General features: G+C 34.1%; 16 protein-coding genes, 1 long non-coding RNA gene and 2 other non-coding genes across 38 annotated transcripts in view; 9 read left to right on the top strand and 10 right to left on the bottom strand.

Moving 5' to 3' along the window:
- Nucleotides 1-4,611: 4,611 nt before the first annotated feature.
- Nucleotides 4,612-10,380, bottom strand: LOC118043274 (agamous-like MADS-box protein AP1). Its single transcript, XM_035051183.2, has 8 exons — nt 10,006-10,380; nt 7,594-7,672; nt 7,332-7,396; nt 7,141-7,240; nt 7,026-7,067; nt 6,184-6,225; nt 5,914-6,047; nt 4,612-4,933 (listed from the first exon to the last, which is right to left on the bottom strand). Exons 1-8 carry the CDS (start codon nt 10,188-10,190, stop codon nt 4,834-4,836), a joined length of 747 nt encoding a protein of 248 aa, XP_034907074.1. The 5' UTR covers nt 10,191-10,380; the 3' UTR covers nt 4,612-4,833.
- Nucleotides 10,381-21,654: 11,274 nt separating this feature from the next.
- LOC118043275 (protein BIG GRAIN 1-like E) lies at nt 21,655-23,291 on the top strand. Its single transcript, XM_035051184.2, has one exon. It carries the CDS (start codon nt 22,043-22,045, stop codon nt 23,036-23,038), a length of 996 nt encoding a protein of 331 aa, XP_034907075.1. The 5' UTR covers nt 21,655-22,042; the 3' UTR covers nt 23,039-23,291.
- A 6,121-nt stretch (nt 23,292-29,412) lies between these two features.
- Nucleotides 29,413-33,529, top strand: LOC118043276 (squamosa promoter-binding-like protein 6). Of its 4 annotated transcripts, none has more exons than XM_035051187.2 (4): nt 29,413-29,566; nt 30,341-30,994; nt 31,440-31,531; nt 32,270-33,529. In XM_035051187.2, the coding sequence occupies exons 2-4, from the start codon at nt 30,360-30,362 to the stop codon at nt 33,031-33,033; spliced, it is 1,491 nt and encodes a 496-aa protein (XP_034907078.1). In that variant the 5' UTR covers nt 29,413-29,566; nt 30,341-30,359; the 3' UTR covers nt 33,034-33,529. The 4 variants fall into 4 exon arrangements, with proteins under 4 accessions (XP_034907078.1, XP_073267701.1, XP_034907077.1 ...); XM_073411600.1 differs by having other exon boundaries at nt 29,440-29,953; XM_073411601.1 differs by having other exon boundaries at nt 29,441-29,570.
- Nucleotides 33,530-35,754: 2,225 nt separating this feature from the next.
- On the bottom strand, nt 35,755-37,628 carry LOC140956011 (protein DROOPING LEAF-like). The gene is made up of 6 exons (XM_073411823.1): nt 37,536-37,628; nt 37,153-37,290; nt 36,389-36,521; nt 36,209-36,257; nt 35,892-35,967; nt 35,755-35,808 (listed from the first exon to the last, which is right to left on the bottom strand). The coding sequence occupies exons 1-6, from the start codon at nt 37,626-37,628 to the stop codon at nt 35,755-35,757; spliced, it is 543 nt and encodes a 180-aa protein (XP_073267924.1).
- A 5,107-nt stretch (nt 37,629-42,735) lies between these two features.
- Nucleotides 42,736-42,807, top strand: TRNAD-GUC (transfer RNA aspartic acid (anticodon GUC)). Its single transcript has one exon. It is a non-coding gene; the product is annotated as a tRNA-Asp (tRNA).
- A 16-nt stretch (nt 42,808-42,823) lies between these two features.
- Nucleotides 42,824-44,153, top strand: LOC140956054 (uncharacterized). Its single transcript, XR_012171032.1, has 2 exons — nt 42,824-43,059; nt 43,710-44,153. It is a non-coding gene; the product is annotated as an uncharacterized lncRNA (long non-coding RNA).
- A 928-nt stretch (nt 44,154-45,081) lies between these two features.
- Nucleotides 45,082-48,109, bottom strand: LOC118043277 (probable UDP-arabinopyranose mutase 1). Its single transcript, XM_035051189.2, has 4 exons — nt 47,686-48,109; nt 46,354-46,604; nt 46,080-46,248; nt 45,082-45,646 (listed from the first exon to the last, which is right to left on the bottom strand). The coding sequence occupies exons 1-4, from the start codon at nt 48,007-48,009 to the stop codon at nt 45,314-45,316; spliced, it is 1,077 nt and encodes a 358-aa protein (XP_034907080.1). The 5' UTR covers nt 48,010-48,109; the 3' UTR covers nt 45,082-45,313.
- Nucleotides 48,110-51,816: 3,707 nt separating this feature from the next.
- On the bottom strand, nt 51,817-55,008 carry LOC118043350 (cytochrome P450 85A1). Its single transcript, XM_035051319.1, has 9 exons — nt 54,824-55,008; nt 53,529-53,850; nt 53,151-53,300; nt 52,809-53,054; nt 52,629-52,715; nt 52,452-52,530; nt 52,257-52,363; nt 52,048-52,172; nt 51,817-51,904 (listed from the first exon to the last, which is right to left on the bottom strand). The coding sequence occupies exons 1-9, from the start codon at nt 55,006-55,008 to the stop codon at nt 51,817-51,819; spliced, it is 1,389 nt and encodes a 462-aa protein (XP_034907210.1).
- Nucleotides 55,009-56,824: 1,816 nt separating this feature from the next.
- Nucleotides 56,825-60,083, top strand: LOC118043278 (cytochrome b5). Of its 3 annotated transcripts, none has more exons than XR_012170816.1 (4): nt 56,825-57,045; nt 59,088-59,154; nt 59,278-59,720; nt 59,803-60,083. XR_012170816.1 is itself a non-coding variant. In XM_035051190.2 (3 exons), the coding sequence occupies exons 1-3, from the start codon at nt 56,959-56,961 to the stop codon at nt 59,523-59,525; spliced, it is 402 nt and encodes a 133-aa protein (XP_034907081.1). In that variant the 5' UTR covers nt 56,825-56,958; the 3' UTR covers nt 59,526-60,083. The 3 variants fall into 3 exon arrangements, 1 of the variants encoding a protein (XP_034907081.1); XR_004686617.2 differs by having other exon boundaries at nt 59,845-60,083; XM_035051190.2 differs by having other exon boundaries at nt 59,278-60,083.
- Nucleotides 60,084-64,813: 4,730 nt separating this feature from the next.
- Nucleotides 64,814-69,093, bottom strand: LOC118043279 (probable 6-phosphogluconolactonase 1). Of its 8 annotated transcripts, none has more exons than XR_012170904.1 (5): nt 68,152-68,306; nt 67,444-67,617; nt 67,223-67,358; nt 65,090-65,947; nt 64,814-65,010 (listed from the first exon to the last, which is right to left on the bottom strand). XR_012170904.1 is itself a non-coding variant. In XM_073411746.1 (4 exons), the coding sequence occupies exons 2-4, from the start codon at nt 67,614-67,616 to the stop codon at nt 65,453-65,455; spliced, it is 804 nt and encodes a 267-aa protein (XP_073267847.1). In that variant the 5' UTR covers nt 67,617; nt 68,885-69,093; the 3' UTR covers nt 64,814-65,452. The 8 variants fall into 8 exon arrangements, 6 of the variants coding, with proteins under 6 accessions (XP_073267847.1, XP_073267846.1, XP_034907083.1 ...); XR_012170903.1 differs by having other exon boundaries at nt 64,814-65,019; XM_073411746.1 differs by lacking the exon at nt 68,152-68,306 and adding an exon at nt 68,885-69,093 and having other exon boundaries at nt 64,814-65,947.
- A 6,786-nt stretch (nt 69,094-75,879) lies between these two features.
- Nucleotides 75,880-77,925, bottom strand: LOC118043280 (uncharacterized). Its single transcript, XM_035051197.2, has 5 exons — nt 77,450-77,925; nt 77,237-77,298; nt 76,958-77,133; nt 76,489-76,597; nt 75,880-76,377 (listed from the first exon to the last, which is right to left on the bottom strand). The coding sequence occupies exons 1-5, from the start codon at nt 77,742-77,744 to the stop codon at nt 76,084-76,086; spliced, it is 936 nt and encodes a 311-aa protein (XP_034907088.1). The 5' UTR covers nt 77,745-77,925; the 3' UTR covers nt 75,880-76,083.
- A 2,049-nt stretch (nt 77,926-79,974) lies between these two features.
- LOC118043281 (serine/threonine-protein kinase 1) lies at nt 79,975-89,210 on the bottom strand. Its single transcript, XM_035051198.2, has 18 exons — nt 88,435-89,210; nt 88,082-88,170; nt 87,880-87,987; nt 87,594-87,701; nt 87,352-87,442; nt 86,112-86,164; nt 84,821-84,883; nt 84,326-84,370; nt 83,795-83,830; nt 83,535-83,590; nt 83,330-83,411; nt 82,557-82,679; nt 82,341-82,452; nt 81,431-81,587; nt 80,983-81,208; nt 80,581-80,781; nt 80,417-80,502; nt 79,975-80,290 (listed from the first exon to the last, which is right to left on the bottom strand). Exons 1-18 carry the CDS (start codon nt 89,168-89,170, stop codon nt 80,191-80,193), a joined length of 2,472 nt encoding a protein of 823 aa, XP_034907089.1. The 5' UTR covers nt 89,171-89,210; the 3' UTR covers nt 79,975-80,190.
- A 1,823-nt stretch (nt 89,211-91,033) lies between these two features.
- LOC118043283 (protein SPIRAL1-like 1) lies at nt 91,034-93,503 on the bottom strand. Of its 2 annotated transcripts, none has more exons than XM_035051201.2 (3): nt 93,354-93,503; nt 92,410-92,673; nt 91,034-91,403 (listed from the first exon to the last, which is right to left on the bottom strand). In XM_035051201.2, the coding sequence occupies exons 2-3, from the start codon at nt 92,668-92,670 to the stop codon at nt 91,323-91,325; spliced, it is 342 nt and encodes a 113-aa protein (XP_034907092.1). In that variant the 5' UTR covers nt 92,671-92,673; nt 93,354-93,503; the 3' UTR covers nt 91,034-91,322. The 2 variants fall into 2 exon arrangements, with proteins under 2 accessions (XP_034907092.1, XP_034907091.1); XM_035051200.2 differs by having other exon boundaries at nt 92,410-92,678.
- A 2,155-nt stretch (nt 93,504-95,658) lies between these two features.
- Nucleotides 95,659-102,077, bottom strand: LOC118043285 (uncharacterized). The gene is made up of 14 exons (XM_035051202.2): nt 101,919-102,077; nt 101,497-101,827; nt 101,196-101,389; nt 100,937-101,072; nt 99,985-100,260; nt 99,728-99,825; nt 99,219-99,333; nt 98,928-99,033; nt 98,135-98,228; nt 97,572-97,768; nt 96,907-97,006; nt 96,708-96,824; nt 96,451-96,507; nt 95,659-96,199 (listed from the first exon to the last, which is right to left on the bottom strand). The coding sequence occupies exons 1-14, from the start codon at nt 102,000-102,002 to the stop codon at nt 96,098-96,100; spliced, it is 2,007 nt and encodes a 668-aa protein (XP_034907093.1). The 5' UTR covers nt 102,003-102,077; the 3' UTR covers nt 95,659-96,097.
- An 83-nt stretch (nt 102,078-102,160) lies between these two features.
- TRNAT-CGU (transfer RNA threonine (anticodon CGU)) lies at nt 102,161-102,232 on the top strand. Its single transcript has one exon. It is a non-coding gene; the product is annotated as a tRNA-Thr (tRNA).
- Nucleotides 102,233-106,536: 4,304 nt separating this feature from the next.
- LOC118043286 (nuclear transport factor 2) lies at nt 106,537-112,455 on the top strand. 4 transcript variants are annotated; one of them, XM_035051205.2, is made up of 9 exons: nt 106,537-106,665; nt 108,764-108,951; nt 109,641-109,935; nt 110,015-110,352; nt 110,427-110,592; nt 110,695-110,816; nt 110,908-110,973; nt 111,855-111,906; nt 111,987-112,455. In XM_035051205.2, the coding sequence occupies exons 2-9, from the start codon at nt 108,766-108,768 to the stop codon at nt 112,223-112,225; spliced, it is 1,464 nt and encodes a 487-aa protein (XP_034907096.1). In that variant the 5' UTR covers nt 106,537-106,665; nt 108,764-108,765; the 3' UTR covers nt 112,226-112,455. The 4 variants fall into 4 exon arrangements, with proteins under 4 accessions (XP_034907096.1, XP_034907095.1, XP_034907094.1 ...); XM_035051204.2 differs by lacking the exon at nt 106,537-106,665 and adding an exon at nt 106,678-106,905 and having other exon boundaries at nt 108,738-108,951; XM_035051203.2 differs by lacking the exon at nt 106,537-106,665 and adding an exon at nt 106,679-106,905.
- Nucleotides 112,456-125,298: 12,843 nt separating this feature from the next.
- LOC118043287 (ninja-family protein AFP3) lies at nt 125,299-129,449 on the top strand. The gene is made up of 2 exons (XM_035051209.2): nt 125,299-126,459; nt 128,818-129,449. Exons 1-2 carry the CDS (start codon nt 125,817-125,819, stop codon nt 129,237-129,239), a joined length of 1,065 nt encoding a protein of 354 aa, XP_034907100.1. The 5' UTR covers nt 125,299-125,816; the 3' UTR covers nt 129,240-129,449.
- Nucleotides 129,450-132,793: 3,344 nt separating this feature from the next.
- LOC118043288 (uncharacterized) lies at nt 132,794-136,432 on the bottom strand. 3 transcript variants are annotated; one of them, XM_035051211.2, is made up of 4 exons: nt 136,201-136,432; nt 135,987-136,099; nt 134,140-135,199; nt 132,794-133,420 (listed from the first exon to the last, which is right to left on the bottom strand). In XM_035051211.2, the coding sequence occupies exons 3-4, from the start codon at nt 135,195-135,197 to the stop codon at nt 133,225-133,227; spliced, it is 1,254 nt and encodes a 417-aa protein (XP_034907102.1). In that variant the 5' UTR covers nt 135,198-135,199; nt 135,987-136,099; nt 136,201-136,432; the 3' UTR covers nt 132,794-133,224. The 3 variants fall into 3 exon arrangements, with proteins under 3 accessions (XP_034907102.1, XP_034907101.1, XP_034907103.1); XM_035051210.2 differs by having other exon boundaries at nt 134,140-135,214; XM_035051212.2 differs by having other exon boundaries at nt 133,267-133,428; nt 134,140-135,214.
- Nucleotides 136,433-138,159: 1,727 nt separating this feature from the next.
- LOC118043290 (magnesium transporter MRS2-5) overlaps nt 138,160-139,259 on the top strand; it is a 4,821-nt gene continuing 3,721 nt past the window's right edge. The window contains exons 1-2 of one of the 2 annotated variants that reach the window (XM_035051216.2): nt 138,160-138,339; nt 138,954-139,259. The exon at nt 138,954-139,259 is cut by the window's right edge and continues 311 nt beyond it. In XM_035051216.2, coding sequence (XP_034907107.1) covers nt 139,132-139,259 — 128 coding nt within the window. In that variant the 5' untranslated portion in view covers nt 138,160-138,339; nt 138,954-139,131. The remainder of the gene's footprint in view (nt 138,340-138,953) is intronic. The other variant, XM_035051214.2, reaches the window with a different exon arrangement.

The following is a 139,259-nucleotide window of genomic DNA, read 5'->3' on the forward strand; positions in this document are numbered from 1 at the left end:
AACCATATAGGCCACAAAAGAAGAAGACGGGTCTGAGTTTATTTGAGTCCATGTGAATTCAAGAAATCCCACTTCATGTTCATCCCCTCTCTCCAACATATAATTTACGTACTGCAGGAAACTGTAATCGGGCTCTCAATGATCTTGCGTAATTTAATTTGGAGGAGTAAAGCTATCCTATAGACATTTTATCTGGAAAAATAAAAGCATCCGTAGACACTTTATAGTATAATTTAATTTATGATGCGATGCATTGAAGAAAAAAATAGAGACTTATAAATTCACGGCCGAATATTAAAGTTGCAAGAACAGGGAATTTATTCTGGGGAAACAATTTCCTACATCAAGATTTTTTCTATTTTCGAGGCGTGGTTGCAAATTAAACGAATTAAAGTAACAATATATAACCATTCTGGGAAGTTGAAAAAAGAAAAAAAGAAAGTTGGGAGGGGAGGCGATATTAGTCCAAAAGAGAGAGACTTCAGAATCTAAACCGATCGAACAGCAACCACCAATTCAATGCATAAATAACATGAGGTGACGACAATCAATCTCGCCGACCTGCAGTTAGTCTGAACAACAAATAAACAAAGATTCTATTCCATGTTAATTTTATTGACCTTGGCTACTTGTTGTCTTGACTTACAACGGCGGATCTTCTACAAACTGGGGAAGGCAGCAGCCTCCCTTGTTATTTTCCATTCTTTTGTATTGCATTTGTGTCCCTGTAATTAACAAAGTATTGATTCACGCCCTGCATCTCTAAGTTTATTTGCACTTGTGTCATGGGTTTATAATTTTCTTCCTCTTCTTTTTTCAGAGCTAAATTGAAGTCATTTCCTCTACGTGTGTGTCTGTACAACACACACATGTTACTTTCAAATTACAAAGCACACATTCTTTAACAAAGAAGGCTTGCAAAATAGTGTTTTCCTTTTTTACTTGTACAATTCTAAAGTGAGATTTATACGCAGACCATCAAATTAGAGTAAAATTTTGAAAAATTAACTTCTTCTTGTTGTTGTTGTTTTGAACTCTGACATTATCAAGTTTATTGTTCGAAATTGAGATAGATTTGAATGATACAAATGATTCCAGCACTATATATACTCTTACCTATACGCCTTTTCCTTGCCTTCCCTAAGCTTTTATTTCAGGATTGGCCGCTACTGACTTTGATCGTGCTTGATAATATTCAATTAATCAAGTATCATTTCACACTGAGATGTTGATTTTTTGGGAAGGTTTTATCTGTTGTAATATTAAACCTATATACATGTATATGAATGCTACACGAAAGGACATATTTTAGCCCGATTCATATCTTGGAATCTGAACTTTTCAAACGGTTCAACTTCTCTAGCTGGCTACCTTGGTCCTTTTTTCAAATCTCTTCTAGAAAAGTTCCTTTTTCTTTTTTTTTATAAAAAAAAGAGAGACTTGGGCTTATGGTTCTCTTTCAGGCAAAGCATGTGAAGGATTCAGTCTCATCCCTCTCGCTCTAGTAATCAAGGAAGTTAGAATAAACAGGGGCGGCTTTGATATGGCAAAAAGAAATGAAGAGAGAGAGCAACAAAAAGCATATCCCACTGTACATAAAGTCGAGCCGTGTTCCATGGCTTTGCAGTTCGCAGTTCAGGAACCCCATCATTATCTTTCTTTCTTAATTTCTTTGTTTTCCTCATGACAAATCGTTAATTACCATTTGTTTTAATTATAAGATGAGTCGGAATTTGTATCAGACTCTTGTTAAGTGAATTCTTCCATGGGGTATTATTTTTTTTATTTAAAATACTTCTTATTTAATTATAGGGTTTGGTACTGTTAGTAGTTCTAATATATAAATGATAGAAATAAGAGGTTTGCTGATTTTGATCTTAACAGAGAAGAAGAGTCCCAGCTCACTCCCTTCCCTTTTTACGTGAGGGCCGCTACATAGTTTGGTCCCTTCTAGACTTTTTGGGAACAACTTTATCTTGATATTTTGCAATCTAATTGAGCAAATAAAGTTTATACCTGGTACGTAAAAGCTGTATATAAAGTGTAACGCTAGGTTCATGGAATTTTTTTTTTTTTCAAAAAACACCACCCAAGACTTTTAATCGTTGAATGGGGGTGGATTATAATAATAGATTCTCTATAAATCAACTATAGTAGCTTTTTCAAAACTCATTTCCGAAAATATTCTCTGTTAGAGAATAATATAAATCATATTATGGAATCTTATCTAATAGCTTAAGCTTATGGGTTGGAATAGTTCTCTGATATGGTATCAAAGCTTTGATGATCTAGTGGTTATGAGTTCAAATCTCACCACCCCTATTTATTTGATAAAATTAAGCACAAGGTAATGTGGACTTGTGCAAGTTTCAAGCCCAAAGAGCTTTCACTTGAGGGGGTGTGTTAGAGAATAATATAAATCATATCTTGGAATCTCACCTAATAGCTTAAGTTATTGGATTGAGTTGGTTCTTTGACATTCTCCCACAAAACTGATGTAGCTTAATAATATATATAATGAAGTGTTGATTTTATCTTTTGCTTTGATGAGGCTGGAAAACCTATAATAATATTGAGATGCATGGCTCTTTACAAGATTGATTTGAAATAAAGATTATCGAAAAGACTAGTTATATATATTGATCGGAGAACTTGCAAAAACATGTTCCATTTAAAAAATTGAAGATCCTCGGATGCTTAAGTTATAAAAAACGTGAGGAGAAATGAGCTTAAAGAGGCTATGTTACGGGTGCTGCATGGTTATATCGTGAACATGAGATGGAGAGGTTGAAGAAGAGAACCGACTCTCTTGGCCAAAAGTTGAGGCTTGTTTATATAATCACAAGTTGTAGTAACTTTTCCAGAGACAGAGGTAGAAGAGTCACTTTTCCCACCATCTATGATTTTCCGATCAATCAATAAAAGATGAAAGTTTTTGAAATTGATGAATCATGTTAAAAATAGGCGTCGATGTTTATAAACATCATCACTTAACAAGAACAGTCCAGAAAAACGTCTGTTTATTTAATACATGTGCAATTTATAAAAACCAGCAAAGCCTTGCCTATTCGAACTTGCAAGTTCTACAGACCTCTTCGGATTTTCGTGTCACGGCCAAGCAAGAGAGTTGTTTGTCGCGTGTAAAACTCCTGTCCGAGGTAGTGTGTTATATGGACTCTTTATGAGGCCTGCATATCATCATGTGTCTTATCCGACTATCTACCATTCGAAACGAGAATAATGCTAGATGATATGATACCGAATCTCAATGATATAGCGTAAATCATATAATTAATGGTTGCCATATATGAAATCTTTTCGTATTTCGTTAAATTTATCAGCTCTCTCACCATTGACATCACCCTCGTGCTCGTCTTTCCCATAAGAAATATTTCCTTTGCAGACGAGCCAAAATGGCCCAGAGGTAAGAAATGTGCTTCGAGGCCTGCTAAAGAATGGAGGCTGCAAGCTCGATCGCCTTGTGCTGGTAAACTTTTGAATCTGGTCCAGTTTTAAGAGTGTTCGGTTCAAGCATCCAAAACACAAAGGCCTACGATTAGAGGTCCATAACCCAATTGGTCCTAGCAAAAAGCAAAATTGAAACCATCATTCCCTCTAACTTTAAATGGACAGCTTTACAGAGATGAGATCGCTCGTGAGGCATGCCTATAAACTAATTGCCTGGTATCAGGACCATGGCTACTTTACTTTGACAAATAAAGATGCAAGAAGCTGTGTTAATTTACTCCTAGCTCTAGGAATTACTGCTAATTAAGAGAATCATGCAGTAATCCGCAAGCTCTGCCATTGCTCTCTTCATTTCTGTTCTCATATGTTTTGCTAATGCTTACCATGCATGTATGCTATGGTAACATTTGACATTTGATCATGTGTCTTATCCTCAACTGCTTAATCACTGGACAACTATATTGGGCTACAAGTTAGTTATCCAAATATGAAAATTTTCGTGTCTAGTAGTTTCTTGAATCTCTCAGAGACTTCCTTCGGGTGATAACTCCCTATAATTTTATCTTGGATCCAAATTTAATGAGAGGTTATGAGGGAGAAATCTTTCAATAAATATATTTTCTACTCTTAAAAGATTGGCCTGGTGTCAAGTCCTAAAGCTAGCATTCATAAAAAAATTATTGAATTACTCTAAATGTATTATGAAATTTAGGATTAGTCGAGGTCCAAATGATTCTAAGATATTTTATGTAATATTCTCAATTACTTGTTTTTATATAAAAAATAAATGCATGCATGTGTATTTATAATTAAATTTTCACTGCATATTATAAAATTATAGAAAATAAATCAAATCTCAATAATTGCCTAAAGTTCAAAACTTGGAACCAACACTTGAAAAATTTATTAAATTCTTCTGAAAACAAATGTGAGGGGATACGTTTTTAAGATCACCTTAAAAGAATTTAGTTTTAAATGATATGCAAGCATGAGCTGATCTAAAAATATTTTTATAGCTGAACAAAATAAAAAAAAAAAACAACTGATAAATTGAGATTAAACAAAACTCAAATTCATGGAAGAAAAGTCCTTCAAACTCTACTTTCTGGCGAAGTGGCCTCCTCTATCCGGTGACGGGGCTACTAACAGTAATTAACCTTCCATTAATTATATTATGAAAATCAGCTGTAGGAGTCTTCTTAATTGATTCAGATACAAATTTTAACAACAACAACAACAATTAACTTGAAACATCCGAATTCACTTCCGACATACATTGGTTATTACCATCAACACACATAATATATATTTTAATATCAAAACTTCATTATAAGTGCTTTCGAGTATCTTTCTTCACCCAAATATTCATGCTCCGTAACCTCCAAGGTGAAAAGAATAAATTGGTTCCAGCGTATGGCCAAGCCCATTCCTCCTCGCTTCAGGAGCTTCTTCCTGGTGACTGCCACTGCATCAAATCAAATTAATATATATATATATATATATATATATATATATATATATATATATATATATATATATATATATATATATATAGCAATGTCAGGGCATCTCGATCCTTAATCCATTTGTGATCACTAACTACATGCAATAATTAAAGAATATTAGTGAATAGACCGCGATGCTCTAGCTTTTTAAATGTTTGGCTGGGACTCATCGGAATATATATCTTATAAATTATAGAAGAGAGATTTCGGGGACAAAAACCAAGACAACGAGATTAATTTGCTTTGTCATTTCCCTGAAATTCTATTAAAAAACATGTATATAGCCACATTTTGAGTAATGCCATTAATATTGTTTATGTTTGGCAACACATGTAGGTAGCAATTAGATAACGGATAATTAGTAATATGATTCACAAATAAACTTTTTATTTTACAAATTAATATATTCCCCGGTGAAAAAAAGAGTAATGTAATTATACGAACAAACATATCTTATAAAATTATCATACAAATATATGCACCGTTTGCGTTTTTCATGGGAGATCAATCTTTTGTTATCATGGAGTCCACACTTTACCACCAATTATTTAAGACATCATTTTGTATAGAATTTTAGTATAAAGAAATTTGCTTAAAAATCATTTTTTGAATGAAAAATATAATTTTGTATGAAAGAATTGTTTGTGTAGGATTGCCTATATATTTAGATAAACTTTTACTGACCTTGAATTTCCCAACATTTATGTGAACTACTGTAGGAGTATTTAGTATGCAAAACTCATAAAGAAAGAAAAGAGCATTAAGTAGGTGTTAAATATCAATTTCCTATAGTGTTTAGGCATTCATTTTGACACTAATCTTGTTATTAAAGTTGTCTATTAGCGAACGAAACCAGGAAGCAAATGATAAAGAAAAAATGATGCCATGCGAGTTAATAAACCCTATATATAGCTGCTTTTGCAGTGCAAGAGATGATTACCCGATGTTTAAGCAAGGCAGTGGCAGGCCTGCCGGCTGTGATAAAAGGAATGAGGAAGCATCAGGGCCGTGATTTTGCTGATCCCAGAATGCCGGCTGTGCCGGAGCTTTATCCTTCTTCTCCTTCTCCTTGATCTATTTCCAAATCATATATACAAAGGCATAAATCACCCGCTATTCAACAAATTGAAAATTGCTATGCTACTTCCTGAGCATATTGAAAAGAATTAAAATGTAATTTGCAAGTCTTTGGACAATAAAGGATGGTCACCTGCTTCACTAACATGTTGTTTTGCACTTGAATTGCCTTCTCCTGTCATGAATCAGGTAGAAATGTTGACAAGTTAAACAGGCCAATTTAGGGCATAAGTCGTAAGTAATTAGAGAGAAAAGAGAGAGTCGAACCACCGAGATTTCGTTAAATATTTATTCTTTAAAAGCACTTAGCAAATTTAGGGCATAAGTCGTAAGCAATTAGAGAGAAAAGAGAGAGTCGAACCACCGAGATTTCGTTAAATATTTATTCTTTAAAAGCACTTATCCGGATAGCTAGAGAAGCATAATATCTAGAGACAATCAGCTCAGAAACTCTTATGCCCATGCCACAAACTCCTCACCACGACGGACTAATTAACTTCGTCAGATTTCAGCAGAAGAGGACAATTGATGATCATAAACTCCACGATTAAAAACAAAGATCGTTTTAGATATTCGAGAAGCCATTCACAAAGAACAAAAGCTCTATCAAATCGACTTAAGAGAATTTACCCCCTTTGCTATAGCCTATATATATGAATCGAGTTTTAATACTTATGTTGTTATGAAACAGAAAAATTATTTAATATTACATGCGTGTAGGGCTCTGATCTTCCATTGTTCATTTAAGACTCATTTCTAACAACAATCGATGGGATAACTTCAAACTGAAAAAGGGACAAGTCAGGTGCTTGGTGATCTTGGATGAATTAGGATTTCTTAAAATTTGTTTTCAACAATTGTTGCGTCTGATACCATGGACCTTCAAAACATAAGTTTGTACCAAGATCCCTCTCTTTACAACTCTTTCCAAACAGCATGTTAATTAACCAAGATAAATATGTTAAAAGTACTTACCTTTCTCTGCAGCTCAGAAATCGACTGACTCATCAGATGGTTCTGTAGAAGAGAAAACTCATTAGTGCAACCGGCATAAAGCAAGCCGAAACAAGTATATAACAGTGTAGCATACTTTTCTTGCCCGAATGTGTTTAAGGGCGGTTTCAATCTGTTGCTCTAAGTTCTGTAGCTCTTTGAGACTCATGGAGTCTAGATCCTCCCCCATATAGTTCCTGGTGAGGTTAGAGAATCAACAAAAGTTTATGCACCTCAAACATTTTTCAAGAAAAATTCTAAAACAAATGCAGGCAATCAAGTCAGTACCTATGGTTTCTCTGTAGAAGTTCAACCTTTGCCTTGAGCCTGTTATACTCCAGGGTCCAGTTCCCCTGGGGAGTATATATTTAAGTCAGTATTGAACTGACTTGCCTACTGAAGCTCGCTTGATAAACATGATCGTTCATTAACTTACCTTAATAATTTTAATTACTCTTTTAATTAGTTCAATTCAAATCAATAGTAGAAATCAAAGTACAGAAATGGAACCTGAGAAAATCACAACTCTGATGAAATAGTAAGGCCCTACCTGTGAATCAAGATCAGTTGCAACTAGTTGCCTCTCTGCATAAGAATATCTCTCGTAGCGTTCAAGTATCTTTTCCATGCTGTTGCACAACAACATGATATTGCTGGTTAGTAAATTTATATAGTGTTTTTATAGCTGATGTACGAATTCTCTACAACATTTTGAAAGAGAAAACTTGACAGTATATGAGAAATTAGGAATAACAATTTTCATTTTTTTTTCCTTGAATCGTCTGTATGAAGGAAAAAAATCCGTTCAACTATTTCTCCCACCATTAATCCATGCATAGTTAGAGATTTGAATAATTAACATATTATGTATATCCATGTAGATTTCGATGCTTATATATCTTCTACCTAAAGATTTGAGCATCATTCTTGTTTCAGATGAACATTCTTGTCAGTGGATCCTTAACAAGGACAAAGAGTTGACCCAGAATAGGGTTTCACATATTGACAAGAGAAAGCTTGCAACTGTCTACATCTTCATTGTACCATGATGATGTTGGATTATGGAAGCTAGTAAACCATCAGCATAGCTGTCTGTAGAAGAATAGTTACGCGGTTCGAGCAAAACAATCTACTATCAAATATATATATATATATATATATATATATATATATATATATATAAAATCAAGATTTCACAACCTAGCTATGGTTATTTATCAAAATCAAAAGAAATGTAAGCAATAGCGGCGTCATAAGTAACAGGTTTCAACAAAGCCTGCTCCCAAACACAGAAGGCGTATCGAAGAAAAATAGGGAAAAAAATTCCCAGAACAAGAAAACCTTGCATTAAAATCAAGCGGCAGGAAGCAAGATGTAATGCAACGAACCCCACCGAGATGGTTATGCGATTGCTTGGTTTAGAGGCATGTATCATATTTGATTTCATGTTTTACATAACGAAGCCTTGACTTGCAGTTCATCAATCCACGGATTACTATAGGAGAATCGCCTATAATCGGGTTTCTCCTAAAAAATGCAAGGCAACCTAGTTAGTATGATCGGAGATTTGAACTTAACCATTATACAACCTGGCTTTATCTTTACATATGTTGTCTTCCTCAACTTGAAATGAGTTTTAGATCATGATTATTTAGTCCACTGATCAGTCCATGATTCTACGTGCAGTATCAAATCTTAAACTGCAAGTAGGGTTAATTATCTCTCTCTGAGATGCTTTTTTTCTTTCTTTTTTAACGTGTCATGAATCATGTTTTTGGATGATGTAGCCAATGCTGATCTTAAGCCTTCTTGTGGCGTCGATGTTAGATCCATTTCTCCATTGGTCAAAAAGGGACACCATCCATTTTATTTCTACATAATATTTATGTTTCTTAAAACGTGCTTCCTTCCCCCAGAATTCAATACACATATCAAACATGGCACGTTTGCCCTCATTCATTAGGTTTGTAAACCCAGACCGTATACGGGCACAGATAAAAAAGAAAAGATAAAAGAGACAAATTAATCAGGGTCATCAATTCCCTGATCAATATATCCCCTAAGTACGGGCGACTACATGTTCAAATTACAGCTGTGGCCCGTAGCTTTTATTTTTAAAGGAAACATCAAGCTGGGTAACAGAAAAATAAAACTAAAGGAAAAAAATACCAAGTAAAAAATAAAGAAGTGTTGAGAAGATTAAGTGACAGCCAGCGTCATAGCTAATCTACTGACGAAAAATCCCTTACATGTACGATTTTCTCCTTTATAGTTTTTGTTAAACAAATTCGATCAATTAAAGAGATGACATGTTTTATCCTAGGATGTTGCACCTTCACCTTAAAAACTGTCATAAAGTAGAGGGAGAGGGAGCAGTACTCCTCCAGTCAGATATGGACACACCACCACCCTACAGCCATCTATATCATTCTGGACAAGACTTGAGAACTCATGAAGCATATGTTTACAGTTACTTTATTTTATTTTATTTTTTATGTTTATAGTTAATTTTACGGATGAAGCAAAACATTACGAGATAACTCTGCATGAAGTGACTCCATCTATATATATATATAGAAGTGAAACAAGAGCACAGTTATTCAGTACATTATATATTACCAAATCCTATCTATATACACCAAAATTGATGTAGGAAGCAGCAAAACCAATGGGGTATATATGGCTTTAGTCTTGGCTTGGCCAAGATAACGTAGAGGAGACATAGATCAAGAGATTCTATGGAAAAACCAGAGAAAAAGAAAATCAGAAGTTAGACAGAGGGGTTATATTATACCAAGTCATGTCACAGAAGAAAGAAAAAACAAACAAACAACAAAAGCCCCTGAAGAAACCAAGAAAACGACAGAGAGAGAGAGAGAGAGAAACCTAATCAGGATATATGCTAACTGTGTGATAAGGTAATAAATATAGAAGAGAAGAAGAGAGTGAGTTTAGAACGTACCAATCATCTGTGGAGTATTCAAAGAGCTTCCCTTTGTGAGAGAAGACAATCAAAGCAACCTCAGCGTCACACAGGACTGAGATTTCATGAGCTTTCTTCAACAATCCAGTTCTCCTTTTGGAAAACGTTACCTGCCGGTTGATCTTGTTCTCTATTCTCTTCAACTGAACCCTACCTCTTCCCATCTCTCTCTCTCTCTCTAAATGCCTTGACCTTTTTTATCCCTAAAAAAAACCCAACAACCAAAACCCAAGATAAAAAAAAACACACCAAATTAACCTGAACCGAAAGAAAAAAAAACGAAAGAGAAAGGAAATTATAAATGTGAAGAAGTTTCCCTGAGAAAAGCTAGCATGCACATATGTAGAGTGGAAAAAATGAGATGACCAGATGTTGAATATATAGCGGTGCTCACTGAAATTGGCAGGAAAGGGCAAAACCAGAAGTGGTTTTTTGAGGACGCGTTGTCGAGATCTCATTGGCTCAGGACTGTCCTGGCTAGCCTCAGCAGGCCTACATCTTCTTTGTCCTTTTCCTTTTCTTTTCTTTTACTGGGCGATGTCATACCTGTTCGGACTCATTGGAATGAGCATTGTTTTGTATCGTTGGCTTCTTTCCACCCTCACAAACTCTCTTTTTCGTATTGACAGCGGGTAGTTTGCTAACACTAATTAAGCAATTATCATATGATTGAGGAACTTCTTCTTACATGAAATCAGCACCAACTTCCTGGTCGTAGTGATGGGAATTTAATAGGAATATTATGGATACCGATGACACAAATGTATCGCCTTTTTAGATCATTTGGAAATTCATATTAGTAAACCCCATCTCAAACTCTTAACATATATATATATATATATATATAGAGAGAGAGAGAGAGAGAGAGGAATGAGAACTAACTAAATAAACCATTAAAAAAGAGAGATTATCCTTACAAAATATTATTTATTGTAATAATGTTTTTTTTTGTTTATTTAATGAAAAAATATATTTTTATTTTATTTTACTTTTTATATTTAATTTATTATAGATTGAGTTTTATGACTTATTATGATTTACTTTATATATATATATATTATAGTCTCATTACTCGTGTTACGGGTTTAAGCAAACTTGATAAGTTAATTTATGATTAAGGTCATGAGCTTGACAAGTTAATTTAAATTGATATGAGTCAATTCAATATGTTGTCATCTTAATATTTTAAAAAATTGATATAGTCTTGAGTTTTTTCTAATCAAACTATATTTTTATTAGTTGTTTGTATTATTTTTTTGGATATATTAAGTCAACTATTTTATATCAAGTAAACTTTTATATAATAAAATTTATACATATTTTTTTTAAAAAAAATTGATCATATTTCATATGCCAGCGATGTTGTTAGAATTGACTGAATTCTAGAAAAAAAAATGTCATAACTCGGGAATTGAAACAAGGATTTGTCCTTGGAGGAAGAAAAAAATGCGTGATATATATTGCCTAATGACGTCGAACACAAAAAGATAAAAAAATAAAACAGCCAAAATTAAAATGCTGGGGAAAATAGCTTTGAGGTCGAAGGGAATCCTAAAAAACTTACCTTGTTAGGTGAATGGCAAAAAATATATTTTTATAACTTCATAACATTTATGGATTGAAGTTGAACTGCGTATTGAAGTTATAATCCAATTTTTTTTATCCAATTAATCAAATAGTTTTGAGTTTCATTTTGTATATATCTGAATCTAAGTACTTATGTAAAAATCGAACTTACTATTTTTCTAATTCATTTTTATCTAAGTGTTTTCCTTTAAAATGGAAATAAAATAATATAGTTCAATGAAAGTCATACTATATAATCAAATCTATGCAAAAAAAAATTGTTCCAAAAAAAATCATATTGTAAAAACATATCTCACACACAAATATATTATAAGGTTCAGCAGCGCATGGGCAAGTAGAATACCGTACTGTAAATTCAGAAATTTTAAGAAATTCAAAAATTAAAGAAACTAAAGATTAGCTACCAAAGCATTCAATTTGTGAATTGATCATCATATATAGCGACAACTACCAGGGGAAATAGTAAAACCTACTTTGACCAGCATCTAGTATACGGATGTAAATCAGATACTTACCAGAAGTAAATGCAATAAGGGGAAGGGGAAGCAAGAAAGAGAGAAAACACCACAAGTCTTCAACAATGGACACAGTATTTCCAAGTTTCTTGTTCTTTTTCTGCTCCTTCTCAGCATTTTGTCTGCAGATTGCTTTGCCTTCTCTTTCGCCATTCTGTACTTGAATTCGGTGTTTATTAATGATATTCTGGCTTATAAAAAGGAAAAAAACTGGACTTAAATCGGACATAATTTGGAAAGCTTCTTTAATTTGATTATTTTGGAGTACTATCCTTCAATTGGGAAATGTTCCTCTTACATTATATTCTTGATCTTGCCTAGCCTTGAACTGATACGAACCAACTGCACAGTTGGGGATAAACTCTCCATTTTATGGAGAACCAATTCAAGAGAGATTAAAGTCTGCAGTTTATTTTATCTGGAATCATTTTTATTTTTATTTTAATATTTCATTCTTTTGAGTTTTTTACTGCAAAATTTTCTTATAACATATACGTACGCATACGAGGAATCAGGGCGAATATGGGTCGAATAAACCTCGGACATACATGCAGTATTAGTAAGCTTAGCAAGACTATCCGTTCAGACTGAGCTGGTCAGGTGGGTCATGAGAACGTGAAATGGAGAATTCTTGTAGATTGTGAGATATGAGATTTAAACCAAAGTCTCACGAGTTCTTATCACGTCTCTCAAACAGTAAGCCACTCTGGTCTGGATCTGGCTTTCCATGGTCAAATTTGGGGGAGCGTGGAGGTTGTGGCTTGGACTTTATTAATGATGGCACCCATAAACAGTAGTGGAGCTCGAATAGGTTAGGGCCTGCTTGCTAGAGGGGTCGCAGCTTTGGCGAGTGAAAGTGTTAAAAGTGGTAGCGTAAAGGTCACCGAGGAGAGTGAGTTCTTGATGAGAGGAGGGTTTTTGTACGTATATTTACACCCACGATCGAAATCGTTTGATGCAACTAGAATTTGTACTAGTTTTCACTTCTTCAAAGGAAACTCCAAACACATCGGCGATGGAAATCCAGCCAATGGCCTTGACGTTGCAGGCTTGCAGCGTGTGTAAATTTATATTGGATCCATGCTAGATTGGCTTTTATAATATATTTTAATATTTATAAAACAATCGAGTATTCTTACTTTTTTAAAACACTAAACAAAATATTTAGAGAATTAACGGGTTCTGGATAGCAGTAGCAGTGGCGGATACTGACCAAAATATTTAGGAAAGCAATACAATAATATATATAATATATATATATATATATAGTATTGTTTATGGTATTGTTTATAAATACAATATATTTTATTTAAAAATAAATCAACTATATTTAAATCACATGTACATATAATTTGTACAAAATAAATCTTTTTATTCAAATTGAACAAATACTTTACATGTCTTAGATTTTCTTAAAAAACATTTTTATAAAATTTTTTTATTCAAAACAATTGTTTTCTTCCATTCATATATTGACTTGTTAAAAGATATCTGGGATTTTACCTCGTAAATATAATTAGATTTAATTTTTAAAAACCAAGGTTTAATATATAATTCTAATATCTACACAAAGTTATATAATTAAATAACCTTGTTTAATATTAAAAATAAAATTATATATTTTAAAAACACATAAATCAAAATGTAATATCATTCTTAATCAATTAATGTGCACAGCTTTCTCTTACATTTCTTTCTAGTAGTGTTGTTATGAAGATGAAGCTAGCTTTCCATGCACATGTTTGCTAAGCCAATACAAAATATTCAGAATAAATGGACATAATTTGTTGTGTACTGTGATAAGAAAGGCAAGAAAAAGGAAAATTTGGTATGAATTTAGTCACCACTGCCAAAATCTACTCCTGTGAAATATGAAGCTTCTAACCATCAGGTTGACACCTACTGGAAGATAAAGAACCAGACTCTAGATTTTCAAAGAATTAGACTAAATCTTCACAAAATTGTCAAGACAATATGAACTAGATAAAAAAAAACTAAAAATAAAAATCAAGAATGCATAGATATGCCATTAAAAGTCAGCAATCAAATCTGAAAGAAAATTCTTTTTAAAAAAAATATAGCAGCATATATATAAATTCAAAAGAGATACAATAAAGGGATCATATATTCTGTTAAAATAAAAAATTAAAGTAGAGGGAGACAAATTTGACATGAGAGAGAATTAACTCTTAGAATTTTGATTTTTTAAAAATAAAATTGATTAAAAATAGTATAATATAAGATCGTTAAAATTAAGTTCAGACTTTTGGTTATAAAAATAAAAAGAAATAATTGATGATTTTAATTTATTAAAATAGTAGGTGCATGAAAGAAATTATCATTTAGATTTAGGGTATACAAATTGAGTGAGTTGCAAGAGAGAGAGAGAAAATATTTATATTAAATGAGCAATATAAATTATATGAATGGAGTTGTGTTGAGTTAATTGAATTATAAAAATTCTCACTTATTATTTAACTTGTGAAATTTATATTTTAAGTTTTTTAATTTATTATTACATATGATTTTATATTATTTGATTTTAACAAATTTAGTGAAATTAGATAATATAAATATTATGAACCAGGTAAATATTTCTTTTAACACCCTTAAAATTTGTAATGTTACGAACCAGTCGCTTACGAGTCAAATTTTTTTTTTTCTTAACAGAGTATGATTTTACACGTGTACTTCATTAACCAAGGTCAAAGGTCATAGAAAAAGAAAAGAAAGAAATTACCACGATCCTCGCTGCGACTCAATCTTCTCCCTCATTCACCACTCACCAATAAAAATAGGGTTTAATCAGAAAAAACACCCATTCTCCGACTGGGTCCCGGCCCGATCAATCATGTGTCGTCCAGATAACGGAGCTGAAATGGTCTGCCAGCGAGTCTGCACCGGTGGGCGGGCGAATACCAGGAGAGAGCAAGGGAAGGTTTCTTTTGCTTTCTTTGAGGTGAAAGACGGATCGTTTCCAGCCAACCTTCATATTATCGTGGATACTGGTGTAGCACATGTGAGCACGATTGTACAGACTGGGACTTGCATGTTCGTTGAGGGCCTGCTTAAGGTCCCCCCTGAAAGTACAAAGCAGAAGATTGGCTTTGCCGTTCGCTTGATTTGACATCGCTTCACTGTAATTTGCATAATCTTGTTCTACTAACATTGCCCATTTAATTTCTAAGAAAAGCAAGGTGAATCTAGTCAGGAAGGGACCTACTTGTGTTGTTGTGGTAAAAAAAACGAAGTGAAATATCAATAGTTGAAGTTCACGAGTAGATATTGATCGATGAGTAGTGTTTTGCAAAATGTTGATTGTATAAATGGTTTATGCATGCTGGTGTTTAGTCAAATGAGTTTTTAGGTCTGTGGAGGTTTGTGAATAAGCATTGTTGCTTGTTATTAAATTAAAGCACTGATGTTGAAAGTTTTACGGTGCACAGATTGTGGCTGGTACAGTGTTCTTGCTGCTGTTTGTTGCATTCAATGCCTTTTTTTTTAATTTCTCCATTCTTAGGAGGGAAATTTATGAATATTTGGCTACTGGTGCTTATTCTGTATTGATAAGCACAATGATTTAATTCTCCGGCGCTCTACGTGTTGTCGGAGATGACAGTGGGCAATGAGAAAGGTTGCGATTTTCATTGACTACTGGTTGTAAGACCCATGCCTCGAAAGAGAAGTTGGGTGTGATTGAACTAGTAGCTCGGTTTTTTTCGTATGATTTTCCGTATTGGATACGATAACCATGCATTTAACACTACATGTGCTCTTACGTCTTGTCCAAAGTAATTGGGATGCGACAAGGATCGATGGGAGGAATGCTTGTATCCCCAGGCACTGCCCGCACCATATATATATACTTAGCCATTCAAAGGGAGATGATGCTTTTTAAAAGATATTACTATGACATTTAGCCCAACTTTGAACCTGGATGTCATGAATTCCCGGATCGAGTGATGACCTCGGTCTTGGACTGGGCTCAAACCACATCCTATTTTTTCGAAGAAAAATATATAATAAATAAAAAGGTGCAAGAATTAAATTTAGTTGCTCTATATTCATAGTTTACGCATGGCATAAAGCACAGGGATCCAAGGCCTATTAGCACAGTTGATTAGACCTCAACTCATACTATTTAATCGTGGCTTCCATTTTGGAGATACAGCACCGTGGAATCGAATATTATGGAGATAGCAAGTACAAAGAACCTCAATTCTTATCCTTTGCCGCGCAAGATGAATTTGGTCCAACCTTTAGATTATCAGTTGCCTAATGTTCCCATGTATATGATGCTTTTACATGTGCTCAAGATAAATGGCGGACAGTATCGATATCCACTATCTAGGATTTTTCGGTGATTGGTTTACGTATAGCTGTATGAAATATCTAATGTCTCTGCAGAAGACAGGAGGAAACCAAGAAAAGCAATTGTGTCTGGAAAATCAAGTTTTCATGGATAAGCCAGGACACAAAATTAGGATGCTATCATTTTAGAGATAAGGATAAGATGCCTATGTTCTATTGTTAGAGTGACGGAGCTGTGAATTTAGAGTTGCAGGCCGCATGATCTGTGAGGATGAAAAGAAAAAAAATAAACCTTTTTGTAATGGTCTTGTAGTGATTACACTGTGTGTGTAGCTAGTACAACCACGCTTATGTTCTTGTGGATGACAGTTTTGTCGATCATTTTTCTTCTTCTTCTTCTTCTTTTTGGTTTTTGAACGACAAGCATCTGGGTTGCACAAGAGATAATCATACAATAAGAAAAGGGTTTTGGGAGACGTCCATCGTTTATTGAAAACTAAAGCTCATCCTCGTGTGTCCACATCGCCAAACCATCTTCCTGTCTTATCTTTCCTAATTTCCTCTAAGGAACTTTGACTGCTTATAAAGTTACAAAAAATTGAGTGCAGCAATTGGAGTTTGCAGGCCAGCGATCTGACTAGCATTCACTATGTGGGCGAGCTCAGAAGACAGACTTGTCCACCTTGTCCCCATATTGTCGCAGCTACATGCACAGAGCTGGGTTATAGGGGACCTCCGATTGGGCCTTTGCCTCCTGATTCAGGACTTCTGATGGGCTAAAATGAGCCTAAGTTTAGTTAGGAAGGGCGTCCCTGGACAGTGATGGTTCAGTACTTGAACAAAAACTTCGATTAAGAACCACTCGGGGGACTTTATAACCCATCGTTTCCAATCAAATTAAGAAGTCCACAGCACACCAGATTCTTGGATCATGTTTTCGTTCATGCAAAGTTGTTGCAGGTGAGCAAGACCTTTAGTGTAGAGGGCAAGAGAGGAGATGGGACTCATGAAAGAATCATGGCCATGGAAGGTAACTTTTGGAATGCATGGTGCTTAACAAAAGAAAGCAAGGAAACATCAATATGAATCTATCCAAGATTTTTTAGCAGCTGGCAAGGGGGGTGAGGGTGTTCGGCTAAGGTGAGTAGCGACAAGTATTCAGTGGCCCTGGGCAGGGCAGCATTGATATTGCAAGAAATGGCCGAACGGCCCAAGTACATGTGGACGCTGTCCAATCAGGTTTATGCGCCTTCCTAGGTGTTATACCTTTGATTTAGGGTATGGATGGTTTATATGAACATTGCCGTCAAATATCAGTTATACCTTTGATTTTTTATGCATTTTTTAGCTTGCTTTAGGGATGATGGTCTAGGTAATTGACTAATTAGTTTTCCGGTAATTGCTTTAATAAATTCAAGTCCTCAATCACTTTATTTATTTATATATTTTTTTATAAAAAAAAGAGCAGTAAAGTGTTTCTGTTTACATATATGATTTAATTGGATATCATAATTATAACACTGGCTCATGTTGCAGGCATACTAACCATTTTTTATTATGTTTTATATTTGGTCAAAGATCAAATTGCTCATGTGATAATAGAAAAAAAAAAAAAAAACCATTTTCAGGATATGAAAAGGGATATTGAGGTCTATTTTATTTTATTTTTCTTCAAATGGCATTTTAATAGTTTTATTGTGGTTAAAAATAAAAAATATGTATATACCTGATTAATTTTTTGATAATTAATAGATCTTGCGATTGATATAAATACTCCAAATATCAATTATATATATATATATATATATTGAAGAAAGGCCTAAGATGTCGTTGTCTTCAATTCCCAATAAGGTTTTGTTTATTGGATAGTTATTCTGTTCAGGATTTGGTGCCGAAGCCTTGGATGGATTCGTCATTCAAAAATTTGTAATTTCTCTCTACAAAAGTCTTCATGTTTGGAATTGCCATCTCTATACCAATTCTCGGTCCCAGGCCTAGCTATAACTACAAGCCACCGGCCTCTGTGACACCCAGAGTCATGAAGGGAAATTTGAGAAGTAGTCAATTTCATGAATTGCTTGGTATTATGACCTCAAACTAGAACTGTCGTGATCATCTAGCTCAAATGGCCCCGTCTTGTTTTGGGTTGATAGATTACATTTGACATCTATATTATATGCACGTCATGTGTGGCTATCTGATTCTGCACACGAATGTACTCGTTCCCAGAAGCATGCCCTCAACACTGAGATTTGGGTTCTCACGGCTAAGAAATGGACCAAGTCTACAATGGACGAACCCACTATCCTCAAAGAACGAAAGCTGTTTACAAATCTGGTTCTTTGCACTTAAAAAGGTCGCCCCGTATTTTTCCATTTTCCTCACTTTTTGAAAACTAAAGCTCATCCTCATGTGTCCACATCGCCAAACCATCTTCTTATCTTATCTTTTTTCTAATTTCCTGTAAGGAACTTGGACTGTTTATAATGTTACAAGTACCAACAAATTAAAATTGAGTGCAGCAATTGGATTTTGCAAGCCAGCGATCTGACTAGTATTAACTGTGTGGGCGAGCTCAGAAGACAGCCTTGTCCACCTTGTCCCCGTATTGTCGCAGCTACATGCACAGAGCTGGGTTATAGGGGACCTCCGATTCGGCCTTTGCCTCCAAATTCAGGACTTCTGATGGGCTAAAATGAGCCTCAGTTTGGTTGGAAGGGCGTCCCTCGACAGTGATGGTTCAGTACTTGAACAAAAACTTTGATCAAGAACAGCTCGGGGGATATTACCTATCGTTTCCAATCAAATTAAGAAGTCCACACCGCACCAGATTCTTGGATCCTATTTTCGTTCATGCAAAGTTGTTGCAGGTGAAAAAGGTGCAAGGCCTTAAATGTAGAGGGCAAGAGACTAGATGGGCCTGGTGAAGGAATCATGACCATGGAATGTAACTTTTGGAATGCATGGTGCATAACTAAAGAAAGCAACGAAACATCAATCTGAATCTATCCAAGATTTTTTAGCAGTTGGCGAGAGGGGATGAAGATGTCTGGATAAGGTGAGTAGCGACAAGTATTCAGTGGCCCTGGGCAGAGCAACATTGATAATGTAAGAAATGGCCTAACGGGCCAAGTACATCCGTCCAGTCAGGATTATGCACTTTCCTTGGTGTTGCTCTGGACCTGATCGCAATATCGACAAATGATTTATATGAATATCGACATAAAATATCAAATATATATTGCTTGCTAGCTCATTGATCTTTGATTTTTTATACATTCTCGAGCTTGCTTCAGGGATGACGGTCTAGGCAAGTGACTAGCTGCAATTACTTTATTATTTGTTTTTTTCTTTTAGAAAAATGAGTAAAGTGTTCCTGTATACATATACAACTCAATTGCAATCATGATTCTAACTGCCGAATTTAAATAGTGTTTAATATTTGATAGTGCCGAAGCATCAGATGGACTCGAGCGGTCGACCCAAAAATCTGGAATTTCTCTCTATAGGAGTCTTTAATGTTTGAAATCTCCATGTCTGTACCATTTCTTGGTCCCAGGCCTAGCTATAACTAGAAGCCACTGGCCCATGTGACACACAGAATCATTGAAGGAAACTTCAAAACCTATCAATTTTATGGAGCATCTACAACAATACTGGAAAAGCAACAGTTGGTTGCCCTCCCAGCAAACGCGTGGTGTGATCTAAATTAAAAGCCTTGCAAGTTGTAGAACTTGACTCTGAGATTGCTACAGGTTGTGTAATGGATAAAAACTTTGGAGTAAGAGTCACATTCTCGAAGGGTGGATTAAGAAAAAGGGACCATCCTATTTTTTTCCCTTAATATGTTTCAATATCTAAAAATTGACTGCACCTTATGACCTCGAACTAGAACTCCAATGGCTCAGAGTTGTTTGGGTTGATAGATGACAATTGACGTCTATATTACATGCACCACCCTTGTTGCAGACTTCGGTTGGCTCTCTGCACACCGATGTGCTCGTTCCCACAAGCATGCCGGCCCGTTGTGTTCAACAATGGGGGATGGGTTCACGGCAAAGAAATGGACCAAATCTGCATGGACTAACCCAGTATCTTGAAAGAATGAAAGTTGTTTACACTTCATATGATGATATCCAGCTCTTTACACTTGAAAAGGTCACTCCACATTTTCATTTTCCTCGATGGTGGGACTGGAACTCGACAGAATTAGATTATTGTTCGGATTTTTTAAATCCTCAACTGTATAGAATGCATGATAAAGACAGGGCATGGATGGATAATAAAGGAAACTTGTGTTTTCCTTTCAAGTGGCTGGACAGAAATATTTCTAGCTTGACTGTGATCCACCAATGGATGTCTACTAGAAGGATTATCATTCATCAAATTATGTCTTGATTAAAAGATGGGGTTTCCTTCTCTTCATGACCTAATAAATGATCAGAAACATGGTCGATCAGTAGGCTTGCTTGCTTAAATCACAGGGGAGAAGGTAGAGAGAGTGACTAATTCCTATATGACGCTTGTCTACTATTCGAGGCACGATGTGATACAGACCCAAGCCTGTTTCCTTTCATGTTATTCTTCGACATCTTACAAGTTAGCCCCTTGAGGCTCTGTTCATCTTCTTACTGATATTTTGCATTGCATTTGCATCCCACCATGCATCATGTGATCTAGAACTTGATTTCCAAACTTCGATCACCCAGTTTTCCCTCTCCATTATCTTTGCAGGAGTGTACTGATTAGTCAGGGCATTCTCAAAGGAGCACCTGAATCCCAAAGCGACAAATAAGAAAGTTATGAAGGAGACATCATCTTTTTTGCCACAGAACCCAGGGCCAGCAGGCACTCATGCCCCGGAATTGGAGCCACTAGGTCAGGGGTGTGTACGGCCCCTCTGTTAAAAGACTCAAACCTCAACTCTCACAAAGAAGAGGCAAACTAGATATTGCGCTGGGCCATATAGTTGATTACACTTACACCAGTCAAAAATGTCTTAGCCTCCTAGTTAAAGAGATTAATTAGTGTTCATATGATGTAATATTCCGAATAATTATGGAGTGACTTCCAAGCTCTCAAAAGAAGTGTGGGATCTACCGAATTCTCCAACTTATAATGATGACATTCAGTTGAAGTGCATGGCCATGTATAACCCCATAGCCAACATACTTGAAAGCCAATCCCCACTAAAACAGGTTAAAACCCTAGAATCCAAGGAAACACAGCTCTTTGCTCCCCACCATCCCCTACCAAACCTCTGGTTTTCACAGTAAGAGAAGGATAAAAGCATGTTTCTTTACTACGTACCCCAGCTCACATCTATAAAGCATAAAATTCACATCAATATGGGTCTCTTCCAAAAACACTCTTCATCATGTAATGTTATAGACAGTGGCAAAGTGATTGATTGTTATAAATCTATACCCCCTACCACTACTCTCAGTCATCTCAAAACCATTCCCTCTATTCTACAATCACTCATACCATACTCCCTTCTCCCGTAATTCTCCTCCCATAAATACCTTTCCATATCCTGTAACATTAACTTCCAAAATCAACTCTCACACCACATGTTCGAAAACTTCCAGTAGTTCTAAAAAATGTCCATCACGGGACTCTCATCAGACCCTAGTAAGCCTTACAAGAAGTCCTTGCATCGGAGAAACAATTCTGACGAGCTTGATGTGTTTGAGGCAGCACGGTATTTCTCAGGGTACAATATTGAAGCAGGTGCGGGGTATAATGGTGCAACTTACACACAGAGAGTCATGAGAGAAGATCATAAGAATTCTTGGAGGGGAGGAAGAATGAGCCTAGATGTACCAATGAGAAATCCGCTACCTCATCATCTCCATCAACAGCCTCATACAGTGGAGAAGCAAATACTGAAAGAGAAGAAATACAAGCAACCAAGCTCTCCAGGTGGTAGACTTGCCAGCTTCTTGAATTCTCTCTTTAATCAAACAAGCTCTAAAAAGAAGAAATCAAAGTCCACCACACAATCAATGAAAGATGATGATGAGAGCCCCGGTGGAAGGAGGAAAAGGAGGAGCAGCATTAGTCATTTTCGAAGCTCAAGCACTACTGATACAAAGTCTTTGTATTCTTCTTCGAGTTCTGGTTTTAGGACACCCTCTCCTTATACACACCCTCCAACAAAGGGCTGCAAGGAGTCCAGAAGCTATTCAGATCACAAGCAAATAGTTTCCTTGTCAAAGCAGAATGGGACTGTGAAGTCCACAACTTTCCAAAATGAGATATCGGATGATAAAAAGAAGACAGGTTTGTCTTGGCTGGAGGAGAGATACAAATTCGTCGGTGATGGGTTTTCAGATCAGAAAGCAGCCAAGAATCGCGGTAGCCAATATTTGGAGAAAGACAGGACTTGGGTTGATGAACATTATCTATCAGAGGAAAACGAATTTAGGAAGTTCAATGAGGTGGATGATGGAGCTGAGAGTGATTCAAGCTCTGATTTGTTTGAACTGCAGAACTGTGACTTGGGCATCTACTCAAATGGTCTGCCCGTGTATGAAACAACACATATGGATAGCATCAAAAGAGGAGCAGTTCCAATTTCAAATGGCACCCTATGAGAGACAGAATTATATTTTGTGCATTTTCCTTTGTTGAACGGTTATTAATTGATGATATTACTATAAGAAGCTGTGAGAAGAATATTATTGCCATATTGTCATGTCTTAGATCTTGCTTTTCAGTTTTTTTTCCCCTTCCTGTTTCAATTCCTTTCTTTCTTTTCATGTCTGTATGTACAGTGTGGAATGTTTATTTGTCTTTCTTTTCCTCTCTTTCTTTCCTGTAAAGACCACCATAGTAGTGGCTTCCTTAGATTGTGCCATGATCAGTGATTTTCCACTAAATTGATGGAGAAACAAAGCATGCACTATCAACCCACGTGGACTATATCTTTTAGCCTTTTGACTTAGGACTTAGGAGTTTGGACATGGAGCAATAATTGATAAAAGCATAATCCTGCCCCCCTTTTACCTCTTGTGTTTTAGGAAAGCAAAGGAAATTGATTACCGGTGAAAATGGCCATTCATCCAAGGCATGTCCTGCAAGCATCAAATGATAGCAGCTAACCAACTAACAGTTTGTCTTGGAGCTTCATAGCTAAGTTCAACCATGCATCGACCTCTCCAGCTTAATCACTTCAGGAAATTATAGATTAGAGAGAGTACTGAATTAGGTGCAAGGATTCTATCTGAATCCAAAGGATTTGGAATTTTGTAGCGTAATTAGGTTCTATATATGTGATCTGGAAGGACCTTTTATCAAATATGGGACCAGGAATATATAATTGAGATTGCCATATGTTTGCATTGCTAGCTACCATAATTTTAACTTATGGACATCAATGGCAATTAAGTTTATAACTCAACTGCTGTCATTCATCATGTTTTCTCTCTTCTTAAGAAAAAAAAGAAGAAAGAAAGAAAAACGTCTGTGCCTAGTTAAAGTAAGAGCATGGTTGAGCTAGCAGCTTGGGGAGGGAAAGAGTACACAGCTGTGCAGTACGGAAGCAATAAATCCTCCCAATATCGTGCTTTATATAAACTGAACTCGAATTATTAGGAGATTGATAGATATAGGTTATATATTTCTGTCTAATCATCAAATGATCAGCAAGGAAAGGCATGTTAGAGCGTTTCTATTAATTCTTTTCTGTAGCATTAGTGACAGAATCGAGACAAAACAAGCTAGGCCCATTTAAGATTACAAGATTAATTTAGTATAAACTGGTCTCAACTTTTAACGCTACATTGATTAAGGAAAGAAAAAGGGCAAAATGTCATGAGGTGATCGCATATGTACTATATCGAGCATGCATGCCAAGGCGCTGTCGAAAAAAACAAATGAATAAAAGGGCATGCCAAGGGAATAGAGCGCAGATTTTAATTACTCATGATCTATGCATTAAGATGCGAATTAACAGATAATCAAACAAACAGAGAAATTTATCATAAGAAAAAATACAGAGAAATTTCATGAGACTAAATTAATATAAGGGTATGTAGTCTATCAATTAAATTGAATCATATATTTATCGACAGCTATCTAGTTACTCATTAAATTGCTCTTTTTATTCAAGAGCAGGTTGTATGGATGAGATAAAAAATTATTTATTTGTTTTTAAGTGCTTATCCAGTTGAAAAGCGAGGGTGTGTGTTCATGCATGCGCGTCCGAATATATAGGGCACAAGCTTGGCACTAGAGTGTAGAGGATGATGATGAGTACTGAGGATAGCCTTTTGAAAGAATGATGCAGAGGAATGATGTCTCGGAGACACCAAAGGATTAAAGCTCATAAGAAGGCATTATATGCAGGAGTTAATGATGCATCGAGCATTGCTGGGCCAGGCCATGGTCATGCAAAGCAGGTCACTAGCTAGCTAGTGGATGGAGGGGCCGAGTACGTACGTGCGATTTTCTTAAAGAATCGACAAGTATATAGTAATTAATTACAAAGTTGATGCACACACAAATCAAGATCGATAAAGCTAACAGAAACTGCTCAGTTTTCTTGCGGACAATCAAATCTGTTATCCTTTCTCGAAGTTCGGAGGGAAAACAGAGCTTTCTCTTAGAGGTACCGACTACTGGCTCTGATTATGATCTCGGTTTTAATTATACCTGAAATATGATATAGTTCGGTGATCTAACTTGATCTGTAGACGAACCAGTTCCGAATGCCTGCACCGTAGAATTAAAAAAGAGAAGAAAGGAGAGGAGAGGATATATATATATATATATATATATATATATATATATATATAGCTAGTGATAATATCCCAGAAGAAATATTGATCTACCCATTTGTTAAGTATGATGTTTGGCCATGGGTGCAGATGCATCCTTTTGCATCAACATCCTATACAGAGAAAACCCTTTAGCCGCCAGCAGGGACAAGACGAAAAGCTTGACAGCAAAACTATCCTTCAACTTGTAAATGCCTTTTGAACATAACACCTGCAGCCATCAGAAACTGAAGTGCTAGTCGGCATCATTTTGCACAACTATCCCAGCAGCAAAGTACTCTTCACAGCATGTTCGGGCACTCGTTTTTCTAAGAATCGGCAAGCTGGGACTCTTCTTCTCTTTTCAGGTTAAAAGATGTTTTCGATAAATTTACATTAATTATATTGATTTCTACATCGCCGAATAAAAGCACCACTGCCGTTATTTTCCTCCGTCCATGTCCATGAGCGGCGTTCACGTATATGCTGCATAGATGACCAGCGAAAGCCTCCTAACCCCTTTCGTCCTTTTAATGGAGAGGCACTGTGATCGGATAGCAATTTCTAACCCAGCTCGGGGGTCCTTGTTTTACAATAGAAGCCCGCCCTTGAATTGGGCTAGCCCGTTAAAAAAGGGGCTTTCTTTTCCCTTCTCAGCCACGCACGGTTGATGCCACAATTCGAAACATATCCAAAATGCTTTGATGTCAATGTCACTTCTTATGACTTGTAAGTAGAAGCACAGATAGGGATAGATGTCCATGACAGAGGGGGCTCAACGGTGGTGGTGGTGACATGTTTTCCTTAAAAGCAGGTCCCCAGCTTTTTATCCCCTCGCGAAAGCTTTCAGACCTCGAGAGTGCTTGCCGTTTAAGCCTTTAAGGGCACTTTGTCGCTTTAAACCCATTATTTCATAGAAAAAGCAACTGATCCTGTTGTTTTTTAAAAAAAATTATTTAAAATAAAATAAAAATTCAGATTTTTTTGATATATTAATATCAAAAATAATTTTTTAAAAAATAATAAATTTTATTTTAATATATTTCTAAGCAAAAAACACTTTAAATTACCATCATAACTACAATTCTAAACAAACTTAATATCTTTGACAGCCATCTCATCAGACCCTCGTAAATTCAAAATTAAACAATACTTTTTTATATAGTATATACGGTTTAAAAAAAGTTAAAGTTAAATTAGAAGTAAAACATACAAACTCGGCTGTGTGAATTTTTATTTAGAATGAGAATTGGAATTGTTATTTATTTACAGTTTCACAGTAAAAAGTAGTTAATTAATTATGATTTTGTTTAGGCTTGGTTATGTAAAAAACAAAATTACTAACAATCCCAGATATGAAATCCCAATTCCACTAAAAGGGGCCATGTTTAGCCCAATTCTAATAAAATAATAGTGTAAGATGCGGATCGTGTTTTAATGACATGGCAGGGCCCGTTGTGAAATCATATGCTATAGTTTAGGGACGACCAATGTCATCGAACAAAGTTCTCGGTGTTGGTAAGGACAAGTGCAAGTTAATGATGAGAATTTAGGGTTATTTTTTTTTTTTTGGTTTTTAGAACATTTAAAAAAATACTGGTGAAATAACGTAGTTTAAAAAAAATAATTTAAAAAATATTAAGTGAGCACAAGGAAAAAAGAGAGATAAAAATAATGAAAAGAAATCCAATGTCACACTGAAATTTTATTTATAACACAACTGTACCATCAAAAACATTTTTAAATGACAAATCCAACAATATTATTATTATTATTATTAGCCTTTTATGGTGTTGATGCATTCGTTTTATCAGGATTTTTTGATATTTATCATAATGTTGTAAAAGAAATTTTGATGTGTTTTTATATTTTTTAAAAAAATTAAAAATATATTAGTAGAAACTCTGAATTTGAAGTTGTTAAAAAAAAAATATTACTATTCGGGGAGAGAGAGAGGGAGAGAGATAAGCCTTCGCTTTCATCGGTGCGCGCACACACAGAGTATGAGGAGGATTTTGTCGGCACCCCATCTCTTGCTTTCACTGCCCCTCTGCCAGTATCTGCCCCTTTTATCTCGCCATTAATTGTCTCCCTCTTTTACGATTCTAGAATAATTACCTGATGTATAAAAGTTTAATGCCGTCGTCAGTTTTACCTCGGGTCACTCCCGTTGCAGATAAGTTTAGTTTCCGTGTTACCATTACAGGTTTGAATCGAAGGAAGGGCTGACATTTCTTGGGCCTGCCGAGTGGAGACGATGAATAATATCCGCATTGATGCCAGCAAATTACTTTGAAAACATTAAAAAAATCTGCTTTTGAATATTTTAAATTTAGATATTGACCCTGTTACAACGGGATCGTTATAGATATTTCTAGGGCACACATGCATGTCGTTTGATGCATTTCCTCCCCTACGTTTGGATTTTATACCGAGAAAACTCAGTCAGAATCGTAAAAGCTCGACCGGAAAAATGCAAATAATATCGGCGCTGCAATCCAGTCGACGGCAGAAAAGTGTGTGTTTTGAACAAGGAAATATATACCCATTAGAATTCTGGTCTTTAATTCTTCGTAGCCAGTACATGATATGTAGTGGCTGATCTCGCATGCTCGCGTATATATTCGAGGGGAGTTTGCAGAGAACGGACAAAAGATGGTAGTGGAGGGGAAGGGGTGGATGACCGGGTGGCGTTCAAGCAATGGTCCTTTGTAAAGTAGGAGTTGGTGGTTCCTGGCAGCCGTCACTGCCAGCAAGGCAGGGTCAATCTCCGGCTCTCCGTACCATTCCCAAATCTCACCCCACATCGGGTCTTTCCTTTCCAACTGGGACACGTGTAAGTTTAACTGAGGTACAAGTGGCGTACAGGGGTCTTGTCACACCTTCAACAATCAATCAAATATTTAAATCTTAGTTGATTCTCCATCAATGGGTGCACAATTCTGCAATTGCCCTTGCCTACCACTTTCTTGAACCAATGGCTTAAATATATTTATCTGTATCTGTGACTGTGTGACTCTGTGACTGCGTGTGTGTGTGTGTGTGTGTGTGTGTGTGACTGTGTGACTGTGTGTGTGTGTGACTGTGTGTGTGACTGTGTGTGTGTGGAGGTTGTAGGCAGCCGTCACTGCCAGCATGATGAGTTTCATCCGGCTAAAAGCTTCGCTATTACAAATAGGTTCTTTGCTTTGTACCTTTTTTTTTTTTTTTTTAATCTTTTCCATTTTCAGTTAACGTGTACTACTATTTCCAACCTTCTTTTGAAGGTATTTATGTAATTGTTGAAGTTTAATGTTTTTTTTATTTAAAAATATATTAAAATAATATTTTTTTTATTTTTTAAAAAATTACTATTAACACAGGTATATTAAAAAAATATAAAAACATTAAAAAATAATTTTAAATAAAAAAATTAATTTTTTAAAAAACATGGTTTCAACCGCGTTTCCAAACAATGTCTTTATAACCTACTGAATAGGTAATTCATTCCATGTGGTGAGCAAGCAAATTTAAGCAGCGACCTGAAAAATAAATCAAATAAAATATTATGAAATAAGTATTTCATGCTTATATTTAATTAATTAATATAATTTAATTCAAATACAAAGTTTCATTTAATAAACCTAGATTTAACAAAGAACATGAAGTGAAAAAACCTTAGATAATTCCGGTCATTTTCAAAACTAGTAAAAAACAACTATAGAAAACAAACAAAAAAAGTATTGGAGCCTAGTTTTCAATTAAATAAATGTCTAAAAAGTGAAAAAAAAATGAAATTAAAAAAATAAACTCGAATGAATTTGCTAAACTTATGTTAATATCTCAAATTCACAATCCATGAAATTTAGACTTTAACTCAATCAATAAACTTAATTCCTAACTAATTTTTACGTTGAGTTAACCAATTTTTATGGTTTTTTAATTGTTTTAACGTGTTGATGTAAAAACATTATTATTAAAAAATAAAAAAATATTATTTTAATATATTTCTAAATAAAATTCACTTTAAAAATTAAGCTACAAAACAGTACTGCATATTTAGCAGCTAATTAGCGCATGGATCAGATAAAAAATAAAAGGATTAATATTAGACACTACTATTAATTAGCAGTGATAGTGGTTAACGAGAAGCAAAAACAAGAAGTGGGAATAAAATGAAAAGAAGGTGGACAAAAAGGGAATAACAAAGAGGGTCTCAAAAGCTACAATAGACCTCCACATGCCTTAGAGACCAGAAAGACAGAGAGTGTAGCGGTAGCGAAATCATGTTGACTCACAGTGATGGTGCATTTGCTCCAGCCTCTCCGTTATTTCTTTGAAAGAAAGAAAATAATACGTCTCACTCCCTCTTCTATTCCTCAGCTGGTAAGTAAGAAAAAAGGCTACTTGCTCGTATGTTAGCCCCTTTACCTTTTACCCCCCTCTGTTTCTCTGTTCATGTCAAGAAGCAACTGTTGCAAAAGAGAGAGATATTTGGAATCCGGCAACACCCCATTTCCATTTCCTAAAGTTCTTCGAATGGGATTTTCCATGTCTTATTCTTTTTCTATTTTTATTTGAAAGCCGAAGTTGACCCCCTCCCCCCCTTTCTTGCCCAGTTTATTTTGCGATTTTTAACTTGAAAGCTGTTGAAATTTTCGGTTAGTTTAAGGGTGAGCGTTCAAGATTGATAAAAGAAACAGAAATCTCTGGCCTGATTCTCGAGATGGTTTTTATGTAGTTATGTTTCCGCACAAGAAACGGAAACCATAGGCATTAAGTTTCCTCTTTCTTATCTCCCCTTTTAAGTTCCGTTGTCAGTAACATCACTGCTATATACTTATTTTTTCTTCTAATGATGAGAGATGTTCATTCTAGGAAGCTCAATTATTGGGTTGCGTTTCCATTTATGTTTAATGCAATATGTTCTTATACTTAAATGTTATTGCTCACATGTTTTTTCTGCTACTTCTTTTTTCCTGAAATAGACGCGCAAAATAAATTATAAGCTTGTCTGCTGGTTTCGTGTGTTTTGGAAAATTGAACTGAACTCGTTTTTCTTCTTCATGTTTTTTGTTATTCCTTTGATGCAGATGTTTATAAGGGCTCCTTATTCAGTTGTTAAATTAATCATTTTGCATTTGTACATACTGTCTGCAGTTATACATTTGTTCTCCTGATGGACTTCTGGAGTTATGCTTCAGAAGGAAAAGGCCTTCTGTTCTCTGATGAAATAGATTTATCTGCTGATGCATTTACAAGAAGTAGAAAAGCATCGATAGGATGTGATATAGAAGCGGTTGAGAGTGCAGAGTCTTTAGATCTTGGTTTCTCTGAAATCCCAAGAAAACCCTTTCATGGTAGCAAAACGGGTGCGGGGATGTCTGATGGTAGCCGTGTTGGTATTGATTCAAGTAAACTAGTAGTAGGCTCTCCTAATTGTGTGATTGCCTCCAATTCGTCAATGGAATCTAGGTCCAATCATTCGAATTCTCTCATGGAATCTAATAGTCAGGATTCATCACTATTTGATTTGAAGCTAGGGAGATTGGCTGATTGCAAAGATGCACAGAATAGTAGGTTTTCGAAAGAGAGATTTTTGTTATCTTCAGCAAGTCCATCTGCTCAGGCAAAGCGTGCTCCAATGGCGAGTTCGCGCCCTCGGATTTCCTTTTGCCAGGTCTATGATTGTAACAAGGATCTTAGTTCCTCCAAGGATTACCACAAGAGGCATAAAGTTTGTGAGGCTCATACGAAAACTCCTCAAGTTATTGTTAATGGCAATGAACAGAGGTTTTGTCAGCAGTGTAGCAGGTTGGTTTATTTATAGTTATTTGTTTTCCCGATTAATCATGGTATTTATCTCAGTTCTTAGTCAAGACCATATTTTTATTGTCGCTTTGCTTATAGGGTCACCAATAAGGTAATTTATGAACTTAATACGGCAATTCTACATGAATAAATATGGATGATTGTTGGTTTACTGGAAAGGGGAATAACACCACAAAATGGAATAAAAGTAGGATGTGAGTTCACGCTTTGAGTTTCACAAGAAGATGAGGTTTTGGATTTTCAGTGCATATGTCGGTTAAACTGCCATGACAATTATGCATCAAGTACAATAAAAAAGAAGAAGAAGACACTTATGCATCAAGTATATGGCAGGTTTATTAGTATCTTCCTGTGCCCCCCCCCCCTTTTTTTTTTGAGTAAGCTCAATGTCTTTCTAATATGAATCCTGATATCTTGGATTATTCAGGTTTCACTTGCTGGTTGAGTTTGATGATGGTAAGCGCAGTTGTCGTAAACGCCTGGCAGGCCACAATGAACGGAGACGAAAGCCTCAATTTGGTACCCTCTCTGTCAAGCCTCATAAGCTACTGCATCCATATCAACGTATTTACAGCTCGTACTCTTGAATCAATCTACTTAGGAAATGTAATTCAATTTTACATTGAGGCCAAATGAACAGACATGAGCTTCTCTGCTTCCCATGGAAAAGTAGAAAAAACCAATTTTCTTTAACTTCATATGATGCTTCTTAAAGGTCTATGACCTTGAGAGTGGACATTTTTGCCCTATAATAATTTTTCCAATTTGCTAATAATCACTAAATATGCATATTCTTGAAAGTATTTTATTGGGACCATCTTTTCATTATTCCTCTGACATGTTTCTTTGATGGTTGATCTAATTCTTTGAACTATTTTATCCGTGACAGATAAAATTAAGGCTAGGTTATCTCTTAATGCTTGTCTTGTTTCCCAAAAACTGTAAAAGGGCCTGTTTCAAAATCCAGGTTTCTGTTTAATTGTTTCATGTATTTTCACTTATCCTAGCAGAATCCGACACTTATTGTTCTTTGGTTTTTTAAATGACGTCTTAGTTCAATGACCAAGTAATTGGACTGTACAAATAATTCAAATAAGTGTAGATATGCAATTTTTATTTGTATAAAGATGTTCCGAGGCTAATCTTTGCACCAATGTAACTATTGCTTCAAAAACATTATGCTTGCCTAACTTTTGAATTTCATTCAAATTTAAGAGATATGTTATCGTGTTTCTGACAATAATATGGATTGAGCAGGCACCAAATTTCTGGGGACTTCCTTGCCAAAGAGAACATCCTTTCTTTTTCCAAACATGCTTCCAGGAGGTACTTTTTGTCCACAAAGTTATGAAGAAGATAATTGGCGTAAGCATGTTAAATTGGAAGAGAATTCAATTTACAGCTCTCCATCGGCAATACCCATAAGAAATGGGGTGCCAAAGTCATTCCTCCATTTGCATGGCAACGGGATACAAAAGACTTGTGGAATTTCTCCACTGGACACTGAGGACCTCCCTATTTCTAACACAGCAACAACTATTCATGAGTTAGCTGGGGTGTCGCACTCTAGCTGTGCTCTCTCTCTTCTGTCAGCAGCTGAATCACAGGACTTGAGCCATTCTGCAGGAAATATAATGGTCAGGCCCTTGGTCAGTCAAGCGGGTGGTGCTTGTCAGACCTTGGGTATAGCTAACAAATCTTTAGGGATAGGCTCTTCAGAAAAGTACGTGCCAATAGGATTTAATTCATTTGGAATGAATTTCATTGAAGTTGACAATATGGAGCCATTTGGGGTTTCTGGTTCTGGTCATGCTGCCGACCTTAAAGTTGAAACAGATGGATTTCTACATCAGTCCGATTTCTTGAACGCCAAGCATTGTGTTTCTCCAGAAAATGAATCTACTGTGGATTGGCTTCAACTGTCATCCCATCTGAAGAGGGTGGAGCAACAGAGGAACTCCATGAAAGTGAAGCATGAAAATGAAGATTTCTGCAGTTTTGGTGCCACTTATAGGGTGTGAGAGTAAATAACTTGGGCTCTCCTTCGTGACTTTCCAAGGTAAACAACGTAAGATGTGGCGGGAGATAGCAATGAATTGCATGGATAATGTAGATGTGTGTTTTTTCTCTCTTTTGACCAAGTGTACTACTCTCGTTCTTGATGAGAAAGTGATAAATCGAGCGTTGATGCAGAGGAGAGACTTGGTGGCAATCTGCATACCAGCATCGAATTTAATCACTAACTTCATTGATGCAATAGACAATGAGCCCTTAAAGACTTCAGTTAGCGTTTGCAAGTGCATTCCTTTACTTAAAAGGTATATATAACACGAACAGTATATGGATTTTCAATTATTGTAAGGGGATGCAAGTTTGTGTTGCTGGTTGCTTAAGAGATAACATACTTCGACTTTCATTTGCAAATACTATGCTGGTCGAGAAATTAATTGCTAAATTATGTACAACTGAACTGAGTATATCAATGAAGAATTGTCCCCTTCTGTTCATTAATCCATTTTGCATTTTGAAGGGGCAAATGTGAAGCGACAGAAAGGGCTGTTGATATTTTAATTAGAAGAGATCATACACTTGATCCACTAATGTCTTTGTTATTTATTTAATTAAATATCCTCCTCCTTTGGTGATGGGGATGGAATATCAGTTTGGTCAACGATAACTCCTGCAATTCTTTAGTCATTTGAATTGAAAAAAAAAAACTATCCCAAAGCTCAGGGAGTTCTGACGCAACAATCAACATGCTTGGAACAGAATGCTATTCCATTTTTCGTATTATTGTTTTCTCTGCTCGACTTTCCATTGAAGCAAAAGGGGGAGTGGCCACCTCATCCTCTCATCAAAGAGAGCTCTCCCCTTTTCCTCATGGCGGTCTGTGGATTGTGGACAGCGAGTTGTAACAAGGAACAGAAATTCAAAAGTCGAAAGAATCAAGCCATCTACTACCCTGTGGAATCCTGTTTTTTATATTTCCAAGGATTGCAACTTGTTCTCGAAAGCAGGATGACCTTTAGATTCAGCATGTCTTCGTTGTATATGAATATCATGTTTAGGCCCTTAAAAAACCGTTGTCGTGCTGCATGTGTCCAGACAATTATTGGGGCCAACTTGTGTTGCCATTGTGGACAAGGTGGTCTCTGATCTAATGATGTCACTGATGACGCATGCTAATGGCACTTGATAACTACTTATTAGTTCCATATTTTAATCTACTTGAATAATTAATACTATTTAGTCTTGGCTTAATCTTCTATACAGTGCGTCTATGACACAGTTAAGATTTGATTTCCGGAAGATATCCACAGAGGTGTTTCTGGGGGTAAAGTATTTAGATAGCTTGCGTACTGATTCGGAACAAGGTGGATTGCGGATCCAATTAATAAATTTTTTGTTTTTTTTTTAACGTGACAAATGGGAACGTGCATCACTTTCCACAAATCTTGGATGGCAATCTAAAAGGTAGCTCAGTCCAAATAACCAGCCAGTGCATTCATGAGTATGAGTTCTGTATTTTAGGTCCAAGGTTTACCAGATTGAGCTGGCTCTCCTGCGTGAGCGCTTGCCAGAATATAAAATAATAACCTTCAGTGGGTGGGTGTTGAGCCAAATGGTAGGGTCTCGAATGGTCCAGCTCCGGCCTGGTTTCTCGAAAAGCCTTAAACACACTGTCATGCACCCACTAGGTCTAATCACCGGCCGACGGTCCATGCATGTCGATATAGTTACCTGACTCGGTTTCTCATTATCAATCTTCACGGAGTTCATTACACTGTTGGATTTATAAATATGCACAATTTAAAAAAAAAAAAATTGACTGCAATTTAAAACTATTTCCTCTCACCCACAGAAAACACTAAATTGAAATGACTTCCACCGTTTGCATGTATTTTCTCTCTCTCTCTCTCGAGGGCTTTAATATAATATTGCTCAGACTATATAAAAATATCAATTAATAATGAAAACAAGATAGACCCAAATAGTTTGGCGATGTTTTCAGTTGTTTTTTTTCTTCATAATTTGAGAATTTACATAATTTTAAAAACACTTTAAATAATGTAGTAATATGAAGTGTAAGCTTAATTTTCTTAAATATTATATTGCTGAAAACTGACTCCTATCTAACAATATTGGGAGTTGAGGACGTTTGCAAATTAATAGGAATTGTGCTTAAGAAAATTATCCTCCTACTGCTTACTACCGTGACTGATGTTATTAAATAAATAATCAAATGATTTGAAGAAATGCATGATTATTTTAATAATTGAAGCCATTAGCGGCCTCCATGCTTCATGAAAATCAAAGTACTTGAAGTCAATACAGAGAGATTAGACAGCCAGTACTTGATGTAATTATTATTACTACTACATATGAGTCCATCTAGATCGAATTCTCAGGCAGAAGTTCTTTTAAGGAAAACATTCCAACAAACAACACAAAATAAAACGACAAGATTAGAAACTATGAGACATGAAGCTAAACCAAGGACCTAGTTAACGAACTGCTCTCTAGATCCCCTCTTCACGCCTCAGATTTCCTTTGCACATCTATCCCTCGATCGATTCCTGCAAAATATAAGCCCTAATTAAAAAAAAAAATCAACCTTGCAGCTGCCAAACAATCCTAATTAATTAAGCAGCGTAGGAAAAACACATATTTTTCTATGTATATATATAAAAGATCACGAAAGGAATATTAATATCGTTGAATATTTATATTACCTGCGTTGATTAATTCTTGCTGCCTCCGGATCCAGCACCCGAGTTTGGAAGGTACCTAGCCCACTATAGCAAAACAGATTTTCTTTTCAGAGTGCCAACGAAGATAGATCCATCGGAGCAAGGATAAGCAAATTAAAGAAGCTTACATTCTTAGCTGCAGTGCTAAAAGCCTCTCTGTGTGGTATCTCAGGATTGGCCGCTTTGATGCGCTGTATCTCCTCCCTGGTACGAGGGCAAGGATACTTATTTTATACTGATACTAATAAACATGTTGAGAAATATTTGTGTGCAGTACCGTGTTTTCCCAAAACTGATAATGAAATTAATTAGGTTTATATATATATAAAACGTTTCCATCGTCAAAACAGTGAAGGCTGGCAGGAGGCTTAATCTAGCAATATATATACGCACAATAATTTGCAGAAACATGTGTTCAAAGAGAAAAATATCTTCTCTCCCTTACTTCATAAACCTATTGTAAGTAGATGGAAGTCGGTGTTTCTTCTCAGGCGCTGCAAAAAATGAATAAAAATTAAAAAGATAGAAAATCCATTTAAATTTATGTGGAGAAATAGCAAATGTAAACTAAAGTAATCTATTGTTATATATTCAAATCAAATCCAAATTGAGTTGGGGTTCCTACGCTTTACTACGAAGGGTACTTTGGGCACCAGAGGTTCGCTAGAGGTCGAAGAAGATGAGTATTCGCCTTTTCTGAAATCAGTGCAAAACCCTTGCTTCTCCTTGAAGAGCAACTTTTCATTACCAGACACTCCCTTCGCAGTACACAATCATACACGTAATTGTTAGAGAAATTGTTTGGGAGTGAAAATAAATAAAGATTTAGCTTAGAAGTGTGACTATAGAAACCTTTTAAAAGAATATGAACAAAAATACAATTGAAAGAAAACATAAGTTTATAAACCTGAAATATTATGATTGTCAATGAAATAATTATATTGAATAACTAATATTTAAATAAATTTAAAAGAGAATTAACTCAATGAAATATTAAGTTTCAAGTATTATTTTTTTTTATATATAAATATGCATATAAGATAATTAAAAAGTCTTCTAGGAGAGCCCATCTATCATGACTTTTACCTCCTTTATTGCATAATAAAACCCTAGACTTATATACACCTAAGAGAGTAAGATGAAATCATTTCCTCTCTATTTACTTACAAACTATAGTAATTAAATATATTCATTTTAAGGCACGATTGCATGTTGTAAAGTTTTACTGCAGAGATCTCGCATGTAATTTACGTCAACCGATCATCCAAGAGAAAGAAGAAGGCGATTACCGATTTACCATGAGTATTTTATTTAAATATTAAACTTTATGATGGTGATGGGATCCTGTATTCAATCTAAACATCGCATATATATGTCATATAAATCTACCTGAAGACTCAGATGGTGGTGATCAATATCGAGAAAGTTCCCTAGGTTTGGAGGTCTGGTGCTGAGAAACGAGAGATTATTGCAATGACCACATTTGACAGTCACAGTGTCCAGCATCCTCTTGCATGGAATCCGGACCTGAACAATTGAACAATATTGGTAAAGAAAACTTGAAATTAAATTTGAGTGGGTACGTATGGCGGTGCAACCAGCAATCTAGCTATTGTTAGGCTGCAAATGTCCAATCACCCATGAAATGAACTAGAACTTGTTGTGTAGAGTATACATGTAAAAGAAACGTAGAGCCACATTTTGCTTTCAATACATGTGGAAAATTATTTGAGGTCATGAGGTAATTGAGAAGAATAGATGTAAAATGATACCGCAAGAACAGTGTTGCAGAAGTTGCAACGGACATAGGAAAGATGATCAGATGATAGAACATCTGTGTCGATCACTTTCTCTTCTAGGTTCATCATTGTCAACCAAGAAGAAAGAACAAGATTGCAAAGTAGAGATGGTTGATTGCAGTGGAGGGTTTCTTGAGAGGCAGCAACAAGAAGTCTGGCTAGGGTTTGTGAGTATATAATAACAAGTGGGGTGCTTCAAAAATGGGAAAAGAAATGGCTAAACGTCAAAAAGATAATCTATTGCTACTAATTGTAGTCATAGGCTGATGATAGTACAATTACCACATCAATTAACCTCAGATTTAGGTAGATTTGGTCGCTGGAAAAGTTTTCTAATTTCATTTAAAATGTTAAAGTTATTACTCATAAAAATTTATATCATGAGCTAGTATCCATAAAAATTAACCCATCCTTGATATATCATAGCTATTTACAGAGCCGACAAAAAAATTATAATTAACAAATACCAAATCAAGCAATTTCGTTTACATAAATATATCGTTTTATTAATGTTTTTTTATATATAATATATCGTTGTATTAATGTTGGTGCGGTTTTCCATGATGTTGTCGAATCAGTTCTCCACTCACTTTCTTGCCTTTTGGTTTCACAGAAAATCAACACCATCGTCCACCATGACATAATTGAAAATTGATTTGCAATAGTTTCTTGTGTTTTTGCCGTGAATTGTGAAAGTTGGTGAATTTTAAGTGCTCTGAGGTTGGGCAATGATTATATTTTAAGGTATTTTTTATTTAAAAATATATTAAAAAAATATTTTTTAGTATTAGTATATTAAAATAATTTGAAAATATTAAAAAAATCAATTTAAAATAAACAAAAAATATTTATAGTTATTTAAGTACCATAAAAATTACTTGAATAAAATATCCCTCGTACTTAAAATCTTAGAACTAAAAACTGAGATTTCATACATATACAATTTTGACACGGGACTTTTAGAAAAATATCTTTGTCTTTAATTATTATTTATTTTGCATCTTTTTGAAAATATCTTTAAGTTCGGAAAAACCTAACCCTTTTTTTAAGTTTGGTGGTTAATTTAAGTTAGAACTCATAAATTAAGTGGTATGGTATATTTTTTTTTCAAATATATTATTGGAAATAGTTTTGGAAGACTTAAATTAATCACCGAACTACATCCCGTATATATCCTAAGTAAAATTTCAAGAAAATAAATTTTGAATTGGATCTCCAACGCATTAACTATTTTGCATCCTTTTGTACGTGTCTATTTACTCTTGAAATGCTGTCAATATTTTACAATGAATGTGAGGTCAATCTATTTATATATCCTAAGTAATAAAAATGTAAGTGCTCTGTTTGATTTCTTTACTGCTTTCTTTCATGATTAATGTTAGGGTATTTAACCTCTTAATTAATAAGATTTTGTTACAAGAACAACGGCTAGCATTATTATATATTTATCATGTATCATTCTTGTGTACTGCAGCGTGTAATTTAAATAATTGAAGGAATCCCAAATCGAAAAGATATACATGGCTGAAAAACTTCAAGTTTAAAATATTTGAATGGTATTTAATTTCTTTCAAGTTCTTAATTGCTGTCAAGCTGTGTGATGTAAAATTCTGGTTTTGCTCAAGGATATCTCGAGCAAGTCAAAATTAAGTGGCCAAGTACACAAAACCTGGTATATTATCAGTGGAGGAAGGATCTTGCGTAACTCCGGTAAGTGAAGTACGCTGTTGTCAAGATGGTACAAAATGAAGGCGGTGTCCATCCAAAAAGCATGAAGAGAGGCGTGATGGAGTGAAGAAGATAGTGAAGAGAGGGTAACCTGCATGGCTTCCATCTCTTGTGGGTGCAGGGATGAACAAGGAAATCTGAAAGAGACAGATGCTAGAGCTCCTGTCACCCTCGCCCTAATAAATCAAAATAGGAGATGGGTTTTGTGTCTTTTTGTATGTGATGGGACGATTCCTCAATTTCCGAACTGGGAAACAAAGCTATAGTGACACTTGGTATCCTCGCCTTTCTCTGCTGGTATAAACTGGGGTTCTTCGTCTAGCTAGCTCTAGGTGTCTATTGCCCTCAAGATCTCTCCTTAGACCGATGTATAGTTATTCATTTCCTTGGTTAGGTTTCCGATTACCGTTGCAGTCTGATCGATGCAGATCTTCGTGGGATGGCGTTGTTTCCATTCAACGAGATTCCCATGTCTTCCTTCGATTTCCTTAACCAGATTACCAGACCAGTTCACCCGTATAGTTCTGTTCATTAACAGATTTAGCCACCAACATTTGATCTATTGCCACCCTCTCTCTCTTCCCTTCGAGGAAATTCAGATTAGACTTCTCCATTTCCATGTTGATCATCTGATCTGATCTCTCCTTTCTAAAATCTCTCTCCTTTGCATTTCGAGAGTAGTTTTCTTTTTTGAACAGGTCTGCATCTTTTTCAAATATTTTTATAGCAATCGTTTTTTTCTCATATCTAACATTAACTGTCCTGTAATTTATTTTAGAGTATGATTTTAAGTTTCCATGGTCTGGTTTGCTATACCTATATACTCTTGATGAGTTCTACTTATCCTACTATATCCCGTTTATGTTTGAGCTATTTTCTAGAAAACACTGAAGGGTGTGCCTTTTTTTTTATTATTATTGTAGATTGACATTGTTTATACATAACACAAATTATATGATTAAGTTTTTTTAAAATTTTAAAAAATAATTTTCAATATAAATTTTTTATATATTATTTTTAAGTTCAGTTGAAGCAAGGAAAAAAAGAGAGGTTGTTTAATTTTAATGACGAGAAAGAAGCTCGTCATTCAAGTCACTTTTAACCACTAAAATAAGGTTTTTTTTTTTTTCATGGGTTCCATGTAATAATATAGATTTGATGGTGGTGTTTTGGAGTCTCAATATTGCATGAAAAAACAAATTTAAGTAGAGAGAGATAAATTAATCCGGTTTTATTTCAAGTTTTTGGACTCTATTTGGATTGATGAGTTGATTTGTAGGTATTTTAAGGATGTTGGTGAGGTTTTTAAATTAAAATAACTTAAAATTGGATTTTTAAAGCAAAAGAGAAAATGCCCTGTTTTTCCGGCCATTATAATGGTGGTTGAAATCTAAACTTGCACACAATATGTTGTTTGCATATTTTTTTAACAAAAAATATTGTCTACCCATTTAAAAAATAAACCAAGCCTAGGTGCATGGGCTTTTCCTCGCAAATGCCCAGGCATGCTGGGTATAAACTTTTGTGTCCAGGCTCCTTTTTTGCTTTTTTATATATACACACATGCATACAAGTCAAGTATAAATTGAAGAGGAAAAATAACTTAATTAGATTGAGTTTCATTATTTAAATTACATATTTGGCAAGTGAAGCCACAACACTCAGATTATTTGTTTTTTTAATTGATATTTTTTAAAAAATAAATTTTAAATTAATGTTTCAGTTAATATCACTTATTTATGATTTTTGTTTTTTTTACTTATTCAACCTTTTTTGGATATATATTTGTTTAAATTTTTTTATGCATTTAACTTTTGAAGATATTTTTATAATTCATATAAAATTTATTTTTTAATAATTTATATAGATGAACTTTATTTTTGAAAATAAAAAAAAATTAGATAATATTTCTAACACCTACAATCTTGCATAATATTTTTTTTCTATTTTATTTTATTTAATCAATTTAACGTATGTGTCTATTTCTATTATCATTTGATTGAATAAAAAAACTTACTTTAATAAATAATTTTAGCAAACACAATCATATAAATATCATATCTTGCAGGATTGAATATCTTGATTTTTCTAGTTTTATTTTTATTTATTATTAATAATATTTTTTTTTTTATTAACACATGTAATTCTGGATTACATATATGCATAAATTTTCTGATATATACCTAGATTTTTTTTTAACTATAAATATATATTGAAAAAGCTTGGATATTACAGCTTTTTTGTTAGAGAAAAAAATATTTAACTCAGGTAGGTCAGTGCACGGATAAATAACTAATTTACTCTATATTTCATGAACAGTTACTGTTTTCGCCTAACATGATAAGATTCTCGATTACATTAGTTCGAGAAAAGAAAATTTAAGCCTTTTATTTTAAATTTCCATGGTATTAGAGTTCTATTATATATAGAACGGACAGTTAATTATTTTAATTGTGTTATTTGACGTTGTATTGAAAATGTCTATCAATCTTGGTCCATAATTAACAAATTAGAGACCATGCAAATCAATACTGATTTTCTTTCTTCTTCTTGTTTTCATTTTTTATTTTTTATGGATCAGCAATATTAACTTCTTATTATATAGTCCCTGTTCTCACTTTGATCACGGTGTTATTTAAGTCGTGTTAAATATATATGTAAAGACAAGCAGAGCACGTATATTGTCTCGTAAATTAATAAAAAGAGAATATAAACGAATATCAGAGTGTAAAAAAGTCTACTGATTTTAATAAAATGTCGTGCTATATATAAATATATATATATATATATATATTTTTTTTAACTTGGAATATCCGAGTCAGCTTGCACGCACCACGACTAATTCTCAGACCTACTGAACATCTTGTAAGCCTAGTAGACAAGTAAGGCACCGCGAGAATGGCAAATTAGTGTATTAAAAGGATCAAACTCGGGACAGTCATAAAGTAAACCTTACAATTAATCACTAAGTTAAACCCTCAAGTGAAGTGTCGTGCTATATTTATTAATTACAGTGAGGGTTTTTAGAAGGATAATTTGATTATAAAGGATACTGGGAGGTAAAATTAAAATAAAAACGAGAAGGTTAGGCCTTTGATTATTTATTTTTTGATACAAATTAATGCAATGAGGAGGTCAATTTACGTCTTGGCGTACGTAAAGTTCAATGCATCTCCCTGCAAGAAAAGAGGCTGATTGGTAGAGGCACCGAATTAAGATGCCGCAACATCACTCTTCCTTACTGCACTCGCTCCCATTACCATTTGCTGGGCACAATTTTTCAATTAATTAACTTCGACTGTATGTCACGAACAAACCATAAGCTCTCATGTCAGATATTGCGAAACCATCCACCAAAATAACTTGTCAAAGAATCACCTCGATTTAAAAGTTTTTAGATTAAATAAAAATATATTTTTTTATATAATCCTCTATCATCGACAAGGTCGTTGTAGTATAGTGGTGAGTATTCCCGCCTGTCACGCGGGTGACCCGGGTTCGATCCCCGGCAACGGCGATATTTTTTCTTATTATAATTATATTAAAAGTTATCTAGCTAGCCAGTGGAGGGAACTTGTGATTTTCGCTCCCGCCTCTAAAACCCTCTCTCTTCCTTTGCGTCAAAATAATTTCGCGTTTGACTTGGCGAAATCTAAAGCAAAAGGAGTGGAAGAAGATCAACAGGAGGAGGGGAGGTCTTTGATTAATTTCAATCGTATCTCTCTATAACGGTGCCTCCGGGGACAAGAAGCACTAGAGCTCTTCTAGGGTTCGTTCCTTTTTCTTTTATTGAATTTCAATCGACTTTAATCCATCAATGCTCGAATCGTCGGTTCCTTTTCAACATTATTATTATTATTATTATTATTATTATTATTATTATTAAAAATTATGAACTTTTAGATTGCTATGTTATTTAAACTGATTCAACTAGTTTGGATTTAATCTGCTGCTTATTAGTTGATTTGCTATAGTTTACAACAGAACTGGGCTGTCCGTTGTTCATCTGTCATGTTATCCGTCGGCTTAATTCTGCTATTTTGTAGGTCAAGATCGGTATCCTTACCCTGTTGCTATAGTTTACAACAGAACTGTGCTTAATTATTGTTGTAGCAACGCCTTCATCATGTTCTGGTATTCATCTTGCGGAAACTTGAATAAGCTTGGCTCACATCTAATACAAGTCTATATCCCTTGTAGCTAAGATGCTTTAACGCTCACGTTAGTTACATTTCACGGTATTAGATGTTACAAAAATCCAGCATCTCAGTGGCTCGTGTTGTTCTTCTGCTTGCAACTCGTGAAATTATTGACTCTTCCTGATTGCTTCGTTATTGTAACTAGAACTTGTTATAAAAAGATACAGAAAGGTTACCCTTATTTTTAAAAACTTCCTTCTCTTGTGCATGAGAAATGTAGGTTTTTGGGTTCAAAAATCCATTTGTCCAGAGGTTAATTCGAGAACTGGTGGCAATTATAAATGAAATTGCAGAACAGAACCCATTATCCCCAAGCTTCCGCAATGGGGCGTCTAGAACAGAGCAAAATAACCGATCCCCAGACGCGAGCACACATCCAGATCTACTACCCTACTTGCCAAGATCACGGGTTAAGGGAAAGGGACGAGAAATTGCAAACAAGTTCTTTGCAGTAGCTAACATCTTTATACAACACTGCTTGTTAGCATTTATTTTCTGCTAATCTATTCTTCGCAGTAGTTTGCTTTTCGAAATAAATTCTGTATGGTATAATTATTTTTGTTAATTAATCACTCTGGTGAAGTCTTAACCTCCAGAGATTGAAGATTTGAAGGTGATATGGGCCTCTAATGGAACCAGATATTATTGTGGTAGTTTTAAATTAGTGCCTCCTTTCACGATCGTGAGAGGACATGGTTTGGATTTAGTAATTACAAAATCAAAAACTTATGATCGACCTGAAAAACCAAAAATGAAAGAAAAACGTTACAAACAGAGAAGCAGATATTATCGACCAACCAAGCCCATGTTTTCTTTAGCCGAATCCATATATTTTTCCTGAGTTTTGAATTGATAAACCCCTAAAGGCCATGTTTAGGATGACCCAAAATCTGTTTGTGCAAGTCTTTGAAGCATGATCACTTGTGTTTTCTCTTAAAATTAGAGGACAGCATCACATACACAGTGACTTTTGAAGCCATGGTGCAGTTCCATCAAAATATGAAGTCGAAGCTCGAAATCATCTCACGCGTCTGTCTCGCCTTCGTTTAGAAGAAAGGCATGGTCTCGGAAACCTGAAAGAATGGATGTTTTGCAATGTGAAGTAAAGCCATCTCTTTTTTCTTTCCTGTGCACACGAAAAGAATCTCAATTTTATTGTCTGTTAGGGCGCTCTTCTTGCTCACAAGAAACTTCTGCCTTCCAATGCTTGGCACATTCATCAGAAACTCTGAACACGCGGGTTAAATGAACCTATTGTTTTCCAAGAGTTGAAGAAAATGCAAACGAAATCATATCCTTGATAGCTGGTAAAAACGCCAGCCTGGGCCATGATTAACCAGCGGGGCTCCAAGTTCTTGACCATGTTCAGGCACGCACGCCCAACTCCAAAACCAGGTCATTTTTTTCACCTAACGAAACAACTAGTTAAAGTCCGAATACCCTTCTGTCGAGTTTCAATTCAAATTAATTCTGCCCAAAAATCTTACCATCTCAAAATTTAAATTCACAAGGAGGAAACAAATTGTTGGCCCACCACCGAGTTTTAAAACTCGCCAGTCATCACAATCATTCTCCAAACAAATGCGGAGTCATTGCTAAAAATTCAATTTCAAATCTGATATCATCTAAAGCTGATAGCAATGTTGCAGAAAAGGTTACACCCAGCTAAGCACTAGGAATGCTCTCAAACTTCAACTCAAAAGGGTAAGAAAATTTTGCAATAAATAATAATGATGGACGACGACTAGACCATCATGATAAAGGTACAATGAAGCGGCTACCAGATTTAGTACTAAAAAGGCAGGCAACACGGTTTTGAATACTCTACTTTGAGGTACTATTTGAAGATTTTTCCCCTGAAGAGTTGAGTTCATCCCAAGCTTCAATCCAAGTGACCATGGCATCAGCTAGCTTAATGAAGTAGGGATCAACCTTGCCAAGTTTCTCCTTGACCTGCTTGGCAAGTTCAATGTAGCATTGTTGAACAGTGACGCATTCCTTGGGAAGAACTGCAGACTGGAAGAATGGGATCAGGTCTTCCTGCCAGTAGATACCCTTGTACTCCTTTTTTAGGTTAACGAACGGGTTGCTTGCTTTGCTGTGCCAGATGTAGGGCAAACCAGTCTTAACTCCCCATCCCATATGGTCACATATGACCTACAATTTAAGTAAATACAGTACATGTGAGTTTAACCATTCAGAAAATATTTCTGTATCCATAATACATATGATGCCGTCATTGTAGATAGCAACCTGTATGGAATTGGGGTAAAAAAAGTGTAATCATTCTCAGAGCATAGAAGCCTCTGATCTATTGGACTTCTTTCATGGCTTTGTATTCAATGCACAGAAGAATGATTCAAGTTTCAGTTAAACACAAAGGAATCTTCATTTTCTTGAGATGCCCAGAAGTCCTAGAACAAAGTTTAGGATTTAACCAACAGCTTTTTTACTTAATTGTTAAGTCTAATATTAGCATTTCCTAACTCACAGGACATTGCGAAAAGTAGTTTGGATGAGATTGCGATCAACAAGACCTTGATAAAAAAACAAGTCATGATAAGAGATGGAAATTTCATAGAAATTGCACCTTCATGCACCAGCCAGCCCACATGTCGTCATAGCGTCCAATTGGCTGGCCATCACCCATGAGCCCAAAATACATCGCAGGTCCAATCAATTCACGGTTGAATCCCAGATTCATACCGCACATCGGGAAAAGGGTTCCCTTAGGTACTGTCAGAACAGCATCAACATATCTGAAATGTAAAAGGAAATGAATAAATAAGGTCAAATCCCCAACACTGTTAATCACATGAAAAGAAGTATGTAACCATTTTCACTTCCAGTTGACATCTAAATACCGTGTATTTCTCTCACGAGGCTTCACAAGCTGGGTGGGAGCATCATAATCAGGGATATTAAGCCAGAGGCCATGAGAAACAGCAGTGGGAGCACCTTCTCGAAGACTGAAAGGATATCCACGAACAAAGTCTGCACCTTCTCTGTATGGATCATAAAGAGTGTTGAAAAAAAATGGAGTGGATGGGCTCAGAAGGTTTTTGATGTGCTGCTCGAGTGCATTAATCAGCTCACCCGATGGGTTTTTGGCAACCTGCATATAAACTAGGTGAATCAAAATAACATGTTCATGGCCTTCATCGAGCTATTTACTCGTTCTCTTTTGTTTTGATCACATTTGAATTCTTTCATTTTTCTTAATGCTAGCTACCAGAAGATAGATTCAACATGCCATCATCAGCATTGTACTCTATTGACAAGAAAAATAATGAGCCATGTGGGCATCATAGCGAGCCAAGTGCTTGTAAAGACAAAAGCACTGGCTTTCTGAGATGCCATTTTGCTATCAGATCCTCTATCATGCATAGAGACAATATCCAGTCTTTTATTTAGGATGTAAAAAGCATGGCATTGTCTAAAGAGGACCTTGTGACCAGATTTGCATCATGCAGTCAAAATATTCTTATTTTGAACTTCAACTGAGGCCTAAATTGAAGAACTCATTACCAATGGTTTCATATCTTGCAGCATGACCTCAAATTCTAACCTTTCTATGTGAACGGAAGGATAGTCAATGAAGATCTAGCTCAGTGTTGAAGATTTAAGTAAACAAGCAGCATTTTATGCTTTTAGCTAAAGAAGCAAGAGGACCGATATCAATGTGGCAAAGCGATTCTTGTACGTTTAAACTGCAAATGCTGCAGTTGAAAGCAATCAAGATTCAAAAAATGGGCCCCCTTAACATTCAATAAGACACAAACAACACCCAGCAGGGAAAAAAATCATCATAAAGTTCAAGATCCAGACTTTCAAACGGGAAGTACAATACTCCACCGACACCACAAAATCCCATCAACACTCCTATTTCTCTTCTCCAAATATAGCTCATATGAACACAGAATCCCATAAAAAAGAGGATCCAACAATTCCAAATCTACCATTATATTACACGCTCCATACCCCACAGATCAAATAATAGGAATGAATAAAAAGTCTTTCATAATTCAGGACACCACAAAAACTAAAACAAAAACTACTGAATTAACCCTTATAGAGCCACCTGGCCGAAATTGAGTCAACTTAAGCAAAAACCGAAGCTAGATCTAAAACCCTTCATTAAGCAGATAATTCAGTACTTCAAATATGAAAGAAAAATTGGGGGGGAGGGGGCTTACAAAGCAATCATCATCAATGGTGTAGATATACTTCTTCTTGGAGACCATGTAACCAAAGCAGCGACAAGCAGAATCCTTGAATGAGATGCAAGAAGCCTTGGGACCCAGAATCCTATTAATATCATTCCTATTGTAGAGCTCATAGTCAAAACCATCAGGGACCTTGATGATCTTTGATGGGTCACCATCTTGGACTATAATCAAGTGATATTGCTCAAAAAAAGGCCTCCACATCTCCAAGAAATCAAGGTTTCTAATAGTGGGTATCACTATATCTAGCTCATCTTTCAAAAGGGGAGTGGGTTTGACAGAAGATCCTGCCATTTTTTGCACGGACTACAGAGAGAAAAACGGGCTAGAAGCAGAAGACTAGTAATGCAAATGGACTTCAACAAGAAAAGCGGTATCGCGCCTAAGGTTGTCTCCGATATATATGGAGAGAGGTTCTAAAGGACAACGGGTAAAAACGTAAAAAGCTCTGTTGCTCATGTAGAATATCCTTACATTTAGGTCCCTGATCTTCAGGAATATTTTGGAGACGGTTCAGGTTCTTTTGACTTGATAAATATTAAGTATCAAGTATCTCAGTTTTTAATCATACATGATTTCATTATTTATCCTTTTATACATTATGTGGATGGATTGTGCAAACTTTTGGTTTTTTCAATTTAATCTGCAATTTTTTTTTCAGTGATTGAGTTCTAGTTAAAAACAAATTAATTTTAATTTCTTATGAAATGATGGGATTAAAAAAAAAGGGACCTAAATGAAAACGATATCAAACATTAATGATGTGCCATAATTTTTTTAAGAAGATGCCACTTTAGTTCTCAAACTTAAAAAATAACATATATTATACAATTTTGGTACCTCAAAATTTTTCAAATTTAATTTTTATATAAAAATTTATTTTTGTTATTTTTTTAATCTCTAATTGACAGAGAAAATAGAGAGGTTACTGAATTTCAACGGTAGAGAGAGAAACATGTCATTGACACTGACTTAAATCACCAAAACTAATTATATTTGTGTCAAATTGTTTTTTTTTTTTTTTATAATGAGAGTTCATATTATGTATTTTTTTACCTTTAAAGTTTTATATATATATATAGATAGGAGCTCGGGTTGATTTGGTTTTTATGATTTTTTTTAGCCATTGATAGGTTTGCCATGGTTTTTAAGGTATTTTTATAAGTGTTTTGAATAAAAAAAATAAGTTAAAAAATCAGGTTTTTTGGCAAAAAAATATAATCTCTGATTTTTTGGTTGCCATAGTGGTCAGAATTTAGATAAAATCAGATGACGCATCGTCTATTTTGTTTTTTTTATAAAAAAATTGAGACATCTACCCCAGGTGCAAAAAATAAAAAGCTTAATCGCACGGGTCTTAACAAAATGAGCAAGGCAGACTAGCACGGTTTGCCAAGCTTAGCAGCATCAAACTTTTTTTTTTTCAATGAATGCTTCTTTTTATATGTTTTTTTTTAACAAATATTTATATTTAAATTAATATCTTTTTTATCTTTTGTTTTGTTTGAAGAACTTATTTTAAATGATGAATATTTAATTTTTGAAGAGGTTTTTCTGATTCACATATATATATTTTTTATATCTTTTATATAGATGAATTATATTTTTAAAAATAAAAAAATTATTTTCAAATAGTATTTTTAATATATGTAACCTTGCATAATATGTTTTTTTATTTTACTTAATCAATTTAGTGTGTTTGTCTATTTCTATGATCGTTTTATTGAATAAAAAAGTATTGTAATAAAAAAAAAATAATTAGATAAATATTTCTTGATTTTTCAAGTTTTAATTTTAGATATCGTTAATAATTATTTATTTATTAGAACGTATAATTCTTGGTTTATTTAATTACATACATGCACAATTTTTTGATTTACATTAAATATTTTAAATTACAAAAATGCTTTGAAAAAACTTATATACACAATTTATTTTATAAAATTTTAAAATATGTGACCTCCGAGCGAAACGTTACTTCTCACATAACTAGTGGGAATCTAAATGGCAAATTTACCCCCTTATGAGATCTAACACATAAATGAAATATTGTAGTAATTAAGTTTATTAATGGTGGGTGGCCATTAATCATTTAAATTTTTTAATTTGAGTAATGGTAAAGACATTGAGAGTTTTTTACTATCATGAGATATTTTATATACTCATTTAGAGTTAATAACAATTTTCTTCTTGTATTTAGTTTAAGATTTAAATTTCAACAGTGATTATCAGACGAACCCCCATAAATTTAGAATCTCTTCGATTATTCTTTTAAATCTAAGACTTAACTGGTATGTGATATTTGACATGGAATTCACATTTTTAATCTAGAAACTACCTCATATTTATAAATTTAAATTAAAAACAATTCGGGTTTTTCATAGTCTACAAAACTAGGCCAAAACATATGAGTTAGGCTTTGTATTATGCTTGTGTTTGGTTTTAAATAACCCTTAGAAAATAAATTTTTCATAGAATAAAAAACTAGTAAATAATGGTGAGAGATAAAAAATATAAGAGTCTTGTGTAAGACAAAGTCTTGAGTGCAAGAGAAAATGGCGAGCAAGTTTTATGATCGAGGAAGCTTGCTCTATGTTTATTCGGTGACTCAACATATTTATAAATCTCGATTACAAACTTAAACATAAAAAATAATGAATAGTGTTATAATTAATTTATAGAAATATTAGTGTGTGCCATTGATAATAGTATTTGGCACTATCATTGATAAGATGGCTGATGAATATGTTAGTGACACATTGATGAAAAATATTAGTTGATTAAAAAATATCTAAATTGCATAAAAAATTATTCATGTTTACATCGTTAATCATTGACTAAAATATTTCGTGTATGCATACAAGTTTGGATCTGTAAAGAGTTTCTCATAAAATATATCGGTTTATTATGAAAAATATTATATGCAAGGTATAGCGCCGTGAAACTCAAAAATTGCTTTGGAGCTTACCGAAGAAAAAGGAGACAAAAATTGCATCGAGAGATCAATCAATTATTCCAAATATAAACCTTATTCCTATGTATTTTATATTATGCGTGTATATGTTGAAATTAGAAAACGCAATATATATATATATATATATATATATATATATATATCCAATAATTTTGTTATTATATTAGCAACAGAATTATCTTCAGATAATTCCCGTCGCGTGGGTGTGGCCAAATTAGTAAGCCTTTATCATCTATATTAATTATATAATTATAATAATCGTGATGACCTAGGATATTCCATTTCCATTTCCTTAAACTTGAACACAAGGTTCGGCTATGCTTAATTCACTCATCAGTTGTGTTTGAAATTGTAATAGTAATTAATTTTTATTTTAAATTATATTAAAATAATATTTTTAATATTAGTATATTAAAATAATTTGAAAATATTAAAAACATATTAATTTAAAATAAAAAAATTAATTATTTTTAAAAATATTTTTCAATCACATTGACAAACACTGCCTAACTAATCTACTATTACTGCCGTCAGCGTGCTAGGCTTCAGCTTCATTAATAATCTACAATTACAGTAATGGGGCCATCTCAGAAAAAAGTGCCATGGGCAGGTTTATTAAATCAACTAATCTCTCTATTCGGAGGATTAGTGGATTATGCAGACTATTTAAACTCTAGGCCTGGTAATGGGCTATTTAGTCCATTTACTCTTTATGCAGTACAGATGTAACACGAGCTTCCACTGCAGGCCCATAACAGTACAGCCTTCGTTTTCATTTTCATTTTCTTTTTGTTTTGCAACCTGTAAATGATACAATTGTCATCTCAACAGGTAACGGAGACTAAAAACTTCATTGCAAAGTTTGAGGGTGTTTTTTTTTTTTTTAATTAATTATATTTTATATTTTTTATTATATTGTTTGATGTGCTGAAAAATAAATTTAAAAAATATTATTTTAATATATTTAAAAGTAAAAACACACTTTCTAAATATAAATAAAAACATTATTTCTAATCAATATCATAGCAGTTTCATCCTCACGCATGTTAATATATAACCACATGCTTTGCTTATTCAATGTGTCACCTGCAATATCTGTTCTTTTTTATCCTCCTCTTGTCGGGCCTTCAATACTTCGACACCCTTATGGGCAGTCCATTACGTGCTTCAACCCTAGGAAAATTCACAATCTCTATTCCCTCGGATTCCTCCCATCTGCACCAGAAAAAAAAAAAAAAAAAAGATCGCATTAACAATAATAATAATAATAAAAAAGAAGGTAAGAGAGCAATGAAGGAATTTATGGGTCGAGACTCGTTTAGCAATAGAATTGAACTGGTAAAACAAGGCAAGCCAACCTGTATTGTGTGACGAAGTAGTGAAGGAATGTAGCGATTTTAACCATGCCCAGTTCCTTTCCAGGACATAGCCTGGTTCCTCCTCCAAAAACAAAGCAGTAGTTGTGATTCTCCAAGCCATTATCCTGCCATTGCATTTGACTGAAATTTCCATTGAATTTGCACGGAGCGTCACAGAGGAGAGAAAAGAACTAGAAAACACTTCTTACCATCCATCTCCATGGATTGAAGGTTGAAGGCTCTGGATAGAGGATTGCATCGAAGTTGATCTCTCTCAAGGAAACATACAATCTCCATCCTTTCGGAACAAGGAACCCTGAAGATTTCCATGTACTAACATTACTTTACGGATATATATATATATACTGCTGTAGGAAACAAGGATTCATCGATCAAACGTATACCGTTCAGTTCGATATCCTGATTCGTCTTCCTCAGAAGACCATTAACAACTGCAGCCAGCCTCGAGGTTTCAAAAATCACCTGCACCGAAGGAGACCGTAAGAAGCTCAGTCAAAAATTTTGTGCATTTAAATTCCAAGTAGCAGGGTGGTGGTGTTGATTATATTCGAATTGCTTACAGCGCGAGTAAACCTCATGCCCTTGTAGTCATCCCAGTCAATTGGATCCTCTGGCTTTCGTCTTGCTCGAATGGCTAAATGTTCTTCCTGGTTGAATCAATCAAATCAAAGAATTCTCATGACCAAGTACGATGAAGACATAATTTTGAAGCCTGATCAATGTTAAAATATCGGGCTCACTCTTAGTTCTTGGAGAGCTTTAGGGTTATCATGGACATACTTAAGGGCCATCATTATAGTAGTTGAGACAGTTTCATAACCCGAGTACAACATTGTTATAATTTGATCGATCTTCTCATCATCGCTCAAATGGTATTTTTGATTTTCACAGCTCATGATTTGGCCAAGAATATCACTGTGGACCTCTGAAGAAGCTCTTCTCTCTTTAATGACTTGTCTCAACATTTTGACAACCCTTGTTCTTCCCTGTAAAGACAACAGTTCCAACATGTAAAAGTTAATTCTGCTGTAACCTGGGGAAAATATCGGTGACAGGATGGGATTAAGTCTTCAATAATGAACCTGCAATCCAGAATGATACGCAGTGCCTGGAATGTTGATGGCCAGTGAAATTGTCCCTGCTGCTAGCTTATCAAACTCTGATTTGAAATTGTCATAAATCACACTCGATTGACCATCAACGATCAGCTTGAAGGCAACGACGAATGCGAACTGAAAAAAAAATCAATACACCTCGATCTATTTATCAAAATCAGAAATAAAAAGGGAGTGTCATGCAATACTGACAATATTTGATACAAAAATCGCCTGAACTTCAACTATTGACCAGATCTCAATGTAAGAGAGTTGGTTTTGCCATCATCAATTGAAGATTGAAATTCTTACATTACAGTGGAGAGTAACATATATACCAAAACATTAAAGCTTGTATACACAAACCTCAACGGTTCTGTCCTGGAGATCAATTTTTTTGCCTTCCCAGTTGGCAAGAAAGGATCTAACAGACACATCGATGTTTAGCAAAAGATGGTCTTTGATCATGGTAGGGTTAACGAGGGAAAGTAGCGACCCTCTTAGGTATTTATGAGCAGAACCAGTCACAACACCAACGTTGTATTTTCCTAGAATATCCTGCGCGGACTGAGGATAGCCAGGAACTAAGCCTCTGGTTTCATTAAGAAGGATATATCTGTTGAGCTCTGGATCCGTGCAAATAACGGTAGGGAAGCCCAAAACATGTGTCCTAAATAAATTTCCGTACCTGTCGAGACAAAAGAGTGTCAGCCAAATAAAAATTCCTCCATAATTAAACAATAAATCCCAACATTTAATAAAACTTAAATGTTGCAAGAACGAAACTCTTAGCAGATGAACTTTTTTTTTTTTTCCAGAAAGAGATTTGCAACCTCATATTCAGCAGAATATATCACTAGAATAGTTCATTTATACATATAAAAGTTTTATTAGACAAAGTCTGCCGAACGTGTGATGAATGATGTCTAATCAAATTTCAAAATTAAATTTTGTTAAGCTCCAAAACACTCTAGAGAAATTACTAGGGCGATGTTTCTGCATGGAATAACATTTTAAAGGGGTTTCCATTCAGGGAAAAAAATGGAGCCGTAAGAGTTTGAAAATTGTTTTTAAAATATTAAAATGTTTTATAGTTAGAGTGGTGGAGGTTATAAAAAAAAAAAAAAAAAAACGGATAGTGATGAGATTATAACGGTAATGAAAATATTTAGATTAACTATTCGTAAAATATTTTATGTAATTTCATGAGTTGAAAATATTTTTTAACAAATAAATTAAATTTGAAAGTTGATTATAAAATATTTTTTATTGATAAATTTTTTTATAAAATGTTTTAGAATAAAAAAATACACATGAAAACGTTTTTTTGAAAAACACACTTTGAAACAAACATAAGAAAATCTAAAAACATTTCCCTTAGTATTTTATGCATCAAACCCTCCATCTATTTTTTACTCGAAAATGAAGACATAAAAAAAGAAGAAAACTTTAAATTATTAAAAAACAAAATAACTGAAGTAAATCCGTGAAGGTACTCTGCTTGCTACAGGCTACTTCTAAAGCGAAAGAATTACTATAAAACACTTGGTTTTTAGTTGCAATGAAATTTTTGCGTGTGGATCATCAAAAGGAAGACAACTTGATGATTGAACTCTCTGTCTAATATCCCAACAAGAAATTTTGGACAAGGAAAATCACACCTTGCTCTCTGTTTTTTCATGAAATCAGGTCCATGTTTTAGAAATTCTGCGGTCTCACCAAAGAGTGGCCACCCCATTGTCCCTGGTGGCAACCCTTTCCTTCCATACCTTATCTCATTCCATTTCAAGGCAAACACAAAGCAGACAAATAATCCTACAAACAACCAAGAAGCCAGAACTGCCATTGATGCTCCCAGGAAAGCTCAAGCACAGTCTAGAGAATGCTGCAAATGGTATGGCTAGCTCGGATGTTTCGCTGGAGGTGCAATATGGGGTCTCCCTGCACAAGTATTTCAAGACGACACAGAAGAAAAGAGAGCCGACGATATATGTATCGGCCAGGCCATGCACCTACACAAATAATGTTGCTATTGTCCTTGTAATGGCAACAAAATCACACAATTCAGTGCTCCTCCCTTTCGCACCAAAACTAAACAGCAACAATCGGTCTCTAGGAAATGTATTGGGTTGGCTAATTAATGCTTGCAGTGCATTGAGATATTGACAGGGGATTTGGTTTACCAGAATTAGAAAGGAAGAAGGAAAAAAATCCAAGCTCGTTTGGCCATACATAACTTTTGTCCTTGTAATGGCAACAAAATCACACAATTCAGTGCTCCTCCCGTTCGCACCAAAACTAAGTATAGTTTTGAAACCGATTCGATTCGGTGGGTTAATCCGAGACCCGATCAATAATTTTAAATATTCATGTGTGTTAAATATTTTTTAAAACAATATATTAAAGACAACAATTTTAAAAAATAGAATTAAAGAGTTCTCATATAAAATCTTAATTTATAATTTTATTAATGAATATTACTCTTCAAATAATTTTTCTATACTTCTTTAAATAAACACAAAAATTAATCTAAACAAACTAATTTTTTTTTAAAAAAAAAAACAAAAACAATAAAAATCCTTGACGAACTAGAAAAATAAAATTATTAACCATAATATTTACTTTTCTAAATTAAATAAAATAAAATAACTAAAAAAATAATTAAAAAAAAATCTTCTTCATTGGTCTCTCAAGTTGGAGGTATTAGTTGACCAAGTAAAAAACTAGGTAAGTGACATGTTTATGGCTTAAAATAAAAATCAAAATAAAAATATTTATCAATAAATTATTTTCTTTAAAAATAAGCAAAAGAAAAAAAGAAAAAAGAAAAATTTTTATTTTCCAGTTTTTTTAATATATTTTTATTTTTATTTTTCTCTTCAAAAGTCAAAACCATCTCAAGGGTTATCCAGTATATACTATAGAAGACAAAGGACGAAAATGGCTTTTTTTGTTGTCTGAAATTTTATTTATCCAAAACAGAAGACAGTTCCATCAGATGGCTAAAGTATTGTGGGCCCAATAAGAAAAAATCATTAAACTTCCAAGTTATTTAGGGTTTCATAGTAGATCAGGAGGTTATCTTGGGTCCTCAAGGCCCATTGGTCCATCATAGGAGTAAAAACAAAATTGGAGTCTTCGAAGCCCGACCTTTTACCCGAAAGTCAAAATGGACCGAGGGTTCGGGCACATTGAGATTTGAACAGATGGCTACATCTCCCCCCTCCCTTTCTCCACGTAAGTTAGCTTGGCTTGTGGTCGTTGCTAGGGTTGGTCGCTGATAAAATTGTGGCGCTCTCTCTCTCTCTCTCTGTATATCAGCAGTGGCACGATCAATCATTACAAATCTGTCACGTATTGAAGAGTGGTTTGGAAACGTGTTTATACCGGTGTTTTTTAAAATTTTAATTTTTTTTAAATAATTTTTTTTAGAATTATTTTAATATTAAAAATAATTTTTTAAAAATAAAAAATATTATTTTAATATATTTTAAAGAAAAACTTTCAGACTAATCATAGAGCCGTGTTATAAAAGTATATTTTAAAAAAATTATTTTTTTATTTAAATTTAAAATTTTTAGATGTTAAAAATAAAATTTAAAAAATATATAAAAAAAATATATTATTTTATCCGTTACTTAAACGACCACTGCTACTCGCTAATAACTGAAGATTTCAACAAGAAGTTTGATATTGAAAAGACCTTCCGGAAAACAGAAAAAAACCTTTCCAAGAAAGAGTGGGCGAGAGAGAGAGTTTGACTAATAATAACAACAAGAGTAGAAACAGAAACAGGATGCCGACCCTGACGAAGCTGTACACGATGCAAGAGGCAGCCCAACACAACACTCCTCAAGATTGCTGGATCGTTATTGATGGCAAGGTAGGTAGTAGCCTTGGCATCCCCTCCTCCTCTTCTCTTTTCTCAGGTGATGTAAATCTATTTTTATTATGCTTACATAAATTTTACTGGATTTGCTACCGCTATTGTTTTGTGATACGATTTCAATCTTAAGGGTTAAGTATTTAGATGAGCATTATATTAAGTTCATTAGAAAATTTAGGTCTTTGTTATTTTTTCCACTTTGTTATGGAGTTTGGAGTGTTTCCATGAGGTTCAGAGTGTTTGGACGCACGTGCCCTTTGTAACTATTGTTCCGTATGGGAAACGGATCTTGTATAGTAAATCCGTAATTTGCTACATTCAACTTTTTAACTAGCATTTATACTGAGATTTGCTAAAAGAAAAGGGCTTTCTACACGCGTGGATGATTTCCAAATAGCTTTTGAATTTGTAGAGACTGCAAATGGTTGGCAGGGCTTTGTCTTCGCTTCTGTTTAAAATGTCTGGTCTGTAATCTGATTTAAACTGATTGAAACTTTCGCCCTTGACTTTAACCAAAAGTTCACATTATTTCTTGATAAAAATTGGATTGCAAACATCTGTCGCTAGCATGATTTGGAACATTAGTCTGGGTGGCCCAATTTTGTTGCAGTATGCAGTTGGAAAATGAGTAGACTAGAAATGCTTTGTGTGCTCTAACGAGCCACCCTGTACCGACTACCACCGCTTAAACAACAACAGATAAAAAGCACTTGTATTTGTTGTAAATTTGTTACACCTTACTTGCCTCCTAGATGTAAGCCCACTGACCAAGCATCTTTTACATTTTACTGTCTGAATTTTTGTTGTCTATGAGAACTTACTTTGTATCCTGTAACTTCATGACCCATTTGATGTAGGTGGCAGAAGCTGAGCTTTCTTTAGACTCTACCAGCTGAGTTATATAACCAGTAATGCTGTGTCTCTGTTTGTGCTGATAAAGGCTCCTTGGTTGATTTGAATTGTTTGGTCTGGTTGCTTTGATAGACTCTCTAGAACGATTAGATGCTCTCATTTGGCCTAATTCATCTTTGATAGGTGCTTGGCATCTGTTATCTTCCTTAGTTCCTTACATCTTAAAATGAACTTGTATGTAGTATATATGGTCCCTGTTAAATTCTTTGTTATCGCATGCCAAATTTGATGTTTCTATGTGTGAGTGCTATAGTGATCAGCAGTATGCACCATGGAAGGTTTACCTTGGTCCCATATAGACTACAATTATTTTCTCTCATACGTGAATCTTCTTATTGTTCTCGTCTGCTCATTTTTATTGCTGAGATTGCTCATGGGTGGGTTGGGCATGTCTTGACTTTGGGTTTGAGCCAATGAGGAAATTTTAGTTTGGAGTTACATGCAAATATCTTGTTGGGCAGTCATGCCGTCACATAGTTATGTGGAATTTGATGGTGTCAGGATAATGATAATGGCAACAAACATCAAGTTAGTGGTTTAGATTTTTATTTTTTTTACAGGAACAGTTGTGAAATGACCAAATGATGCTTTGCGTTAGATGGGGGTAAATGCTTTCTTGGATGCTATTGATGACACCAGCTTGTATATATTTTTCTCTCTGCTGCTAGCCTTTTGTGCCTATATCACGAGTGTTCACTTTACCAACTAATTCGGTGAATGTAAAAGATACTCCATATTTGGTGATTTACTATCATGATTTAAATGTTTCACCTGTGTTGCTGGCATGCAATGGAGTTGTGTACATGCAGAGTAGCCATTGATGTTTCTATTGCAAAGATTGTTTGCGTGTTCTAAATCTATTATCTATAGACTTATCTTATTTATTTTTGAATCACTCCCTATTTTGCCTTGCTTTTGAATCACATATCAATTTGATTGTGTCCTTGAATTGACATTCTATTTTGTTATACCGAATCAAGAAATGTTATCACTATGTCTGACTTCTTAAAGACACGAAGTCATGGTCTTAATGTCTTTACTGAAGTCATTCATACCAAAAGTAGACATGAATCCCTGACTTTCTCCTCTTCCATAATGTTTTCCTAAAATGTTTTTTTTTATACCAGGTTTATGATGTGGGTTCATATTTGGATGAGCACCCTGGTGGAGATGATGTTATCCTTGCTACAACTGGTATTTACTTGCATTTTCATCGTATGAAGTTGAAATTGCATTGTGAAAAATACCAAGACGTATGTAATGATGTAGCATTATTGATATTAATTATTAGTCTAACACTGTGCAATGTTATTGAAGGCAAAGATGCAACGGATGAATTTGAAGATGCTGGGCACAGCAAAAGCGCCAGAGAGCTATTAGAAACCTTTTTCATTGGTGAGCTTGACCTGTCTGCCACAGTTATCCCAGAACTTGAAATCTCCTCCAAGAAACAAGCAGATTATACCCAGAAGCTCAAGGATTTGACAAAGCAATACTGGGCAGTTTCTGTAGCCATTGCTGGTGTCTCAGTGGTGGTTGGCTTCTTGTACTTACGCAAGAAGTAGAGGAGCTAATCCTTTTTTATCCTGGCTGCAGGGAACGCATTTTGTATCAAATTTTGAATAATTAGGGGGGTGATGATTGAGAATAGCCCATTGTTATTTATAAAAAAAATGAAAGACTGGGAAAACTACACCAGGTCTTAGATTGAAGCATGATTGGGGAGTGCCATGCGCATAATATTATTGAAAGAAAGGGGGGTAAATGACGTGGTTTTTGCTGTTTTTTCTTTTATTAGTACTTTGCTTCGTTTCTTTTTAATTATTGTTTACATTTAAACAGGTTAATTACATAATGCATGATTACTTGTTGCGCACTGCGCAGGCTTGGTTGCCTATCAAGGTCCAAGGCTACTTGGAGCTCGGAGAGAAGTCGAAGGCCTTGATGCAAGGAGGATGATTTTGTGTATGGTGCATCCTTAGTTGCTCTACAAAAGAGATGAGCATCAATATATTTTTTTGGTTTGATGATGGGTTAATTAGACCATTAATTTCCCCCTCTTGGAAGGATGAACTGTTTCGTACTTAAGATATATCATATCTGTACATTGTTTTTCACATTCATGCTGGGACTCGTTTTGTCCAGTCACTATGATATAGTTCCCGTAGTTGTTCTAGATACAGCTTCAACAGGATGTTGCGGAAGTAAATTCAAATACAATTCGAACTTGTATAGGAATCCGAGTCACCCTTTTTCAAAAGAGAGGGGAACCACTGAGCGTCAAGCAGCAAAACCAACTTAAGATCATAAAGCGTAGTTTCCAACGTAACCTCCAGTTTTGGAGTGTAGGAAGAGTGTCTTAAGCTGGACAAAGCTGCTTGAGCTCTTACCAAAGGCACATGTTCACAAATTATTAGACAACATCTTCTGTTCCTGCAGCTCAGAACTGTGTATCAGCAAACCGAGGAATTTTCTAAAGAGACAAGCTTATACTGGTTCCAATATACTTTATTGGCGGCAGAAATCTCAACACTTCTCAAACTTCTGCCATAACAATATAACTCGAAGTGCTTCCACTTGTGATTTGATCGAAATTCCTATTAGCCCCCTAAGTAGTCGGTCTTCGTATCACGCCAGGAAGCAGCAGAAGAGAGCAGCAAATGCAGGAATTTTGATTGATTGATAGAAGCGAGACGAAACGAAACAATATGGCGGCACAGCAGCAAGTACAGAAGAACACCCTATACGGAGGACTGTAGGAGGATTAGCTGAGGAAGCAAACGAATCAATACTCCACACCGCTTTCTTCCTTTTGGTGACGTTAAGGATGTCAAAACCCCTTTGGATCAAGCTAAACAGAAACACCGCTCTTTTGGCTTCGTTACTCTCCTCGAAAGAGACGACGCTGTTGCTGCCATGGGCAATATGGACGGCGCTGAGCTCTATGGTCGTGTCCTCACCGTTAATTACGCCTTGCCTGAGAAGATTAATTAAGGTGGTGAACAGGGTTGGGCTGCCCAACCAAGCAAGTATTTCTCTTTGATTCTTTCTTTTTTGTTGGTTTTGAACCCTAATTCTTCAACTTGTGTTAAATTATGGTTTTTAAGAGCAATTGCCATGTTTTTTCCCCCTTGAGGTTTAGGGTTAATGGGGCCAGTGGAAATTTTGTATTTTTAAGTTGATAGAAGAGCGAATACACGTTAGGTTTGTTAACAAAAAGCGATGTGCTTTGTACATGTAGAGGGATGCAATGTGTGGTGATTGAATCTGTTGACAATGGTGGGCTGGGCTGATTATTAATTCCAGTGTGATTGCATGTTCTGTGACATTATAAGTGTGTTTGGTATTTTGTTAATTGTTGTGGTTGTGATTAAAAAAAAATTATTTTATAAAAAATATTTTTAGTTGAAGTTGATTTAAAAAAATAGGTGTTTGATTAAAACTGTGGTTGAAATTGAGGTCGAATAAAAAGTAGTTTAATGTGTTTGGTTAAAAATGCTTTTAAAATTGAGGTTATAAAATAATTTTAAAAAATATATATTAATATTGATGGTTTTTAATTTAAATATTGTAGATTTAACTATTGTTATTACATCATAAAATAAATAATACTTTATATAAAATATTTTTTATTGTTCCATTAAAATATCTTACAATTCCATAACGTTCATATATCTGACAAGGACTACAGTTTTTTTGGTTTTTTAAGCGCACAACAACATCAGTTAAAATATAATCAGGAACAAAATTGGGATTGCGATCAAATTCTGTAAATGCTACGTCATCAAGCGATCTTTGTCTAATTTATGTAGTTTCATTGAATAATGTTAAATACTAGTTTTTCTAATAAAACACAATTAAAATAATAAAAAATATTTTTTATTTTTTATTTACTGAATCAAACCCGTTTTAATAAATTTTAAGTTTTGAATTGGAACTGATTCGGCCGAAATAGAGTAGCATGTTGCACTGTTGACACGAACAATGCAGCATGTTGCATATGCGAAGGCATATAGCAGAGAGGCAAAAATGCGAGAGAAGCATGTAATTTTTGCTTCAACAAAATTGTATTTTCAACATAGATAATGATAGGATCCACATATAAAAATTACAGCTGATTTTTTAACCAAATACTATGTTGTTACTGCATATTAAATTCAGCCACAAACTCTTAGCCAAACAGACTTTGTTGGCGCTGACTTCAGTTTTCAGGCGTTTGATTTGAGGTGGGAAAGGTAAAATATTGCATCACCAAAGAAAAAAGAATTCCGGACTCTCAAAATAATTATAATACCAGTGGAAAGAATAGCCTTTTGATGTGAAAATAATGAGCACGCCATTGCTTCCCTTTGGGATGAATACTTGCAATTAGTTGTTTGAAACTTGGGGGGTTTGCAGTCATTCTCATGATGAAATTTTATAATTTTAAACGTTTTTTTTTCTTATCTATGAAGTTCCAAATTTGATCTTATGTCCGTGGGATTGAATTTGTTCCTGGGCTGATGCGGACACATGGTTTGAGGGGCAGCAGCAAGAGGAGGAAATACAGCGTATGCAGGCAGAGAACAGGGCTGCAATGCAAGCTGCAGAGAACTCGGACTTGAAGGAAATGGCGGAGGAGCGAGAAGGGGAAAAGGAAGATGAAGCTCGTGATCTAATGTAAGGGCTGAAGCAGAGGTTTTGAAACAGAATAATATCATTATACAGGTGTATAATAATTGTTTTTTTTTTTTTAAAAATAATTTATTAAAAATATATTGAAATATTTTTTTTAATATTTTTAGATATTAACATATCAAAACAATAAAAAAATAAAAAAATGGAAATAAATAAAAAAAATTAATTTTTTTAAAAATACTTTTAAAATAGAAAAACAAACAGTTTTATCACACCATTTGAAATTCATGCTACATTTATTTCAATTTTTTTATATTTTTTTAAAATTTAAATTAATATTTTTTTAATATATTAATATAAAAAATATATTTTTAAATAAAAATATATAAAAATAAGAGGTTTGTTTGTGAAACAAAGTATCTCGCTGTCATGAAACGGTTTTTTTGTACTCCCTCGCTTTGATACATGGATGCAACTTCTCACACAAACTCTCTTTTTAGAGCTTGTGGGTGCCAACGGATTTGACATTCTCATTTTGCCTTTCGTTTTCCACTTGTTAACATCTATGGTGATGTGATTTGATAATGATTTTTTTTTTTCAAGTAAAAATATATTTTTTGTTATCTAACATTGATTTATTTTTTTAATTATCTTATGAGCTCAAGAATATTTTAATCTTTTAATAAATAAATAAAATAATTAGTGTATGAAAAATGGGAGATACTCGTTTCTTTTTTAAGAGTGCTTATGATGCCTTTTAGTGATTGTTGATCGCCCTTCGAGGTGGCGTGTGAAGTCTTACACCATGTTTTACATGATGGGCCAACAAGTGTCATCCTTCGTGTTACAATGAAACTTTGACAATGATTTTTTCCATCCCCCTCTTCTCTCTCTCCTTTATCTCAAAAAATATATTGATCTTGCAAAATTTTAAAGTGGTACTTTTTTTTTTAATTGTATCAAATTTGATTTATTTATTTTTTAATTTTATTATTGGCATTTGATTTTTATATTTTTTTTATTAAATATGATCTTCATTCTTTTTTATTTCTATTTATTTTTCTTTTGATTTTTTTTTATTAGGTTTTATTTTTTAATTTAATCTCTAATCATTTTATTTATATATTTTTTATTATATTTGATCATCATTCTTATTATTACAATTTATTTAATTTTGAATTCTTTTCTTGATTAATTGATTTTTTGATAATTTCATCCATTATTATTTCATTTTATTTAATTTTTATATTATATTTGGTGTTAATTTTTTCATTGTGCTTTTAAAACCCAACCCGATATTCAACCCCTATCATATTCTAGCCATAGGTTGGGTTGAATGACTAGGATTATTAGTCTCAATTAGATTTTTTATTGTGACGAAGTAAAAATAATATTATTTTAATGAAAAAAATAATTACAAAAAACAAATCAACTGGGTGACATAATTTTTTCCAAACTAATTACTTGATTTCTTTATTCAACTAAAAAGTAAAAAAGGTAATAACAAACATAGATATAAATCTTATAATTAAAATGAGATATCGAAGTTGGAGCATAATACGATAGCATCGTGGTAGAGGAGACAATAACAAAACTTGTTAAAACAATGTCTTTGAAGTTAACAGAGCATTCAAGGATATCGTCTCCTAAGCCTCTTATCGCTTGAGATCTTGCATAATATTTGTAGATCCGAGCTCATATCTGTTAAGTTTCAACAAAAAAAAAATTCCTACTTTTTATGCAAGTTTATCACGTGTGAACCTGTATATTAACATGATGTTTTATTACAATTTCTTGTTCTGAGTTATATTATATGGGTATACTACCCAAGTTAAGTATAGTTGATGATATGTTATATATATCATTTCCTGTTTAAATAAATTTCGAGTAGCAGCATCCATTGTTACTTATCGAGAAAAAAAGTACCGTCACTTTCTTGAAAGAGATGAGAGATGCTCTCACCATTATTTAAGTTCATGATTATTGAGAGCAAGTGAAGAAGCTAATCATGATTTCCATGGAAAGTGATGTCACGTTTAGGGCAGGATTAGGTTTCTGTTCAATCTTCTCCTTTTTCTTTTTCCTGCTTACTTTCCCTTCAACGGCTTCATCATCAAGTCCAACAGGAATGTACAAGCAAATGGTACGATGTCAGTTGGTTGTTTTTTTTCAGTTAAGAAACTCAAAATTTATGCATGCCTGGTTGAACCTGCTGATTCCAGTACATTGCTCCACAACCAAATTATTCTGAAGAACTAGAACAATACCCGACGGAAACGGGGAAAAAAGAGCAACAATAATATCAGACAGCACAGAATATGATGCTGCATTTGAGCATTTCAGTTCCATAGATTTAAGCCCCAAGGGTGCCGGAGAATTTCGGTGTGAACTGTAAACCTTTTGACTTGCTGTCAATGCTCGCTTGCATGCAACCTGTAGGGACTAAATGCCAGAGTCAAATTATATCTGAGAAAAAAAGAAAAAAAAAAAGAAAGAGCAAGGGAAGTCCTACAGAATGTCATGGAACTTGTAATCTCTCTGTAAAGCAAAAGACAGAATCTCTTTTTAACATCCCGTTGGCCTGGCTCTCCCGTGAACTATTATCCCACCTTCATAATCCATCCTGGAAGAAACAGAACCAGGAAAAGTTTTTGCACCGAGGCCCCAACTTTATTCTTCATACAAAAAGGATATCACACTTCTCCAACTCCTCTCAAGAAGAGAGGATAAAATGGAGAATCTAACCCAAAGCAAACGAGAGAAAAGGGAAAAGAAGAGGGGGAACGCGGGAGGCTGGTAAAAGAAAGAAAAGGATCCACAGGTGTTGAGTCCTTCCACACGTACAAACACACATATCGGCAGTAACAGCTTGACTCTACTCAGAAAATTGAGGACCGTCAAGTTTTGAGGCAGCTGGCTTGTCCAAAAACCACACCAGCTTCCCTTTTGTTGGCTGTACCAACCGTCCAGGCAATGACAGGTAGTCCGGTCCTACATCATCAATTGCCAAGTGCACAGCCTCTGCTTTGCTCTCACCTGTCACAACCACGGCCACGTTGGATGCTGAGTTGATGACAGGCAAAGTGAATGTGATCCTCTCCGGTGGGGGTTTGGGGGAGTCGGTAATAAAAGTTACCCACTCCGATTTCTCGTCAAGCATAGGGTGGTTAGGGAATAGCGAAGCAACATGACCATCAGGACCCATTCCAAGAAGGACGAGGTCAAACTTGGGGCAGTCACTATTATCAGACACATTAATTGTCCGTGTTTTCACTAACTGTCGAATATGAAACTCATAGTCATCAGCAGCCTCCTCTGCTGACACTGAATCATTGATAGAATTCACATGACTGGGTACCACGGGCACCTGCTAGCATAACACACATACAATGATAAGAACGTAGGTGACTGTCAAAGCATAACCACACAATATAGAGACAAACATCAACTTTCTGATCTCATTTTTATTTAATGCTGTATCCATGCAACTCTTATTTCAGATTAGTACTGGTAGGGTAATTTTCACAACCACCCTTCGCAACAAGGAATGTGAAGCCCGAAAAAGCCTGCAGTGTTCACAAAGAGAACACCTTGAATAAGACCTTTGTTCTAAAATTTTCAATATTTCTGCCATGTCAACTACATTGAACAGAATCTGTTGAATACAAGATGAAAGAAGCTGCTTAAGATGGTGGATTGAGATAGACAGAAAGAAGAGCGGCTGAGGTGGAAATGGAAGATGATTGTCAAAGATCTACTCTGGAATATTGGTCTACATAGTACAAAAGGAAAAAATGATCGATTTTAAAAAGCCAGTCCAAAGTAGGTGGCATTTTCAGCTATATTGGGTTGTGCAGAGCAGAAGTGCATAAAAATAGTCCATTATAACAAAAGAGAAGATCATGAATGAATGAGCAGATGAACAACAAGTACACAGAAACTGCCCTTGACAGAGGTTAGTGCTATGTAGAAACTCAAAATTATCCCGTTATTTAAAGTGTTTGTAGTAGAAATGGACAAAAGCATCAGCAATATAGAAGCCCACTTCCTAAGACATCTTTTTTAGCTGCAAATTTCATTGAACTGCAAAAATGTTGATATTGGATGATAGCAGTGGTTTGCCAGAGGGTTTGAAAAGAAGACAGACATTGTAGAAGAATTAAAATAGACTCGAAAATGAAAATGAAAATGCATGCAACAACACAAAATGGAAACATGAAGCTCATGGTACTCTTTACTCAATGCAATATCACAACACCAGAAGTCTACAGTCAGCTAATCACTAGATGAGGTGGTTTCATGAGAGACTTGGCATCAATTATAAATGCAAATTATCCACCCAAAACAGGAAAACGTAAGCATTGCATGGAATCAAGACAAGATTTGGGAGGTGGATTTATACTAACAATGGCTTCACGTTAAAACCAACGCATTGGCCGATTTAACACGAAAACAGAAGAATTGGTACTTGATTATTTGGTGAACAAAGCAAAGAAATCCAGATGCAGCAAATGCTTGACCAAGGCAGCCACTTTAAAATACTTCAGTTCACTTTCCTTCCGTCTTTTTGGAAACTGATAGCAGCATGCTTGTAGAAAAAGGAAAGTTATAAATGTATATATAAGAAACTAACAACAGCACAAACCTTGGACAAAAGACCATCCTTCGCAAGCTTATAATTGCTATCAGCATGAGTTTTCCCCACCACACGTTCATCCGCCCAAAATATATACCATTTAGCCCAGTCTACAGTCTTGTGATAAGGAGCTTCACAAAGTTTCCTGCTATCCACCAGAAATTTAAACAAACACGCAAACATCATAAAACCAAAAAATGAGGAAACATGAAATGAAATTGCATAAATACCCCATCAAGCCAATGAGAGAACCACCAGATATGGCAATGGCAAAGACACCCCTCTCCTTCACCGATGCCTCTGATAATTCAGCAATATATTCTGCCAAATCAGTGCCAAGCTCAACCAAATTCTCATGAATCCTCAACTCTCCTCTAACTTTATGAACACTAGAATGAGCCATCCTACACAACAAGTTTAACAACTCAATCATTAACATATTTAACAAATGAACACCAGGAAACAAAGTTATGGTCAAAGGAGCAACAAAACATAAACAACTTAGTGGCAACAATTAAAGGAAAAACAGAGAGAGAACCATAACGTCAAATATCCACCAAGTGTCGCAGTTTATTGGCAACTCATCCAATACAAAATTCATGAAACAGCAAAATTCTCTCATATAAACAAACAGCAAGCAAGAAAAATTACTTGATACATTCAGTCGAAATTGACAAATATATAATGGCAATCCAACTATAAATGGCCTGATCATTATAATTCAAATATCAGTGCCAGATAAATAAAAGAAAGATACATTAAGCAGAGAGATTTCTCAAAAAATAACCAAACCCAGATCAGAAAAACCATTAAAAAATTATACCATGCCCCATTACGCCAACAAACCAAAGCAATACAAACACGCACACGGATTTCTCAAAATAAATGAAAAGAAAAGAAAAGGACTTTCGCAATAATACATGGAAATAAGTGCTTACAAAGAAGAAGGAGAAAGAGAGAAAGAAAAGAAAATGGAAGATGGTGATGATGACGGGTATATATCGACACAAACAAGAGATTATTACTATGCATGTCAGCCTCTATTCTCTCTCTGTGTATACATATATATAATAATAAAAAGAAGAGCTGTAGACGCACAAGAAGAAGAAGTTGTAGCAGAAGTAGAAAAGAACTGGAAGAGAGCAAATATTACCTTGTGGGTTTCCACGTGTATCCAATGATCGTGACAAAACACACGCACACAACGTAAACGGATAAATTTAGACACAAAAAACAAAAGAAATTCTGTCTGTTACAACTTCTTCTTCCTCCTCTTCTGCGTTTACTACTCTTCTTTATATATTTTATATAAATGAGAGAATCTCTCAAATGCTAGATCCTCTCCGGTCTCTCCTCCGTACTTCCATTCCATTACTTCTAATCTACCCCAAAATGTTTTTTTTTTAAATAACAAGATTATTAATTACCAATGATACTTGTAATATAAAAACCACTCAGTTTTGTTGTTGGCACGTACTAATTGGTATTGATTGGTCTATCTTGTTTTTTTCTGGAAATAATAAATAAATGGATAAATCAAGGGGAGCTCACAGAGTTTGTGACAGAAAGAGAGTCTCATGGCACCAAAAACCTGTCTTGATCATTTCATGACAAATGTACCAATAGAGACTTTCGTCTTCTTTCACTGATAGCTAAAAGCCTAAAACTTACCCCTTTCTTTTTTTATTCTTTCACCAAGGGATTTTCTTCCTTTCTCTTTTTCTCCTTACTTCTTTCTTCAGTCTCTTTGATCTTTATCATGTACAAGCAATCACTTTTCCTTCCCAGTTCTATGTTAGTTTTTTGTTCTCTTTAGAAAATCCTCTCTTTCCTTTTTATTTTTTTTCGGTTTCTTTTCGCTTCTACCCCAAAAACCAGCTAATTTTTTAAGTTTTGAAATGTATTTGTGCGTCTGTCTGACACTTGACCTCTCTCAAATTCTTGAACCTTGATCCCTCCACCAGCTAGGATCGTGTAATTTATAATCTTGCACATTGAATAATGATGCACGTACAGTGCTTTTATGCTAGCTATCGATTTACAATGGGCGGCCAGAATGATTTCCAGAATTTAAAATTTTGCACACATTTACAAGCTATGTATATATATACATATAATATAGTTTTAGTGGGTAGCATGATTAAATTATGTATTTTATATTACTATAGTAATTTGTAGTCTCCAAAGCAATGTATTTATAATCTTTTTTTATCGTAGTTGAAAGTGTTTTAACTATGCCATCATAATCTTTTGTAGCAATTATTTATTTGGCATAAACAAGCTTTATGTCATCTTTCATGGTGTTTGTATTAAAGATATATCATGTCAGCCATCATTTTCTTTAGTTTCTCCAACTTCCTCCACCACCATAGAATAAAAGAGAGAAGAAATGAATGATGAACATATCAAAGAGAAGTTTGGAATCTCATGCTATCAGTATCAAGCAATAGCTGCAGAACGGAGAGAAAGGGAAGGGGTCTTGGAAGTAAAAGTTCTTTTCATAAAAAAAGCACCAACAAATCAAAACCCCACATGATGACAAATCAAGAATTGGTTAATATAAGTACTTGAGGTCTTGGCCAGTTTTCACATCCTGGAATCTATCGCATTATCAAAAGGGACTACATCCTGATGGAGTCATAACATTGTTTACCCCTTTTGGGAAGGAGCAGAGGAACTATGAAATGATGTCTTGTTGCCTGATATCTTACCCTTTCGATTACAACCTTGACCAAGAAAATAAATACCTCCGACCATGCCCTGTCAACTGGCTACCTTCTTCGAGGAGAACTTCTCATCTTTAGCACTTGCTTTTTCGCAGGAGAAAGAAAATGGCAAGAAGGAAAATACAAATTTATTAAACCTTTTTTTATACAATTCAAAGATAATGATGATAATAAAAATTGAAAAAGAAAAAAACTATGCTAGCTGTGGTGATTAGAGGGGGGGGGTGATTATCCTCATATAATGCGAACACTAGTACACATTTTTATATTTGAATCTTCTTCTCCCCTGGTCTTGGCTAGAATCTAAATTTGTTTCCCTCTTAATAACAAGCACTTCAAATTTTATAATGAAGTTCTTGGCAAAGAACATTTTGAATTCACTCAAGGGAAAAGTTAGGAGGTTCCATGTTATTGTTCATCATGGTTGCGAAGAGAGGAAGCCATGGGCTGATTGGTTGGAAAATTTGAGTTTAGAGATTATAATTCATTGAGGTGTCATGACCCCTTTAATAAGCAAAGGAACCATTGTTTTTATATTTTTTTAAAACCAATCTAGATTTTGCTTCTTAAGACAAATCTAGTCAAGTTTGGAGCCAGATTTCGTGCCTCCCAACTTCCCAACATGTATATGATATGCGCCTGGTAACTGCTAAATCCATTCCCTTTATTCCGAAAAATAGTTTTTTTTTCTTAATTAGATACCTTAATATATATATGTTTTATCAAAAGATTTGAGTATATATTTTTACTACTATATCTTTCTTTTTTTAAAATAATTAAGTTCATATATTTTTCTGCTCAAAGAACAATGTGGGTGAATTGATATAATATCTAATCTAAGATTTCTGGGATCTTTTCCCCCGACTTGGGCCGTTTGCCATCCCTGATCAACCATTCTCATTATCCAAAGCACCTTACAATAAGAGAATTTTTTTTTTAAAAAAAATAATTTTTAATCAATCTATCTATTCTACTGGGATAGAGAGATATCTCAATTTAATCTGATTATTATTACATTTTACCTTAACGTAATTATTTGCATAGAAATGCATAATAATATATATAAAAATGGTAACAGATGCTTTTCATCAAGAAGTAACGGCAGGCTTAGCTGATGTAGAAAAGAAGACCATATCACCATACTGTCTTTTCAAGCTTGAGAGGAATGGAGATTTTGGGCGAGTAATGGAAAGAATAAAAACTTTAGCAGTGAAAGTAACTTCTGATCCACTATATATCCTGGAGGACCATCAGTAATCGTCAATCATTAATTCCATGGTGGTTTGGTGGCATGTTTAGTGGTCTCCTACAATTATGACTGTGATTAAAAAACAGGAAATTATCATCTTGCTCAACAGAATAAACACTGTGTAATTGTTTCCGGCGATAATTCTCTGTTCCATTTCCCAGCAGCTCCTTCTCGAGTTATTATTGATAATATTTACGAGGGTAGTTCTACAAGTGTACTGGGAAATAATGTTCATAGAAAATAAAAACAAAACCATACTTTGAAATGCTATTTTCTTAAAAGATATCCAGCACCAGCAGAAACAATTCAAACCGGTTTCACATTTATCCGCTCATCATTTTTAACAAAAAGTTTGAATTCAAAGCGTCGTCGTTGTTTCTAGAATAAATGATTTTATCGTCAAAAGCATTGATTGAAAAACTTGTTCTCTTATTAATGGAAGTCAACAAGGATTGGTCAAGGGAGAATTCACGGCTGAAAACAACATTAAACGTAAAAAGGAGTATCGGTACTCACCATTGATGAGCACTTCCGATGCGTCCATGAGGAATAATTAAAGTTAAAGCAAGACAAGCATACTGGGATCTAACTTCAGCTAAATTCTACACTTTCAACTACTAAAGTAAGTTTTCAAAATCAAACATGATGCCTTTGACATAAACTAATCCACTCAGCCATCATCACTAAAGTTAGAACGAAGGTAGATTATAAAAGTTTACTCTAATTTCTTCCTAGACAAAGTAGAGATTCTTTCTTCTAGTTGTTTCCATTCCGTATACTCCAAATTTATACATACTCACCCGCCATATTCTTACCTACCCCTAGCTAGTTTTATGGCATTGTACATAGAAATACAGTATATAATTGCTCCAAAGTGTGGTTGGTATACACGGTCAATTAAATTAGGTGAAGCGAGAAAAAGAAAATGGAGGATAAATTAAAGATTGCCAGATTAATGAATCTTGAAAAGTAATCTCTTCTTAAAGTCCAATCTAGCTAGCGAGGAGCTTGTCTTGGAAATAGATTGATTAGTCTAAGCACTAATTAAATATTTTAGTTGTTAATTAGTGATTAATTAGATGTTTCTGAAATGATGATGCATGGCTCCATGATTCATAAAAAAAATTATATAATTCGCGTTGCTGTTGAAGGCTTCGACTGAATGTTGCTGTGTCTGCCGTCACACTAATTAAGCATATTAGCTTAGCTCCTACGTGCTACGGGATAGTGTATGAAGCTAGCTTGCCCACAATTATATATTTTGTATATTAATCTGAGTTATTGATCCTTGTCAGCTCCAGCGTATTAACTACAAGGAGAACCACCTCACAAAAACCCAATCAAAACAGCATTCTAGTACTATTCATGCTCACGTGTGAGTGACATAGATATATGTAATTTTATTTTATTTTTTTTTATATCTCGACTAATTTTAAAATTTTTAAAGTTAATAATCATAACCATCATTTTTTATTTTAAGCATGCTTATAATTTGCATCTTATATTTTTAAAAATTACATTTTTCATTTTAAGATTAATATAGATAATTTTTTCATCTATTTTTAAATTAAAAACCCAAAAACACTCATGTTTCAAAAGAAGCTAGGCAATATTGCACTTTCATTTTATAAATTAGACTTCCTTTTTTAAAAGAAAATTTTTTAAAAAAAAATCCATGTCACTTATATTCAATATCGATGTTTTGTTTTGTAATAAATCATAAAAGAAAAAATGAAAGAAAAACGAAGAACTATGCTTAGAAACACATTTTGCTTGATTTGTTCTACTGATCACATCAAAGTCGAATGGGGGTTAAGTTATTCGAATGAATCTGAACCTTTTTTGCATTTTGCTTTTATCTATTTCATGCGTTTATCATCCTTTCAATAGTTATTTGATCATTTCATAGCATTTTGATCAAAAGTCAACTCAATTTCTGATCAAAAGTCAACTCAATTTCTGATGTTTAGCATAATAAATTCTTAACGGAAGGTGGAAAGTGTTATCACGAGAAAAATAAAGGGTAGAAAGTGCAAAGTTTTCAAGATAAAGAGTGCAGAGCATAATGATACTAGAAGAGAGGGTGGTGAAGGGAATTAACTCATAAAAACATTTATGCATGTAAAAATATCAATTATGAAAAAATAAGCTACCTTAAACTCATTATAGAAAACACATAAAGGTTTTTTTGTTGTACATGTAATATTCACTATCTCACATTTATTATACTCATGGTTTAATTTTTTTTTATTTTTTATTTTGATCCTTAATTTTTTTGGCATGATTTTATCTTTTCTAAGTCAAATTAAAGAACAACTAAATCAAATTTATTGATTAAAGTTAGAATTCAAAGGATGGAGAATCAAAATAGAAAAAACATCATAAATAAGCAAAGGTTTCAAAGTTCTCATAAAAAATCCACTTTAATCCTCAAGTTTCACATAGTATACATTTTTTATTCCTTAACATTTTTTTAATTTAAATTTGGTATAAAAATTTATTTTTGTTACAAGATGAATGCCAATAATTTGCCCAGAGATTATGTTATTTAATATATTTTTTTTATTTAACTTTTGGTTTGTGATTTTGGGTGACTATCTAATAATTCTATGTAATAATACTTGAATTTAGAGCAATGATAAAAAATAATAACTCTTCTTGACTCAAAAAAAAAAAAAAAAAAAGAGGTTTAATTATTGTGTCTGCGGGTGGGTGGGTGATGGACGACAGTGTGGGGGCGGGCCTTGGAGGTGTGAACTTAAATGGATTAGGCCTTCAGACTAGGCCCAGTTTATTGAGGGCCCAGAGGACAGGAGAAGATAGGCTGAACGGACAGCTACCTATCATTTAGGGCGGCTGTCCTGGACGGTAGGCCTGCAACTTTTTTATATATATACTATCATGCCATCTTTTTTGTTAGAATGACAAAATGCATAGAGATTTGAGCTCTGGAAAGGCACGCTCAGCTTGTAATATGCCCTTTAAATCTTTCCTCCACCAATCGAGTTGGGTAACACACACACACACACACACACACTACCTAATACTTTGTTTTGTCAATTTGTGCAAAAAGAAATGCCCATTTCTAACATGATATATGAGATGGAAAAATCCACTTGCTTCTTAGTCCAAAAGGACCCCGGATGCCAGATGGAGCTATTGAAAGAAATCGAGTCGTCACTGAGTTGCGGAAATGTTTGACTCAGAACTCGCTGGGCAGATCTGTGCACTTTCCAGATATTCCTATGCGTGGAGAATTGCAAGCTTTTAGATGTGAAAATAGAATACACACGAGTTATCTTAACAGCAGTGCTACATGAAAGGTGAAATTTAAATAAAAAGATTGGGCCTGTGACTACAAGTTACGGTAAGCTTCCTTGGTTAAAAAAAACTTTGACAATGAGTCTGACATGCTAAATATTAGGGGTCAGAAAAAAACTGATAAACCGATTAAATCGAAGGAAATCGAAAAAAAAAAAAAAAAAAAAAATTAAATTAACCGATTAAAAAATCACAAAAAAAATCTGGTTCGGTTTGGTTTCGATTTTTAAAGTCTGAAACCGATTGAAGCGAACCGAACCGGTTCAACCAACCACCGCTTAAAAAAAATAAAACAATTAAAAATACCATGCTTTCTAACCCTAAAATAACATTAAGCCATCAGTTGCCGTCACCCCTCCCCTCCCTTCTCTACATCTCTCTTCTTTTTTCTTTTACTTTCACTTTATTTTCTGGCTGGCCCTCCTCCCCTCCCTGCATCTCTCTCCCTTTACTCCCTGGCTGGTGAAAAATCAAAACAGAACAAGTTGGTCATCATTGGCTCTACTGAGATAGAGAGTGGCGAAGAAGATTACTTGGCTTAGTTAACTCACCAAATGGCTCACTCCACCCTTGAAGATGATTTCAAGAGAAACGACCTCCCTTGCAGGACCGAAAAGATTAAGGCATTGCTTCCTTTATGTTTCTTTTTAAAGTAGGACAACCTGCTCTGGTTTCTGTGATTATGTTTTTCAAGGCTAATGTTCGAGTCTTGGGTTTTTTGCCTGATTTGCAAGGTTGGGTTTTGTCTGGATCTTCTCAATCAACACTATGTGCAGTTGAACGCAGGTGCAAGCGTGGACAAGGATCTAGCCATGGAAGCCCGAATAGGTCTTCACCTCTAGCAACTTAGGATCTACTGTATAAGATTGCAGGAGAAGTAGAGAGAACCATTGGGTTTGAACCGATTTGGAAGGGGAAAAAACCAAACCGAACCGAAATTAATCGGTTTGAACCAGTTTTCGGTTCGGTTCAATTCAAAAAATTAAAAAAAAAAATTCAGCTTGGTTATTTATTTTGGTTTAAAACCGGATCGAACTGAAAATGCGGAGCCCTACCAAATATGTATTGAATTAAAAAATATTCTAACCGCAGAAAATTTAAAGTAAGTTTGTTTTAAGAATATTAAAAAATAATTTGTTTTTTATTGATTAGATGTATTAGAAAAATATATTTTTCTATACATATAAATCAATTTTTTTTATTGCCTTGAATGATGATAAAATGAGAAAAGTTATGATGTTACTGATAAAAACAATGATGATAGTTATTGTAACAATAATAATTATAATAACATGATAAATAATGGTTGTATTGATGATTATTTTAATGACAAGATAATGATGGTGAAAATGATATTGAAAATGCTGTAGTTACATAAATAACCAAATGGTGTTGGTTTAGAGATGTTAGATTTGATCAAAGAAAAATTGTATGGTGCTCGGAGAGCAATCGTAAAAATATTAAAAAAATTAATTTAAAATTAAAAAAGAAAAAAAAAAAGAGGAAGCAGAACGGGCAATACGAAACGGAGATTTAATGATCAAACTTTTGAGCAGAGACAAATAATTGATATATCAGCAGTCAAGATACAAAGATACCATTCCATGCATTTTGAATGGCAACGTTAATCTCCAGTCCCTCCTTTTGCGGTTTAATGGTCTACCCTTGCTCTCAGGGTCCCTGTTTTCCTTCACATCTGCCAACTTCCATACACAGTTCTCTGATTCCATTTCCACGGACTCCAGAAAGAAGACTCCATTCGTTTCTGTGCCACTGCCTTCTGAATAGCATACTCTCATGGGCATGGCTTTAAACCGAGACAAATCTTCTGGTACCTTAAGTATCCTCTCTGCGCCAGGAGTCGACACCTTCAAGACAAGAACACTGCTATCCTTATGTGTCCTTATGGAATTACGCTAAAACTTCTAAAAGAAACTTGTGTGAGGAAAAATAGAGAAGAGCAGCCAACCATAAATTACCTCGACAGCCAAATTGTTAGGTATTTCTCCAAGTGCCCCGACTTCCTCCAATCTTTTCCTATATTCTTGACAGTAGCTTTCGAGCTCCTCAATGCTGGGACATCCATATCTGATGAACGATGATTATGGATGTTAAATGTCCATATACAAGAAAATAGACCATCTTCCACAAACAAACTGACATAGATATATGGAATCGTATCCTCCAATTAGCTAAATTATGGATATTGTGGAAGGAATGCAACCCAAGTGTGTTTCATTGAGAAGAAACTTCTCCCACCTCTTTAAAGAATTTTATGTCAAGAATCATTTGCAATCAGCGGTATTTTGTTAATGACAAGGGTTTCTTAGACTTTGTCAATTAGATTCTAAATTGGCACTTAATGAGCTATCTTAATTGCTCGATTATAAAACGCAATAGGAAGTCATTCATCTGTCTTTCCAAATTCACAGGAAGAGAGAACCTTACGGTTGGGACAGTTTATCGAGTCTGACAAAAACATATCCGCGAGGAGTAGTCTTGAAAGCGAAGAGTTCGATATCATCACCAAATGACAATAACACCTCACGAGCAATGGAGAGAGTTCGTTCGCCCCAGGGTAAGCCTTGCAACACAACTCCACCACCATCCCCGCCATCACCTAACTATATTAATTCATGAAAAACAACTAGCACCATCAAATTGCGACCATCAACTATAGAATATGAACACGAGAATTTTCTATAGATTAAAAAATAATAATAATACCTTTGGCTCCACTTCCTCCTCCTCTTCCCATCCATCCGATTCAACATCTTCAGTTGTTTCATCTGTAGCATCACAATAAGAAAAATAAAAAAGAGGGGGACTTTTATCAAACACTTAAGTAGCACGTGTTTTAGAATAAGCTTTGAAGTTCAGAACCCAATAGCATCGTTATGTTTGATAGATTAAAAAAAAAGGAAAGAAACAGGGGATTACAATAAAGAAGGTCATCTTCGCTGCTATTCTCTTCAGTGGAGATAGTGGTGCTTAAAAACCGAGGGGTTAGAGAAGGAGAGAAGTGGAGAGAAGTGGGTTGTTTTGAAAAGAAAGCAAGTAAACGAGAAGAGAAGGAGGGGTTTTGAAGGGTTTTGATTGCATGTTCGTGTGTTGCGAGGGTGAAGAAAGAGAGGCTTCTAATGGCAGTAGTAGTTGATAAAGATGAAGAAAAGAAATCTAGACGGCGACAACCGGGTCGTAGTAGCAGATGCTGGATGATTCGCCCACTTCTCATTGTTGATGACCGTTATCGCTATGGCTATTCGTGTCTCCCTTCTCGCCGTCACTCTATTTGGCTTCTATTAAACCGGTCGGGTTGTGCTGCTGGCTGTCTCTGTATTCTGTTCGTTGTGCCATGTATCTCGTTTAAGTTTTTCCCTTTTCTTTTTAAGTTCACTCAACCAGTGTCCCCGTCCGCTCCGATCGGATTTTTTTTTTTCAAATGTAGAAAAATTATTTTAATATGTTTATAAATAAAAAAATTAATAATTAGACGAGGATGAGGTTAACTTATTAAATTTATTGTCCTAATAATTTTATAAAAAAATAAATTTAAATTATTAAATTTAATTTTTAATAAACTAATATTGAATGATAAAATTAAAAATAAAATTTAATAAAAAAAAAAGATCGAGTCAACTCGAATTAACATGTCATACATGAAACCATGAGATTAGGATAACATCATATAGAGCAAAGCAATAAAAAATTATAAAACTCAATCATTAATCAAATCCAATATTTAAAGATGAAATTAAAAAATACTTTAATTGAAAAGGGACATAAAAAAATCAATTGAGTCAATCGATCAAACTTGTGACTTGGATCATAAGACAATGATAATATCATAGATTAAATCCAATGTTGCACAGTGAAATGACTAAAACACCTTTTGAAAAAAAAACTTAAACATTTAACGACAACGCATGAATCTTCAAGGCAAGCAGCTCCTCTATCACTAAAGTGGCATGTGTGATCAACTTTCCTCTAGTTTGGCGTCTAGCAACTTTTTTTTATATCTTCTCCTTTTGATTTTTGCACTTAGCCCTACAAAGTTTTAAAGTTGCATTTTAATTTGTTTTTTTTTTTAAATTTAATTTTTTTTTTTTATTACTTTTTTTTTATCTTAAATAATTAATGGAATTGAAATTTTCTTTTGATTTTATATTATTTTGATTTTTTATCAGAATTGATCATAGTTTTTTATTGTAATTTTTTTATCATTTTCTTAAATTTTCTTAATTGAACTTATTTTTCCAATTGTCTCTCAATATTTTATTTATTTATTTTAGATTCAATCCTTATAAATTTTAATTGCTATTTTTTTTGTTCTCAATCCTTTTTTATTGAAACTTTCTTTTTTAAAATTTTATTTTTCATCATTTTGTTGATTAAAAATTTGGCTTTAAATTTTTTTTTGTGTTTGTTTTTTATGGGATAATTCTAGCGTCGAGACTTGGATCACAAGTTTGAAAGTTTTGTTTGGTTTGACCTATGTCTTTTTTGTAATTCTTTTTTATAATTGATTTTTTTTATTCTATTTTTTTACGGAGTTATTTTGATTTCAAGTGTCGCAAGCTTTGTGGCTTAATCTAGGTTGATTTAGGCCAAGTTTAATATTGTTCAATTTATCCACAGTTGCTCGAGCAAAGTTTGTTTTATTTGAAAAGGTTTTTAAAACTAATGTTTTAATGATTTCATTCTTTTAATTTTATTTTTTTTATCAGATTTAATCCTCATTCTTGATGTATTAAAGTTATTATAGTCTTATTAGAATACAAATTTATTTTTTTAAAACATGTTTTTTTTCATCACTCTTTAAATTTTTTTTTCTATAATTTTTTTCATTTTTTTATTATTATCTTTTCTACTTTGACAAAATTTTAATAAATATTATTTTTTTAATTTCATCATTAAATATTAAATTGGTTAGGAATTTGAGTACATTAAAGTTATTGTAGTCTTATAAGTTTAGCATACAAATTAACAAGTTAACCTTTGTAACCTAAATCAATCTAACATATTATTATCTTAATATCTATAAAAAAATTTCATTCTAAATATTTATTCTAAACCAAACAATATTTTTTACTGGCTATTTAAGTTACACTTGAACTCGTAAAAATAACCAGTTCAGATTCAATCTCCATATAATTTTTTTTTTTTTATTAAAAAAAAATATTAGTAGAACCTAAATCATGTTGTATCGTGTTGCATGCTAATATTCTAATAATAACTAATTAAATACTACTAATTACTTCATAAACATAGTAAATTTTCAATATCTCGCTGTTTGTTTTATTTTTTTCTTGGGAGAGGAGGCAAAAAATCATGAAAGCCCATTCCATCATATTTTCTTCTCTTTCCTTTTCCTCCATCATCAAAGTTCAACCTTGTTGAGGAAGAAAGCATATTATAGTGACCAGGAAAAACCACATCAGAAGTTAATAGCTACGAATGCAGAGTGAGAAAATATACTAATTTATTTTTCTACCTATTAACCATGTAATATACAGTGGCAGCAGGGAAAAAAAAAAAGAGAAGCACAAAACTGTCCCCTCTGACACCCGAATTTTTGCCGCTTAAGAGAATTACAAACAAATCACAGCATTGCTTGAAAAGAGTAAAGGGCAGATGAATGGGGAAGAAAAGGCACTCTCATTTACAAACATGCGACTTGTCTAGAGTCGGAGGATAGTTCGAAGAGTATCACAAAGATTTTGAATGGTTTGTTTCTCTTGCGTTGCTTGCAACTCTTGGAGTGGCATCTCTTCATAGCACCTGCAATGAATGAATGCAAGTATATGTGTAGGTAAACAAAATATGCAATGAATGAATGAAATGATTTCTACAGAGGAGTCATTAATCAAATAAATGCATTGGAGAAGATTAATAAGCGGGCCTTACATTTTGTGGTAGGCTAAAGCCTGCGCCAGATTCAGCAGCGTAGAACTTGAAGTCAGTCTTTGGTAAACACCTGGAGGAAGTGGCATCTGCAGCATATAAATTAAACACGTAAGCACACGAATTTCTTTGAAGGGGAGAGAGGGAGACGGGTTGGGGGTAATAACCTCGTTTTGTATCCTTCGGCCCTTTTTTGATGGTCCATCACCAGAAAAAAGCTCCTGAAGTGCTTCTGCTGCTACAGTTCCACTATTATCACACTGGATGCCTCCAAGCACATTGTCTGATAAGAGAGCAATGGGGGATATGTCTGTTGCCCGCAAAAATGGAATGGGCACGGTATTACCTGCTGCATATATGGACCAAAGCTGCATAGAAATGACTTCAACGTAAGCAGTCACAATTATCCGCAAAAGAAAATAAAGAGTTTAATACAGAAGAAAACACTTGAGCATAACTGAAAATCAATTTCAGTAACGCTAAATTCATATACTGAAAACACATGTTCAGTGTGCACCACTTGGAACAAAATCATTTAAACTCTTGGATGAGTTCAGAATGAATATAACCTTATCTTGCAATGCAAAAGCTTTTCTGCTGACTGTTTCATTCTTCAAAGTGGAACAGCCCAGGCTGCCACCACCTCCAACGTGTGCTTTAGATATGGTATTTTTCTTGAGATTCTGCTCAGAATAGCCAGAAACTTCAGGAGTAGATGTCTGTATCGTCTGCAATGCAGGAAACGATTCTCCAACCAAAGGATTGTTTGCAGCAACCCCTGTTGCATTATCCAACCTAACAGAGAAGTGCTAATTAATTGGTGCACTCTAACTTGTAAGTAAAATAACATGAGCAGGCACTAGGCAATGGATATCAGCTTGGAGGGAAACTCAAAATAACAACTAAAGGGCAAGGTAATATGTACAGGTATAATCCTATACTGGGAATAATCTTATAACCAATAAACTGGGATCATTCTCTCAAATAAACATCAGAGTTAAATGGTGAATTGAGTACCAGGGGTCAGCAGATTTGCCTCCTGTGCCACTAACTGAAAGGCCTTCTATGTTTCCTGGGTGGTCTTGTAAGGTCCCCCCCGCATCATATAATGCAGTCTGTAAGCCTGTCTTATCTGTTTCCTCTCCACCATGAACTACAAAAGTCCCATAGTCACCTGCACACATATGAACCATAAATGAATTGGGGGTTAAAAACATATCAAATCATCTTATGTTAGTCTAAACACATTTTGAACCAGGCCAATTTCTCTCTCTCATGTGTCAATGAGTCACCAAGTTGTTGGCAAGGAGGACCTTTTTAGAAGGCAGCAGGCCTTGTCACCAAAAATCGAACCTAACATGCTTACTGTGAAGCACAAACCAGAAACATCCCTAATTTGGACAAAATTACTATATCAGTCTGAAATGGACTGCAATGGCTGAAAGGGACTAGAATGGAAGGTAAGATTGAATGAGAGGAGTCCTGTATGTTTCATTGGTGAGCTATAAAGTAATGTTCCATCCCATTCAACCACAGCTGAATAAGATCAATAAAGCAATAAAGTTGGTTAAGGTCCCAACAATAAGTGGTGTATCCATAATAGACTTTATCCACAAACTCCATGAGGCATAGGTGGCAGTCAAGGCCTGGTGGTAACTCCATCACATGGCAGATTAGCAACTATCTACAATAACTTTTCTCAACTTTCCAGATAAGATCAAGTTTGGTGAAGACTACTAGCAATCAAGCTCTAAGCAGGCCTTTTGAGACATGTAAACAAAGTCCACTTTATACCATGCTACAAAAATCAGCTTCCCTAATTAAAAAAAAAAAAAAAAAAAAAAGATGACTGGTAGTGGTAAACTCTTAAGTTCAGAAGAACTTTTTCCATCCTATCACAAAACATAGAATGCAATCAAAACCATACCTCCAGCCATATCGACACCATCTGAAGAGCTGTGCACTTCATTTACCATAGGAAGTCGATTTGACGGAACAGTGTCTCCATAAACCTCATTCAGTTTTGGACCTTCAGTTGGCTGTTTCAGATTGAGATAAGTTAGGAAATACTGAATGATTTCTCAGAAATAGTTAGAAAGAGATTTCTTCAGTTTCTAAAGGTAGAAATTTGACAGTAACAAACTTCTGATTCAGCTGGAGCAAGATTTTGCGCCTGCAGAGACATTGCAGTCCTAATTTGCCTGGCCTTTTCAATCTTTGGCGACATTGCAGAGGCTCCAACTTTGCATCTATCAATAAATTTGTGCTAGGTTCCAACAAAATACAGGAAAAACAGTTCAAGTCAGAATTAATAAATAACAATATGATATATAAAGAAGTTCCAGAGAAAAAGATAATACAAGCGAGAGAGAGAAGAATCCTGCACATGTTTCAATCCCTGGATAAAATAAAATGTCATCACTACAAACCAGCTCAAGTCAACGAAGTCACAGTCCAAAACTAGTTGAGCTTGAGCTTGGCTACTTAGGTACGCTACCTTTATTTTGGTCTCTAAACTATTATGGCCTAAACTAGTTGTTGTAATGCATTATTTGTGTCACCAAGCTCTAAGTTCATCTTCTTCAAGTCATAAATGAACAATCTTATTATTCTGACAAGCCAACCATGAATGTTAGTCAAAGACAAAAATATTCAAGACAATTATTTGAAGCTTTGCCAATGTTTAATTTACACAAAAATCTGTTAACAAGGTTGAACAGGATATAGGCACAAGGCAAACCAAGAACAGTCACAAAGCATCAAAAGGATCAATGAAAAAGAACTGACAGCATCAGAAGTATGACCAAACCCGAAACAAAGAGCTGTCCAAGCCTAAAATGCACGCAGCACAGTTCTAAACAATCAGTACACCTTCCAATATGCATATTTTCCCTGTTGACATACAAGTCTCCATACCTTCAGCATCTCAGATGCCATTGGACGTGAGCGTGGTTCCTTTGTAAGGCACTTCGCCACAAAATCATGGAAGACAAGAGACCTGGCAGATAAAACAACAAATGGTTAAACACCAAAACACATGCTGCTGTGTCAAAAAAATGTAAAGGCAACCACTAGCGAATTGTTGCAAAAGATTGTGGGTAAAAAGAACTGAAAGGCGAACCATTTTTCTTTATCCTCAAGCATTGGGGCTGGCTCAATGGATATCATGAACAAAACCTATCACAGATGATAAACATGCCAAACTTAAAAATTTTAATAGTGAACAAAGGTTGATCAAATAAGTTCAAAAAATCCCTGAGCATCATATTTATAGGAGGAGAATTTACGTGTAGTCAATGATGTGCATGTATTACCCATAAGCTTCTCAACAAAAACTATACAGTAACAGTAACAAGTTCAAATGCTTGAGTAATCACTAACCCTCATAGGATGCACCGTGGATCTTGGGGGAAGTCCCTGAAGAAAAAAATGAAAAATTAAGAAGTCGTCAAAAAATTCTTTTTAGATAAGAAAAGGATGACAAAAGTTACTACAAAAAGAGTGATATAATCCATGCGCGACACATCATTCATTACTCAGCACAAGACAACTTTCACTCTTTTATTTTATATTTTTTTATTTTTCTGTTTCTGTTCGTTTCTCCACCAGCAATAGAGTTAATACCAAATTCTTTATTTGTCACTATTTGGTCTATGGATTGGGAAAAAAACAATACAACAAATACATCAGAGAATACTGGCTTTCTTTTTTTAACTAGCTATATCATATCCCAAGCTTGTATGTGGATGACAACTTGAACTATAAGGACCAGGGACAACTTTAGCTGCAAATACCACGAAGCAGCTAACTGGGAAAAGAACAATCATAAGTAGCTGCTATAAGAAACTAAGCAACTAGGAAAACTATCAAGATTGTTGGGGGAATCCTTGATATCATTATAAATGCATATACCTCTGCCATTTCAATAGCAGAAACACCAAGAGCCCATACATCCACCTGAAAGAAAAATATGGTAACAGTAAGAAGTTAGTTGTATAGAGACTTGTGGAACAGCAAATGTGCACCATACTTCCAAAACAATGATGCCTTCAAGAATTGGGCAATTATATCATGCAGGCACAGCACACACTAGACATTTGAGACTGAAAATTTTTTTGAAGGGAAAGAATAGAAACAATGGAGGTTTCTGTTAAAAAAAAATTCAATTTATTGTCAGCAGGTTACCGGCCCTACTTGAGAGATACTTTTTGGTGGTTCAGTCAGTATAGTATAGTATAGTATAGTATGCGAGAAAGCTCTTGGAACCCACAACCAAGGCAAAATGAGGTCATGTGAACACCCATATCCATGCACATAACATGCTTTCAAGTCCTATTACCCAATGAAAAGGGAAGAGAGTTGGACAGTAGAAAGAAAAAGGAAACTAACAAAGAATGGAAATGATACCTTCCCATCATATCGACTTTCTTGGATAACTTCTGGAGCCATCCAATGCGGAGTGCCAATAAACTGCACATAAAATAAAACTCACTAGTCCATTAACTATATATAAAATCACGAGCTAAAACATTTGACTTGATAAAAATACCCTTTAAATTTTTTTAACTCAATGAGCAAACTAGACAATCTTCTTTAAGAAAAAATGGAACCAAGAATAAGAAATCGAGTTTTTTTTTTTCTTTTTTAAATTTAAAAAAACAATTTCAACCAAATTTACCAGAATTGATATACCATCTACACTCACCTCACATTTAAACAAACATACCAGCTTTTAATTTGTTCAAATACTTAGAAAATTATTATTTTCTAGTTTTCTCTTGTCTATACTTGCCTTTTCCTATATATAATATAGCTCATGTTGAGTACAATATGCAAAATTTTGAACCACTGCTTTTATAGAAGGAAAGATTTTTGGTTAGTTGGGCTTTTTCTGCTACCATAGGTCTTGATCACCCATTAGGCTTTGCCTTTAAAATCCTCCCTTTTTTCTTCAAATCCACTCTTTGAAGTGACTCCTTTTTCCAATTGAAGGTGGATGGCAAACAACCGTGCAAGAATCACATGTTTATTGCTATCCAAAATTTTCACAAGAACAAAATACATGTAGCTTAATGAGCTCTTTTTGCATTTGGAATTGTTATTAGAGAAGGTCTTGGGATATTTCTAATTGAACATTTATTTACTATATGGAGAACCAAAAACTAGTGTTACTCAAAATAGCTGGATTCTTGAAACAAAGAAAAGAGTTCAGTAAATAAATTTCAAGTGCAGGAAGAAAGGAACTGATACAGGAGAGGGAAAGTGCATAAAGTATGTTTTTCTCTATTTTTTTTTATCTTTAGTATATAATTTAGAAAGAAAAATGAAATGCTGACGAATCATGTGGTTTGAAGTCTGTACAGCATAGAATACCTTGTTTAAAAGTTGTCACAAACACCATATTTTGGTAGAAAGATTAAAAGTAACTTATCATGAGAAATAGGTTTGAGGGTACCTTAATGTAGGAAAGACAACTCGATGAAGGTACATTGGAAGTTTACATTTTCAAATACATCACAGGCTGACATGCAGAAAGTTAACATAAAGTTGTCTTTCCAGACATCAGGCTTTTTCTGAGGCATGCAATTCTATACTAGGAATGCTATTGTCTAGAAAAAGCTGGAGCACGCTACAAGCAATTCTAATTCACAAAATATGAATTCATAAAAACTGCACATTAGTTCAACAATTACTGTACCGTATTACGCTTTGACATGGTCCTTGTAAGCTGCGCGGCAACCCCAAAATCACCTGCTCAGACATTGCAATAACCACAAAATTCTGGATCAGTTTGATGGTAACTTTGCACTCTAAAAGTTAGAATATAGAAGGGAAAGGGCTTTAAACTTTAGCAGAAGAAAAGGAAGTCATATTTCAGTGGGCTTTCACAAGAAAAAGCATGGTGCACGGAATGAATTCTGAGATATTCTGTCAAGTATGACATTAAATACAGGCACAAATTCTAATCCTGAAAATATGACATTTTGATCCAAATCATGGTCTGCCTCTTCAACAATGTTGGCAGCCAGAAACAAGACATGTTTATAAAAAATTTTAATGTCTTGAATGTCTCAATACGATGGAAATTCTTTCATACAGTTTTAAACTTTTTCAAGGGAAGCAAACTCAATCTCAATCATCAAAAGTTAATACCAAATTTATGAATTTGATTTCCTTCAGAAGACCAACCTCTAATCCATTTGTCATACAGGACTTAAAGGTAGCCTAGCCCATGTAGCTTCTTCGCTAACTAGACTTATAAAACACAGATGCAGGCAACAAAACAAGCAAAATTCTTGTATTTTGTGTGATTTTGGAAGACAATGGTATTTCTGTAATTTCCAGACTTGCACAAATTATCATGGTCTGGATTTTATTTTATATCTTAGTGTCCTATTAGCCCTTAATTAAGATGTGGTGCTCAGATTTTCTATCTTCTAGATGTGACTCCTAAAAAACCTACGGGAGTGAAGTTGGTAGCCCTTCAACTTTCATCAAGAACTTAGATTCCAAACCCTAAATCCCTTTCTTCTAGTCTAAACTCTTAGAATTCTCAAATCCCAAGCCCTAATCCTCCATGAATCCCCGGTAGTACATAAACTTTGAATCTGTTGTGTCATAAACTCAGCATTAACAAGTGCAATCATTTCCACTTCATTATTTTATATTAATCAAGACATTATGGATATACAAGCATTCAAGTCAGGGAGTGAAAAGAAAAACTGTTAAGAATGAAAGTTAGGAGCAAGTCCACGTCATGGTATTCAAACATTCTTTTGCAACATGAAAGCTATCAATGTCATTTAAAAAAACAATAGGACTACCAAAAAGCATTTTAGGAAAAACAAAACCCTACAATAGGTGATTCCTTTCTGTTTCTTATAAGCATAATTGGAGTTCCATTATTTACCACATAATTTTTGAAAGAAAATACTCACCCAACTTGACTTCACCTTGTTCAGTTAACAAAATATTACCACCCTTAATGTCTCTATGGACCTTGAAAATTGAATGCAGATAAGCAAGGCCCTGCATGATATTTAGAAGAATAAAAAGAGGTACAAATCAAACCACCATAGTATGTAAAAATAGAGCAAATTGAAAAATGAATAAAAAAATGGAATAGACAAGTATCAACATTTTCTTCTCTCAAGTCCCAACCAATTAAAATCAAGGATACCTTCAAAGCTTCTCTACATATGTATGCTATTTGATACTCTTCCAAAGGTTCCTCAGTAACATTCATTAAGTCAGAAACACTTCCACCCCCACAGTACTCCATAACAATCTGCAAATAATAATAATAGTAATAGTAATAATAGTAACAGTAACAACAACAACTAGTCTTGCAAAAAACACCCCAGTAAAAAGCATCTAGCACCAAAAAATAAACTTGTGACAGGGTGAAACCCATAGAATCAAACTGATTGCTAATCCTCAAATAAGTAACCAAAAAGAGTTCATACCCAAAGATAATCTTCACCTTGATAGCTCCCAAGATATCGAACAACATTTGGATGACTGCATTGTTGCAACATCTCAATTTCACCACGAATTTCTTCATATCCCTCCTCCTGCATACAAGCAGCATTTGGACCCACATCCAATATTCATTCGGCCAACAAATTAAAGAATTTAATTATAAGCAGAACAAGGAAGCACACTCACTCCTTCGGTCAATGATATAACTTTGATAGCAACAAGCTCTGAACTTCGTAAATCCCTAGCCTTGTAAACAGCCCCGTAAGACCCCTTCCCTGACACCCAAGAACCAAACTCAGCACACAACACTTTAAAATACTCACTTTAAAGTGAGTAACAAATACCAGAGACAAAGCTTAATCAAGATAATTACCTTATCGAAAACAAACCATTAACTAGTCCACTAAACATTTAAACCTCACCCGTTACCACAATGACTATAATGCTCACTTACCATCCCTTGTTCTACATACACATCTATATTCAAACTCAAAATGCATAATAACACAAAAAAATACGCTTTCAAAAAGTGCACGCACCGAGTTCATTAAGCAATTCATACTTAGTAGCAGGATCCTCTCTAGTAACACTCTCTGGAATCGAACTCGAAGACATTTTGCTTTGCTTCTGCTGGTGTTGTTTACCCTCCTCTCCTAGCAACCCACTCCCTTTCCGCTCCTTTCCAAACCCTAGCTCCCCGGACGCCTGCATACTTGCCACCGCCTTCCCCATCGTTGATCCACCACCACCACTCCCGCTTCTCCTCACCACCGTCGATTTCACCAAAAATGTCCCAAACTCCTCTCTCCCATCATCATCCCCGTCACTATTATCTCCAATATCATTGATTCGGCTTTCAAATTCCGTGAAAGGAGCGCTATGAGGCTTCCTTGGAGGGGCAACCGAGGATGATGACGACCATGACTGTTTCTGATGGCGTCCGCGGCCGGTCTTGACTATCATAGTGCCGAAATCAGCGTCGTCGTCGTCGTCGCCACCGCCAAAGTCCTTTGGAAGGCGTTTGAGGAGAGGAGGAAGAGATTCCTCGTCTTCTTCTTCTTCTACGTCTACGTCGTCGTTTTTGCTGTTGTTTTCTCCCACTCCTTTATAAAGCATTGTAGCGTAGATGTTGTTGTCGTCGGTTTTGGATTTGTATTCGGGTTCAGAGTCGGAGTCTGAGTTGTGAATTACGACAGTAGAGTAGAGTTCCGATTTATTAGGGGTTTTGCTGGTGCGGGTCCGGCGAGATGGAGATGGATGATCCATTCTCCACATCGAGTGTGAAACGGAGTGGGAGAGAGAAAGAGAGGAATGACCGTTGAAGAGGAAAGCGAAAAAAGGTCCGTCTTGATGGGCTTGTTGGTGACTTATTGGGCTATCTCAGCTTAATTGAGCGGTCCATATGCTAATAAATGAAGCCCCCATCCCACAAGTCTGAGGCCCATCGTGATTTAATGTCATGGACAAGGCAATGCAATAGAGGTTGATTTTAGTAATCCAGGTATTGTCTGATCTAGAGCCCATGGGATTTGTTCGATAGTTCCTAATTTTATGATAAATAAATATTCAAAAGCTTTAAAACTCAATTTTTTCGATATATAAAATTATAAATACTTCACGGTGTTACAGTCTTTTGAATATCAAACTTCTTGTTGAAAAGGGCTCCTCTTTCTTTCAGCAACACTCGGGGTGTTGAATCAATATTTTCTCTTGTAAACCCATTCACCCTCACATTCAACAACAGAGAATTCAAAGCGTAAACCAATTGACCTTGCAATAAAAAGGCTCCTCCCACAACTGCACTCGTGATGTTGAAATCGTGGGCTTTGATGATGAAGTCAAGAGGGAGGCAAAAACAGTGGTTTGTACCTCTGGAATGGTGAAGTTGAGAGAGAAAGCAACGTTGAGAGAGAGAGAGAGAGAGAGAGGATAAAAGAGAAGGAATTGAAGAGAATGGTTGGTTACAAGAGTTTATGATGTGGCATATATTTTAATAATATAAAACATCACAGGTTATAGCTTATCATCGGAAAATTTCTCGTCTATTTTGCACTTCAAAGAAATCCAAGCAGGCCAACCCCCTCTCCCATTCTCCCTCATATTTGGTCACGCCTTCCCTCGCCCTTCTTTTTATTTTTATTATTATTATTTTGTCGTTTCTTCTTCCGCTCTCCTTTTATGTATGTAACTCTAAAATAAATCTAGATTCAATTCAACCGTGACTAGAAACTTGGAGAAAATTCCCCATTTGTCATTAATTATAGGTACGCTGTGTTGTTGAGCAAGGAATGATAGGAGGAGGAAGAATCCAGCTGAAAGGGTGGCAACAGGCGGCCGTTGCTGTTGGTTCCGCGGTGGGTGCGTTGTTAGATCCACGAAGAGCGGATTTGATAGCGGCGCTAGGAGAAACAACCGGAAAACATGCTTTTGAAAGAGTTGTCGAAAGAATGAAGAAGAGCCCGGAAGGAAGAGTGGGTCTCTCTCTCTCTATCTCCCTTTGACTTCATTCTTCATCCATTTCCTGGGTGGTGGTCGTAACAGTAGTAGTAGTTTGGTATGACTGAATTATTTATTTTCCTGAATGCATTACATAATATGCAACAGTCCTTATATATCCAGTCTTGTTACGCTGTGAATTATGAATCTTGGGTATTTTTTTATATGATGCCAAATAATATCGTCAAACTGAAATTTTGACAGGAGCTGCGGGCTCTAAACTCATCATGCAATATCAAAGCGAATTCGTTTTGAAAGCAAGCTTTTAGCGAAGCATGTCATGAGTGAAAAATAACTCTAGCTTTGGAATTCTTTTTTATTTTTTTTTAATACATCTCTCTTTGGCTAAGATTGTGATTACTTTCATATGGACTCTTCACACAGACGCCTGAGGATTGAAATTGGTGTCATTCATTATAAAGAAACCTACTCTTCCTTTTTATCGTGTTGATAGGCACTTCTCTTGGAGAGACCTCGTGTCATATCTGCTCAAGTGGGCCATGCTTGGGATTTGCCAGCCAATACATTTGGTGCTGCCTATGCAAGCTTCATGGGATCCAGGAACTTTTCCCCAGATGACCGTCCACCAGTTGACACTGCCCTATTAACAAGGAATAAAAAGGGACGACGAGGAAAGAATAATTAAAGGGGGGAAAAAAAGAAGCATTGGCAATGCTATTAGAAACAACATATTGTTCGGATGCTATATGTATCAGAAAAGATCCACCCGATTTTTAACAGATGCCCAGGCATCTAAATCCCACGATCGTGATCGAATAGTTGAAACAACAAAGAGAACACAGGAGATATTACACCACATGATCCAACAAATTGTCATGGATCATATTGAAGATGAAAGCATGGTTTCATTCAAACTAAGGTTCACAAAGATCAACAAACAGAACTCCGTATGAAGACATGATTGCATGTGTCAATTGCTACCACCACCAAAGAGGTATCCCAAAGAAGATCCACCACCAGGAGCAGCATGGACCTTGGTTGACGGTCGATCCTGAACCAAGAAACAAAGTTCTTAGGTTGATAAAAACAACTTCAAGAAACAACCATTTGTCGCTCATGAAACACAATTAAGCAGGTTATGTTAAAACAATTAAACAAGTAGCTTGTTGGCTGTTTAAAGCAACTTCCAGAAACAGTTTACAGAACCCTTTGAATGATTTAGAAATAACATTCATGTAGTTCCAAGTCCGCCTTCTTTCAACTTTCATATAATGTATCTAGTGAACCTTGTTCAAATGAAACCATGAGAATACCATGCTGACAATATCGCTTGGAAACATGTAAATTGAGAATACAGAATGGCAAGAGCATAATTGAAAGTAGTTCCAGCCCAGCTCCTTGGCTCTAGGAATTTACCCCCACATCTCAAAACAAATGGCTAACTGGCACTATACGATCCATCTAGCTGCTTCTTGGGCCCACATTTCACAGCGACAGCTTGCATGCGAGAGTTCCCAAGCCTAGTCCATCATAAACAATGAACAGTATCTAGTTACCCATTATACCATAACCCATGTACATCCAAGGCGATGTTGAGACACGCAGCTGCTTTCACAAGACTGAATTCCCTAGGGCTAAGATTAGGAGCCATATCTCCAATCACTGGAGAGGCACTCCGACTCCCAGAGGCATCTGAAGAGCGCTAGAAACCACAAAAATTTCACCCTATTGGAATGAGACCCAGAACCCTAAAACAACCAATAGCACTTCATACTTCTTAGGCAGCAAAAATGCAGTTTGATAGTTACAAAGACAATGGCATTCTTCCATATGTATTTACGCACATCCCTCTGCCATGCATTTTGCAATCACTCACAGGATAATGCATATCCATTTCCAAAAGACAAGTGAATCTTGTAAAGAACTAATCAGGCATGCTAATTTGTCACAGAGAAGAACTGTGGCATGTCGTGAATCTGAGCAAATTGTATCCGCCTAAAATCAGCATGGACAATTGATAAAAACTGCTCCAAGAGCAAAGGTTTCCGGAATCATACCGTGATGAAGTTGCCAGCGTTCTGACCATCTGCCCTCAAATAATTGTTTGTGGAAGTACTGTTGATACCAGCAGGAAACTCCCTGTTAATTTCAGCTGGCTGAGGGGCTGCAGCAGGTTTAGGAGGAGGTGGATTGCTAGCAGGCTGGACCTCGCTTGGAGCAGCTTGGGCATTGTTTGTGCTAGCTTTTGGAGCCTCTCCACTCCCAAACAGATAGCCCAATGAACTCTGCCCTCCACCAGCGCTAACTCCACGACCCATATTCTGAACTTTACATAGCACAAAAATTAAAACATGTCTTCCAGGAAAGAATGAAAATAACAAACAAATAAACTTATGGAAATGAAACGGCATGAGTCACAATAAGGATGACAAGAACCATGATTAATTACCTGCATAACACTCAGAAATCACACAAACTACTCTAATCACGGCTTGGCAATTTAAAAGATCTACAGACCCGTCAACCAATTTCTGAATAGCCATTTGAAATCAACAAAAATGATCACAACAGGGATAGCACCCCCTTTCAATCCCTTCCTAGATAGCTAGCCAACACCCACATCATAACAAACATGATCACAAATACATGCATAAATACAAGAGACACAATTCATAAATACATTATGAAACTGAAAAAAAATGCGTGGTGATTTATATCACAACTACAATCATATCAACCTAGATATAACAACACCTAACTTTAATTTTATATATATATAAACAGTGATACAGAAGCCAGCAAAAACAAGCGAAATGCCTGAATCAAAAGGAGATAAGAACAACAGATCTTAACAAAACAAGTCAATCATCATCGAATCACAAAAATAGTGAAGAAAAACGTCACGCCACATCACAGAGCTAGTGGTTAGAAGGAAGAAATTGGCAGCATCGATTTTGTATGTGAATCTGAGATCTAAAGACTCGGGGTTTCGTAGAGCTACCTTTTGAGGGATCTGGATCTGATCTGCGAAGAGAGAGAGATATAGGAACCGCGGCTCAATTCAAATAGTAATAGTAACTGCTGAGGAAGTGAGGTAAAGAAAGCGATAGGTGACCGTTGTCTATTTATAGACTTCGGATAAATATTTATTTCGGCGAAAAAATAGTAGCAGCGCTTTCAATTTTTGAACGAATATAACAAATCTTAAAATTGATGGGCCCGCTTTTTTCTTTTTCTTTTTCTTTTTCTTTTTTAATTTCCCGATGCAGGAATAATCTTTAATATTATTATATTATAAACAGACATTTCTTTGATGATGGAAAAAAAAGACATAAATAAAAAAGAAAAAAGAAAAAATGAAGGTTTGTGCTATTCTCAGTCTTTCAATTATTATTCACTTTATTAATTTGGTGTTTCATGATAATATATATAAAATATTCCGAATCAAACACAAATCAAAACCTGGTAAATCTTAAATGTTGAATTCATACAAACTTTGACATTATTGATATTCTTCTTAAGGTTTGATTTTATTTTATTTTATTTTATTTTTGTATAAATAGATATTACATCCCAAAAAAATTGTTAAATTTTTTCATTTTTATTATCTTGGTTTATTTATAAAACACTATTTTTTATGTTGTTGTTATTATAATACATACAACCAAAATGCAGACAAATTGGATGTGCTCAATGACAATCCTAAATACATGATGGAGAATGTCATGCAAAATATTTTTTTAAATAGTTTTTTATTTAAAAATATATATAAAAAATTAAACTTATTATTTATTTTTGATATTAATATCATTATAAAGCCCTAAAAAATTAATTTGATCTTTTTTAAAATTAAAAATATTTTTAAAGAATATTTAAAAACAGAAGGTTACGAATTCTTAAACATGCTAATAGATTAAAGAAAAGAAGATTCATAGGTTCTCAACAATAACCGATGCAGAAATCTTAGTAACTTGTTTATTTAAAGATTTAATTTTATTTGAAAATACATTTTCATCAAAAAGTTATACTAATTAAAATGTCATAAATACGAAAGAAAAAAAAAAAGAAATAGGAAGAAGGTTAATTTGGTCCTTGTGTGATTTGTTTTATGGGGGGTGCTGAGGGCAAGGAAGGGAGAAATTTACAACACCTGAAACGGGAAACTTGCTCCCTCCATCGAGCATTCACCGACCACTACACACGAGTTGACGGTGACAAAAAGTAGCCAGGGGGGCTTCAATATATTAGACATGGGGAAGGATTAATGACATATGCATCATGCACATGTTCTTGAACCATTTTTGGTTGGTTAACTTCCACCACATTTACATAATCTTGAACCATTTTTGGTTGGTTAACTTCCACCACATTTACATAAATGAACCAGCCACCACACCGTTCAAGAACACGGGTCCTAGTTCTGGCTTGCACTAACTGCTCGCTTTATATTCTCGACAGCTTCTTCCACCATTGTTGCACAGTATGATGCAATGCTGCGTTTTTGTTTTCATGTCCAAAAGAGGTTCAGGGTAAGACAGCAAGATGGAGCAGTCAAGGACAAGCGAATATCGCTTTGGAGGAAAATATACAGACCGCAGAGGATGTAAAGGAGCGAATTATGCTGCCACCATTTTCAATGGACCAGGATTGCATGGTTTGATTAGTTTAATGTCATCCTTTATGCTTTGCCTTTTCCAAATCACGTATAAGATGGAAATGGTGGGCGAACCTGTTGAGAAAATATACCAGGGGCACTCTGCTAGTACTGGACAGCATTATTGCAGCAATAAAAACAGCTTTAGCAATTTTAGATGGAAACAACTCCATCGCACATGAGATACATGCACCGCCACCGCCAGAATCACCTGCATTTGCTAGTTGTCTGATTTCTCACCAGAAATCCACAAACATGACCGGAGCTCAAGGCTCCACAGACATGGCTTGCCAATCGGAAGCTCCCGTGTGAAAAGTGAAAACTACGATGCAATGAGGAATTCAATCAGTTGCTTAGAATTTCCAAACTGTTCTAGCCTCCTGATTGCAGATCAATCGAACAATTATTCTTCATGAAAAGAAAAGTTGTTCATTTAACTGCAAGGCCACCAGGACACTGTGAGGAGGTAGACAGTGGCCCTTTGGTTATATATTTGGCTTCATTAAATAACAGAGAAAAATTGATTTTTCTAAAAAAATTTATGATTTTAATATAAAAAATCTAAAAAATATATTTTAATATATTTTAAAGATAGAAATTATTTTATAAAGCATCTGGACTACAATCATAAACACCCCCAACAAGTTAATAAAAAAAAAAAAGGATTTGACTTCAGAGTCCGAGAGAAGACAGGTTTTCGTCACAGCTTTCCTATAATTACTTGCCACGATTACAAAGTCAAAATCCAGAAGCCCATTACTGACCCATTGAAAATAAATGATATCCAAAAAAAGTACACCTAAAACAATACAATAGAAAATCGATTACAAAGGCCCATTCTTCTAAAAAATTTACATTGGAACATCAACAGCACATGTCCATAGAACTTTGATGCACTCTGATCTGATGCAGGTAGCTGATATGTATACTGGAAAAATGGTTTCTGGCTCACCAACACGCCATCCATTGTCAGATCTGGTGTGATCAGATTCCATATCACGAAAAATGCAGGTCAGCATAAGGACCAGAGAGGAAGACCTGCCCTGGGGTGAGTCATCCAGGTTTGAGATGCAAAGTATGATGGTACATTATCACGACCTGTTAATCACTACACTTCCTGCAGATGCTTGGTTTGCTGCACGATTACTTCCAAAGTTTTTTCGATTTGATTCCCTTGCAATTCTTGAACCAAACTAAAGCAGTTGCAGAACAATATATTGGATTAATAATCAAACTAAATGGATAGAAGTAGAGCTTCACATGAACAGTAACAAGCACAGTAGCTGTGAGTTACATCTAGGTAGTTAAGATAGTCCACGGTCTCCAGACCTGTGTTCCTTTTTTACTTTTGTAAATGCATTTAATCCTATCATAATATCCATCCTATCCATGGATCAGGCATGCAAAGCTGACTTAAATAGAAGCAAGTTGAAGTAACACAAACCTGGATTGCTCTTTTAGGGAGAACAGCTGCCTCATGTAAACCAAGCATTTGTGCCACCTTCAAGAAACGTGAGGAGCAATAAACATCTGATCAGCATCAGTCAAATAAAATAACAAATTGATGAAACCCTGGTGAGCAGGGATTGTTCGACTAACAGTTCCAAGAACAGGTAAACCTAGGAGGTTGTCTTAACTCTTAAGAAAAGTTAAGAGAGAGAAAATGAACAAAAGAATAAGTTAATAACAGATAGCACTGACCTCCCTGAGGATCTTCTTATCACCTGTTCCACTAGGTTGATCCAGGTTAGCAACCTCCCACAAAGGGATGTCAAGAAGCACCCTAATGACATCTTCGTCCAAGAAAGGAAATCTAGCCTGATGAAAGAAATTAGATGCTTGTTAATACGTGAGAAGTATAGCAGACAAAGGGTGATGCATCTCAAAATGTTAGTAATACCTCCTTTCCATTATCAGCAATGCATCTGTCATCTCTCCCCATATTTCGTTTCCATATTCTCTGCATATCCAACTTCATTTCCTCATTAAGCCCATGCCAACTGTTGACAGCACATCAAATTATAAGAGAGACTACAAATGCACACATGAACATTGGTGATTTTGTATTGATTTACAGTCTCCTAAAACAGAGACTTGGTTGATTAATGGTATTTGTGCATCAAGCCAAAGGTGTATCCAAATGAGTGCTATACAAATCACTTCGGTAAAAACTCAACTATTCTAATCACGGCCTAGAAAGCATCATGAAACTTGAGCTTAGCAGGAACATATGATAGAATTGAATGCATTTACAAAAGGAAACAGACCAAAAAAACAACAGAGTTTTACTTCACAGGATGCAGAGTTCATAATTGTAACTTCAGACTTCAGAGTAACACAGCACACTTCAATGTGGACATGAAATTACAATGTGCTAACTACCAACACAGGCTGAGAACATGAACATGGAACAAGCAGACACAATCTTAAGGAACTTCAATGTGGACATGAAATTACAATGTGCTAACTACCAACACAGGCTGAGAACATGAACATGGAACAAGCAGACACAATCTTAAGGAATGACAGCACCCACAAGTTAGAATGTACATGTTAAAACCATACCCGCCACATCTATATTTTGTTCTATGCCTTCCATAACCAGCACACTGCTCATCAGCACCCGAACCAACTAGGACAATCCTAGCCTCGGACTTGTACCTGAGGCGTTGTTGATTCTTGTCACTGTTATTGCTAGGTCTTTCAGAGACCCAACCATCACCACTTGCAGCCAACCACAAAGCAACCCCTATGTTCAGGTCCTGAAGCATTAAGCCACAGTGTAACTTCACATATACAGGGATGCGTACAAACAGAAAGTAGCATCACTGACAGAAAGAGGCATCTTTTAAAATTATCAATTAGCATGCTGATTTCTATTTTTAAATGGATGGAGAATGTTTATTGCTAGTAATAAATTAACAATACCATACACACACCAATGAAAGGACCAGATGAAATGACGATCACATGCATATTTTATGTACATCACAAAATGCTCACAATTCCAAAGTTAATTCTAGTAAACAACATAATAAGCTAACTATTTAAATGCCTCCATGTATTCTACCAGAGCACCATATCACCCAATTCTAATAAACATGCACTTGTAAAATAAAACCAGATACCATATACGTGTTTGCAGGGTTAATAAGTGACATGACGTGCTTCATTTCCAAGGTCAATGTCGACAAGTCTGAATCAATCTCTACAAGCTTCCACCTGCATCATTGATCAACAGTGACTATAATAGAAAGAATTCCAAAAAAAAGGGAACATCATTCTGAATAAAATAAAATGAAAACATGTGAGCAAACTTGGACCTGGTCATCAATGGATACACTACTATTTAATCAACAAGAGGATGCATTCATAGCCAGGTCAAATTAACCTTGTGTTGGGGGGGGGGGGATGTTGTATGTTATACATGTTCCCTCTCTTGGGATCCACAAATATTTACTGTTTTATGTTTTAAACACTATATTTGATTTGAAATTTGACTCATGCCAAACACCCTTTAATCTTTCACCTTAATTCTTTTTACACCCTTGATGCTTCATCCTTAACTCTTAACCCCTTAACATTCCCCTCCAATTTTTTTTGCCCCACACCAAACTCGACCTTAATGGAGATTTGAAACACAAACTTATTTAAGATTCCAATTCAAGTTGTAGAGGTTTTTTCCTTCCACTGGAACTTTCCAGCAAGTGCTCGAATTTCATTCTCCATTTGCCATGCATAATATAGCATCAAACTCTCCACAACAGCATCAAAAAGTGCTAGTGCCTTTAAATAACTGCACCTGAATGTTTTAGGATTTCCAGTAGCTCTAACCTCTCTTTATAAAAAAACTAGAAAATTTCCCATTACAAGACCAAGACATGGAATATTACATCAAAAGAGAAACATCTAATACTGTACCTTCTCAGTGGTGCAATTCTTCTCAGTTCCTTCACTCCTGCCTTGGCAGAGATTCTATCAGGAGCAGACTGACCATCAAAGCTCACATTAAGCAAGTCAATCCCATCTGCCACACAGGGAATTGGAATGGAGAATCAGCTCAGCAAAAGAATCGGCAAGACAACATTTTCACTGGTTTTCTTAGTGTTCCAGTGTCAACTGCATTGAAAGGGTTAACAGTAGTGCAAAAATTGAAGATGTAGAAAAAAAAGCAAAAATGAGCGAGGGCACTAGCTTAGTATGACAACTTACAGCTGGGATCAAGACACTCATCCAACAATGCAGCAAGTATCATAGAATCAAGCCCACCAGAAAACAAGACTGCCACTGGAACATGTTCTTCTCGTCTACTATAACATCTTCCTGCCTATGCATTCAACCCAAAGAATTCTATCAATTAAAACATAAATAAATTACTTCTTGTACGATTTGTAAATGCCATAAATAGCTTGTTCAATACATTCTACATAAATAAAATAAGGTAATTTTATGGTAAATGTAGTCTGTTAATCACAAGGATAAAGAAGGGGGGGAGATGTCTAGCTAGAACTGTACCCATCCAACGTGTTCTACATAAATAAAATAAGATAACTTCTTGATGTACAATTGATTGAATTTAGAATATAACAGAAAAGAAAAGAAAATTGTGTGAGATTTAATCGCTTAAAACAGCACCCATTATATGTAAGCATTCTAAAAGTGTAAGTTCTCCAAGAGTATAGATCCACAATAAGGCTATTCAATTCAATTTTAGTTCTGACCTCAAAGATTCTGTGTTGTGAAGCGCGCAGCATCACAGATTTTCTTAGAGCACTTAGCACATTATGAGCAGGCAATGAAATCATTGTTTGATTTGGCCCTACACGGTTAAAAAAAAATTCATAAGTAGGGGTCTCATGACAGTAAAACCATCAAATTTAAAACTAGATCCATCTTCATGAGTCAAAATAAAAATATTTAGTAAATGAAGTTTGGAACTTTTACACAAATATATTAAATATTGTGGCAGGATTATAACCTGATTCAAATGTCATTATGTCTGATGAAGCTGGATACATGTGATGTTGTCCCTCTAGAGTCCCGTTAAGTGAACCATGTAACTCATTGGGTTTTGGATTGAAAGAAACTCTCTCCCATTTAATCAGTTCCATTATCATGGCATTGCCCCATTCATGTTTTTTTACTTCACCAACAAGATATCCATCCAGCTTTGAAGCATCCATTGATAAGCTGTATATCCCACATGAAAGCTCCTCCCAAAAATTGTGGTGAGTTCCATTTTCAACTTCAAAATCTGCACCAATTGACTGACACTTATTAAAATAGCTAATTAGTTTAGTACAGTTTGCCGAAATTGGGTGAATGGCAGAAACAACTTATTGCCAAAAAAGGAGGTAGAAAAGAATTCCAGCAAGGGCTTAATGAGATACAAATGTTTAAACACACGAGGTCAAGAATGGAGCAAAAAATCTCTTAGAGGCATTGCCTTATTTAAACATATGCTTTGTTGCTTGCACAAGTAAACAACAATCAGCCCCTCAAGATGTAGATAACAACCTGAAATGATTCGTGGTAGCCCAAGTAAGCAGCTTGCATAATTGCCGAGGCATTTTGCAACCTACCCAGAACTTAGAATGGTAGTAATGCCTATTGCACACAAATGAGAAATTTTAATGTTTTACCGCAGTAGTGCAAATCACCAAGCAATAAAAAAACAAAAGCAGTGCCAAACTAGTTAAAGAAAAAAATGTGGAAAATGCAGAGGGAACAACAAGCATTCAAGAAATTGATTCTATTGATGACAAGGAAATATCATCATTCCATCTACATTGCATACGATAATTTATCAACTAAAATGCTCATTTTAATGGAAAATATTGTTTCCAATCATGCAAATAACCTTGTCACCAACCAGAGTAAAAGAAAATGTAGCCAGGGGAACGAGGAAAGCTCTACCAAGCTATATGTACCAGAACTCTGATCAACAGAAGAAAATGGCGATACAGAAGATAGCAGAAACCGAGAATCCTTCACAGTAGGCCAGTGAACAACCAGGCTCCGCCTACCAAATGCATCTCGACCAAACCACAAGGTTCTTGAACTCTCCTGTACACAAGTAATTAAAGCTAACTTCAGCTAAAACAATATTAACAAAAAAAAAATTCTAAGAAATACCAGTACCTCCTTTAATCTCGATCAAAACAAAACCAAGCCTATACCCATAATTACCTGCCAATAGATAATAGCCCACGGCCCCTTGATAGTTGAAAAAACATTCGGAACAGAACTATACCCATGTCCAGCAGCAGAGCAAGGGCCTGTGTGCCCATTGGAACCACAAGAGCAGCAATTTCCTAGAGTTTGCATTAGAACTTCACCATCATTTCTATCACTCTCCACATGAATTCCTCCAAATATCTCACCTTCAAAATCACAACACTAAATTAGACACAAGGTTAAAATAATTACGAAACAAAACGTACATAGCAGAAATCGAGAAAAAAATATAGTATACAAGTCAGAATTTTACCGTTATAAATTAGTACATTCCCGTAGGAGTCAACAAATGGCTGAATTATAGGATTCAGTCCCCTCAGCTGCAATGTGGCACCGATAAATTGCAGTTCGCCAACAGAATTCCCTAGTTGATTATAATTACCAGTTTTTCCATTGGAGCAATTCTGCAAAAACGACTGGTCGTTTTCTATTTCAGCTTCATCAGTTACTACAGACACCAGTTCTCGGTCCTCAACAGAGCTCAAATTTTTATTATACTGAAGTACAATCTTCTTGCTGCCTAAGCTGTCAGGTCCTCGCCTCCGCAGAGCTGCTTTAAGATCATCTACGGAAACTGTAACTAACTGGTGCACCAAAAAAACAACAGGTAAATGAAATAGATAAAACTAATTGTGTGTATTGTGGATCAAACTGATTTATGAGAACTTTACTTACTGGCTCGGGATTAGGAGATTGGAGAAGGGTGGATGATGACAAATCGATGCGAATCCCAGAGACAATCAGGGCGATTCCACACATCTTTCTCTTTCGCTGTTTTGCTCTTGCTGTGGCCTGAAAGTAGTGTTCTACGGTAGATTTTGGAGGGTTTTAACTTTTAAGAAAATGTACTCAATGTAGTTTTCTTGTTTCTTTTAGGGTGCGATCGAGTTTAAAAGTTCGGTTTTTCACTAGCGAAGGCTTCCATAGCATAGTGGTAGTGCGTTCGCTTCGTAAGCGAAAGGTCGCGAGTTCGATCCTCGCTGGGAGCTCTAAGATGTTTCTTTCATTTTTCGTATCAATCTCGGAACTCGGATAGTGATATCCTTCCGATTTTGATATTTTTATTTCAATTTTTACTCAATTACCATTTTTTTTAGGATTGTGGTTAACTTTTAAAAAAAATTACTTAATGGGAAAAATTAATTTTCCTTTTTATTTCTACTTATTTTCGCTCCATTAAAATTATAAACATTTGTAAAACATGATGATTTTTTTTACACGTGTGTTTTTTTGGCTATGGGAATGAATTAGTTTTTTAACTCATGATATGTTATATGTTTAGTCAAAAACAAAAATAGAAAAAATGTACAAGCCTTGAGAAATTTTCTAGCATTGTTATTAAATTGCATCTAGCAAGTGAATTTTAAAAATTTTGACTTGACTTCTTGCATGTCATGAGTTTTAAATTAAATTATGCATAATTCAGTTTAACATAGCCCAATTAATTTAACATATTTAAAAACCACTCAAATAATTATTAAAAAATGTTTTTGGTTTGAAAATAAATCGATATGATATTTTTTTAAAATATAAAAAAAATAACGTATTAAATTGATATAAGTTTTGTGGTTAAACTTGTAACTTCGGATTATGAACTCTATCAAGTTTAACAATATTAGATTGAAAAAAATTTGTTAGGTTGAATTTTCTTTAAGAAAGGAAAAATATTTTTTAAATTAAGTATTTAACTGTTCGTATAAATAGAGTGGAGCACCATAAACTTTATCAACACATTCATCGACGAAACACTGTAAACCTTATCAACTCTTTCAGCAACGTAGAATTATTATTTTTTATTTTTTTGTTTGTTTGCTGGAAAGTAATTTTCTTTTGAAAAGTGAATTTCGGGGAAAGTAAATTCTAGAAAAAGTGAATTCCGATAAAGTATTTTTCCGATGTTTGGTAGTGTAATAAAAATAAGTTGGAAAACACTTTCCAGTGTTTGATTATGTTACGGAAAATAAGCTGAAAAATAACTTATTAATATTTTATTTTTTCAAGTTTATTAAAATAACGAGGAACAAATCTTACAAGTTAAAAAGTTGAATGAGAATGAAATTGAAAAAAAAATATATAATTTCATAAATTATCTCAAATAAAATAAACAATAATCAAAATAATAGAGATCAAATCTAAAAAATTAAAAAAAAATGAAAGATGAAGAAATTAAAATAATAATAATCAACATTTCATAAATTATTTTAAATAAAATAGGTAACAATTAAAAGAATGAGGATTTTGATAGATAAAAAATTTCAATAAAAAAATGACAAGGAAAAAGCAAATAGCAATTATAAAAATAAGGATCAAAGTTAATATAAAAATAAAATTTTAAGAGATAAAATTTAAAAATAAATATTTAAAACAAAAAATATATAACAATCAAAAGTTTGAGGATTAAATTTGATATAATCAGCAAATAATGACATTTCTAAATTTTTCACAACTTCCGGGAAGTGTTTTCCCACCAAATTTTTCAGGAAAATACTTTCCTGAAAACCAAGCTAAATTTTCCTTTTACTGGAAAGTGTTTTTCATTGATCAATTTTTCTAATAACAAACAAATACAAGAAAGTTTGGAAAGTGATTTCCTGGAAACTATTTTCTGGAAAATAAACATAGTTAAAGGGAAAACACTTTTCTGAAAACCAAGCTAAATTTTTCTTTGACTAAAATTGACTGGAAAGTATTTTTCATTGAGCAAAAAGTATTTTCCGTTGATCAACTTTTTTAATGACAAACAAATATAAAAAAGTTTAAAAAATAGTTTCTAAAAAATTACTTTCCAGAAAACAAACATGCCATAAAAACTGAGGTGCTTCAATGTTCACGATGCACCATAAACTCTGTCAACTTTATTGTTAGTAGTATAGAAGTAATCCAAAACTCCTAGTTAATTTTAGCTCTTGAGATAGATGCATCAATATCTCGACACTTATTCCAGAACGTGTGTGTCGTTTAATTTAAGAAACTCAATACTAGTGGAAACTAAAATAATTAATAGTGTTCTAAACTCCAATATAAAGAATCCAACTGTCCTTTTCATACATGTATAACTAAAGGTTTAAAGATTTTTTTAGAAGTTAAATAAGTTGTTTTTTTAAATATTTTTATTTAAAAATATATTAAAATAATATTTTTTTAAAAAATTATTCTTGACATCAACACATTAAAAAATATAAAAATATAAAAAAATAATTTAAAATAAAAAACAAACACAATTTTAGATTTTAACATACAAAAATTCTTCAAGCAGTAATTTTTATTAATTTAATTTTTATTTTTGCTTTGAAGCCTCTAGCGAGTAGTAGGCACTGTCTAATTACAAATCTAGATACTTTTACATTATTTATTTATACGTGTTTTGCATTGTAATTTTAAAAGTATTTTTAAATAAAATTGATTTTTTTATTATAAATTAATATGTTTTTGATGTTTTTAAATTATTTTGATGTGTTAATCTTAAAAATAATTTTTTTTTTTAAAATATTGACATACTTTTTAAATTATCTTTTACTTAGTTTTTTTTAAATATACAATATTTTAAAATATAACTATAATTATATTTCCAAATATACACTTGGAAGATAAAAGAGAAGGCCAATCTCAAACTGCAGCTTGAGCTGTCATCCTTGGTCTAAACAGGGACGTTATCTTCACTTGCCGCCAAGCACTTTCAGTTCCGCATCCCTTGAGTGTCATGGTTCAGATTGTTGAACCGTTATCATAGAATCTTACATCGATCTTCCCACGAAAGATGTAATACGGTACCGCATGGCTAGTTTTTAAAAAATGTATGACTCCCTCCACACCCGCGTCGTTGCATCATTCATCTGATATATAAATCCCATTTTTCATTATATGCAGAGATATATTATTTACAATGTCATAACAGTGTTTTTAAAAATATAATTGTAATTGTTTTTTTAAATATTTTTTTATTTAAAAATATATTAAAATAAAATATTTTTTATTTTTTAAAAATTATTTTTACCATGTATCAAAATAATCCAAAAACAAAAAAATATTAATTTAAAATAAAAAATAACTTTTTATTTTTTTAAATATTTTTGAATCACAACAAATGGACCTTGATAGAGGAATTCATCCCATTTAAAGAAGCAAATTGAACAATGGTTAATTATTAGGTCCAATCAAGTCAGTTTTACAAACACAGAGACAATTTATACAGGCAGAATGCTAAATTAAATAATCAATAGTTTTGAATTTCAAGTGTATATTATTTTTCCAGAATAAATTTTAAGTACACTCACAAATATAATTATTGTCTTCAAAGAACTGTGATGGTATTTTTTAAAATTTTTATTTTTTTAAATATAATGATATTGATTTTTTTTAAAAAAATATTTTAATATATTTATAAATAAAACATATATTTTAAAATATAACAACTACATTATGAGCGTTTGGAAAAGCGAGTCTACCCATATTTCTAAAAAAATTAATTTTTTTATTAAAAAAAAAAATATATATATATATATATTAAATTGTTTTGATATGTTGAATTTAAAAATAAAAAAAATATTATTTTAATATATTTTTAAAATAAAAAAATATTTTAAAAAACAATAATAATAGTACTTCAAAAGCATGGTAAAAAACACCTTCTTATATTTGATGAGGCCGTCTTTCTCAAAAAAGACATGTCGCCGTCATCCTAGAATGTATCACCAAGTAGCGCAGTGGTCTATGCACTCCCTTCTCGTGTGACGTGGCGAGTTTCAATTGGTATTCAGAGTTCCAACGCAGACATAACTGATAGCACAACGATTGGAGAAAGCTTCGGTGGTTTGAAAGTTAGATGGTTTTTTTTTTAATATATATATTTTAAATATATATATATATAATATTTTTTTATTTTTTTAAAGTTTTATTATTAATTTTAGTATATCAAAATAATAATAAAAAATTAAAATTTAACCTCCCTCTGTTTTAGCAAACGGGTGCTCAGTTACGGCAGGGGAAACGCTGGAAGTCAGCTTATCACCGCAATCTAGATTATTTTTCTACTTATTTATTCACTTCCCGGTAAAAAAAATGAAAAATTAACAATCAATCTGTAACCGCAAGTGTAAACCACATTCCTTAACTTCCACGCAATCTCACTTGCTTGTAAGCGCGTTCAATCCTACGGTTCTCTCTCGCCAACCCTCACTATCATACAAGTTAATCCGCCCAACAAGATCATCACCGTCAAATTACGCTATCCAACTCCATTAAGACACCCAGGACCCCACAATATAGCCTCACGCGACACCCTCTTTTATGGACCCGCTTAAAAAATACTAGCAAGACACGAGTGACAGTACAACGTATTTGTTAATAGTTAACACGCACGCACAAGTTCGCTCGCAAGAGAAGGAAGAGAAATAGAGAATTACAAGTCGAGGGAGAAATCTAAGTACAGTTCTGTACTTTTCTGTATTAATCAAAATTTTATTTTATTCGTTGTAGTATAAAAATCTTCTGTCGTCTGTACCTTTCTTCACTAGCAACCGCACCATTGCGTCTTATTTTTTTCTTCTCTCTATACTGGTAATAATAACTATTTAGCGCCGCAAGGGCACGGTTAGTGTAGTAGTAAATTTATTCAATATCTCTCTCGGCGGCGAGCGAGCGAGTTTATTGCTGCTTTAACGAGGTTAGACATTACTTAATCTTGCTTTTGTTTGATTGGTTGTGATGTTTTTGTTCGTTCATGGAGTATCTGCTATTGACTGATTGATTGAATCCGAAGGATTGTTAAATTCAGGGATTGCATTGTTAAATTGGTTTTAGATCTGAGTTTTATTTTATTTTATTTTAATTTAGATCTGGGATTTTTTTATGCGAGTGGTCAGAGTTTGACGTGATCCACTGTTTTTATTTTTTTGTATGTTATTTTTAGTTTTTTCTGTTTTTCTGGTTGCTGGATTGGATTTAGCTGTAAAGCTTGATTCTTTTGTGTTTTTTTTGGTCACTGATAACGTTGTTGTTTTTGCCTAACATAAGTAGTAAAATCTTCTTTGTTTGTGAAGAAGTTAGTATTGGTTTTTTATTGGAAGATGCAGAAACATTGCGTGTTTTTTTTATTAGTGCTACCGCATACGCTACTGTTGGTGTTATCGTGTTTCTTCTGTCTTGTTTTCGACCCAATTTTTTAATAAACTGGTTTTTCTGCTTTCAAGCCCTATACTCTTAAAGCATATGGTTTACGGTTTAGATATCAAGATAATGAAATTGGTTCAGCATTAGTTATGGGGTTTGATACTCTTATGCAGCCTCATCTGTTTTTTTAGATTATCTGTTATTTTCTATTCATTAGTATGTTAGGAAACCTGGGTTTTTGAGCGTTTTAGATTATGGAGGATCACACGTTCATGTCAATTTTCTATTCACTAGAAACAAGGGCCCAGAGTGTTAGTGACAGAGGTTTGGATTCTGCAAAACAGTCTTTTTTGTGGGATTTAGGGATCATCCGATGATTAATTTCGTGATTTTATAGTGAGGAGTTGTAATAAATGAGCATTAATTTCTAAGAACAAAAATATTTATTTTTTTATCGTGTATGATAAATGCTAAGAATATATGGGAAGAGAATGAAGATTTTGAACCCTTTACATGGGTTGTTCAGTGAATATTTATAACTTTTGTATATTGAACTTTCTTCTTTTTGTTCGAGGGGCCAGTGACCTTTTTTCTTTTCACATTTAAGTGAGGAGGAAGTCCCTTTCATCAATATTAATGTTGATGTAAGTGTCTTTTTACAATGCTTTAATGTTGATGGAAATACCACGTGCCTATAGAAGGTTATCTTAAGTCATTTTGTAAAGATCATCAATGTTGATGAGATCAACTTTTATAATCAACATCAATATTGATTAACATGTATCCAGCTCTTATAGGGATTTTTTACACGGCTAGGGTGTAGGGAGATGATGTCTCTAGATTTCCATTTCGAATGTTTGGATCTGGAATGATCCTAGACCCAAGGATGCTGAGTCTAGTATCCTTCTAGTTTAGAGACACTTGGGTTGAGTGTGTATCTGAGCTCAAAAAAGTTGGGTTTAACATCTTTTCGGGCTCACATGTACTTGGACCTAACGTGTGGTTGAGCCCAAGAGAGTAAGGCCTGGTATTTGCCAGATTCTCTCTCCATAGGTTTTGACATTTGTTGAGCTTTTATAACGGGTCATTCTTCTCTTAGCCTCTCTATCTAGACCTTTTAAGTAAATGGATTTTAGCATAAAACACATTTATCCAAATTCCATCCATTAAGAAGTCAAAGCCACTACGTCCGTGCTATCTTTCTTTCTTTTTTTAAATGGTGACCTTATGTCTGATTTCAAGTATCATGCTTAATATTCTTTGATGTTCAGTTTCCTATTTGTTAGTTGCTTTACTTATCACTCTGTTTATTTATATCTTTATGTAACTATTGTCTGGCTTCAATATAAAACCCTCATTAGTGGATAATATATCTTATTCCTACAGTGAATAACATATCTCTATCCCTACAGAGATGGCAACGCAGGTGGATGAATCTGCTGTCAAACTTGATCCAAAAGTGGTGGGGAATGCTTTTGCGGAGCAGTACTACAACACCTTGTCCAAGTCTCCCGAGCTGCTTCATAACTTTTACAATGACGCGAGCTTGATTGGCAGGCCAGGCTCAGATGGTTCAGTGTCTCCTATTTCAACTTTAGAAGTAAGTTTTGTGTAACAAAAGTTTATTGTTTATGAGTGTAGATTGTTTATTATTGTGTTAAATAACTCCTCAGCAAGAAATAACAGCAATATTCTTGTAAACTGAGTCACGCTAGTGCTATTCTTTTCATATCGATTTTATTCCACTAGCTTATCCCTTAGTTCATATTTTGTTTGGTTGGAAATGAGTGCTGTGTGAGAATGCGATCTTGATTCCCATTCCCGATAAGATTCCCATCTAATTTTTTCCGTGGTCTTAAACTCAATTGTCATGGGGGATCGACACTATCTAAGAATTGAAATTTAACTTGCTTAGAGTACAAGTACTCCCATTTCTTTGTGAATCAAATGGTATTACATGAAGAGAGGAATTGTAATCACTTTTCACCCCCAATCCTATACAAACCAAATATGGCATAGAAATTAATTCATGTGGTACTGGTGATATGAGAAAAGGTTGGTTCTACTAGTTTCTGCCATTCTTTTTTCCTCCAAAAACAAATTTAGAACTAGAATTGTTATGCATTTCATCACTTAAATCTTGATTAATTTGGGACTTTGGTTTCGAGTTCATGAACCTTGGATGCTGAAGTTTTCCTGCTTACACCAGTGTTTATCTTTGTTTAACTGTTTTTTTATTTGAAATTGTGGCCTTCTCTGATAATGAAAATTGGAATTTTTTGGGTGCAGGAGATTAAAAAATTGATCCTCTCTCTTGACTATAAGAATTGTGTAGTTGAGATACAGACTATTGATTCTCAGGAATCTTATGAGAATGGGGTAATGGTGTTGGTTACTGGTTTCTTTGCTGGAAAGGACAGTACCAGACAAAAATTTACACAAGCATTTTTCTTGATCCCACAAGATGATGGGAGGAGATATTATGTTTTGAATGATATTTTTAGATACATGGAAGAATCAGAGAATAAGAAAATTAGTGATGAAGACAACATTGCTCCAGCTACACCTGTTATCCCATGTCCTGGTAGGGGTTCATGTATGGTTTCGTTGTTTCTTTTGTTACTTTAATGCATAAATATTTACTAGTAGTTTTGTAATTACAGAGCCAACCTCCATTCCTAATCACTCTGTCTCTGCCAATATGCCTACCACTTTGGAGGAGGGTGATGATCAAGCTAAAGAATCCAGTCATCCTTTGGACAATGGAGAGATTCCCGCTTATGAGAAGGAGGTGGTTGTCGAGGAAGTTGTTACCACTCAGAATGATGATCAAGCTAAAGAATCCGGTCATCCTTTGGACAATGGAGAGATTCCCACTTATGAGAAGGAGGTGGTTGTCGAGAAAGTTGTTACCACTCAGAATGATGCTCACCCAGTTTCTGAGGCAGTTGCTTCTAGTGTCCAGGAGGAGGATGCCCCCAAGAAGTCCTATGCATCAGTGGTGAGTAAATTTACATTTGTTTTACAGGAGAATTGTTTACTCAAATGATTGATTATTTTTTTGGTTTTTTTCAGGCAAATGCATTGAATTTCAAAACACAACCATTTCAGCAGAGGGTGTCACCCGTGAAACCTGTGAAACAGTCACATACAGCTGTACCACCTGTGGTCACTTCTCAACAAACAGGTTCTCGCCCTCCCAGCAACAATTCTGTGGAAATCAATAACAACAGTGCTGCAGGTTTTTATCCTTTTTAAAGTGTATATATGGGTTTTTACCTGGAGTGAGCTTTGTAGCTTTTCTTTCACCACCTATCTGCTTTTCTCATTTTTCCTGTTTCAGTTGAGGGTTACTCCATATTTGTTGCAAATTTGCCTCTGGATGCTACTGTTGACCAGCTTGTGCAGACTTTTACAAGATTTGGGGCTATTAAACCAAATGGTGTGCAAGTCAGAAGTTATAAGGTTAGTCTCATGTTTATTCTTGTAAAATGGGGTGTTGAAAATTGTTTTTTGAAACTATATTTATTTGTTTATGTTGCTCATCTATATACAGCAAGAAAAGAACTGTTTTGGTTTTGTGGAATTTGAATCAGCTGATTCTGTGGAGAAGGCCCTTGAGGTATTGTTGTTTATTTTACTTTTTTTTGGCTGAAAGTTACTGGTTTTTTGTTCCCTGATTGTTTGCTTAAAAGTTGAATACTGCATGATGGTGTACTCAGGATTATTTCCAAGTTAAATTTCATTAATTCAATAATTTTAACGTTATTTAGTTCCCTTGTTATAATATTTATAATATTAGGATTTTATCACTTGGGAACTTCTATGGTAGTAGTAGCATTTATTTCCAATTTTAGTAAAACTTTTTCAGGGCTAGATAAAGCACTTGTATGGTGGCACCTTTTAATGATGAATGGAAGTTGAGAATCTCTGTTTCACCTTGGGAGGTGGATATCTTGATTCAGGAAACATCCCTTGCGGTCTCAAGGGTTGCCTAGTGAATTCTAGGTGTCTTTATCCTCATTTTACCTTTTTCTTCTTTTTATTTCTACCCCTGTCCTGCATCGCTACAACTTTGCCTGTGTTTGGATAGGCTACAAACCTTTGTTCCTTTGACTTTCAGCACTTGTATGCTTTTGTCGTTCCTCTGTTGATGAAAATTTTTGTGGACACATTCAGATAATGTCATTGAACCTAATTGCTCAAGTGATGTTTATCTGCCAACACTTCGTGTTTATGGGCAACTTGTTTGAAGTCTGGTTCATTATTGTATTCTGCAAAGCTCTCTCTCTCCTCCCCATTTATAGGACTCCCCCGAGTGGTTTTTTGAATTTGAAACCCTCCATCTCGGGGTGGTGTTACAACACCTCTTCTATGATTTATTGTGGGTACTCATTATCAGCTATTCCGTACTTGGTTGCCTGTTTCAAGATATAAACTTTTTACTCAAGTTAAGCTACAATATTTTGTTCTGCACGAGTCTGAGATTGTGTGCTTTTTCAGGTCTCTACTGTCATGATTGGCACTCGAACAGCGCATATTGAGAGAAAGAATGGTAAGTTGAATTATTAATCCATTATTTGTCGTGTTTGGTCCAAACAGTTGGAGAGTGCATAACAATTTATTATGTTTTAGCAGCAAAAAATGGTGGTGAAAAGTATCCTTCAAGAAAGGGTGGTTTTAGGAATGGCAATTTTAGGAGCCGTGGAAACTTAAATGGAGGCCATGGCTATGGCAGAAATGATTTTGAGAATCAGGGTGCAGTCTCTGGTCAATCTGGGGGCACAACTGGACGCAACGGAGAAGCAAACAAGAAAGTTTATCTAAATGGGGAAGCTAGAGGTCCCCGTCAAGCTCGGGCTGGGAATAACTAGATAATCTCTTTCGCTAGAATTTTGTTTATTGCATTTTTTTTTTCCCGATTCACAACCAGATAGGAAAGATAAGAGCAAATAGATCAAGGCATTTTAGTTTTTTGCTCCTAAGATTTTGGTAAGGTTAATTGAGTAATTGCTAGGTATCATGAAAACAGATTATGCAGGGTTTTTATGCTTCGGGATATTATTTCTTAAGAAATTATTTCTAAGCATTTATCTGGTGCTAATTATATGGTTTTAAACAATGCTTTAGTTTTTGTGCCTCCGAGAAAAACATGTCACTATTGTCATCTGAAAGGAAGCATATGAATCTTCGAGCTCATTGAAGTAGAAATAGAAGTGTGGAGGCTCATGCCATCTCTGTAAGTGCCATCGAGTTCTGCTACTCCTGTATTATTTACTTTCTAAAGTGCTCGCCTGCTAGTTTCTCTTTGTTCGTACAAGTACCAGTGTCTATCCCGAGGCGCTTTCAATCCACTGGTCAGAGGCAGCTGTCTTCCAATAGCTGCCATAGTTGACACTTTGTTTGTTTAGGGGTTTTGAGGGGCAGGGAAGGGAAAGTTAGGGTTAGAACCCTCGATCCTCGGTTGGTTTTCAGTACTGTGAACGGCAAGGTTAGGTGTCTTTTTTAGGTTAAGATTATCAAATGACATTCTTCCCGAGTTAAAATGAAGAATATTTTTCCATCTCTTCCATATCCAAACAGGAAAAGGTTGGAATACTGCCGTTTCCTTTCCTTTTCGTTTTCCTTTTCTTTTTTAATTTATCGTCAGTTCCTTGCCTTCTGTCCATTCAAACACGTTGTAGATCTCTCTAGAATAATCTCACCATGTTTTTACCAAACATGTCACTCTCTGTATTAGATGACGATTCCTATAAATGGTGAGAAATAGAATTAACCACGTCATCTGGTCCCTGTCCCCACTTCGACCCTTTGGTTGATATCATCTCTGGGAATTCGTTGAACAGTCTCAAATATGCTCTTCTGATCTAGTATTCTTTCAAACAAACCTAATTTATTATTTCTCATTTTTTTCAAAGATCCATTATATAATATGTGTAAAAAAGAAGACACTACTGTATATAATCACTGCCAAGAGTCTTGACGATATGTTTCAGTGGTAAACTAATCTGATATGAAGAAAAACGAACGAGGAACAAGAACAGCTAAGGAGTTGAAGACACAAGTGGACCAGGGTGGAGCCAATGATCAAGGGATTCCCGAAAAAACAATAATAATGTTCTCCTTAAATGGCTTGGTCAAAAGATTCCATTGTTAAATCAGTAATCATGGAATTTTTTGACTCTTTCGAAAGTGTTGTTCGATCGAATTCAAGAGTCGGGTATCTAACGATTTATTTGGCTGGATGGAACGGATTAATTTTAGTCACTGGGTGGGGGGTTATTTATCGTTAGAAGATTATTTCCTCATAAATGGATGGCCTGACTCCTCACATGCATGAACAGACGTGAGAATTACCTTCGTCTGAGTAAGCGCATGTGAAAACATGTCCCTCCACTAAAATTTATTAATACTGGTGATTTGGTGGGGGCTTTTTTTAAAAAAAAAAAATATATTTTTCGTTTTTATATACATATATATACACACACACGTAATTTATTTAGTCATTTTTTTACTGTCTTTAATTTAAAACAATTATAGTTACATTCCATGGGTTGTAAGTTATATAACACCTTGTATTCTTAATTAAAGATTAAAAAAAATAGATAGATAACCCAAGTTATTGAAGAATATATAAATGGAATATGAAAATCTTGTTCTCTGGACACCTCAATGGAAATTTCTTTTGACTTTGAGGGATATTCAAGAGTATGATAAATATTGATTTTAAAATATTTTTTTTTAAAAAAATACATTAAAATAATAATTTTTTATTTTTTTAAAATTTATTTTTAACATTAACACATTAAAATAATTCAAAAATATTACAAAAATTAATTTAAAAAAAAAAAGTTTCAAATTTTAACAAAAAAACAAGTTTAACCTCAATTCCAAACAAAACCTTAATTATGAAAAAATATTGTTGTTATTTACGATAACTGTTATTAAAAAGATATTTGTAATTGTAGTTTCAAAATATTTTCTTAAAAAAATATATGTTAAAGTAATTTTTTTCAGATTTTTTTAAAAATCAGTGTAATAAAATCATTAAAAATATCAACAATTTAATATTTTTTTTAAATTAATTATTCTCTTGAAAAAAAAAGAACAAAAAAAAATGTAACAAGCAACCCTTCGAAGGCCTGCAGTGGTTTTGCCCTCGTTCAAAACAGTCCGTAGCCCATGAATTTTGCGTTTGAATGCTTTTCATTCTCTGCGGCTAATAAAAAACACCCTAGTTTGCAGAATTAAATTCGTTCGTGACGTGAATAATATTTTTTTTCTCGAAATTTTTTCTTGAAAAACTAGTATAGAGGAATTAATTCACTCGCACAGTAATATCAATTTTGCGAATGAATTTGTACGTAATGAAATTGCAGAAAAAAAAAAGAGAACAAAAAAAATGTAACAAGCAACCCTTCGAAGGCCTGCAGTGGTTTTGCCCTCGTTCAAAACAGTACATCTACTAGTCCTTTTCACCTTAGCCATGATCAACACGTGACGTGCAGATGTGTCGGAGAATCTTTAAAACTACACGTCAGCATCAATGACGTGTCCTGGCAAATCATCCTACGAAGATCTCCTGCCCCCACTTCTTTTTTGCCGGTCTTTTTTTCGCCTTATCATTAAAACTGTGCACGTCCTAACAGTAAAAAACACATCGACGACAGGTCTACACCACTTTGATGGTTTCCTATTTTGGTCAAACAGCCATTATTCATGTATAGAATTTCTTCTTCCCTTCCTTTATTTATTTATTTATGAAATAGATGTTAGAATTAAAACCATTCGAAAAAAAGATAAATATTAGCATCGGTTGAGCTGTGAATTCAAGCATTTATACATACAAGTCAAAGTTGTGATTTGGTTAAGTAATGTATAAGCAAATATTAAACAGGCAAATTTTTTTAAAATTGCTAATTTATTATTTATCTAATCCACTTTTAAAAATTTAAAATTATTTGAAAGTGTGGTCGTGATTGTTTTTTAAAATATTTTTCTATCAAAATAATATTTTTTTTTTATTTTTAAAAAATTATTTTTGAAATCAGCGTATTAAAACGATCCAAAACATATAAAAAAAATAATTTTTAATCAAAAAAATTAAATTTTTTAAAAAATACGGGTATAATCATGTTTCCAAACACTTTTTAATTACATATTTTAATTAAAGAACGGTGTAAAACTACTACTTAGATTATTAATTTTAAAACCTAATTATATTCTTATCCATGTAAGCACTCACCTTTAAGAACTAGTAATCTCTTATCTATGCAAAACTGTTTTTGTTTTGAAGAAGATCCGTTGAGAATATCATTTAGACTTTTGTTAACTTATATTGACTTTAACAAATTACTTTTTTTTTTTCGACAAGGAAATTACTTATATGTTAATATAAAGGTCTGATTGATATTACCTAGAGATTTGTTAATTTCACCAAAAAAAAAAAAAAAGTTTGTTAAAAAAGTATAACAAGGTTTGATTCTGTTGCTCCATAAGAGCATGGGGTGGGGTTCAAAAATAGTGGAGTGGGGATAATATCACTTTACATCATGTTGATTTAAAACCATCATAGTAGTCATTAAAAGACATTTTAAAACCTGATTATATCTGCATTATACTATATTGATTAACTTCATGAGGTTATTTTGGTTATTCAATACATTAATGGATTGTGATGGATCAGCATGTCTTTATACATGTTTATGTATTATTATTTTTTGTCTAAAATTCATGTTTTAAAAGGACAAAAAACAAGGTGATGAAACAATATCTCTGAGTCTATATACATAAGTTTGAGAAGCTGTAAGACTTACTATTTTTAAATTTAGCTATGCGTGAAGTCTAAATACATGTGGATCTTGTAAGCTACCATGCCCAGTATTTTTAGACTCAGCTACGCGCTAAATCCATACACAAAGTCTACATACATGTATATATAGGTCTGGTACACTACCAAACCCAACATTCCCAGGCATAGCATCTTGCCGAGCCCATATGAGTGTAGAAATGACGATCTTTGTGTGCTCCATATTGTGCCATAAGACTCCACTTGTTTCTTATCGTGACCCCTGGCATAAAATATCAAGGTCAAAGATGTTCATCTCTCGAAACTATTGTGTTGTGTGTGTAAAAATCTTCAAAATAATCTATTACTCATCCCTAATTAGTTATGTGTAGGAGATATTTTTTCTTTTTTGATATTGTCATGGCAAGATAATACTTTAGCCCCTCTTATTTTATAAAATAACAAGATTCGTAAGCTATAAATATCCAATGAATTCTTCAAAGTGAGTGGGTTCATAATCTTTTTATTCTCAATATTTTTAGCAATTATATTTTCATAGTCTATCTCTTTAAAATATTATTGTTCTTTTTCTTAAAGCATTGCAAATTAAATCTTAAAATCTACACAAAAACAAAAAGATTTTTTATAAGTACTAACTAGTGACTATTCTAACCTACCAAACACAAAATATCGGTTATCAGCCGCCTTGGACAAAAAAAACAAATCAGGTTGTGAGGATCAAAAGATTATCCAATTATTTAATATATAAACCCCAAGTTACTTAAATTATTTGAGATACCATCATATTATTGAATATAAAAAAATCTAATTAAACATATATTTTATATTTATTTATAATGAAATTCATAAAAATATGAAAAGTAGTAAATATATCTATATTTTACTCGATTAGTGCCTCGGACACACCGGTTCGCTTTTCCACTAGCCTATTTGAGATTGTGGGGCAAATAACTGCTTTGTAGAGCACATCTTAATTGACTTGACTAATTAACTTGTGCGCATCTTGCCCTGCGCAGTAAGATTTGCACGCACTTCTTAATTATATCATGATAAGTCTGATTTTATAATTGCACTGAAAAAATGGATTTCTCCTGAATGCATAAAAGCTGACCAAACAATATAACCTAAACATGAAATAAAAAGATAACAATTAAATCATACTTTAGTGATTTATGCTCAAATGAGACCAATCATGGATTCGAGGAAAGAAGTACATTAGTTAAAACATCTTCTAAACTATCCTAATCATAATTTTAAAACTCGGTCTAACCCAATAAATCAACTCGAAATCTGGCCAATCTAGAGCTAGAATCGTGCTAGGTTGAAGAAAATACAGGGAAAAAAAACATAATGTGACCTGGCGGCTTGGCTTGACAACCCGGTTGACCCGATCAAAAACCTGATTATAACCTATTGACTTTTTTTTTATTAAAACAATATCATTTTAATTTTTTTAAAAAAAAAATTAACCTGAACAACCCGGTGACCTTGTCAAAATCCGAAACCACCTGGTTACCAGATCAAGTTTAAAAACCATGGTCTCAATCAAATTAAACGATTTAATTGAGAAATATTTTAAATGCAATAATTACGCCCATGACACTTATACACTTTTTAATTAGCTTGATAAAAAAAGAATCTTCATGGAAAATAATTTCAAACTCTATCATGGATGCACGAACAAAAAATTTGCGATCCAATTTTTATTCAAACTCTATCATTAGCCTCCTCGTTTTTGTTTTTTTTTTTGGTTTACAACTGGATATATTTTTAGACCGTATTTTATACATCAAAAATAAATTTATCTACTCAACATAAATAAGTATCCGTTAATAAAAGGCAGCAAAAACATATTTTTATTTTGTTAAAATTTTTAAGAATTGTACCGTCTAAATATAAATTGTTGGCGTAAAAACTAGACCAGTGCAAAATTTTAACCTTGCTGGCGAAGAAAAGGGAACACCGAGTTTAACATCTAAGCCAGCCTCATCAGGGTATTTAGGCACAGTGTAGGATTGCATTTTAAACGGTTTTTTATAGTTTGTTTTTTTAAAAAAAGTTGTTTAAAATTATTATTTTATATTTTTAAATTATTTTAATATATTATGTCAAAAATAATTTTTTTTTTAAAAAAATATTTTAATATATTTTCAAGTGAAAAACAACAATTACCACATTTTCAAACATCTATTTCATATTGTTTTTTTTTTTACTAGTTTTTTTTTTCTTTGAATCTTTTTTTTAAATCTATGTATTTTCAATTTGTTTTACTTCAGATTATCCTGATTTCATGATTTATGTCACATGTTTGACAGTTTCATCCTGATTTACTAGAGAGTCATTTTTTTTGTTTTTATTTTTAATTGAATTTATTTCAATTTTATTTTTTAATATTGGGTTGATAATCGTCCGGTTATTTTTAGACCTGCTAAGTCAACCGGATGATATTAAGTTATTAAAATAATTATGTACCAAATATATTAAAATACAATTAACTCTTCTAAATAGTTTTTTTTAGATGTTTTTACCATAGCGGTTTTATTATGTTATTTTTTAAATATTTTCTCAAAACTTTTATCTCACAATGGTAAAATAACTTAAAAAGTGGATTAGAATTAAGATATTCAAGGAAATTTATCCCATTTTGTACCCGACAAACCAAAAGGCATTAAGTTGGAAATATGATAACTGGGGAGAATTAGTTTGAGAATTTCAGCATGATTTTCATAGAAATATACTTTGAATGCCTCTACATTAACGATTCGGATGAACTTGTTTTCTGGTATTTAAACAATAAAAAAGAATGAACTTATTTAACCATTTGTCGGCACTTGTATTCATTTTATGCCTGCCAGGTTCAAAAATTCTACAAACATGTAAATCTTTATGTTTTTGTAAAATATTTTTCTCATCTGGTCAATAAAAAATATCTCATGAATCTTTAAATATAAGATTATTTATGAGAATATATTTATTATTAAACCATAAGGTCCGCCATCAATTAACTATTTTTATTTATTTTTAACACTTATTTTTCACACAAGCACCAGACAATTATTTTTAAACAGTTTTTGTTAGCATGATTAAACATTAAAAAACAGTGTATTTTTTGAAAAAAACATAAAAATATGTTCAGATAACAAATTACAATGGTCCAAGGCAACATTTTCCGATTATTTAGTTTAATATTTTATTTCTTGAGAATTTAGATGGAGCTTCTGGTTAGTTTGCGTTTCAGGGCAGTATTCTATTATAACGTCAGCGAAAAGGCCGAAAGAGACCTCGTATGGTCGTTCTCATCTGGTCGATGATCGATGATCGATGATCGGTAATCCACTCAGAAGAGGGGACCATCAACCTTTCCGACACGTGTATAATTGTAACCGAGACACGTGGCTCCGACAAGGACACCAATCCATTGGTCCTCACTCTACTGTATTCTTTCTTTTTTCCCGTTAAGGAATTAAATTGACTAAAAAAAGAAAAGCTTGCAACTTGGTCATGTGGACCCCACACAGAGCCCCATTGCGCGGGGCTTCCCTGGTCTGGCCACGTTTGTCATGCTCATTCCTCGCCGATTTTTGCGATTGGATTCCTCGTTGACAGGACGGCTTGTTGCATCCATACATAGCATGACAAGCAATTAAGCTGCTGAGTTCCGCATGCGGCAGCCGTGGTTTTTTAAAAAATATAATCAAATAATCATTTTTTATTTTAAAAAATTTATTTTTGATATTAATATTTTAAAATATACAAAATTCATTTAAAATAAAAAATTTAAATTTTACCTCACACTGCTCGGAACACATTGCCAAACAAAGGATTAATTTTTGGAGCGCAATATTTCATTAGTGAATGGAATGCTGTAGTTTGCTGTTGAATGTTTTCTATTTAAAAAATATTAGATTAATATTTTTTTAATGGTTTTATGCATTGATATGAAAAAATACAAAAGAAATATTTTAATATATTTTTAAAATTATAAATTTTATTTTAAAAAAAATAACATGCACCATAATAAAAAAAACATATTATCTTCGTTTCAAGTATACAATGTTGTTCTTAATAAATTATTAACAAAATACTGAAAAGTTAAATTTGTTAAGGAATAATATAAATTATATATTGAAATATCATCTTAACAGCTTAAATTATTGAGTTGAGTTGATTATTTGATAAAATTATAGTAAACATACTACCAAAAAACTACTAATTGGAATAGTTTTCTTTTCTTTACTTTTTTTTTTCTCTCAAACTTTTTTTTTATCATATTTTTCAATAATGGATTGTTTGGAGTATTGAACTTCATATTTGCTTTTGATTTTTATTTTTTATTGGGTTATATATCAATCTTATGGATTTAATTTGTTTTTTTTAATTTCAACTTTTAATATTAGTTCCATTGAAATAGAGTTTCGTAATTATTTTTTTTGATTTGTTTTATGTGAATTTATCATAATCTTATGATCCAAGTCACGAGTTTAACAGAACACCCAGACTGACTCAACTCATTTTTTTCCTGTTTTTTCTAGTAATTTTTTTTTATTTCATCATGTAATATTATGTTTTTTAAAAACTAGGCTTCATGCTTCATGCTTTTTTCTTGTTTTTTTTTTTTTTTTTATGGGTTATTTGATCTTATTATCTAGGCTGCAGGTTTGATGGGTTAATCCTAGTTGTTTTTTTTTTCTTTTTTTTTATCCTTTTTAATTAATTTTTTCAAACTAGGCTTCATGTTTTTTTATGTACATTTTATAAGATTATCTCGATCTCATAGTCTTAGTTATGAGCTTGACAGGTTAACTCGATTTATTTTTTAAAGCCTTTTTTAATTGAATATTATTTTAAAAAAATTTCAACCTCCTACAACTCAATATTCCTTTTTCATCTAATTTTTATTTTATTTTATTTTATAATTCAATATTAAGTTGTTTGGAAATCAGACTTCATAATTTTTTTTAATTTGCTTTATGTGGAGTTATCCCAGTATCGCGGGCTTAGTTTTTTTTCTCGATTTCAATATTCAACATTAGATTTATTGAAAATGAAGCTTCGTAATTTTTTTTGTGAACCTATCCTAATCTCATGACTCATATTGATGTTTTAATAGGCTAGTTCAAGTTTATCGAGGCTAGTTTTTTTGTTTTTTTTTCATTATTTTTTATTTTATCATTTAATACTGGGTTGATTTGAAATTGAGCTTCATATTTTTTTTTTTTCACGGGGTTATCTCAATATCATGATTTGGATTGTGAGATTGACATGTTAACATAAACTGACTCAAGTAGTTTTTTTTTTCTTTTTATATTTTTTTTCAATTTTATCCCTAAACTTTGGGTTAATTAGAAATTGACCTTCATAATTTATTTTCATTTTTTTTTCTATAAAGTTATCATAATCTTTGTCAATACAATATATTATCATTTATGTATTTTAAAAAAACATCGTTCAATATATATCTGTATTAATATTTTTAAAATGATGGTGTAAGAAATTCATTTATTTTGAGTTAATAATTAAAAAAATTATTAGAAAAATACTAACCATGCTTAATTTTTTTTTTTTATGTTTAAAAAAATTGATTTCATTAATAGCGCAATGCAGGATAGTTATCTAGTTATATCTAACTTGAGTAACCTTAACCTAATGGTTCCATATTCAATATATATATCTGTATTTGATGAACACACACATATTAACAAACATATATATACCCATACCTAATTTAGTTTTCCAAGAGTATATGATATCAAAATAAAATAAAATTCCATCTCAATACCTGAGATCTCTAACTAGTCAACAAAAAAAATAAAAAACGCCACTTCTATTTTTTTTTTCCCAAAGAAAAATGGCAAGGCCAAACCAGCTGTCATTGAACTAGAATAATCTTTATATAAATAGATGTTATAACATGCAATAAAGTCTGATTTGGATTGCACAACTATAAGAATTATTGAAATGAATTCAAATGATTTTTTTATATATATAAATGAATTCCCAATTTGCCAACCATTACTTACCAAATCTTGCTATATAATCTGGTTTGCTTTTATAGTCTAAATTATCCCACATCATGTTGTATTTTAAATAATTGTGATTAGTAAAATGAAAAAAACTTGTGCAAATTAGGGAAGCAATACCATTCCTAAAAATCCAAAGATTCAAATCTTTGTAATATTCTTAACCATTCATTTCCATCACAACAAATATAATTAAAATGATAATTATATATTTAAACCATAGTGTAGTTTGATCTCAATTTTACTTTTTATATACTTTCTTAAATTACACCTTTTATTATATAGTTTATATGTTAAATAACAATTTACATCCTCGATAATATATTTTGTTTGAATTTTTTATTTGATGTAGAATGTAAAATATAATTTATGAAAGTACATAAAAAAAAGTAAGATTTAAATCAAACTATAAAAAAGTTTTTACAATTATTTAAAAATTAAAACATTTATAACTTCCACATAAATAAATAAAAAATCCTTCATAATTATAAAAATAAGAGTTTGATAAAATATAGAATAAGAATATACAAATAAGAACCAATCACAAGGTGGGAAAAAATAAATTAGATGGGGAAGTAATACTACTCCTACACCTCCTAATAGAAGACTCAAAGAAATTCGATTCAGGTGAATTTATTATGTGCAAAATATAAGGAAAAAAAATCAAATTCCTTTTTTATATATATATAGCTTTATTGACCATACAAGGCGAAACTTCTAAAAATTATATATATATATATATAATAACATTGTTTGATAATATTGTGTTGTTGTGTCTGTATATTAAAAATAACATTAATAAAAGTAATGTTTAATATTTGATTGACAGTGTTTTTAAAAATATTATATTTTTACTTTAAAAAACAGGAAGTATTATTAAAAGTAAAACGTAACTTAAATTGATTTTAAAGCAAATCAAATTCTCTTTTAAAAGTAACACGTGTTTCACTTTAAAAATAAAACAAGCCTTAACCAAAACGCTATTTTCAGACCAAATAAACTAAAATTGGTTGTGCTTAAACGGTCATTAATACCAAACATGTATTATAAAGATATGGTTTAAAATTGTGATAGTATTTGTTTTTTAAAATATTTTTTTTATTTAAAAATATATTAAAATAATATATATATTTTGTAAAATATTTTTTAACATCATCATATATATCAAAATAATATAAAATTATAAATAAAAAAAGTCATTAAGTTAGTGGTCCAGTGATAAGAGATTGAGACCACGAGGTTTGCTCCCCTATGGTCATAGGTTTGAGTCCTATGATTGTTAATATTAATGATCATTGGAGGCTTATCTAGTTGTTAACTTCAGGACTTGTAGGGATTAGTCGAGGTACGTGCAAGCTGGACCGGACACTCTACGTGAATAAAAAAATATATATAAAAAATAATTTAAAGTAAAAAAATAAAAAATTTAGGAAATTTCAAAAGCACTTTTTTAATGCAAACATATTCATAGTTTTTTTTTTTTATTTTAATTGTGTTGTAATTCTAACAGTATTTTTCATCTCATCGCTCTTATTGTACTTATAAATTGAAGCATAAACTCCTGTAATTTGACATTGCATACAGTTTATATATGATGTTCAAAAAAGAAATATCATTTTTCTAAAAGATTATAAACATGTTTTGTATTTATAAGAAATTCCTTTCTTACAAATCTCGCTTAATTCAAGCCATGAACAGTAATATACAAAACAATTGCTGCAACTTGGCCACCACCCCGGCCTTCAAATATTAAGGTATGAGTGATCAGCCACGAGATAGAAATCATGAAAGCAGAAAGCTTATTTATAGCTCGAGTGCTCAAATTATGGACACCTTGATTTATGTTAATAAAATGGAATGGTGAGTGGATCGTGTAACTTAAATCAATATCAAGATATTTCCTAATTTATTTTTCTAAATTAAAAAAGCTTTATTCAAATTATAGATCAAATTAAAATTTATTTTTTATTTAGCAATACATCGATCTTCTCCTTTTCTTACCGTGGCTGCGTGTTTGAAAGTTAAGAGTGTAAGCAATCAATTGTACAAAAACGAGGATATCATTTGCTTTGAGCATTCTAGATTAGTTTAACAGATTTTATTAATTATTCCTCATGGTTTGAGAAATTACTATTTCGTCTCTACACTTTTTAATATATTTACAATTTAGTTCTTTCACCAATCTCATGATCTTTTTGATTGAATTTATTTATTTTTCAAAAAATAGAAAAAGAAAGCAAGTAAGAAGCAAGTATACCAAGGATCGATACTCAGCATCTGTTAAGGGAAACTTTAATTATATTTATACCACGGAAAATAAATAATTAATTATGATTAATCAACTCGAAGTTTTATTACAACGCGAAGCGCAAAATATTGGGTCTTATTTAAAAAATAAAATAAAAAGGAAAATCAAATTACTCCTTTTATCTTCTTCAAGGAATTGCAGTCTGCATGTTTCGTTTTTATCCGTTGCACAGCTGGCATAAAAAAACTCTACTTGACAGCCTCTGCAAGTGCGAGAGAGACCAACCCCAGAGGACAAGAGTACGAAAATAAAGGCCGCATCTTTAACGAGTGAGAAGTACCACGCCAGCAACTGGTATCATATCCACGTGTCGAATTCCCAGACGCCTAAACTGACAAACACGTTGCCACTTTTTCTTGCTTCCCTTACATCTCGAAACGTGTCCTCTGAAAGGCAACTTGTTTTTTTAGGTCCATTCAACACAAACTTCAAGAAGACAAAACCAATTAATTAATAACACAAATTTAGTATAAAAAAGAAAAAGGGTTGTGCCAGTCATACCCACGTGTCACTCTTCTCCTCTCGTGATCGCCACTTGGCTCTCTCCTATCTTCCTTCTATACCTGTCTTAACGCGGAGGGCATTTCCGTCCCTCAATAAATATTTTTAATTAATTAATTTCTCTCTCTTTTTTCTCACTTTAAAAGAGTGCTTAGAAACACTGTCCAATCATATTTTTTTAAAATTTTAATTTTTTTAATTTTAAATTAATTATTTTGAATGTTTTAAATCATTTTAATTTTTTTTAAATAATAACAATATTATTTTAATATAATTTCAAATAAAAAAACTCTTTAACAACCAACCTTTTATTACTGTACAAAACACCTCCTAATCCAAGCAAAACACCCCATCTCCCTCCCCACCCTGCCTTCTTCTTCTGTTTTTCCTTGTTGATTTCAATTTCTTTAAATCCTTTGATTCTGTTTTCCTTCTTTGTTTTTTTGAACTTTATTCAGTACTATATTGTTATAAAAAATGAAAAAAAGACAGTAACATTTTAGTATTTTTTTTCTGACATTTTTTTGTTTTGGTCTTGTTGATGAGTGCATGCAAGTTGGGTTTTAATTAATGGCAACGTATTTGTTAGAAAACTCTGACACTGGGAGAGAATTCTTTAAGAAATCAAACAAAAAGAATTAAAATCAAGCCTTCCTGACAAATGGGTGTATCTAAATCAGATCAAAAAACACTTCAACTTCTTCTCCTTCTTCACGTTCCGTTTCAGAGAACCCAAAAATACTTCCCAATCCACTAAAAAACTTATATTAAAGAAGAGGAAAAAAAAACAATTGTTTTTTACCCCTCTTGTTTTATAGAGCAGCATCATGGGAGAAGCAAACGCGAATAAAAATAGAAGCAGCAGTAGTGGAAGCAGCAGAGCAATGGAGAGTCTTTCTTTGGAAATAAACAGGTATCCAAGAGATCTGGTACAAAGACTCATTTCAAGTGATGCACAGCAATATAAAACAGCACCAAGTGAAGGAGAAGAAGCAGAGGAGATTGAGTTAAATCTTGGGTTATCACTTGGTGGAAGATTTGGGGTTGATAAGACTTCAGAGAAACTAACGAGATCATCGTCTATAGCTGGTTCAATACCATTGTTGAGAGACCATGATGCTTTTAGTACACCACCTGTATCTTATCCTCTTCTCATGAGGACTTCTTCCTTGCCTACTGAAACGGAGGAAGAGTGGAGGAAGAGGAAGGAAATTCAGAGTTTAAGGAGAATGGAAGCCAAGAGAAGGCGAAGTGAGAAGCAAAAGAATTTGAGAGGAGAGTTGAATTTGGAGGAAGTCAAATTGAATAAAGGGAACTGGGTGCCAACGTGGGCTAATAAGCAGAGTGGTGCTGTGAATAGGAGTAGTAATTTGGAAGGTCAACAGCAGCAACAAGGGTCACGAGGATCTGTGGAGTCTCTAGGAGGGAGCTCTTCTGGGTTGTCAGAAATGGAGAGCAAGCCTGTTCAAGGTACTTTTTTTTTTTTTTGGAATTTCCAACCTTTTGGTGTCTGATTTATTTTCTCATTGTTTTTTAAGGGATTTTCTGGATTGGATTGGAATGGATGGTTTTATTTTGCTATTGGATTATGGTGGATGTTGTGAAGTTAGATAGGCGGGCTCTTTTATTTGGATTGGATTTTGGGTAGTGCCTATTTTGTGTTGATAGCATTACTAGTGTTTTGGGTGGTACTGGTTGGTTACTTGGAGGTTGGGGAAGGTGCTAAATCTTGAATGTTTATTTGTCTAAGTAGTGCAACTCCTACTCAACTAGTTTAAGTAGTTTTAGATTCTTTTGTTGGAGTTTCTTTGGTTTCATCAAAACTCTGGGAAAGAAAATCCTTGAAGGTCCAAAGAAGGAGAGGAATCATGTATTTTCAAATCTGAGTAATTTGGAGGTGTAACAAAGTAGAATATTATCTCAAGACCCTGCTTATTGATTGTTGCCACCCATGGGAAGTAAGCAGATTGCAGTACTAGCATGTCTCACGAAACAGGCAGTGCATTTCTTGCTCCTGTCTTTGTTGTCAGAACTGAACTGAGTTTCTGCAGCATATGAAATCAAACTTACTGGATACTTCTTCTTACTTGCATAGAATAGATATTCTTCCATGCTAGGCTATAGTGTGTGGTTTAAGCTGGCAGATCCATGCAACCAACCCCAACTAGTTTCAAATTGAGAGTTGGTTGAATTTTGTGGAACACTGCATGAAGGGGAGTTAACATCCAGATCATTTCCTTCATTGGTAATTATTGTACTTGGGAGATCACATTTGGGTAAAATCATTGTAAGCCCGTGGTTGTTTATGGAAATTTTCTTTACTGACTAACTTCATGAGCTTGCGATTCGTTTTGATGAACTTGATTGATTGGGCACTCAAGTTATGCAGTCGCTTTAGTTCACATGCTTGGAGAACTATGAATCTCAGTTTATGACTATTTAGTCTCGGTCTTAGTTGGCTATAGGATCTACTTGCTTTAAAGGGATGTTCACTTCTTGGAATAGGTTCTTTTTTCTGCTTTATCTCTGCTGTCAATGAAGCCAGAAGGGATGCACACTTCTAGTATGGCATCAATGTAGAAATTATTGTCATGACTGCCTCCTCGAGAAGGAAAGGAGGAAACATGAAACGAAAATCTGAATGCATTTACTTGTATAAAATGGAGTCAATTTCTCAGTATGTATGGGTACTTATTTTAATATGTTCACATATTAATATTTTGCCTACCTGCTTGTATTCTGCTACTTGCGGCAGGTCTAGCTTAAATGAGTTAACAAACCAAGCATCTTATTTGATTGTGCACCCATACAGTCTTCCATTCTTGCATCATAAAATATTCAGTAGTGACGTACTTGTTTATGTGTGGACAGTGGATGGATGGTAGCTCAGGATTAGGCTAAAGCTTCTTGCTTGATCTATTATCTTTGAAGGTCTATCCAGTTTCAATTTCTAAGTTCAGTTTTTCCCAACTCTTAATTTGTGGAAAGTGTTAAGTTCCAGAGGCTTAATCTTGTTTGATATCGTGCTTGTGTGTGTCAGGTGGTATATATTTTCCCTATCTCATAAGTCGATCCCTAGCCACCACTAAGTTTGGAATTTTGCTTTATCTATTCTCCTTGCAGGTTCATCCAGTCTCGATCCCTTAATTTTGTTTTTCCCAACTCTTAATTTGTGGAAATTGTAAAATTCCAAAAACTTAAACTTGTTCGATATCTGGCTTCTGTGCGCCATGGTATAGATTTTCCCTAGAACAGAAGCTGACCTCTCAGCCATAGCTAAGTTCAGAACTGTATTTGTCAAAGCTTGTTGTTTTGCAACTTTAAGAAAGCAACTGGTGAATAATTAAATCCATGATTTCTGGGTGGGTTAAGGAGGGTCTTTCTGAATATTACATGCTCGACAGGTATGGAGGTGATGGGATGGTCTGGAGTTGCTATCAGGTGGAGTTTCCTTATATCAGGCGATTGCTGATCCTTCTAGTTCTTGTCATGCGTCATTCTTCCAGGATCCCTCCCTTTCACTTTGCTGGTTTAGCCTGCTTTACTAATGTCACTTCTCTCTTTATCTGACTTGCTCAAGCTTTTTCTATTTTTCCCCATGGAATATGGTCAAATGGCCTTTAAAGTGATTAACTGGTCATGCATGTAGCTGACAGTTTTTTTGGTGATCTTATAACAATCAAGGAACTTAAATGCATCTGCAACCGATACATTGGTATTTGGAAATTTGTAATTAATTTTGAAATTACTATGCAAGTAAAGGGAAGAGGAAAATGGAGAAAGAAAAAACAAATGGTTTCTCTTCTCATAATCTCATGTGCATCACAGGATCAAGCAGTGGTGGTGAAGCACGAAGTCCTGCGAGTAATCAATCCTTGCAGGAACAAAGCAGTCAAGAAGCTGTGGGTTCTTCCGGGACAAAGAAAATTGAAAATGCGTGCAGAGCCTCCAGAACAGAAACGGAGAATCTATCCAAGAAGCTTGATTCTGCAGAAAATAGAGGGAGGGAAATTGGGACCAATGCAATGGAAGATATGCCTTGTGTGTTTACTAAAGGAGATGGTCCTAATGGGAGAAGAGTGGATGGCATTCTGTACAAGTATGGTAAGGGAGAGGAAGTAAGGATAATGTGCGTATGCCATGGCAGCTTTCACTCCCCCGCAGAGTTCGTGAAGCATGCAGGTGGCAGTGATGTTAATCACCCTCTTAGGCATATAGTGGTAAACCCTTCTGGTCCGTCCTTTGAATAATGTAATGCGGTGTTCATTTCACCCCTTAAAAGAGAAGTAGGGACGTGAAATGGGGGAAAAAGATGAGAGGATTTTAGAAAATAGCTATATTTTTTTAGGGTCCTCGAAACGGAAATCTAATATGACCAGCTATTTTTCATCTTCTAGAATGCTTCAAATGGTTTTTTGAGGTTGTAATCTGTATGTGATATCTATTTCCTTATTTCCCCATCTCATGAACTGAGAAAGCATGCATAAATGTTGAAAGGGAAAACAGGGTGTGATATATATACAAGCTCAGATCAACACACGGGCTGTCTCTGTGCTACGCATGAAGACAAGTGATGATCATGTTCATACAATTGCCTTGAAAAGAAGAGAAAAAAAGAAGCAGCACGGCAGCAGATTAACAATCTCTATCACGGTAATCGATTCGGAAGAACGATCTGTTCTTGGCTCTCCTCGAGTATTTAAGTGGTAGCTTCATAATTTCGAAGATTTGGAAAGGATGAAATAGCAGTAAATGAAGCCAAATCAGTTCAGTAATCCGAATTTCAGCGGTCTCTGAATGGGTAAATTATCCAAGAACATCATCTTTCAGAAAAGATGTATGACAAAGTCCAGCCACCAGCTCTACATCCTCCACCATGTGCATCATATGCTTCCTAAACCAAATGTGTGTTCGATTCCCTGTGTTTTATATGCGTGGGAAGGGCCAGATAATTTGGTCAGCAGTTTTGAAGGGCTTCAAGCTCGTCTGCCTTTCGGTGCTCAGAAACCAATTCAAGTTTCCCAGGCAAGCTTTTGAGTCGAGAGTCCGACCTCATATTTCTTCTCTCTGTTCTTTTTGCCCAGACCATTTTTTTTTCCAGGATCTTATACAAGGATCTTCTCTGATTTGCTAGAATGATTCAGGAAATATTATTTTTATATATTTTTAAGTAAAAAATATTTTTAAAAAAAATTATAATTATATTTTCAAACAGAACAATAAGCCAAGCATAATGGTGGGTTTTTTTTTTTTTTTTTTTTTCAATCTCACGGTAAAAAAATATTTTCCAAAATAGTATTGTTAATTTTTTTTTTCAAACTAACATAATTTAGATAATTGCGCATGTCTCATATGTGTAACTCGAGACATGCATGTCTCACACGCCACTTGCTAGCCTATTTCTTCATTTGGTTCCTTTATTTTTATATTTAGTTAATTCTAGTTCTATTATTATAATCATTTCATTTGTTATTTTTGGGCAACAAAGTTTTAGCTAAAATTCATATTTATTTTTGAATGCAATTGCTTAAAAAATAGTTAATTTTTACCCCAAAAAAATATTATTTTTGCCCAACTTAAATAAAAATAAATTCAATCATGTAGTAATAGAAATACAATTAAAATTATATAAAAACTGAGAGACCAAATAAGAGTTTAAGCAGAGAGAAAATAAGACGAAATAGATTGGCAAAACAACCAGAAAAAGAGACAAAAAAAAAAAAAAATGAAAGGAGAGAAAGAGAGGATGAGATATTAGAGAAATATCATATCTTCAATGACACACACTTGGTACCATCGTAAAGCTTTCAGTTAGATGAATCGACAAAAAAAAAAAAAAAAAAGCCATCTTTGAAGCTTCCGATGAGTAACACGGGCTGCTAGTTAATTTTTATTTTTTACATGTAAGACCTGTACATTTATGTAGTTTAATGTTTATTTTTATGTTTTAAAAATATATTTTTGAAAGGTTTAAAATTAAAATTTGTTTATTTACTTCAAATTAATATTTTTTTAGTATTTTTAAATCATTTTGATGTGCTGATGTAAAAAATAATTTTTTAAAAAATAAAAAAATATTATTTTAATATATTTTCAAATAATAAATACTTTAAAAAACAACTATATATACTACTAAACCACACTCCAAGATGAGACTTGCATAACTAATTAAACTATAGGTGAGCTTTGAAAAAAAAATATAAGTATAATTAAATTGGCAAATATTTTTTTTACTGTACTAGTTTTTTTTTTTTTTAAATCATTAGTGGATCCCATTCTATAGTTATTAACTAGGACCCTCCTTCATGCGTCCGCACGTGGAGGTTGTTGCTTAAACTGAATTTAATAAGGATATGCACGATGGTAATTAAATATATATAAAAAAAATCCGATGAACGGTTACATCGCCTGGGACAAACGTCGTCGTTTTTCTCAACGAATAAAAAATGTCCGCCGTGCTAATAAGAGAAATTCCTACCTTTTGCTTTTTCCCATCTTACAAATATGTATTGCGAGTTTTTATTTTTATTTTTATTTTTTATTTTCTTTGCTAATTATTATTATTATTATTTATTATTTATCTTACTTGCGCTTGCTCAAGGGGTGAAGTGCAGAACAACACGATGGAAAAAGAAAAAGAAAAAACATAAGAAAGAAGAAAAGGCTAGGAAGATGTCATCCACAGGTGGTTCCTCCAGTTTAGATTTTTATTTATTTTTCAGTAAATATTATCCATAAAACAGACTAAATTCTCCCAACAAGATTCTTGCTTTTTTTTTTTTTACTGGATAAGACATAGTTATTTTTAAAATATTTTTTATTTGAAAAATATATTAAAATATTTTTTTACTTTTTTAAAATTTATTATTAACATCAACGTATTAAAATTTATAAATTTAAATTTGAATAATTTTTTTTACCGTATTTTCAAAAGCTGCCTAAATATCTGCAAGTTTTTAATAGATATGATTTGAGTTTGGCCGTACCATCACCATTCGAAGATTAATGGGCACATCATCTCTAACAAATATTTACAGCTAATGAATTAATTAATCCCCTCTTGTTTTAGGCATTACAGAACAAGGCAGAAAAAATATGGTAGTTAAAACTGGGCCTGCTTAAAACCACCAGAATTCTCTGCGAAGTGCAGAGCTTAAGTGGAGTCCCCATGAATCTAGGTGGTTATTATTATTGTAACCCAAAAGGTTTCTTGGTAGGACCTACAAAGGAATGTTTCAAATGACCAGCTGGTCCCACTTGAAACAAGGCCATCTAAGCACGATCAATAAAACTTGACGACTGGTGTGCTGCTCAGCTCTTCCACATGAATATCCTTTTTTGAGTCTTTTTCAATGATTATTATTATTTATCTATTTATTTTTTTGAAAAAAATATTTGAACCCAAAAAGGAGGATACTAATATTAGTTAAGCTATCAGTCATTAATAAATTACGATCCAAACTATTTGTTTTCATGTTTTAAAAATATTTTAAAAAAAAAAGTTTAAAATTTTTTTTTATTTAAAATTATTTTGATATATCAATATTAAAAAATATTTTTTTTTTTCCGCGCAGCAAAGAAATGGTTGGTCTTAGGTGTCCAACTGCTTAAAGCGATAGCATGAATTTTGGGCATTCCAAGATCACATTTTTACAAGAGCTATGAGCACTCGCATTATCTGGAATTTTAAGAAGGTGGTTTATGAGCTGCTTTCCTTCTGTATCCTACACGTTACGTTACACCTAGGAATATCACCACAACCACTCCATGCTTCTAATATCAACAGACTCTACTCGATCACCACTTCAAAGAATATCATAAAAACAATTATACTGCACAATCATCTAGTACAACTAAAGGGCTATTGAATTAAAGATTAATTTACAGCAAATATTGTTAGCAGTAATAAATTGACTGGCTCCGATTCGAGGAGGGAGCACCCAGCATTTTCTTCCCAAAGGTCACCTCACATCATACAGGTACAGGTTTAGAGGTTCTCCTCATCCATTGCCTCAGCACCTTCCCTTTTTCCATGCAGTAACACCAAGAACAATGCTCATGGACAGCATTTGCATATTCAAAAGGCCTCGTATTGATTAAATAGCAACCATTGTCGATGTCCCAATTTGAAATTAATGATAAGAAAATTAAGGACAGCTCAGGCTTGCATTTTAAACAGGAGGCAGCTTAGGAGCTGAGAAGCACTCTTCCTTTGGATCATATATGGAGCCAGTTTTAGCAACAACACTTAATTTTTTGACAGGAACAACAGCGATTGAAAGAACAACCCCATGAGCAACATGAAAAGCAATGAAACCAACGGAAGGAAGCTGATTTTTGACTCACTGGGGCAGGCGATGACTCCAGATGCTGCTGCTTCCGCTGCTCCACACCTGCTTTCAGGGAACCACTTCTCATCCCCTTTGCCAAGCTGCGTAACTCCAAGAAATTTGGATCATGAGCTTACAAAGTGCTGCTATAAACCTTGTTTTATAATGTAAATGACATGACAATGATTGTGAATCACATGTAAACATAAGTAACATCATTGGTATTAATGATGGCTCTTGGAAAAATAAAATAAAATGGCAGAGTTTACTATTTTCTTGATTGTTATCGATTCAGAGGGAAACAGAGAGAGAAGCAAACACAGAATATTTATGACAACACCAACGTTTTCAACCACAGTTCCAATAGTAGCAGAACGCCCAGCTACAATTAGAACAGTAGCACAATGGCCATGCATATTTCTTTCTTCTGCAACACAAAGGTATATTCCTCATTGACAAAGCACTAGGCTTTTGGAATCCTATTTAATTAGTTAGGCACACATGTGCATATACCTACAGAGAAAACCTAGACATCTGGTTTACATGCATAAAACACAAGCATGTCAAGTACATGGGCATTTCTGTCCGGACTGAATTCACACAACAAGTCTGCAAACATAAAGACATCCGTGTATTGCAGTGTGAATGTAAACGTGGGCATGATATGGGAAAGGGTTGATGCCTTGCAGGAACATGGATGTTATGCATGAATAATAGGCTTTCACTAGTTTTTATGCATAATAGAAGTAATATGTAAAAGTTCAACGCACATGAATTCTAGTATTTAAGTGTTTGCAGATAGATAATGATGGCAGCTTACATTGGAAAAGAAAATGACTTGACACTGTCTCCACTCCCATATGAATTGTTGGAAGCGCTGGGAGATGTCCAGGATACAGCTTGATTTGTTTTATTTTCCTCATTTTGATATTCTGCTGGGTCCTTGATGGTGTTATCTGCTATTCCATTTGCTCCACCCTTCTGTTTGTTGGTTTCCACATCAGGAACTGAAGAATGGTTATCAGTGGCCACCATTTCTCTTGGAGGGAGTGGACTGAACATGATTAATTCACCTGACTTGGTTATATCTCCAGACTTGCCCGGATCACCCAACAATAAAACATGGTCTCTGGAGAAACTATTGTTTCCTACATGAATGCTAAACAATGACTCATTGGAAGCAACACTCCAATCCATAGGTGGTGTACCTTTATTTTTTTCAAAGATGGATGATGGAATCCTTAAAGGATCATATCCTCCAGGTCGTTCCATGACTTGAAGTGGAGGGGATTGTTTTGGTGAAATGTTGTGCGCCGGGGATTCACGAGTGACATCAGAAACTGTGGGTGTTAATGCGTGATCTGATGAGCCATCCTCATTTTCTTCTGATCTGTGAGGGCTGTCGATGGAAACACCATTCTCATGATCTTTTGATGCTGGTTGAGTAACCTCATGAGATTTGTTGGAGGATTCAAAATCAGCACTGCTTGCTCCGGGGTCAGCACTTTCTTTTGGGATCACATCAAAGAGATCATACAATGATGAGCCAGAAGAAATTGAAGAGGAAGAAGAGGAAGAGGAAAAACCAAACTTTACATTTGGCATGTATAGATCCCCTTCTATAACAGTAGATTCAGGTTTTGGTTCTATATGTTTACTGCTATCACTTCCATTAATAACCTCAGAATGCAATTCTGAATTTCTACTTCTTTCACTCCCCTCAATTTTCTCAGGATCTATCTGAAGATGGCCACTACTTCCAAGCTGAACACGAAGCCTTGGATATGTATCCCCATGATCACTGCTCCCGGTCCCATTAATAACTTCTGGATGTGATTCTGAATGCTTGCCGCTTCCGCTTCCATGTTCCAAGTCCATAGCTGAAAAACAATAATCTGATCGATCCAGCTTTTCAGTACGCTATAACCCTACAACTCCAGCTTTTAATCAAACGACAAGTATGAAAATGTGATAGAATTGAAGGTAAGAGGTGTTCAAGAATCTCAATCTCACAATGTACCACGCACAAACTGTTAAAAGCTTGCATGATGAGAGATGAAAACAAGTTAAGTAACATCTAAAGGACAAGAGAACAATTTCTTCCACGGAAAGACATTGACTTTACAGGATCCAATTAGCCAACCTCGGAGTATTATCAAATAATAATAATAATAAAAGGAAAATTTGATAGGCCAGCAAGGTGATTTCATGTGCTATGAGACTCGGTTTAAGAAAATAAGAACTCGTGTAATCGTATAAATCAAATTCGAGAGAGAGAGAGGGGATCGGATACTTAAGTCATAAACAAAGTACTACTAGAGTTTAGACATGGTAATCAAATAATTAAAGTGTATCCCTATTAGTGCTCCACTGGTTTACAAATGAATCTCTCTTCTTCCTTTTCTTTTCTTTTCTTTTTTCTTTTGAATCTCGTTTCTTGCAATCTCCTTAAATAATATGCTAATTCACAAACACCAATCGGCTTCCGTGTGACCTGTCTTCTAATTAGACATTAATTAAACTGCCAACCACCAATTTAACATCTTCGAATTTCCATACAAGTGAAAAGCCAAATGTGTTCTGTTTAATGCTTTCGATACTTGAATCATAGCAACTCAAAAGTAATATACATTAACATTAACATGGTTCTTCAACAAAACGACTTACTTTTACGACGTTGAATGAAATTCTCCCTGTCGTTGAAAAATCCTCTATTAACCAGCCATGTCTAGATCCCAGTCGCCGGAAGCGGCATCGGCGATCATCCACAGCTAATTCTCCTTTAATTGTAAAATCACACAGCAAAACATAACATGATTCAATTAACCAGAAAAAAATAAAACGAAAACCAATTAGCAGTGATTCTAAGAATGTGTCGTACCTGCGATTTGACTTGAAATAAAACAGCTGAATTGCTGATGTTTTGAGATAAATATCTGTTTGTTTGTTTATTTTTACTTTGTAGGTTTTTGTTTAAGATGTAGGATGCGATGAAATTAAGGAAGCGAGAAGGAAAGAGAACGGGAAATCTTGATGACACGAAGGCTTAGCGATAGTCTTGGGGTTTCTAACAAACTACGGAAATCTTTCGCGCCATCTTTACCAACCCTTTCCTTTTTCTGTTAATTAAGGGTACTTTGGATTTTACCTTTGGGGTTTTAACCTTGACCTGTGGGATTGTGACACGTCTTTTAGATCCCTGAGATTCAACCATCCTTTTAAAAAAAATTTAATTTTCTTTTAATTTTAAATTAATCTTAATTTTTTTGATATACTAATATTAAAAATAAAATTTAAAAAATAAAAAATATATTTTAATATATTACTAAACAAAAAAAAAATTTTAAAAACCAATATTTTTTTACAATCTTCACCAAATCTAATTTTAAGCTTTTATTGGATCAAGTGATAAAGGGTATGGGTATAGCATTTGACAGCGAAGTGGTGACTAAGAATTTATTACTTTCTTTAATTAGCTTTAAGCAAATCAAGTTTATTGTAAATACTCCATAAAGAGGACTCAGTTAAGTGATTCTTTTTCCCTGTACAAACAACAACAATAATAATAATAAAAAGCACTAAGAGATTGTTTTATTGCATGTCTGCTTCTTTTATTGCATGTTGCATGTCCGACCCAGACAAGTTTATTTATTTTTTAAAAAAATAAATTTTTTTTTTCGTGAATTATTGGACTAAGTTTTTTTTTTTGAAGATTGATATTTTCAAGAAAAAAAGATTTTGATATCTATATTAATTTTGAAAATAATTTTAATACTTTAATCACTAGCTTTGTAAATCAATTATATTTTTTTTATGTAAAACCTTTAATACAAAACTAATTTCCTTTTATTTTGATAACTGAGTAACCAGTGCAAACTATAATCAACCTTGATGGACACATTACAGGCCCAAAAACTCCTTATTCTATACATTAATAATAATAAAATATTTTCAACCTAATAAATCACAAAAAGACATCAAAGTATAGATAAGAGATTATGATAAATATAAGTTTAATTGGTATAAGAAAATATTCTCATGAACTCAGGTCGGGTTATTATAAGCTTGAGCTATCATATTTAAATCCAATTATTATTAAAATACATAGGTTTGTTGTCTGGCGCCCGCATGAGCTCAGGTTATCATACTTGAGCTCAACATGTTTAGACTCAAACAATATATTTAGATTTATTTTTTATTTTTAATAGGCTCAACCACTCTATTAAAGTCTAACAATTTCTTTGAAATTTTTCTAAAACTTAACGTGTGTTATTTATTATTTTATACTAATAAAATATATATTATTTTAAATAAAACACAACTCAAAATATAATAATAATAAAATTATATTTTAGCCTCGTTTTTATAAGAAGACAATTTATAAACTATAAATACACCATAAATCCTTCAAACTTCAGGTTCATAATCTTTTTATTCTTAACATTTTAACATATATAATTTTTAAATTTATATTTTTAAAATATAATTTTTATTTACTAATACATATAAAGATCTCTGCATCCATCAAATCATGTTTCAATTGATCATGTTCAATGCACAACTTATCTAATTTTTTTCCAATAACAATAAATATTCTAAATTATACTAATTAAATTATATTACGATTGACTTTTCTCTTTACAGCATCTATCATATTATCATGATTCCCTCCTTTTCTTCCTATCTGTCAATTTTCTTTTAAATTATGTAAAAATTATTAAATTTGATGATTTTTAAAAGTGAAGCATGCTTCATTAATAAAAAAAAAAAAAGGTATATCACCGAAGCAACTAGTTACAAAGATATTAATAAAACTAAAGGCTAAGGTTGTTTCGTCATGCCGTATGTACCCTATAAAAATCAGGCTGTGAGAGAGTGGCAAAAACGTTGTGGGCACTACAAGAAAACACGGCTCTGATCATCTGGATCTCTTTGGAAAAAGAGCATTCTTCTGCATTTTATATCTCACAAGTTTCCACCATGGAGCTTGAACATTTAAACTACTTTTGCCTTTGAAAGGGTACGGTTCTTGTTTCTCCTTCGGGGTCTATGTTTCACCCTACTGATTCCTTTTCTCCTCCTCTCTCTCTCTCTCTCTCTGTCTTTTCTTTCTTGGTTTTCGTGGGCTTTCTTTTAATATCAATCGAAAACCCTTAAATGGAGCAATGGGGTCTTGTCCTCTTATCTGTATAATGCTCAGTTTTTATAGAAATTGATGTAGTAATGTTAATCAGTAGATGTGACTAGAGATAAAAATTGCGGGGTAATTGATTCTTGCTCCTGTTTGTGTGGAGTTTTGTTTTGGATTTGAATGATTAAAGAATTTTTAACTCTTAGGTCAGAGCCAGAGACGGCTTGTGTAAATTCTGGCCATTTCTGACTGAAACACTCACGAGTCGTTAGATTTTGTGCGTATATCTCCATTCACCTGAATTGTCAAGATGCAGATTCATGTGCCAGGCCCAGTCAAAGTTTCAATCTTTCTCTTTTTGGTTATCTTCAGCTACCAAAGGGATTAGTTTTGTTGGATTCATTATTAATGGAAGTATTTTAATTTCTTTCGTGGGAATTGACGTGCATTTTAATTGATGAACTAATGGGTTTATAACTATCATACGACGTTTTACTTTTCAGGTATTTGCTTAACCCGGAAAAGCAAGAAGAACATGGATAACAGTAATAACTGTAGGTGATTTTTTATGATGAACTCTGATGTCATAGATTGGCGTATTAAAACCATTTAATGAGTACTGGTGCACCACCCTTATACGAAATTCTGACCTGGCACCGAAAGAAGGAAAGTTAATGTCCAATGGAAGGATTTCGAGGTCCACGTCCACCAGCTGGTGTTCCCGAACCTGCTGTTCCTCTTTGCAATGGAAGGCTTAATTTAGATGGGTATGGCAATCGTGGGTCTAGCTTTCCAGGCCTAAAGAAGAG

The sequence above is a fragment of the Populus alba genome, chromosome 10, assembly GCF_005239225.2.
Source record: "Populus alba chromosome 10, ASM523922v2, whole genome shotgun sequence".
NCBI classification, from domain to species: Eukaryota; Viridiplantae; Streptophyta; class Magnoliopsida; order Malpighiales; family Salicaceae; genus Populus; species Populus alba.

What these genes read in the sequence shown, in the direction of transcription:
- LOC118043274 (XM_035051183.2), bottom strand. Translation starts at nt 10,190, where the DNA reads ATGGGAAGAGGTAGGGTTCAGTTGAAGAGAATAGAGAACAAGATCAAC. An exon ending in GAATACTCCACAGATGATTG is followed by an intron (nt 7,673 to 10,005) that starts GTACGTTCTAAA and finishes GTTGTGCAACAG; the next exon opens with CATGGAAAAGATACTTGAAC. An exon ending in CTGCCTTGCTTAAACATCGG is followed by an intron (nt 4,934 to 5,913) that starts GTAATCATCTCT and finishes GATTTGATGCAG; the next exon opens with TGGCAGTCACCAGGAAGAAG.
- LOC118043275 (XM_035051184.2), top strand. Translation starts at nt 22,043, where the DNA reads ATGTCCATCACGGGACTCTCATCAGACCCTAGTAAGCCTTACAAGAAG.
- LOC118043276 (XM_035051187.2), top strand. Translation starts at nt 30,360, where the DNA reads ATGGACTTCTGGAGTTATGCTTCAGAAGGAAAAGGCCTTCTGTTCTCT. An exon ending in TTTTGTCAGCAGTGTAGCAG is followed by an intron (nt 30,995 to 31,439) that starts GTTGGTTTATTT and finishes TGGATTATTCAG; the next exon opens with GTTTCACTTGCTGGTTGAGT. An exon ending in GAGACGAAAGCCTCAATTTG is followed by an intron (nt 31,532 to 32,269) that starts GTACCCTCTCTG and finishes TGGATTGAGCAG; the next exon opens with GCACCAAATTTCTGGGGACT.
- LOC140956011 (XM_073411823.1), bottom strand. Translation starts at nt 37,628, where the DNA reads ATGAACCTAGAAGAGAAAGTGATCGACACAGATGTTCTATCATCTGAT. An exon ending in ACTTACAATAGGTTTATGAA is followed by an intron (nt 35,968 to 36,208) that starts GTAAGGGAGAGA and finishes CCCTCGTACCAG; the next exon opens with GGAGGAGATACAGCGCATCA. An exon ending in TTAGCACTGCAGCTAAGAAT is followed by an intron (nt 35,809 to 35,891) that starts GTAAGCTTCTTT and finishes GTTTTGCTATAG; the next exon opens with TGGGCTAGGTACCTTCCAAA.
- LOC118043277 (XM_035051189.2), bottom strand. Translation starts at nt 48,009, where the DNA reads ATGGCAGGATCTTCTGTCAAACCCACTCCCCTTTTGAAAGATGAGCTA. An exon ending in CCATTGATGATGATTGCTTT is followed by an intron (nt 46,605 to 47,685) that starts GTAAGCCCCCTC and finishes GTTTATATGCAG; the next exon opens with GTTGCCAAAAACCCATCGGG. An exon ending in CCTCGTGAGAGAAATACACG is followed by an intron (nt 46,249 to 46,353) that starts GTATTTAGATGT and finishes TTTACATTTCAG; the next exon opens with ATATGTTGATGCTGTTCTGA.
- LOC118043350 (XM_035051319.1), bottom strand. Translation starts at nt 55,008, where the DNA reads ATGGCAGTTCTGGCTTCTTGGTTGTTTGTAGGATTATTTGTCTGCTTT. An exon ending in ATGAAAAAACAGAGAGCAAG is followed by an intron (nt 53,851 to 54,823) that starts GTGTGATTTTCC and finishes TTGTCTCGACAG; the next exon opens with GTACGGAAATTTATTTAGGA. An exon ending in TCAGGATATCGAACTGAACG is followed by an intron (nt 52,364 to 52,451) that starts GTATACGTTTGA and finishes GGAAATCTTCAG; the next exon opens with GGTTCCTTGTTCCGAAAGGA.
- LOC118043278 (XM_035051190.2), top strand. Translation starts at nt 56,959, where the DNA reads ATGCCGACCCTGACGAAGCTGTACACGATGCAAGAGGCAGCCCAACAC. An exon ending in GGATCGTTATTGATGGCAAG is followed by an intron (nt 57,046 to 59,087) that starts GTAGGTAGTAGC and finishes TTTTTATACCAG; the next exon opens with GTTTATGATGTGGGTTCATA. An exon ending in TGTTATCCTTGCTACAACTG is followed by an intron (nt 59,155 to 59,277) that starts GTATTTACTTGC and finishes ATGTTATTGAAG; the next exon opens with GCAAAGATGCAACGGATGAA.
- LOC118043279 (XM_073411746.1), bottom strand. Translation starts at nt 67,616, where the DNA reads ATGGCTCATTCTAGTGTTCATAAAGTTAGAGGAGAGTTGAGGATTCAT. An exon ending in TCTCTCATTGGCTTGATGGG is followed by an intron (nt 67,359 to 67,443) that starts GTATTTATGCAA and finishes GGTGGATAGCAG; the next exon opens with GAAACTTTGTGAAGCTCCTT. An exon ending in AGGATGGTCTTTTGTCCAAG is followed by an intron (nt 65,948 to 67,222) that starts GTTTGTGCTGTT and finishes GTGTTATGCTAG; the next exon opens with CAGGTGCCCGTGGTACCCAG.
- LOC118043280 (XM_035051197.2), bottom strand. Translation starts at nt 77,744, where the DNA reads ATGAGAAGTGGGCGAATCATCCAGCATCTGCTACTACGACCCGGTTGT. An exon ending in CGAAGATGACCTTCTTTATT is followed by an intron (nt 77,299 to 77,449) that starts GTAATCCCCTGT and finishes GTGATGCTACAG; the next exon opens with ATGAAACAACTGAAGATGTT. An exon ending in CTAACAATTTGGCTGTCGAG is followed by an intron (nt 76,378 to 76,488) that starts GTAATTTATGGT and finishes CTTGTCTTGAAG; the next exon opens with GTGTCGACTCCTGGCGCAGA.
- LOC118043281 (XM_035051198.2), bottom strand. Translation starts at nt 89,170, where the DNA reads ATGTGGAGAATGGATCATCCATCTCCATCTCGCCGGACCCGCACCAGC. An exon ending in AAGGTGAAGATTATCTTTGG is followed by an intron (nt 87,702 to 87,879) that starts GTATGAACTCTT and finishes TATTATTTGCAG; the next exon opens with ATTGTTATGGAGTACTGTGG. An exon ending in CCACGGTGCATCCTATGAGG is followed by an intron (nt 83,591 to 83,794) that starts GTTAGTGATTAC and finishes CATCTGTGATAG; the next exon opens with GTTTTGTTCATGATATCCAT.
- LOC118043283 (XM_035051201.2), bottom strand. Translation starts at nt 92,670, where the DNA reads ATGGGTCGTGGAGTTAGCGCTGGTGGAGGGCAGAGTTCATTGGGCTAT. An exon ending in ACGCTGGCAACTTCATCACG is followed by an intron (nt 91,404 to 92,409) that starts GTATGATTCCGG and finishes TTCTTGGTTCAG; the next exon opens with GATCGACCGTCAACCAAGGT.
- LOC118043285 (XM_035051202.2), bottom strand. Translation starts at nt 102,002, where the DNA reads ATGTGTGGAATCGCCCTGATTGTCTCTGGGATTCGCATCGATTTGTCA. An exon ending in CACAACACAGAATCTTTGAG is followed by an intron (nt 99,334 to 99,727) that starts GTCAGAACTAAA and finishes TTGAATGCATAG; the next exon opens with GCAGGAAGATGTTATAGTAG. An exon ending in ACCCTGCAAACACGTATATG is followed by an intron (nt 97,769 to 98,134) that starts GTATCTGGTTTT and finishes TTAATGCTTCAG; the next exon opens with GACCTGAACATAGGGGTTGC.
- LOC118043286 (XM_035051205.2), top strand. Translation starts at nt 108,766, where the DNA reads ATGGCAACGCAGGTGGATGAATCTGCTGTCAAACTTGATCCAAAAGTG. An exon ending in CTCCTATTTCAACTTTAGAA is followed by an intron (nt 108,952 to 109,640) that starts GTAAGTTTTGTG and finishes TTTTGGGTGCAG; the next exon opens with GAGATTAAAAAATTGATCCT. An exon ending in ACCTGTTATCCCATGTCCTG is followed by an intron (nt 109,936 to 110,014) that starts GTAGGGGTTCAT and finishes TTGTAATTACAG; the next exon opens with AGCCAACCTCCATTCCTAAT.
- LOC118043287 (XM_035051209.2), top strand. Translation starts at nt 125,817, where the DNA reads ATGGGAGAAGCAAACGCGAATAAAAATAGAAGCAGCAGTAGTGGAAGC. An exon ending in GGAGAGCAAGCCTGTTCAAG is followed by an intron (nt 126,460 to 128,817) that starts GTACTTTTTTTT and finishes TGTGCATCACAG; the next exon opens with GATCAAGCAGTGGTGGTGAA.
- LOC118043288 (XM_035051211.2), bottom strand. Translation starts at nt 135,197, where the DNA reads ATGGACTTGGAACATGGAAGCGGAAGCGGCAAGCATTCAGAATCACAT. An exon ending in AAGTCATTTTCTTTTCCAAT is followed by an intron (nt 133,421 to 134,139) that starts GTAAGCTGCCAT and finishes GGAGTTACGCAG; the next exon opens with CTTGGCAAAGGGGATGAGAA.